Source organism: Sinocyclocheilus grahami, unplaced genomic scaffold (genome assembly GCF_001515645.1).
Source record: "Sinocyclocheilus grahami isolate Dianchi unplaced genomic scaffold, SAMN03320097.WGS_v1.1 scaffold826.1, whole genome shotgun sequence".
Taxonomy (NCBI): domain Eukaryota; kingdom Metazoa; phylum Chordata; class Actinopteri; order Cypriniformes; family Cyprinidae; genus Sinocyclocheilus; species Sinocyclocheilus grahami.
In genome coordinates this window covers 355,350-457,064 of record NW_015506005.1, presented here as the reverse complement: position 1 = coordinate 457,064, position 101,715 = coordinate 355,350, and the positions used below count along the sequence as shown (strand labels likewise).

At 38.3% G+C, this 101,715-nt stretch overlaps 4 protein-coding genes and 1 long non-coding RNA gene across 8 annotated transcripts; 4 read left to right on the top strand and 1 right to left on the bottom strand.

Moving 5' to 3' along the window:
• Positions 1-2,249: 2,249 nt before the first annotated feature.
• acana (aggrecan a) lies at positions 2,250-30,680 on the top strand. The gene is made up of 20 exons (XM_016247129.1): positions 2,250-2,429; positions 11,530-11,917; positions 12,022-12,196; positions 12,995-13,122; positions 13,229-13,522; positions 14,689-15,036; positions 15,688-15,862; positions 16,111-16,238; positions 17,571-17,864; positions 17,997-18,095; positions 18,946-19,932; positions 25,446-25,514; positions 25,758-26,414; positions 26,682-26,795; positions 27,578-27,691; positions 28,740-28,898; positions 28,983-29,065; positions 29,155-29,299; positions 29,373-29,555; positions 30,598-30,680. The coding sequence occupies exons 1-20, from the start codon at positions 2,250-2,252 to the stop codon at positions 30,678-30,680; spliced, it is 4,803 nt and encodes a 1,600-aa protein (XP_016102615.1).
• Positions 20,451-21,862, top strand: LOC107562507 (uncharacterized). The gene is made up of 3 exons (XR_001605993.1): positions 20,451-20,532; positions 20,799-20,912; positions 21,697-21,862. It is a non-coding gene; the product is annotated as an uncharacterized lncRNA (long non-coding RNA).
• A 1,765-nt stretch (positions 30,681-32,445) lies between the features above and the next one.
• LOC107562516 (lactadherin-like) lies at positions 32,446-41,114 on the bottom strand. 3 transcript variants are annotated; one of them, XM_016247144.1, is made up of 10 exons: positions 40,937-41,114; positions 39,364-39,489; positions 38,099-38,230; positions 36,432-36,545; positions 36,023-36,204; positions 35,626-35,781; positions 35,398-35,542; positions 35,093-35,295; positions 34,681-34,836; positions 32,446-33,451 (listed from the first exon to the last, which is right to left on the bottom strand). In XM_016247144.1, exons 1-10 carry the CDS (start codon positions 41,013-41,015, stop codon positions 33,308-33,310), a joined length of 1,437 nt encoding a protein of 478 aa, XP_016102630.1. In that variant the 5' UTR covers positions 41,016-41,114; the 3' UTR covers positions 32,446-33,307. The 3 variants fall into 3 exon arrangements, with proteins under 3 accessions (XP_016102630.1, XP_016102629.1, XP_016102631.1); XM_016247143.1 differs by lacking the exon at positions 40,937-41,114 and adding an exon at positions 40,477-40,653; XM_016247145.1 differs by lacking the exon at positions 40,937-41,114 and adding an exon at positions 40,477-40,656 and having other exon boundaries at positions 33,385-33,451; positions 34,626-34,836.
• Positions 41,115-43,518: 2,404 nt separating this feature from the next.
• On the top strand, positions 43,519-68,999 carry LOC107562515 (carnitine O-palmitoyltransferase 1, liver isoform-like). 2 transcript variants are annotated; one of them, XM_016247142.1, is made up of 17 exons: positions 43,821-43,901; positions 43,998-44,102; positions 44,261-44,298; positions 44,522-44,659; positions 45,793-45,870; positions 47,657-47,764; positions 48,466-48,550; positions 59,397-59,592; positions 59,815-60,003; positions 60,152-60,257; positions 60,761-60,877; positions 61,014-61,178; positions 61,280-61,411; positions 66,038-66,190; positions 66,427-66,540; positions 66,642-66,734; positions 68,028-68,999. In XM_016247142.1, the coding sequence occupies exons 1-17, from the start codon at positions 43,895-43,897 to the stop codon at positions 68,112-68,114; spliced, it is 1,911 nt and encodes a 636-aa protein (XP_016102628.1). In that variant the 5' UTR covers positions 43,821-43,894; the 3' UTR covers positions 68,115-68,999. The 2 variants fall into 2 exon arrangements, with proteins under 2 accessions (XP_016102627.1, XP_016102628.1); XM_016247141.1 differs by lacking the exon at positions 44,261-44,298 and having other exon boundaries at positions 43,519-43,901.
• Positions 69,000-75,281: 6,282 nt separating this feature from the next.
• LOC107562518 (insulin-like growth factor II) lies at positions 75,282-78,965 on the top strand. The gene is made up of 4 exons (XM_016247146.1): positions 75,282-75,478; positions 75,845-75,977; positions 76,712-76,887; positions 77,583-78,965. Exons 1-4 carry the CDS (start codon positions 75,419-75,421, stop codon positions 77,817-77,819), a joined length of 606 nt encoding a protein of 201 aa, XP_016102632.1. The 5' UTR covers positions 75,282-75,418; the 3' UTR covers positions 77,820-78,965.
• Positions 78,966-101,715: the final 22,750 nt, after the last annotated feature.

Below are 101,715 nucleotides of genomic sequence, written 5' to 3'. Positions count from 1 at the left end.
TGTCTCTAAACACAATATATATATATATATATATATATATATATATATATATATATACACATATATATATAAAAAAATATTAAAAAATATTGCAAACCATAACAATTTCCCAACATATAGGCCTAGTTCAAAGTCAATCAATCTACACCTTGACAAATGGTGTATATTTATACACAAAAGAAAACATGACTGGTCATAGTGCCACACTCTCTCAGGAAGCAAGGGAACGAGGAAATGGAGACTCAAAACCAACAGACTTTAATTATATAAAATAAAACAGGATACAGCTCTGGAACGCAAGAGAACATGAAGACATATAAAACGGACGCTCGAGACTTCAAAACACAGGGCTTAAGTAACAAGGGAGGAAACAAGCGAATTAATCAACATAAGGAGGAAAGAAGGGAAACACAGGTGGAATCAAATAAACATAATGAGGACAGGAACAGGAAGACCAAAAATGGGCATATGTGTCACGAATCCAGTCTATGAACTTCCGTTCACTCACCACCAGAGGTCACGCCCTTACTACACTGACTCTCACACCACACAGACTGTTACATGTCACTCCGGACTACAGTTCCCATCATCCATTGCACTGATTACACACACACAGCTGAATGCACTGATTACACACACAGCTGAATCCAATCAGACACGCTTTATAAGCCCTGGACTTCCTCATTCAGATCGCCGAGTATTGTATGCACATATCGCTAGTCAGTGATAGGTACGTTACGGCGCCATTTCGTTAGCCATTGTTTATTTCCAAGTCCGATCGATGACCCACTCTTGTCCTAGGATTACTCTTTGTCTTGCCTTTGTTGTACCTGTTTGCCGTTGTTTGACCCATGCCTGTTATGACCACATCTCTTAAATAAAAGCATGCAGATGGATCCACACATCTCGGTCGCCCCGTAACAGAATACTCGGCCACACAAGGATCCAGCAGCTTTTCAAGTGGACACTGGCCAGGTATGGACATTGCAAGACTGTTATTAGTCCTCAAACAGGGCACATGATCGCTCAAGGACTATATTCAAGAGTATCTGAACTTTGCTTATTTTTCTGATCTGCCGGACTGTGTACCCCTAGACTTCTTTTGTGAGGGCATTAATCAGCTGCTCAAATCACGTTTAATCCGTGAAGGTCCCCGCTCATCTCTCAGTCAGTTTATGGACTATGCTTTGTTGACTGTTGGTTCAACATTCACTGTGGGTGTTGTGGAGGAATGCGACCCTGCACTCACTCGTGTAATGGCGGCCACGCTAGTGCACGCTCACAAAATGGCGGAAACAACAGCGCCCTGTTATGTCACAGCTGCCAATCCTGAATCAAGTCAAGTCCCCGCTGATTTTCCTGAGTCAACTCAAGTCACGGTTGATCTTCCAGAGTCAAGTCACGGTTGATCTTCCAGAGTCAAGTCAAGTCACGGTTGATCTTCCAGAGTCAAGTCATGTCACCGTTGATCTTCATGAGTCTAGTCAAGTCACGGTTGATCTTCATGAATCTAGTCCCTAAACCAGCGCTCTCAAGCCCTCCAGTTTCTGAAGTATTTCCCCTGTCTGTAGCGCTTCCCACAATGGGGATCGCTTTATGGTGGATTTGGGCTGCATACACCACCACTGAAAATTTAGAAACTGCGGCGGCCACTGTGCGATCTCCCGAGGTGGCGGCTGATGCTGCAGATCCTCCCGAGGTAGTCGTGCACGCTGCCATGTTCCCAGAGGCGATGGCGCCCGCTGCAGCTTCTCCAGAGGTGGCGGCCCACGCTGCAGAACCTCCCGAGGTGGCGGTGCTTGCTTCAGCTCCTTGCGCGGTGGTGGCGCCCAGCAATACACGTTCAACCTGTCATGTCACGGTCGAAGGAACCGTTGCTTAACTCTGTGGATGTTTTGTTAAGGAGAATATTCATGAACTTTCCCTGTTTCCTGATGGTACGGCTGTAGAACCTCTAGAGGTGGCGGCATCCGCTGCAGAACCTCCAGAGGTGTCAGTGGTATCCACTTATAGACTCTCGTCCTGTTCTGTTCTGGCCAAGGAGGCAGTCTGTGAACTCTCTGCCTGTCCTGTAACGGCTATGGAGGCCGTCTGTGAACTCTCTGCCAGTCCTGTTCCGGCCAAGGAAGCTGTCTGTGAACTCTCTGCCTGTCCTGTTCCGGCCAAGTAAGCCGCCTATGAACTCTCTTCCTGCCCTGAACCAGCCGAGGAGGCTATTTCGGGAACTCTCGACTTGTTCTAAACCCGTCATGAAGGCCAATTATAGACTTTTGTCCTGTTCCGATCCAGCCGAGGAGGTTGCCTATGAACTCTCAGCCCTGTCTGTCACAGCCAAGGACGCTGTCTGTGAATTTCCTGACTGTTCTGTTGCAGCTGCAAGAGCCATTCTGGAACTCTCAAACCAGCCTGTTGCGACTGAGGCCTTAAATGTACTATTTCCCTGCCTAGTTAACCCTGCCATGGCCATAGGGGCCGTTAACGAACCTTCTGTCTGCCCTGCTAGCCAAGTCACGAGCCCAAAGGCCACTAATACATTTTCTGTCTGTCTAAATAATGCTAATGATCCTGATTTGTAACTTTTTGTCAGTCCTGTTTTAGTCTGTAAGTCTAATGATGAGCCATTTGTCTGTCCACTTTAAAGTAATGTGTTTGACGTTTCTGTCAGTCCCATTGCAATCAATGAACCTGTTATCTGCCCCCCAAGTTCAGTCATGACCCCAGAAACCTTAACTAAGCTCCCTGAAGGCTCAGGTAACCTTGTCATAACCCAAAGATCTGCCTTTGACCTCTTAACTCTGTCTGTCATGAGCCCAGAAACTACAAAAACACTCCATGTCTGTCCCATTACCCCTGTCATTTCCCAAGAGACCACTAATGAACTGTCTATCTATCTGGTTTCAGTCAAGAATTCTAGTTTTGAGCCATATGTCTGTCCTGTTTCGACCAATGAGACTGATTTTGAATGGTCTGCCTGTCCAGTCTCAGTCAGTGAGTCTGTTTGTGAACTGTCTGCCTGTCCAGTTTCAGTCCATGAGCCGGTTTATGAACTGTTTTCCGGTCTAGTTTCAGTCAATGAACCAGATTTTGAATGGTCTACCCATTCAGTGGTCACCAGGGAGACTATAGATGAACTTCTTGTGTTCTCTGCCTCGGTCCTTGAGGTGCGTCTGTTTCCTGTTTTTCAAGTTTACCCAGGTCCCAGTTCCTACCTTGGGTTCCTGCTCCAGCCTGGTGGTCTTCTAACCCGCTCTGGTGGTCTTCTGCTCCATCTGCTCCGCCGTGGAGGTCTTCTGCTCCGCCCTGGTGGGCTTCTGTCCAATCTGCTCAGTCATGGTGGTCTTCTGCTCTGTCTGCGCCGGCCTGGTGGTCTTCTGCTCCATCTGCTCCGGCCTGGTGGTCTCCTGTCCTGCTCTGGTGGTCTTCTGCTCCACCGTGGGGATCTTTGGACCCGTCTGCTCAGCTGTAGTGGTCCTCAGCTCCACCTGCTCTGCCGGCTCCACCCTGGTTCTCTGCTCCGTCCTGGTTTCCTGCTTCGCCAGTTCAGCCTGGGTACCCTGCTCTGCCCCAGTCTCCGGTCTCTCCACTTTCACGTGGACCTGGCCCTCCGTCCCTCCCCCTGTTCTGCCTCTGCTCCATCGCCCTCCTGGATCATTTTGAATTAGGAGCTTCTGGAAGCCGCTCCTTCGGGGGGGGGGGAGAATTCACAAATTCAGTCTATGAACTTCTGTTCACTCACCACCAGAGGTCACGCGCTCACTACATTGACTCTCACACCACACAGACTGGTACAATCCGGACTACAGTTCCCATCATCCATTGTACTGATTTCACACACACACAGCTGAATGCACTGATTACACACACAGCTGAATCCAATCAGACACGGTTTATAAGCCCTTGACTTCCTCATTCAGATCGCCGAGTATTGTATGCGCATATCGCTAGTCAGTGATAGCTACGTTACGGAGCCATTTCGTTAGCCATTGTTTATTTCCAAGTCCTAGTCTTAGTCTAGTTTTGCCTGTTTTCCGGTCCTTTGACTATTGCTCGTGTTTACAGATTAACCCCTTTTGTCAAACCCTCTGGATTACGTTTGCCGATCGATGACCCACGCTTGTCCTAGGATTACTCTGTCTTGCCTGTGTTGTACTTGTTTGACCCATGCCTGTTATGACCAGGTCTCTTAAATAAACGCATGCAGATGGATCCGCACGTCTCACGTCTCTGTCGCCCCGTAACAATATGAGGGAGGGAAACAAGACACAGGAATACAAGAATGAAAACAGGTGTTGAGATCAACCATTTTTGCAAGGCGTTGTTCGGTGAAGTAACATAATTGACAGAACTTTTGTGGACAAAAATATATTCTTAATTTAAAGAAAAATAAATTTCAACTCTACAATGTCTTAATATCTAAAAAAAAAAACCTGAAATATTCAGAAATTTGAATTTGTTAATTCATTATTTTTAAATCAAGACCCACTCATTTAAAAAAATGTACTCCGTAAAAAGTGTAATAGGAACATCTAAGCAATTTCCAGCAAACTCAAACAGAGTGTATATTGTGCGAGATTATAATAGATTATAACTAACAGAATGATTTTAAACGCAGTACATCATTTGATATGTGCTTGGAATAACACTCTGGTGGAAATGTTCATAGCTAACGGGAAAAAAGCAAATGACACAATTCTTCTGTAATGTATGTATGTCCGTTGTGTTGTGAAATTGTTCGTGAGAGTGTGAAAAGTATGTTTTAAGAGCCTTTATTTGCTTAAAGTCCACAGGGTCAAAAGTGCCCTTAGCTGAAGAAACACCCAGTCATGAAATGTAGTCACTCCTGCCAGTGAGGTAGGATTCAAGTCAGAGACGTGCAGTTCCTGTGACGCACAGTTCAGAAAAAGTGGACCTCAGAATTTGGTGATTCACCATGTCAACGTGTCTGTTCTGGCTTTCTAGTTATGTATAATGGCAATTTGTTAATTTTAAATTATTAATAGGATTGCTCTGAAATGTTAGTGGCCATATAAAATCGCTAAAATGCCAGGGATTTTTTAGATTTTGCTGGAAAGCTTGACACACTTCAGTGTTGTCACTCATACAGATGTTCCAGAGCCACATTTATTCAAACATTGTCTTCCTTAGGACTGATGCCAGCATGATCTTTTTTGGGCTCATCTGAGGACTGAGCATTGGCTTGTAAGTACATTTTTGCCAGTCTGTTTGTAGCCTGAACACAGCCCACATAGTATGTCAAAGTTTGGCTAGGTGGGGGTCACAGTGCGCTTCTATGTCACTTATGAAAAGCACATTTTATAAACAGCAAGGTCAACAACCTGCATATAACAAGACTCCTTATTGAGCAGCGATGCAGAGCACACCTTCTTGCTCAAACAGAAATCTGTGCAAATGTTTACATAGACCTTTTCTTTAACAGACTTCCAGTTTTGTTTTGAGCGGGTAAGAGCAATTTTGGAAAACCGCAACATGATTTTGATCACAGATATGCCACAATGTCCTGTACGTAAATAGAAAACAAGAAAGCACATATGAATGTGACCATTAATGTACCTACAACTCTGCCTGGTTCATGCTTCCTATTCTTTTGCCACTCAGCCTTTCATAGTTTAATTTTGAATAGCTTATTGAAAGTCTCTTTATTGCTGTCTTGTTTTATTATTATTTCTATACATTTATTTATCATTTCAATAAGAATTACCAGTGGATAATTGCATACATTTACCAATACACTTTTCTTTTTTTTTTTTACATTTCTGATGTAGGTATACCATACATCTGATAAACTTCAAACCAACATCAGCCATTCAGAAAATTCTGATCTTGATACTTTCAACCTGAGCTCAACATAAAGAGGGAAGGACTGAGTTCCAGTGCTACAGTTTGTCAGATTTCATCACTTTAGCCTCTCACTTATTTTGACAAAAGCATCTCTGCTGGAGGGCTCAGGAACGCACCTTACATATGTTCCTTATTTAGTCAAACCAGAAGTGTGCTGCTGATTGAGTGTTTATAGAGCAATAGATTCAATTATAAAAGTGCTCTGTCCTCCTCTTTTGGACCTAATCACACGATTGACGTCGCCCTTTGGTAGTTTGATAGTGGTCTGAGATGCATGTATTTATGTAGTCATAATCTTGATTGCCAACTATGACTTTGCACTGATTTGTCAATGCTTGATTTTATTTCAAGATTTATGTCACAATAATCCACAAGTAATTAATGTGACTCCAGTCCAATCAATTAAAATCTGTGTGTTTGTAATAAAAAATAATTAAGGCATTTTAACTTCAAACGAGTCAATATAATCAGGAGAAAAATATGCACAGATCAAGCACCATTTATAAGGGAAAGCAGTCCAAAACAGTTCTAAACAAATATGTCAGTGGATTTTGATGTAAGAGGACAACAGGGGATGGATGTTTTCACTGGAAGAAGCATTATTATGGATTATGAACTCCTATTTTGGCCAGAAGTGACGGTTTAAAGTTAAAACGCCTTCATTTGTTCCTTACAAACATGCAACTTTTCACTTCACAAGATGTTGATTGGTAGACAAGAGTCGTGTGGATTATCTTTGGATTATTGTGATGTTTTTTATCTGGCGGTTTGGACTCTCATTCTGACGGCACCCATTCACTGCAGAGAATCCATTGGTGAACAAGAGATGTAATTCTAAATGTTTTTAAATCTGTTCTGATGAAGAAACAAACTCATCTATATCTTGGATGGCCTGAGGGTGAGTAAATTTTCTGCAAATTTTCATTTTTGGGAGAACTATTCCTTTAATATGATATTCAATGACTTCATGTATTTTCATCTTTATGTATCCATCACCTACTTTGTGCTTTTCAATTCATTGCTTGCATGTTTATTTTCCTCTGCGTTTGAATTTCTGCCACTGTAATGACACACTAAGGCTTTCTGTAGATAGAGGTGTATTTCTACTATAATCAGCTGAATTAAAGAAGTGATTTCATGATGAACCATTTATGTGACTTCTAAAACCAGAGCAATTATATCAGATTTTATAGATGTTTAGATTCTATAGATCTCTTTTCATTTTTACATTGTCTTTTTTCTGTACTCACTAGTGGAAAAAAGCCAAATTAAGTCAATGATTTAATGCTGGGAAACATTATATCAGGAAAAATGAGTTATCATATATACCCATGGGATGTATATACCCACCACACGTCTTGTTATCAGTCTGTCTCAGAGCCCATTTTTATTTGAAGGAACAGATGCATTAAAATGCAAGGAATGTCCTCAAGTCCTAATCAAAACAAATGCCGTATTAGCAGCAACGGTGAGCTAAAGCCAGCACTGTTTTTTCTTACCGTAAAAGGTGTTTGCCTTTTTAAACCTTTCTTTCTTTCCTGATACCAAATGCAGACTTTGTGCAGAAACGTTAGAGCATTCTTGTTGTGCACAGTTCCACAGTCAAATGCAAGAGTGCACCGTATATGAAAAAGCACCAGAAGTGGTAAACTTACAAGACTACAAGTTTTTTTTATTTCCTTTTATAAAATAATATTCCATATAAATGTGACTTAATAAACAGAGAGTAGCTTGTGAGATGTGTTTAAACAGGTACTACAAGAATAATGTCAGGTCTGTTCCTGTGGATAAGGAAATACTGTTCTACATCTCCCTTTAAACGTTCACACACTTAAACAAACACAAATGCTTACATAGGAACTGCATCTGCTCTAAATTCCTTACAGGACGTGTGTGGAGTGGGGTGAATTCATGCAAAGACCATTTCAATTTGTGAAATCTATCCTTCAAAGGGTATGGTGGGTGGTGTGCGTAGTGTAGAACGGCGATCCAGTTTTAGAATTTCAGGAATTCGGTTTGCATTAGGATGGGGGGAAAAGCTATGGTTAATAATGAGTATTTTAATTATTTATTTTATGATTAATGTTTAACTGTGGATTGTTTGGAATTGCATTTAGGCCTACATGATTTTTTTTTTCTGAAAATCATCACAAATAATAAAATATTTAGCCTACAAATACAATCATTAGGATTCTCTGCAGGCCTGTTGGATGCAGCTAATCATATGATTTGCATTTTCTAAAGGATGTACATGTTTTTGTGTATAATATTTAAATGAGTCAATGACATGCCAGTAAATCTCTGTGTGATGCACAAAACAGTGACAATTAGCAGATGAAATGAGGCATGCAGCAGCTTTAAGTGAGGGGTATAAATGGACACTATTGAGAGAGAGCTGGCGTCCTTCTCCTCAGCTCTGGGACTTACACTATGCTCTAGAAGCCATGGCGTACAATGCACTGTTCAGTTCCAGCAGGAAAATAAATATGTTCTTCGCTGTCCAAAAATACTATGTGAAGGCGCTCCCTGTGAAAGAAAGCCTATTTCCTGACAGCAGGGAGCCACTGAGTGCAAAACTTCTTGGGTCAGATTATGTTAGATATAGCAGTAGCAAAAACTCTACAAAACTAATACGGTCATTTGTCTATGTCAGGTTCAAACTCGCTCTATAGTCAAATGTATTAAAAAAAAAATCAATTTTGTGGAGTCAGTAAGACGTATAACTGCACCAGTTAAATTCAAAGGTCCATAATGTCTTTTTAGATTGGAGGTGAGGCAGCACTTTACCTCTCCTCATTCTTCTCGGTAGGTAGTAGGGAAAACAGTTCAGTGCCACCACACAGAATGACAGAAAGCACCTGGAGTGACAACTGCCCTGAGGAATTCTGTTTCCTCACACAGGCTTGCGAAGAAGCTTTTTTTTTTTAAATCTCCCCAGAGACCTGAGTTTTCTCTTCCTCTACAGAAACAAGATTGTCAGTGAGGAGAACGCCTGACGTCTTTCAATAGTTTGGCCTTTTTGATGAAAAGAGCCCTTCAGGACAGCGAAATGTCCACAGGTCCCCGAAGGCTTCACTTGGAACTGTGCGTGTTGTCAACGTCAATCACCAAACGTCAGCTTGATTGCTTAAAATCTGATGAAAAGGCTGTCCCTTTTCTACTCTTCTGAAGCACTACTGTATAACTTCTGTGTGATAATGATTTAATTTAATATAATTTACATAAACGTTTTTAATTTAAACACATTGCTTTCTGGAAGTAAGAAGATATATTTAGTATTTTGAGGGGGCTTTAAGGTATTGTGTCTCTTTAAAGGTGTCAAGGGACACAGGTTAACCTGAGCAGGTTAACAAACCAGGGCAAATTTCAAACATACCTTTGCATCTCATTTCATACACACAAACTGCAGAATAAAAGCAAAGAGGACAAAGCTCTCACACAAACTCACAGTGGGAATCTCCTCTTTGAAGTCCATTCCAACCAGTTCAGTTACAGTTTTTAATCACCATCCAAAAGAAACAAGAATGTCCCTCCCATCTAAACCTTAACTGAGTTTAAACGGCACTCATGACTGGTTCTCTCTGTATCGCTGCAGTGTAATCGGTATGTTAATGATGGAGAGATGGATAGTCTGAGAGAAGGTGAGATTTAAGGAACGTTTTCATATTAGCATGATTTACATCATCACAAATTAAATACCTTCAGGAATAAATGGAAATCAGATCTTAAATGTCATGCTGCAGCTTTTTTCCTAAACTCTGACACCAAGCACACAGCGTTCTTTATTGGGTACTCCGTGTTCTTATGTCTTGTGAGACATTGCAAGGTTCTCAAATAGTGACTCTATTCAATGGGATACGTTGTCATGTTCCTCAGAGAGGAACATTTGAGAGGAACAACAGGGTGGGCCAGGCTGCTGAATGAAGCCTTGTGTTGCTGCTTTCCACTTGTGTTAATGTTGCTGCTCCAGAAGACTAATTAATATGATGGATGTTTGTGAACAAGTGGCACAATATTTGAAAACAGCACTTGGGATTTTGGGAAATTGAGAAAATAAGACACAAATCTTGAATTAAATCACTGATGTAGTATGAAACGTGTAGCATACACAGGGCTAGTTGTCACACTTTACTTCTGTGAATATTCTAGGCTGGAATAACGACATTGTAATAGCCCAGGACAAAATGAATAACATTAAACAGCATATCTGTAGCTTAAAGGAATAGTTCACCCAAGAATGAAAATGTGTCAAACATTTACTCACCCTCAGGCCATCCAAGATGTAGATGAGTTTGTTTCTTCATCAGAACAGATTTGGACAAATTTGGCATTACATCACTTGCTCACCAATGGATCCACTGCAGTGAATGGGTGCCGTCAGAATGAGAGTCCAAACAGTTGATAAAAGCATCACAATAATCCACAAGTAGTCCACATGACTCAAGTCCATCAGTTAACCTGTGAAGTGAAAGGCTAATATGTACCAGGGGTGAATAAGGTATAAAGATGTACCTTTTAGCTTTTGTAACTTCATAAAATGAATAGCCTATCTTGAATGCAATATGTAATTGAACTTGAGTTGAGTTGCCAGTGTCGTTTTATTAATTGCAGTGAAATTCACAGCTAAAGTGCATAGCAAAAATGTGATGAAATTAGTTTTAATTTGAAGGACATAATTCTTAGAAATTATTCTAATTTAATTGGGTTTTGATTAAGGTGTTATGCAAAAGGGAATACGGCATCATGTAATAAATATTAGCAAAAAAAGCCGTCTGTGTTTCGTCCAATAATGTATTATGGCTCAAAACGGATCAAGAGGACTGTCGACATAAATATCGTCAGGATTTGCGCATGCTAGCCACAAAAGTTTCGGAGGCTCTGTGTATGGCCAAATTACATCATACATGGAAATTTTATGAACTCCTTTACTCCACCTCTCGTTCCCTAGCCCCCCTTTCAGCTCCTGTTCAGTTAAAGCATTCCCCTTCTGCTTCTCATTCTCCTGCCAGAGGCGCTTCTGAACTTTACTGCACACGCGACACTTTTATTAGCGGTTTGGATTGAGAGACGCGCGTGCCATCAGAGAGCTGAAACGCATCTGCAATCAAGGACTATAAGAGTTTCAGAGGGACACTGCATCATACAGGTGATGTACAGTTTGGCTTTATGTTGTGGTTGCGCTGGCTGTACAAGTGAGCACTGTCACAGCATCTCTGGCTTAGTTAGATTAATCCAAATGTTCAGAGTAGATTTCATTGTTAAAGTATTGTGAAAAGCCTGTCAGTTAGTGAGACAAATTGATCAAAATTCATCATTTGGTGTTAAAGAATTGTGTTATAATAACCCCTACAAATACAACTCATTATATACACTATAAACACTTTAAAGGAGATAGACATGTAGATGTTTGTGAAAGAGGGATGATTATTTTTAAATCCTATCCTATTTATTGCATCAACATTTGTTAATAGCTACTTTACTATATTTAAGGGTGGATAATTTTATCAGTTGTTTATTGCAACAATATTGCAAATACATAACTACAATAACTTTGTCTAGTGCTCGTATTAACGTTTATAGCATGATTTGTGAAAATGTAATTATACTGAATGACATAGCATAGACTTCTTCATGGCTAGTTTGAAATTCTGTAACCTACTTGTTCTACAGATCTGTTCTGAAAACACTCTGAGTGTCAGCATACCCAATGAGCTTCCTCTCCGGCCTCTGATGGGTGACACATTAGTTCTGCCCTGCTACTTCCAGGACAACACAGTCAATGACCCTGGTGCCCCCACCATTGCCCCTTTGTCTCACCGGATCAAATGGAGTCTGATCACCAAGGAAAAGCCCACAAACATTTTAGCGGCATCTGAAGGAGTAGTAAGCATCGACAAAAGGTATCTGGATAGGATCACCATGGTTGGATACCCTATGACACCCACAGACGCCTCTATTAAGATCACTGAGCTCCATTCCAATGACTCGGGAGTGTACCGCTGTGAGGTCATGAATGGAATAGAGGATGGTCATAATATAGTTGACGTTCAAGTTCAAGGTACTGTTTGTGTGAAGATCCTTAAAGAGAATATTACTTTATGACTGTGTGTGTTTTGTTTTGTTTTCTCAGAAATATGAAATAGATGCACTTATTTTGCTTAGGTATTGTTTTCCACTATCGTGCAATCACCACACGATATACCCTTACGTTTGAGAAGGCCAAGGCAGCCTGTATTCAAAACAGTGCAGTGATTGCTACTCCAGAGCAACTCCAAGCAGCATATGATGAGGGATTCCACCAGTGTGATGCTGGCTGGCTTGCAGATCAGACCGTCAGGTCAGTTAACTTTAATCTAAAAAATTTCCTGGTAAATTTACGGTCAAAATGGCAGCTGAGGTGTCCAGAAATTCACCCTAAAAATACAGTGAAAATGTTTCAGGTATTATAGTAAGGCATATTGGTGGATGTATATTTTACAACTTATATTTGTTGATATATCAATCTACATGAAAATCTGCTATTTATCTTAAAATGTACTGATAACCACTATAATAGCACAGGTGGTTCGAGAAAAAGCCACATGATGAATTAGAATTCATTATAAGTGGCCTGTCCATAAAACATGGCCAATATTTTTGTGTAGATGATGCACATACACAAGAAAAAAAATGTCACTGGATTGATGCAATAAACATTAACTAAATAACAGAAAATGTAACACAAAACTGCCTAGTTTACATGACTGATAACAAAAATAAGATGAAACAAAATTGTTCATATAAAATATAATGTTAAGAAATATATAATGTGATGTGTGATGCAGGTACTTCTGGGAATGTCCTTTTATTGTTTTTCACTAAACTATAATGTAATTCATAGATTTTACTTTCAAAAACTCTAAATTTGACAGTATTTTACAGTAAAATTACATTTAATGCAATGACAAACCATTTACAGTTTTTCACCATATAATGTAGTAAAGTAACTTACAGTTAACCAATTAACAGGTTTACTGTAGATTTTTTTTCCTGTAAAAATTACAAACTTTTTTGTTTACAATGTATATTTAGTTAATGCTCTATAATTTTGCTTGAAAATGTGATGGAAATAATATCATCTGTTTTTGGAAAAAAGGTACCCTATTCATGATCCTCGTGAGGCTTGCTATGGAGACAAGTACCAATTTCCAGGAGTGAGGACATATGGAGTAAGAGACATGAAAGAGATGTATGACGTGTACTGCTTTGCTGAGAAAATGACAGGTACATGTTTGAGATGGCAGAAAACTAAATGCTAAAACTAAATCCTTCTTTGAAAAACTTCTTTTGAAAAATACTAAAAAAAGAAATGTTCTGTTTCGTCTTACAGGAAAAGTGTTCCACACTACTTCCCCTAACAAATTCACTTTTGAGGAGGCAGAAGCTGAGTGTACAAAGCTGGGTGCCAAGTTGTCCACCACAGGACAGCTGTACCTGGCATGGAAGGGTGGTATGGATGTTTGTAATGCAGGCTGGTTGGCAGACAGGAGTGTCCGCTACCCCATCAACATTGCCCGACCGCAGTGTGGGGGTGGACTGCTGGGAGTGAGAACCGTCTATCTGTTTCCCAATCAGACTGGTTACCCTCTCTCAGACTCCCGCTATGATGCATTTTGCTACTCTGGTAAAAAATTCTCTATTATTTTGCTATTCCTTATTTATAATTTATGATTGTCCATCCACATACATATGTGACCCTGGACCACAAAACCATAAGGGTCCATTTCTCGAAATTGAGATTTATATATCACCTGAAAGCCGAATAAATAATCTTTCCATTGATGTATGGTTTGTTGGGATCGGACAATATTTGGCCGAGATACAACTATTTGAAAATCTGGAATCTGACGGTGCAAAAAAATCTAAATATTGAGAAAATCGCCTTTAAAGTTGTCCGAATGAAGTTCTTAGCAATGCATATTACTAATCAAAAATTACGTTTTGATATATTTACAGTAGGAAATGTACAAAATATCTTCATGGAACATGATCTTTACTTAATATCCTAATGATTTTTGGCATAAAAGAAAAATCGATAATTTTGACCCATACAATGTTTTTTTGGCTATTGCTACAAATATACCCCAGCGACTTAAGACCCAGGGTCCAGGGTCACATATATATATTTGTGATTGTTTTATCCTTATTGATCCATTTAATCCACAATAATGTGTTTAACAGCTGGTGCTAATTGATCAGATACTGATCAACAGGTGTATATTGTTCATATATTATTTTTATTTAGAAACGGGTGAGGAGGGTTCCGGCTTTTTGCCATTTGACATCGAGACGACCACAGAAGCCGGCAGCGGTGTCCTGAGAGTGGACACAATCACAGAAAGCCCCCAGGTGTTTTTAAAGCCCACATCCACAAAAAGTGAACTGAAGGGAGAAGTTGTAACATATAAGCCCTCAGTGACCACTAGTGTCGAGTTCCCATATACTGCACTAAATATTTCCCAGCTTTACTAATCAAAAATTACGTTTTGATATATTTACAGTAGGAAATGTACAAAATATCTTCATGGAACATGATCTTTACTTAATATCCTAATGATTTTTGGCATAAAAGAAAAATCGATAATTTTGACCCATACAATGTTTTTTTGGCTATTGCTACAAATATACCCCAGCGACTTAAGACCCAGGGTCCAGGGTCACATATATATATTTGTGATTGTTTTATCCTTATTGATCCATTTAATCCACAATAATGTGTTTAACAGCTGGTGCTAATTGATCAGGTACTGATCAACAGGTGTATATTGTTCATATATTATTTTTATTTAGAAACGGGTGAGGAGGGTTCCGGCTTTTTGCCATTTGACATCGAGACGACCACAGAAGCCGGCAGCGGTATCCTGAGAGTGGACACAATCACAGAAAGCCCCCAGGTGTTTTTAAAGCCCACATCCACAAAAAGTGAACTGAAGGGAGAAGTTGTAACATATAAGCCCTCAGTGACCACCAGTGTCGAGTTCCCATATACTGCACTAAATATTTCCCAGCTGCCACTTTCACCACCTCCCAGCTCTGCTGAGGTGGTTACGGACGTTGTGGAAGGGATAACTGACAGGACTGATCTTGGCTCTGATGTATCCCATTTGAATGAAACCGAAGCTGTCATGCCTGCCACAGGTATGTATCAATGTGGGAATATACAGTAACAATGTATGTGTTCAGCATTATTCTGTTGTTCTCTGTGATTTGACATATGCATGTAATAATAACTGCAAAACACCACAATTTATGGTTAATATTAGTTATATATTCTTATTTATTACTGTGTCCCACTTTATGTATCTCATTCATGGTGGCTTCAGTTCCTTTAGTTCACGTTATAGTTTTTGCATAATCAAATTTATCATGACAACAACAAACACGAAGACCAATGCATTTTATGAGAGTTACACTGTTCGTCTTTCAGGTCCACCTGTTTTTTCTGTGAATAATTGATTAAAAAATGTACACAAAAGTTGTATTATGGCTTCAGAATATTTACTCTAAGTGTGTGGGATAATTTTATGGTACTTTTTAATCCTTTAGAACAATATGCTGGGACAAGTGGGTCTCTGACAATAACCTTGTTAAAGATAAATCATGAAAATGCATGATTTTACTGTTATTGTCATCAACATCAGTGTATTGTTTCAGTTTTATAACCCTATTTAACAGGTTTTTACTGTAGCATTTTTACAGTCTTTTACCATTAAATCCACGGTCATTTTTTACAGTGTTGGTAAGTTAGATAAATCTGTTGACACCCATTATTAATAATTCTCTCTGCAGGTGTGGTCTTCCATTATCGTGCAAGCTCCGGTCGTTATGTCTTTGACTTTGTCGAGGCTCAACTGGCATGCCAGAGCATCGGTGCAGTCATTGCTAGTGCCCAGCAACTGCAGGCAGCCTATGAGTCTGGTTACCATCAATGTGACGCTGGCTGGCTGTTAGATCAGACAGTCAGGTACGATTCATTGCACTATTGTAACATTGTGATGAACTGTTAATTTTTTTTATTAAATTGTTGGTGTCTATTTTTATTTCTACTTCATAAATCATAATGTTTTCATTTATATGTTTACCATATATAAAATTATAAGTATAAAGCAAAATATGTGTGGCAGGGTTGATGACAAATGATTGTAGTGGAATTATCTACTTCATATTGCAAGACTATATGTTTACAAATGTATGTAAATAATGATTATGCAGGTATCCCATTGTGTCTCCACGTGAGAAATGCTCTGGTGATTTGGAGCATGTTCCTGGGGTGAGGTCTTATGGACTGCGTTCTGCCAATGAACACTATGATGTGTACTGCTATGTGGACAAACTACGGGGTAAGATAATTTACATAAATATATAACAACTGCTATGTGGTCAAAGGGTGGGTAAATACATATAAATGACCTAAATTTTAAGTTTCTGAGAGTAATACAAAACAAAAAAATAAAAATTGGATAAAGAATTACTCTGAATCACTGTGTAGCTTGAGTTTTAAAGTAAATGTTCACTTTTTCAGGGGAGGTGTTCCATGCAAGTTCATTTGAGGGATTCACTTACCCTAATATACAAAACTGATAAGAAAAAACTAAGAAGAAACATAGTTATTTCAACAAAAAAAACATCAAATTTGAAATGTAATGCAGGGAATTCTGGGATTGTCAATTTACGGTTATTCACTGTAAATTATATGGTCTTTTTCACTTCCAAAAACAGTATACTACCGTAAAATTAATGTCCAATACATGTAATGTCCAATACAGTTTTTCACCGTATGTAGTAGGGGAATTTGCCATTAACCATTTAACAGGTTTTTACTGTAGCATTTTTACAGTCTTTTACCGTTAAATTCACGGTCATTTTTTACAGTGTTGGTAAGTTAGATAAATCTGTTGACACCCATTATTAATAATTCTCTCTGCAGGTGTGGTCTTCCATTATCGTGCAAGCTCTGGTCGTTATGTCTTTGACTTTGTCGAGGCTCAACTGGCATGCCAGAGCATCGGTGCAGTCATTGCTAGTGCCCAGCAACTGCAGGCAGCCTATGAGTCTGGTTACCATCAATGTGACGCTGGCTGGCTGTTAGATCAGACAGTCAGGTACGATTCATTGCACTATTGTAACATTGTGATGAACTGTTAAATTTTTTATTAAATTGTTGGTGTCTATTTTTATTTCTACTTCATAAATCATAATGTTTTCATTTATATGTTTACCATATATAAAATTATAAGTATAAAGCAAAATATTTGTGGCAGGGTTGATGACAAATGATTGTAGTGGAATTATCTGCTTCATATTGCAAGACTATATGTTTACAAATGTATGTAAATAATGATTATGCAGGTATCCCATTGTGTCTCCACGTGAGAAATGCTCTGGTGATTTGGAGCATGTTCCTGGGGTGAGGTCTTATGGACTGCGTTCTGCAAATGAACACTATGATGTGTACTGCTATGTGGACAAACTACGGGGTAAGATAATTTACATAAATATATAACAACTGCTATGTGGTCAAAGGGTGGGTAAATACATATAAATGACCTAAATTTTAAGTTTCTGAGAGTAATACAAAACAAAAAAATAAAAATTGGATTCTCTTGTGGGATAAAGAATTACTCTGAATCACTGTGTAGCTTGAGTTTTAAAGTAAATGTTCACTTTTTCAGGGGAGGTGTTCCATGCAAGTTCATTTGAGGGATTCACTTACGATGAGGCAGTGACTTACTGTCAGGGCCAAAATGCCTCACTGGCCTCCACAGGAGATCTGTATGCCGCTTGGAAGCAGGGCTTTGATAAGTGCCGTGCTGGCTGGCTTCTTGACCACAGTGTACGCTACTCCATCAGTAACCCGTGGCAGCAGTGTGGTGGAGGGAAGGCTGGAGTTCACACAGTTTACAAGTTTCCCAACCAGACTGGCTCTCATGACCTGCACTCCAAATTTGATGCATACTGCATCATGGGTAAATACATCTACAGTATATACATGCCTTAAATTGTAGATTCCTTGAAATGTAAAAAATTTAGTCTGTTGAGTGTTTACACAACATACATTATTCTTTACATATTTGTAATTTTTATTTATTTATATATAGTGGATCTGGATCTGTCTCTGAATGAAAGTGAACCGAATATGATGGTGACAGAGGAAAAGATAGTGAGCGTGACATCCCTCCCTGCTCTTCTCAAACCTGGTAATATATTGTATTTCAGGATACATAAATGAGTCAATGCTAAAAAAAGATTAAGAAATATGCATGAATCATACATAAATTATACATCTGAATAATTATTTAAAAATTTTTTTTTAAATATATTGTTTATGTTTAATATATATTAATTCATAAATAGTATTAGGTTTTGAGGAATCATACCCTGTGACATTTTACAATCTGAACTAACCTTGCCTTACCATAAAGAGTGAAATAAAAGTCAAATTGTCTGATCAATGAACATTGACACACAATTGATGAGGGTCTGCAGGGGTCCTCTCATTTCCTGTTTAATCAATTTTTCTTCATGCTTTTTTTTTTCTTCATTTTGATATCAGGACAGCATCAGTGTAATATTTTTGACTTTATCCCCCACTCCCTTCAAATTAAAAAGAAACAGAAATAATTAAAAACCTGAGTGAAAATGTGTATTTAAAAGGATAGTTCACCCAAAAATGAAAATTCTGTTATCGTTTACTCTCTGGTACCCTCATCTGATTCCAAACCTGTATGGCTTTCTTTCTTCTGAAAAACACAAAAGAAGATAATTTGAAGAATGTTGGTAACCAGAATTGACTTCCATTTTATGGACAAAAAAAGAAACAAAAAAAACAGACATTTCTCAAAATATATTGTTTTATTTGCACAGAGAAAATAAAGTCATACATGTTTGGAATGGCATGAGGGTAAGATGACAGAATTTTAATTTTTGAGTGAACTATCACTTTAAGTCATTGTACAGATGAATTGTATTTTTAATGTATTTTAATGCATGATGAGTGTTAATTTTGGTGCAGTACCTTAGATTCTATGTGTATCTGTGTTTCCTCAGATGGAACCACTTCTACTACTATCCCTGCAGAACCCTCTGGATCTGGCGCATCTGGGGCCAGTGGCACCGATGATCCTTTGAGCAGTGGGAGCGGGGATCAGCTGAGTGGATCACCTGTTTCAAGTGGAGACTCTTCTGGGGCCAGTGGCACTGACAATCTGTTGAGCAGTGGGAACAGGGATCAGCCGAGTGGGTCATTTGTTTTAAGTGGAGAATCTTCTGGGGCCAGTAGCACTGATGATCTGTTGAGCAGTGCAAGCGGGGATCAGCCGAGTGGGTCATTTGTTTCGAGTGGAGACTCTTCTGGAGCCAGTGGCACTGGCGATCTGTTGGGCAGTGGGAGCGGGGATCAGCCGATTGGGTCATTTGTGTCAAATGTAGACTCCTCTGGGGCCAGTGGTAGTGGGGATCTGCCAAGCGGGTCTGAAGGATCATCAGGATCTGGCAGTGGCTTAGATATCCAAGTGACCTTTTCAGGAAGTGACTCTGTTTTATCAGGAGTTGGATCAGCTTCAGGACGACCTAAGGAGGCTGGGGAGGCAGGCACAGAGATCCTCACCTTCCCCCTTGGCCAGGGCTCAGGCCTCTTCGGACTGGACACCTCTGGATCGGGATCAGGGAGTTGGTCAGGGTATAGCTTTGAAGAGAGTGGCTCTACCTCAGACTTTTCCAGCAGCTCAGGAGAAAGCGACGAGAGTGGATACCTTTCTGGCATCTCTTCAGGATCAGGTTCCAGTGAGGAATCCTCAGGATTCAGTGGTTTCCCATCAGGATTTTTTCCCTCTGGAGGATCCAGTGGCATTTCATTCATCGATGGCAGTGGTGTCATGGTGGATAGCTCATGGTTGAAGGTGTCCACTGCTCCACATTTAATAGAACAAGAGCTGGGTGGAAGCCATTTGGATTTTAGCAGATCAGGACATATCTCAGAGTCTGGGGTGAGCGGTGATATCTCTGGGATGAGTGGTGATATATCTGGAGATAGTGGTGTTCACAGTGGCTCTGGGAGTGGTTTAGAGTTTTCTGGTATGACATTTTTGGGGTCGGGCTTCATTGATCTCAAAGAACAATCTCATGAGCAGGAAGTTTCTGGACTTTTGCTGTTTAGGTCTGGTGAGGGAAGTGGATTTACATCTGGAGGCTATGCCATTGAATCAGGAGAAAGATCAGGGGAATCAGCTAGCGGTGAGATCATCTTCTTCACTAATAATGACATGGTGGAAATGTCCAACAAGCCCTTCCAAAGCATGGAGCTAGGAAGGGGGGAGGTGGAGTACAGTGACATCGTCAGGGTGTCCTCAGGGAGTGGAGACGATCAAAGTGCCTATGGTAGTGGACAAGAACACGAATGGATCCCAGTTACTGAAGATACGCCAACAGTGAACTCCAGTGATGCTCCTTCAGCCGTACTATCTGCTCAAGGGCCATCTGGCCTGTACAGTGATGCTGCAGGATCTCCAGTGCTTTATTCAGAACCAGAGGGGACCACGAGTAAACTTGAAACTGTTACTTCTGCAGCTTTGTCTTCTACCACAGAACCTACTTCTTTACAGAGCCCTTCTGTCACGGAAGGACTTGTTGTGAATGGTGAGATTCCCATTGCGTAAAATTTGTTAAAATATAAAATAGAGAGACATGACATATCAGTACCATATCCGGTATTGGCCAGTATTAATGATTTGTTGTGTATACAATTTTTATATTGCTTATTTATTGTTATCAGCATGAAGATAATGGTTAACTCATTGGTGCATCATATGGAAATGTATTTCTTCTCACCTCTTGAGACATAAACTGCTCCTTTTCATCATGTTTAAATCTGTTGCTCTCTTTCTTTCTCAAAAACATAATAGCTTCTCTTAACCCATGTGAACCAAACCCTTGTGGAGCTGGGGTGTGTTCAGTGAAGGATGGGGTGGGCGTTTGTCACTGCCTACCTGGACTGCATGGAGAAGAGTGCCAATTTGGTGAGTCAGACTGAATTGACCCAGTTATTGAATCAGTCACATAAATTATGATTACTTTTTAAAATGTTGGATTTTGATTATTGGACATTTTGACAAACATTTTTATTATGAACAGCCATCCTGTTTGCCTATAACAGCAGTTGTTGCTTTTTAGGCTCATATTTATCTTCAAATGAATCAAATGTCTCTAAGTGTCTCAATGTTTTTGCATTTTATTTGTGAATAACTTCCATTCAGTTTGCTCTTGCCTGATTGATGTCCTCACAGTCCATTTTACAGGTTATGTGTCTCGTGTGTGTGATTAAATACTTCTCAACTTACTCCGCTCTTGTGTCCAGATGTCTTTTCAGTGACTGTTCACCTGTGTTGATTTTGTTCAGCTGTGCCTTTGCTGCAGTCTGGTTTAATCAGCACGCCTTCTAACACCTGGTACATGCTCATACTTCTCGTCCATCATCTTCATATGAATCTGAACTCTAAAAATTCTGCTTCTGTTTCTGGAACTGTAAGAGTGCTGATCTGCTCTCCGCATGAGAGGCATAAAAACTGATCCAGGTCAGCGCTCTTACAGTAACTACAACTGACTCTGATCTCTCCTTCAATGTACCACAATTTACTAGGTCTCTCTTCTAAGCTTATCAAAATATTGATGCTATAATTACTCAAGAGATTTGTTTAGAAGCAGCTCCAAGAGTTCTGATTCAATGATGCTCTCTGCTAAGCTTGGCCTTCCTCAGGGCATCTTCATAGTAGTCAGCTTTAATCGCTAAACCTTTATTTGCAGAGGTTGATGTTTGCCATTCAAATCCTTGTACCAATGGAGCCACCTGTGTGGAGGTGGAGGACACTTTCAAATGCTTATGTCTGCCCAGCTACGAAGGAGACCGCTGTGAGATTGGTATGAGGTTGCTTCAGCTAGTTCTACTAACAGTCTTTCAAAAACAACCTTAAAGGTGACATACAACTCTAGATGTCGCTGAATGAAAGTCCCTGGAAACAGAATATATGTGTGTGTTGAGTAGGGATTGGTGAGTTTTTTTTTTTTTTTGTGAGAGAGTCCTTTGGACAAACCCTTTTATGGAAATCTGTTGCAGTTAAATATCAGCGTCATTCAGGATGAAATGATGCTTTTGCAGGTACTGTAAAAATATAGCAAGAAACTTCAACCTTTTTAGTAACTCGGAAAGGAAGAGGCTGAGGTAAACAGAAAGTGACCAGTTGATATTTTCCATCTGAGCAGCGACTAGAAATAGCTCGTTTGTTCATTTTCTGCTGGATGTTTCTCTTGGCTTAATATATGGAATTTAATCATCTGTTTTCTGGAATACTTGCGATTGTGGAAAATCTCTTTATCTGATAAGCTGATATTATGCCACGTAAAAGGCATAGGCTGTCACTTTCTTAAAACACTGGTTTTAAACACTGAAAGATAAAGTGACTTTATCCAAATCCCTCAGCACATTCCATCATACATTTGTCATTTGTTTCTTATTTGCATGTACACCAAGTATTAAAGGGATAGTTAATCCACAGATGAAAGCTGTGTCATCATTTATACACCCTCATGTTGTTCCAAGCCCATAAGCTTTTCATTCATCTTTGAAACACAAATGAAGATATTTTTTAATGAAACCTGAGAGATTTCTGTCCCTCCATTTAAAGTCCATTACACCACAAGTGCAAGGCTAGTCTATTAATCAAAACTGCTGCTGCTAGTCGACATTGGAAAGGGGGAAATTAACTTCAGAAAGCTTTTGTTGACAATTTTTCATGTTATCTCCTTATAAGGCCTAATAAAATAAGGTGCATATGTGCAGTGCTGCTTAGTTTACAGAGGTAACCATGGTTAATGCTGTAAAAAAATGCCACCTTCTTGTCCAAAAGCGCCACCTACTGTCAGAGAATGAATTAGCATTTTGTCTGCTGCTCTTGTTGCCGTCAGTATTGTTAATTTTAACTGAAAATAAGAACAATTCAGATAATAAGGATTTGGTTTGATTCAGAGTTTAAAGGGATATTTCAGCCAAAAATTTTTATTCTGTCATATCACTCACCCTCATGACCCGTAAGACCTTCGTTCATTTTTGGAACACAAATTAATATAATTTTGATGAAATCAGAGCTTACGGTCCAGTCAGAGCTTTCTGACCCTGCATAGACAGCACCGTAAATACCACGTTCAAGGCACAGAAACGTGGTAAGGACATTGTTAAAATAATTAATGTGACATCAGTAGTTTAACCGTAATGTCATGAAGCTACAAGAATACTTTTTGTGTGCAAAGAAAACAGAAATAACGATTTTATTCAACAATTTCTTCTTTTTCGTGTCAGTCGATGCACATTCACGAGAGAGACACGCATGCGTCGTGGTACTCTCTGAATGGCGGCGGAGAAATTGTTGAATTATTAGTTTAATGTCTAAAGTTGACTATCGAAATAAAGTGTAACCTTAATTTTTTGGGTGAACTATCCCTTAAGATGAGGATCTGTATGTTCAAGATGATTTCAAAAGGATAGTACACCCAAAAATGAGTCCATCATCATCTACTCACCTTCATGTCGTTTCAAACCTGTATGACTTTCTTTGGTGGAAGACAAAAGACATTTTGAAGAACGTTAGCAACTATAGAGTTTGTGACAACTGACTTCCACTGAATGAAAAATAAATACCATTTCTCAGAACGTTCCATAGAAAGTCATACAGGTTTGGAACAATATAAGAGTGAGTAAATGACAGGATTGTAAACAAGTGAATAAAATGGGGAAAAGACAAATGATTAGGAGCCCTCTATCACACTCCATTACACAAGATGACTACACAATAAAGCAATACAGCACAAATAAAGCACATTCTACAGTATAATCCACAGAAATACAGCACTAATACCGCAAACAGTCAATGTCTTGACAGTTACCACTGACAAACACAAACCTTGTTTCCACAAACTGTCAGCCTTTCAATAAACCAAACACATTTCTGAGAAATGTCAGAAGTCTAATGTTCTACGAAATTGAAATTCTATGAAATGTGTATATATATATATATATATATATATATACTTCCATTTAGTTTTTGATGTATCTAGCAATAGACAAATGACCCTAATAAGCATCGAGAGCCATGGAAACAAGGAGGTTACAGAAAACAGACTGAACTGAGATCAGAGCAGAGACGATGCAAGTGATGCAAGTCTTACCTTCATGATGAAGGAAATGGTTGGCATTAAATTCAGGATTAATACAGCAGAGCACTAAGATTTAGTTAAAACATCAGTGCTAATCTGTGTAAAATGTGCTTTTGTTTGCAAATATTTACACAATAGCAGTCATGAGGCAGGATGCAAAGTATAACATAATCCTAACCCTAACCCTATATGAGAAATGCCGCTAAAGCTTAAACACCTGTGCAGATATTGAATCGATTCGAAAAGTGTGAACATACGATGCAGCGCAAAACTCTTAAGATGTGGCCTTAAAGGGAAAAATGAAATTTCTTTCATCATTTATTCACCCTTATGTGTATTACTCACTTTTTTTTCCTGTGGAACATGAAAAGATATTCTGAGAAAAGTCTCAATGTTATTTGTGTCCATATACAATGGAAGTCAAGGGTCACCAAACATTCTTCAAAATATCTTGTTTTTCATAGAAATAAAGTCATACATGTTTGGAATGGCATGAGGGTAAGATGACAGAATTTTAATTTTTGAGTGAACTATCACTTTAAGTCATTGTACAGATGAATTGTATTTTTAATGTATTTTAATGCATGATGAGTGTTAATTTTGGTGCAGTACCTTAGATTCTATGTGTATCTGTGTTTCCTCAGATGGAACCACTTCTACTACTATCCCTGCAGAACCCTCTGGATCTGGCGCATCTGGGGCCAGTGGCACCGATGATCCTTTGAGCAGTGGGAGCGGGGATCAGCTGAGTGGATCACCTGTTTCAAGTGGAGACTCTTCTGGGGCCAGTGGCACCGATGATCTGTTGAGCAGTGGGAGCGGGGATCAGCTGAGTGGATCACCTGTTTCAAGTGGAGACTCTTCTGGGGCCAGTGGCACTGACAATCTGTTGAGCAGTGGGAACAGGGATCAGCCGAGTGGGTCATTTGTTTTAAGTGGAGAATCTTCTGGGGCCAGTAGCACTGATGATCTGTTGAGCAGTGCAAGCGGGGATCAGCCGAGTGGGTCATTTGTTTCGAGTGGAGACTCTTCTGGAGCCAGTGGCACTGGCGATCTGTTGGGCAGTGGGAGCGGGGATCAGCCGATTGGGTCATTTGTGTCAAATGTTGACTCCTCTGGGGCCAGTGGTAGTGGGGATCTGCCAAGCGGGTCTGAAGGATCATCAGGATCTGGCAGTGGCTTAGATATCCAAGTGACCTTTTCAGGAAGTGACTCTGTTTTATCAGGAGTTGGATCAGCTTCAGGACGACCTAAGGAGGCTGGGGAGGCAGGCACAGAGATCCTCACCTTCCCCCTTGGCCAGGGCTCAGGCCTCTTCGGACTGGACACCTCTGGATCGGGATCAGGGAGTTGGTCAGGGTATAGCTTTGAAGAGAGTGGCTCTACCTCAGACTTTTCCAGCAGCTCAGGAGAAAGCGACGAGAGTGGATACCTTTCTGGCATCTCTTCAGGATCAGGTTCCAGTGAGGAATCCTCAGGATTCAGTGGTTTCCCATCAGGATTTTTTCCCTCTGGAGGATCCAGTGGCATTTCATTCATCGATGGCAGTGGTGTCATGGTGGATAGCTCATGGTTGAAGGTGTCCACTGCTCCACATTTAATAGAACAAGAGCTGGGTGGAAGCCATTTGGATTTTAGCAGATCAGGACATATCTCAGAGTCTGGGGTGAGCGGTGATATCTCTGGGATGAGTGGTGATATATCTGGAGATAGTGGTGTTCACAGTGGCTCTGGGAGTGGTTTAGAGTTTTCTGGTATGACATTTTTGGGGTCGGGCTTCATTGATCTCAAAGAACAATCTCATGAGCAGGAAGTTTCTGGACTTTTGCTGTTTAGGTCTGGTGAGGGAAGTGGATTTACATCTGGAGGCTATGCCATTGAATCAGGAGAAAGATCAGGGGAATCAGCTAGCGGTGAGATCATCTTCTTCACTAATAATGACATGGTGGAAATGTCCAACAAGCCCTTCCAAAGCATGGAGCTAGGAAGGGGGGAGGTGGAGTACAGTGACATCGTCAGGGTGTCCTCAGGGAGTGGAGACGACCAAAGTGCCTATGGTAGTGGACAAGAACACGAATGGATCCCAGTTACTGAAGATACGCCAACAGTGAACTCCAGTGATGCTCCTTCAGCCGTACTATCTGCTCAAGGGCCATCTGGCCTGTACAGTGATGCTGCAGGATCTCCAGTGCTTTATTCAGAACCAGAGGGGACCACGAGTAAACTTGAAACTGTTACTTCTGCAGCTTTGTCTTCTACCACAGAACCTACTTCTTTACAGAGCCCTTCTGTCACGGAAGGACTTGTTGTGAATGGTGAGATTCCCATTGCGTAAAATTTGTTAAAATATAAAATAGAGAGACATGACATATCAGTACCATATCCGGTATTGGCCAGTATTAATGATTTGTTGTGTATACAATTTTTATATTGCTTATTTATTGTTATCAGCATGAAGATAATGGTTAACTCATTGGTGCATCATATGGAAATGTATTTCTTCTCACCTCTTGAGACATAAACTGCTCCTTTTCATCATGTTTAAATCTGTTGCTCTCTTTCTTTCTCAAAAAACATAATAGCTTCTCTTAACCCATGTGAACCAAACCCTTGTGGAGCTGGGGTGTGTTCAGTGAAGGATGGGGTGGGCGTTTGTCACTGCCTACCTGGACTGCATGGAGAAGAGTGCCAATTTGGTGAGTCAGACTGAATTGACCCAGTTATTGAATCAGTCACATAAATTATGATTACTTTTTAAAATGTTGGATTTTGATTATTGGACATTTTGACAAACATTTTTATTATGAACAGCCATCCTGTTTGCCTATAACAGCAGTTGTTGCTTTTTAGGCTCATATTTATCTTCAAATTAATCAAATGTCTCTAAGTGTCTCAATGTTTTTGCATTTTATTTGTGAATAACTTCCGTTCAGTTTGCTCTTGCCCGATTGATGTCCTCACAGTCCATTTTACAGGTTATGTGTCTCGTGTGTGATTAAATACTTCTCAACTTACTCCGCTCTTGTGTCCAGATGTCTTTTCAGTGACTGTTCACCTGTGTTGATTTTGTTCAGCTGTGCCTTTGCTGCAGTCTGGTTTAATCAGCACGCCTTCTAACACCTGGTACATGCTCATACTTCTCGTCCATCATCTTCATATGAATCTGAACTCTAAAAATTCTGCTTCTGTTTCTGGAACTGTAAGAGTGCTGATCTGCTCTCCGCATGAGAGGCATAAAAACTGATCCAGGTCAGCGCTCTTACAGTAACTACAACTGACTCTGATCTCTCCTTCAATGTACCACAATTTACTAGGTCTCTCTTCTAAGCTTATCAAAATATTGATGCTATAATTACTCAAGAGATTTGTTTAGAAGCAGCTCCAAGAGTTCTGATTCAATGATGCTCTCTGCTAAGCTTGGCCTTCCTCAGGGCATCTTCATAGTAGTCAGCTTTAATCGCTAAACCTTTATTTGCAGAGGTTGATGTTTGCCATTCAAATCCTTGTACCAATGGAGCCACCTGTGTGGAGGTGGAGGACACTTTCAAATGCTTATGTCTGCCCAGCTACGAAGGAGACCGCTGTGAGATTGGTATGAGGTTGCTTCAGCTAGTTCTACTAACAGTCTTTCAAAAACAACCTTAAAGGTGACATACAACTCTAGATGTCGCTGAATGAAAGTCCCTGGAAACAGAATATATGTGTGTGTTGAGTAGGGATTGGTGAGTTTTTTTTTTTTTTTGTGAGAGAGTCCTTTGGACAAACCCTTTTATGGAAATCTGTTGCAGTTAAATATCAGCGTCATTCAGGATGAAATGATGCTTTTGCAGGTACTGTAAAAATATAGCAAGAAACTTCAACCTTTTTAGTAACTCGGAAAGGAAGAGGCTGAGGTAAACAGAAAGTGACCAGTTGATATTTTCCATCTGAGCAGCGACTAGAAATAGCTCGTTTGTTCATTTTCTGCTGGATGTTTCTCTTGGCTTAATATATGGAATTTAATCATCTGTTTTCTGGAATACTTGCGATTGTGGAAAATCTCTTTATCTGATAAGCTGATATTATGCCACGTAAAAGGCATAGGCTGTCACTTTCTTAAAACACTGGTTTTAAACACTGAAAGATAAAGTGACTTTATCCAAATCCCTCAGCACATTCCATCATACATTTGTCATTTGTTTCTTATTTGCATGTACACCAAGTATTAAAGGGATAGTTAATCCACAGATGAAAGCTGTGTCATCATTTATACACCCTCATGTTGTTCCAAGCCCATAAGCTTTTCATTCATCTTTGAAACACAAATGAAGATATTTTTTAATGAAACCTGAGAGATTTCTGTCCCTCCATTTAAAGTCTGTTCCACTGACACCACAAAATGTGAGAGAATCAGGTTTGTTATCGTTTTTGGTGGTATGGACTTTAAATGGAGGGACAGAAATCTCTGTTTCATCAGAAATATCTTTGTGTTTCAATGAACAAAAGTCTTATGGGTGTGGAACATGAGGATGAGTAAATTAAGACAGATTTTTCATTTTTGGATGAACTAAGCCTGTGTCAGGGACAATTACATCTTGCAAAAGTGGTCTAAAAAGAATATCTTGTGAAACTGGTGAAAATGCCATGTGATGTTGCTTCAGATGTGCACCGCTGTGAGGAGGGCTGGACTAAGTTTCAGGGCAACTGTTACTTGCATTTCTCGACGAGAGAGACCTGGCTGGATGCTGAGCAGCGCTGTCGAGACTTAAACGCTCACCTGGTGAGCATTATCACTCCAGAGGAGCAAGCCTTCATCAACGGTGAGTGTGTGTCTGTACGTGTGTTGAAGTTTCTAAGTATCTGTGTTGTTTTTCTGATTACAAACAATCACCCTCTTGTAGCAGCATATGCACACGACTATCAGTGGATTGGACTGAACGATAAAATGGTGGAAAATGACTTCCGCTGGTCAGATGGGACCTCACTGGTAAAGCCTGACTCTTAAGAAGCTGTATTTCAAATAATAGAGCTATCTGATTCAGACACAATGCTGGATTTTTCTCTTCCTCTCCTTAGCAATATGAGAGCTGGAGGCCTAACCAACCCGACAATTATTTTAAATCTGGTGAAGACTGTGTCGTAATGATCTGGCATGAAAATGGCCAATGGAATGACGTGCCATGCAACTACCACTTACCTTTCACATGCAAAACAGGTTCAGGTATGCACACCAACAAATCACTGTTGAGACCATTTTTCAGATTCAGTTTCAATTTGACTTCCCCTTCTTTCAGTGACATGTGACCAACCTCCTAAAGTGGAGAATGCCAGGATGTTTGGAAACAAGAAGGATCGCTACCAGGTGAATTCTATAATCAGATACCAGTGCAGTGAAAACTTCACACAGCGCCACCTACCTGTGATCCGCTGCATGGCAGATGGACAGTGGGAGAAGACGCAAGTGCGATGCATAGCCAGTAAGCTACTCAAGCATTACCAAAAACATTACCATTACCCGACCATTAAAAAGTTTGGGGTTGGTAAGATTTTGAAATGTTTATGAAAAAGTGTCTTATGCTCACCAAGGCTACCATCTTATGCTCACCATCTTTTGATGAAAAATACAGTAAAACAGTAATATTGTGAAATATTATTAAAATTTGAGATAACTGCTATTTTCATATATTTTAATGTAGAATTTATTAATGTTATGGCAAAGCTGAATTTTCAGCAGCTATTACTCCGTGATCCTTCAGAAAGCATTCTAATATCCTGATTTGGTGCTCAAGAAAAATGTTTCTTCTTTTTCAATGTTGTAAATGGTTGTGCTGCTTTACCATAATTAATTTTTATAATAATGCAAATGTCTTTTCTGTCTCGTTTGATCAATTTAATTTGTCATTGCTGAATAAATTTATTCATTTCTTTAAAAAAATCGTACTGATCCCGAACGTCTTAAGTTGTAGCAATAGCCAAAAATACACTGTATGGGTCAAAATTATCGATATTTATTTTATGCTAAAAATCATTAGGATATTAAGTAAAGTTCATGTTCCATGAAGATATTTTGTAAATTTACTACCATAAATAAATCAAAACTTAATTTTTGATTAGTAATATGCATAGCCTAGAACTTCATTTGGAAAACTTTAAAGGTGATTTTCTCAATATTTAGATTTTTTTTTGCACCCTCAGATTCCAGATTTTCAAATAGTTGTATCTCGGCCAAATATTGTCCCATCCTAACAAACCATACATCAATGGAAAGCTTATTTATTCAACTGTCAGATGATGTATAAATTTCTATTTCGAAAAATTGACACTTAAGACTGGTGTTGTGGTCCAGGGTCACAAATTATGTCATATTTTAATCATATTTAATCATATAAGATTTAAAATAAGAATTCAAATAACTATTCCATTAATCTTCATTGAATATGCAGTTTTTTTAAAACATATATTGCATACATTACTATGTAAAAGGTACTGACATGATTTATTTTGTTTTTGTATTTATAGAGGACAAATCTGGACTGCAAAAGGAATCTTCTGTTCATCACTCTCATAAATCTATTGCAACAACATTGGAGAAACATCTCTAAGGAGAATTGAAGAGCTAGAGAGTCGTTTTTAAATCAGTACAAGTTTTATATTTATCTTCCAAGACACTGAATTAAGAAGCATTTGTGATTAAAAAGTGTTATTTTCAAGATAAGTGCCCATCTTGTATATTGCTACCCCCTATACATCAGATGTCAGTTATTGGCCATCGTCTATGATGCAGTGATTCATCTCATCCCTGCAGCAAAATATCAGAGACCAAAAGATCAAAGACCAGCAGCATTCATGTCTGAAGGTTTTCCTTTTAGACCAGCTAGTGTTTTAAGAGTTGGATGTACCCAGTTTTTCCTCTTTGAAGGACACAACAACGTTTTTGTCTTTGCTAGTAAGCCAAATTTTAGGTACATGCACAACGTAAATGATGTGACGAAATGTGAAGTATTATTTTCATCTAGTTTATGGAGAGGAGATGTAAGCCTAGAAACGTTTATGGCCATACAAGACATTTACACATAATCTTATTTATTTCTAATACCTAACCAGAGAGATTAAGAAAACAACTTTCACAAGGATGTTATTACTTTGTTATGTCTGAGTTGAAGAACATAATGTGAAATGAGATCTATTTATTGATATCTCATAGCATAAACATAGCACATCCATCTTTGACTGGGTGTGTTCATCTTTTTCCTCATAAAAGCCATATATAATTAAAGGAATAGTTCTTCCAAAAATGAACATTTGCTGAAAATGTACTCACCAAGATGTAAATTAGTTTGTTTCTCCATTGGAACAGATTTGGAGAAATGTAACCCTTGCTCACTGATGGATCCTCTTCAGTGAATGGGTGCCGTCAGAATGAGTTTCTAAACAGCTGATAAAAACTTAACAACCCACAGGTAATCCACCCGACTCCAGTCCATCTATTAATATCTTGTGTTTTTGTAAGGAACAGGGAGTAAAAAGTAAAATACTGAAAAAATACAGATACATGAATGCACAATAAAAGTCACTACTAGAATACAAATATAAGTAGAATATAATATAATATAGAATAGAATGCAAATATAATTCTCTAGACAAAATAAAATATAAGGAAAAGGAGAGAGAGAAATCCATCATTAAGACATTTTAACCTTTAAACCTCTGCTTCTGGCCAAAATACCGGTCCATAATCCATAATAACAATTCCTCCAGTGGAAATGTTGTCCTTTCATGTTAAAATTCACCAATATATTTGTTTAGAACTGTTTTGGACTGTTTTTGCTTATAAACGGTGCTTGATCTGTGCATAGCTCTCTCCTGATTCAGACAAGACAACTTTTTCACTTGAGAAATCAATATGGATTGAGAACTTGAAGTTAAAAACACATTAACGATGGATTTGTTTATTACGAACACACAGCTTTTCGCTTCACAATATGTTAATTGATGGATTAGAGCCATGTGAATTACTTGTGGATTATTGTGACGTTTATATCACCTGTTTGCTGTTATTAGTGAAAACCTCAAAAACAGACCCCAAAAGCACATACTGTTTAGAGATTCCAGGTGCTGAAGTCATATATTACTGTGTAATAAACCTTAGCCGGTAATCTGGCAATACACTCAATTCTTTTGACTTGAAGAAGGGAATCTAAAGCTGATTTCATCATGACATTTATTGAAGCTATGCTCCAAATTCTACCAGGGTTTTTTTTTATGAGATGAGAAGACTAATCACCTAGTCTAACATCCATTTTTATTTCTGACAAAGCACATACTTAATTTCTTCTTCAGTTTAAACTACATGTAAGGAGAAGCACAAATATTGAACATGTTTATTCATATTGTTAAAGACAACGTGTTTTTCAAAAGATAAAATCACTCAATATTTGCACAATTGTACAATTCTATTGACTCAAATAAAATTGATTGAGCAATTATATAAACTATAGTATAAAGTGTAGAGCAACTGCAGTGCAAATATAGGTCAATTGATTTGAGCAGCTCTACCATGCTTATGTTAAACCTTTAAAGTGAGAATGAAGACATTTCAATAGGAAGATTAATTTAAAGATTGATCTAATTTAACTTCAGCACTGTTTCTGACAGACCCATATATCAAGAACATTTCAGAAAAAAAAAATGAGACAGCTTTTGTGTGCTAACAACAACAACAAAAAGAGATACACAGAATACAAGTTGACCTTTTTCCATTACAGATCAGTGCTGTACATGTGCTAGAAGGCAGACAGGTTGAATCACCTTGGTGACCAAAGATGAGGAATAAAAGTAACATTTTGAAATACAAGAATGGTCAGTTGCATTGAGACAATTTTATTAATTAGAATGAGTCTATTTTTCCTTACAGGTTAACGGTTCTTAACATTTTGCCATCATTTACTTACCCTCAAGTTGTTCCAAACCTGTATTAGTTCAGCTTTTGAACACAAAATAATATGTTTTGAATAGTGTTGGTAACCAAACAGCCATTGACTTCCAATGGCTACAAACAGCCAAGGCCTTTTCAAAGCACATCAAAATAATGGCATTGATTAACAATAAAATACAAAGCAATACAGATGAAGCTAATGCATACTGAAACAAAACATCAGCTACAACCAGCAGACACACTTCAGGTGAAACCAGTGCAGAGAGTAGCAGTGTGCAGCCTTCAGCAAGTCCACTAATCATCACAGCCCAGCAGCTCCATGCGTACAGTTATTCGCTCATGCCACTCCCAGGGCAGAAACCGCACAAATCGGGCAAAGAACGGAGGCTCAAACAAATTCTTTTTGTGCGTGTTGTTGTCTATGTTGCCTTGGAAAATCTGCAGGAAAAAAAACATTTCATTTATTCAGATGAAATGACTAGAACTGAATGAACTGTGAACTGTGTGCTTTGAGGATTTTGTTATATATAAATAACTAAAGCTGAGTTAGTAGCTTGATAATTCTTTAATTTCCTCTGACTATCCAGATCCCAATGTGTAGAGCTCAAAGTTCATACAGAGAGATTTACTGTACCCAGTAAACAAACGCATGTGATATTGCACCCTACACCCAACTCAAAACACTAAGAAATTTACCATTCAAAAGTTTGGGGCAGCTACGTTTTTTTTCTTTTTTTTCTTCTGTATAATTGTATTCAGCAAGGTTTGTGTTGGCTTATTCAGCAAGGTTACATTACGTTGATCCTTTCTCGTTGTTGCAAAAATGTGACCCTGGACCACAAAACCAGTCTTAAGTCGCTGGGGTATATTTGTAGCAATACATTGTACCAAAAATACATTGTATGGGTCTAAATTATTAATTTTTCTTTTATGCCAAAAATCATTAGGATATTAAGTAAAGATCATGTTCCATGAAGATATTTGGTAAATTTCCTACAGTAAATATATTAAACTTAATTTTTGATAAGTAATATGCATAGCTAAGAACTTCATTTGGAAAACTTTAAAGGCGATTTTCTCAATATTTCGATTTTTTTTGCACCCTCAGATTACAGATTTTCAAATAGTTGTATCTCGGCCAAATATTGTCCCATCCTAACATACCATACATCAATGGAAATCAGCTTATTTATTCAGCTTTCAGAAAATTGACCCTTATGACTGGTTTTGTGGTCCAGGGTCACAAATATGTATTTCAAATAAATAATATCCTTCTGAACTTTCTTTTCAGCAAATAATCCTGAAAAAAAGTATCACAGTTTCCACAAAACTATTAAGCAGCACAGCTTTGAAAATCAGCAGATTAGAATGATTTCTGAAGGATCATGTGACACTGAAGACTGGAGTAATGGCTGCTGAAAATTCAGCTTTGTCATCACAAGAATAAATTATACTTTAAAATATACTGAAATAGAAAACAGTTATTTAAAATTGCAATAATATTTCACAAAATTTGTGTTTAAAATTATTATTATTTTTTTTTTGATCAGCCTGGGCAGGCATAAGAGACTCAAAAACATTAAAACAGTCACTTAAAGTCTTACATACTAACCTCAAACCGAACAGTAGTGTATATTTAAAATAAAGATCTTTGTCATTTCTGTGACCTTATCTGTTCTCGTTATTTGATCCTCCACAATGCTCCAAGATTGTCCATCATCACTGTATGCAATCTTAAAGGCTAAAACAAACTGCACAACTCCGAAGTCTTTTGCTCCCTGAGTAATGATGCCTGTGATTCTTTTAGGTTTCTCCAAAGCCACCTGTGACATGAGAGAAAACACATTAAAACATAAGAGACAAATGTCAGTCTACATTCTGCAAATACCAAAATAATTGATATCAAAGCTAAAAAAATAGGATAGTGTAAATTATAAATTTAGAGAGTTATTACTGTCTTTAGACAGATCTATACATATCATGTTACGATGGTTTTATAGCATAACTGAATTATGATTTCAAGGACTATTTTTCACAGCTTTGTAAAAAAAAATTAGACACAACGTCTCACAGTCTCACCTGGAGCCACTCTGAGCGGTTGTTGCTCGCTGCCGCCCAAGCGTTAGTCTTGCCTTGTTTGTCCAGGCGAGCGTAGAAGGGATACCAGGTAAAGGCATCAATACCCCAGGTGCGGAAGCTACTAGATGCTGTAAGCTGCACGTCAGAGATGAGACGGGACTTCATGCCCAGCGGATCGGTGCAACCAATTGTTCTGGAGTGCACTGTCATATTAGGGAAAATGAGAGTGCTAAATGGCTAAGAATGAGTAAAAATGAAAAATTAGTATAAAAATAATGATTCATAGTTAATTCAACTGCAATTACCATTAAGCTCACAGCCCACAAGTTCCATCCGGAGAGTACAAGCTGTACGGCACACCACAGGAATTACGCGAATATATTGGGCCACAATGGGAGGGTCAAACATGTTTGTCGTAGTTCCATCGTTATCTGTATTTCCCCAAAACACCTGAAAAAAATAAAAGTCATAGTCAAGAGGATAAATATGAGCTTTTAACACATAAGGAAGACAAGATTTGTAATGTTTCTTACTTTGTCTTTTCTCTGGCCATCCACTCTGTACACTGTGTATGATTTGCCATCAAAGCTGGATGCAACTTTGAAAGCCTTGACAAACTCAGCTGTCCCCATGCGGCTGGCTCCTTGGGTGATGATTCCAGTGAGATGCATCTTCTTCTGCATGTTAACCTAAAATGAGAAAATCATGGACAGGAAGTGTGAACATCTTTTCAGATGTATACAAAAAGAAACTGAATCACTTTGTCCTATTTTATTAAGTTGTCAGTTGTCACACAAACATGTCAAAAGGATCCCCCAGCTATTGTTTTGGATTTTTTTTCTTGTAGTAAAGAGGACCATTTTATGAAAGAACATTTTTTATGCAACAACAAAAATAAAAAGGTTTGAGTAAATGGGCTGATTGGCGAACCTCAATCCAGGGGTTCTTGTCTTGGGGTGCGGAGCTCCAGGCATTCACAAGGCCCTGGTTATTGAGGCGTGCGAGCTCCGGTCCCCAGTGCTGCAGCCCCAGAATGCCAGAGTGTACAGAGGAAGCCGAGATCTGGGACTCTATGATTCCACCTTCCTCCATCCCCAACAGAGATATGCAGCCTGCACCATAATATAGTGTGAGTACCATTTAATAGGGCATGAAGTCTACTTTATATTGTCTTGCCTGGCATACTGCTACTTGGTTTAGTCATTAGCTGTACCTCAGATACTCTGGATTTGTAACGAAACACTCAAAACTCAACGATATGGCACCCTAAAATGTAGGTTTTAAGAGGCTAAATTAAACACTGCCACCAGGAAAGTATTGGTTGTATATAAAAACTCACGTAGCTGGCATTGCTTCCCAACGTATGGAGAAGGGCAGTGGCAGGTGTAGTCCCCATCCAGATCACGACACAGGCCTCCATTCTTACAAGGCTGGTTTGCACAGTCATTCACATCTGTGTAAGAACACCAAAAATAATACAGTAATTTGGAAAGTTGTAATGGGACAGATGTCATGTAACTGCAGCTGAAGTATGTATAATTATAAGTGTGGTGACTGAGGTGTGGGGTGGCACAATGCTCAACCTGTGCGCTCACGCAGGTGGCTGCAGGATCTCAAATTTTCCTCAAAGGGGACAGAGAATTCTGTGTGGAGCACAGGGTGGGATGGTCTAAGTCCAGTCCTCATTTCCAGTAAACTGCTTCAAATTGCAACTACAGCACATTTACTGAAATTAAATACTTTACAGGATGTTTGTTTGTATAATTTTCTTCTTATTAACGTACAATTATTAATTACAATTAAAACTGGCTTATTGCAGTTATTATACATCTTCACTAGGGGGCAAACTTCTTCTCTCAGAAATATATGGTATAAATAACATAAATTGTAAGACAAATATAATTTTTCACTGTGTACACGACCGTTCAAAGATTTGGGGTCAGTTATTTTATTTACTTATTTGTTGAAGAAATTAATAAATTTATTCACCAATGATGCATTACATTTATCAAAAGTGACAGGTAAGACATTAATAATGTTACAAAATATTTCTATTTCAAATAATTGCTGAAAAAAGTATCACAGTTTAATACAAAAATATGTATGAAAATATTTCATATATATATATATATATATATATATATATATATATATATATATATATATATATATATATATATATGTGTGTGTGTGTGTGTGTGTGTGTGTGTGTGTGTATGTATCATGTAATTTATTCATGTGATGTTTTCTGTTTTAATATATATATACTGTATACATAACAGAAAAAAGTTATTATTATTTATTTTATTTTATTAGTATTTCACAATATTACCACTTTTCCAGTATTTTTTTAATACTGTAAATGCAGCCTTGGTAATCATTAGAGATTTCTTAAAATAAATAAATAAATAAATCTTAAAATCCCAAACATTTAAACATAGTGTATTATTCTGTAGGCTGTTTTCCCCCCGTTTGGCCTTGGAAAGGTATTGCAAAACTAACAGCCAAATAATTCTAGCTGATACATGCAGAAATGCTGTGTTTCTTATTCTTTTATTCACAAAACAACGCAGAAAGGCTATAATAGAAAAGAAAACACATGTCTCAACAACATAAGTTGTTTTGCTCCTAAACTGTTAAGAGGATTGAAGAACACAAAAAACATAATTCTGCTCAAGGCCTGGATACACATGTGGCAAACTGGCACACACACACACACACACACACACGCATTCGGCGCCGCCGATAGAAAACAAAATGTTCCAATTTTAAAGACGTGACGTGGTAAGTTGTTGGTTTTAATAAAATGGGACAAATAATTGGTATTATTGTGTATTTACACAGAAATGTGTTCTTCTATTTTTTATGAATAAGGCCCAATGTGTGTGCTTGTTCAGTTCAAATTTAAGTTTTCTTTTTTATACAAACTTCCCTCTAAACCCTTTTAATTAGTGCACATATATTGAGGGTCTGATGTAAATCTGAAATAAGTGGTACAAAACTTACTGATATGGCAGTGTGCACCTTCAAACCCAGGTTGGCATTTGCACACATATTCATTAAAAACGTCTCCTCTTCTGGAGTTAGCGATCACCTCACATGTCCCATCGTTTTTACACAGGTTTGGAATACAAGGACCTGCAGTGGAAACAGTTAAAAGTTCTGATGTCAGTATCAAAATATGAACAAACCCATAGGAAAGAAAAAAAAAAGCATCCTCAGTCGAAGATGTAATAATAGGATACTGGCGAAACGTTGTGCGTATTTGTGTTTGCATCAAAGGTTTCTATTTACAACGTGTTTTTGCAGGGATGAGTAATGTAGCTAATCACTGACATATCTGCAATGGCCAATCAGAGGTATTTAAGTCAGTTAGAATCCTGCTCAAAATGCGGGAATTTTTGTTAAGTGCTGAGTTATGCATGCTCGCGAATCATCTCATTATAACAAACAAAGTGTTAACCTGCTGTAAATAAGATATTCACTGTGCAGTGGAAAGAGCTTCATTAATTATAATGGAACTCTTTGTAAGATCACAGTGAACTAAGATGAGTGTCAACATTTTAGCGATTATAAAGGGAGTGCTCTTTGCGCACTTTCTAGACTATATATAATCCATTGAGAATTTGAATTAAAGTTTTGTTTTTCACGCTGCTAAGAGGACCAATGGCCACATACACACTGGAGTGATATCCACATATAAATACAGGATTCACTCTCATAATTGCAATGAGTGACATAGTGATAACCATAGCAATGAATGGGACAAAAATACGATATTCCCAAATAGATGAAGCTAGAGCACGCTCACTAATTTCAGAAACACCCTCAGTGATTTGATTCTGGAACAGGGCCTACTTGAGATAATTTGAATTGTTCTTCCTAGACAGCAATGAGATTTAAGGAAATCAAATGGAGACTCATTCCCATGTCTCTCGTATTTTTCTTCTAATGAAAGGGAGTAATCTGATGTCTCCTTGTTTCTTAAAAAAATTAAATAATAAAATAAAATCTTAACAAGGTTTCAAACTGTGTTAATTTGCCAAGACACCAAAATCTGCCATCAGAAGTCAGAACACGTCACAAAATTCAAGCATTTTTTCCAATTTCTACGCTACACAATTATTATTATTATTGAGTTTTCTAAGCTATGAAAGAGCAACTTCTGAGCAGTAAGGCTTTCCACAGGGAACAGGTTGATCCATGTAAACCTAATCTGAAATTCAAATGAGCATTAAACCGGGAAAATTCAGACAAACAACATTTCTGACCATTCTCGGTGGCATTGCAAGTATCTCCAGCAAATCCTTCAGCACAGATGCAGAAGAAGGGATCTTCTCCAATGCCAGTCACACATGTCCCTCCATTATGACACAGGTTCACCTTGCAGTAATCTCCTGTAAAGACACACATAAGCAGGAGTGAGTGGAATTACAAAAGATTATACTGGAATTAGATCTTATTTTATAATTCGGCAACAGACAGAATGGTCCTGCATATTAAGCTTCGAGAGATACAAAGGAGCAAAAAGTGAAAGAACGCTTTTCACACTTCTCAACAGGATCAGGAGAGTACAAAAGATAAGAGATGTGAGCAGCATAGCCAATGCACATAGTGAATTTTCAAAAGCAGATGTATACTTTTCAAGGGTAGGAAAGGTTCTATGATATTTCTGGATAAGTGAACATGAAATAGAGCTCATATTGTGTTATTGTTATGTGTGTAAGTATCAGTGCAGCACAAAATGTATCCAAAGCAAACAGATAAATGGCAAATAACACAAAACAGCGGCCTAATTAAAGGCAGCTCATGTTTTGTTTGGGAAGCATCAGAATTCATTGTGCTTCATTCTGGCTGACCAACATGACAGAAAATGCATGAACAGAATGTGAGCACATAAAATGCTCTTAGGCACACATTTCTAAGATGAGTGAAACGTTACACAACGTTCTCCCTGAAAAGCTGGGAGATTTGTGTTACCCCCTGAGCTCATTAAGATTAGATGTAGAACGGGGTTCTTTGACTATGCTTGAGCAAGAAATTAAAGGCACTTTCCTATACAACAATGCACAGATTTATTTTCCAGAATTTTGTAGTTGTGAGTTATATTATCCAGTCCAGTGCAAATTTTTTTCCACCTCCCTGCAGTGGATTGGAACTTCTTCATACAATAAGAAACTATTACAATACGTGCAGTATCATTTCCTTGTTTTTTCTGTATTATAACTGATAAAAAGATGTCCTTAACTACTGTCAAAAGTAAAAAAAAAAAACAAAAGCTCCAATTATTTAAGTTGCAGTGAAGCAGTGACACCCAATACTTTTAGGAAGGTTCAACTGGGAAAAAGCATTTTAAAAAAGTACTTAGAATTTAAGTTACTCACCATTCACGGTACAAATGCTGCAAATGACTAAACTGACGAAAACTGTTATAAAGGACCGAGTGAGGCTAAGGGTATTCATATTGGTACTCTACTGTCTGATTGTTTCTAAAGTCCTGGAGCAGTCTCCTGACGTCATCCCCAAATGTGGACCAGCTAAACTATGGGATCATATTCCCGCCAAATGTATTGCAGTCGCGGATAAAAAAATAACAAGAAACCAAAATTTAAAAACGCAAGTAAAATTATATTGCACAAAATTTAAAAATTAAAGCAAAGTTTTCAGAATAGCAAACAATGGTCACAGATAAAAAAATAATAAGTGTAAATCAAAATTTTAAACACATTTCAACAAAAGCTCCAATTATTTAAGTTGCAGTGAAGCAGTGACACCCAATACTTTTAGGAAGGTTCAACTGGGAAAAAGCATTTTAAAAAAGTACTTAGAATTTAAGTTACTCACCATTCACGGTACAAATGCTGCAAATGACTAAACTGACGAAAACTGTTATAAAGGACCGAGTGAGGCTAAGGGTATTCATATTGGTACTCTACTGTCTGATTGTTTCTAAAGTCCTGGAGCAGTCTCCTGACGTCATCCCCAAATGTGGACCAGCTAAACTATGGGATCATATTCCCGCCAAATGTATTGCAGTCGCGGATAAAAAAATAACAAGAAACCAAAATTTAAAAACGCAAGTAAAATTATATTGCACAAAATTTAAAAATGAAAGCAAAGTTTTCAGAATAGCAAACAATGGTCACGGATCAAAAAATAATACGTGTAAATCAAAATTTTAAACACATTTCAAATCATATTGCACAAAAATATTAATGCAAAATTATCCGAATTGCACACAAAATCATGTTTTCCTTGGTTATATTTCTCAGTTTTTTGTGCTCTCAGATATTTTCTGCACATATTTTTATTTTTTGTATGCTTATGCTGTTTTTCCCTTGGCTCTTTATTCCACGTTCTGCACTTTCTTCTTTCAATGTTGCAGTTAAGAGTTTCATGTAAATCAGGGAGGGCTAAAACATCATCATTGGTCCACTAGTTCTAGATTGACAGCTCCTACTCTAGCCAATCAGTCGAAGAGGGGCGGTGACGTCACTCCAACGCACCTCATTACTGCCGATGCTCATGCCTTGTCCAAATACCCACACTTGGGTGCAAAGATGCGTAGTGGTGACATTTATTTTGTACAACATTTGCAACTGCTTTTCACAACTTAATTAGAAGCAACTGCAACTTAAACATCTGTTATAGGCACTACTGAACATATATTTAGAAGTTGATTTTAAAATTCTAAGTTTTTAAAATTAAAATAAAGCTATGCAAACACTTGCATTTTTACAACACTGTAAGTGTGTCCCATACGGTAATGAAAAGTTCTACACAGACTTGTGGTCTTCATCCTCACTTGAACACTTGGGCCAAATACAGGACATACGTCATATAAGTAGTCAAGTGGTCAAGTGCAAAGACTGCAAGTGTGGGTATTTGGACAAGGGATCAGTGTTCTGTTCACTTGTACAGGTGAAAATGGACAACTGTCAGCTGGGAAACATCTTTCCATACAGGACACCGTTATATGTGTCTGTCTGTCACTGCTGCATGCCTACCTGGCGATCCGTTAACGTTAAATGAGCTGTCCTAGCGTCCTGTCGCGGTTATATTCACCTATATTTATTCTCCTCTGGTCACATTGCGAAAGTGACTGATGTGCCTGGCTCGCCTTTACCTGACTGATTATAAGTCTTGTTATGGTTATTACTGTTAGGAGAGGATAATATGAGTAAGAGCAGGGGTTTTCAAACTGGGGTCCGTGTTGTGACCCAAAGCCAGGGGGTCGCACAAAATTTTTTGCTATTCTGTATTTTCTGGACTACACGTTGCATTTTTTATCTTCTGAACGTGCTATGATTTATATTCCAAAGTGACTTATATAATGCATTTAATGTCAAATAAGCAAAATGTAAACAGGTAAAAGTGGGTACTTCAAGGTTTCCATAAATATATTTCTCATTCTGTGTGACAAGTATAACGTTAGACAGTATTGCTGAGAGACGGCAACTGCATTTTGTATGTTTTCTTTCCGCCCCTCTTCGACTGATTGGCTAGAGTAGGAGCTGTCAATCTAGAACTAGTGGACCAATGATGATGTTTTAGCCCTCCCTGATTTACATGAAACTCTAACTGCAACATTTGAAAGAAGAAGTGCAGAACGTGGAATAAAGAGCCAAGGGGAAAACAGCATAAGCATACAAAGAATAAAAATATGTGCAGAAAATGTCTGAGAGCACAAAAAACTGAGAAATATAACCAAGGAAAACATGATTTTGTGTGCAATTCGGATATTTTTGCATTACACATTATTTTTTGATCCATGACCATTTTTTGCTATTCTGAAAACTTAGCTTTTATTTTTTAATTTTGTGCAATATAATTGTACTTACGTTTTTAAATTGTGGTTTCACGCTTCTTGATCCGTGACTGCAATACATTTGGCAGGAATATGATCCCATACTAGACGCGCTCCTCCTCCAGCACAGGCCAGGGCGCGCGCACTGTTCACGTGCATGGCTCGGCTATTTTCAAGCTCTTTTGTACTCTATAACGATTCGATACTATTGATAGCTTGCGCAAATGCACCTATCGTTTGTTTGCCAACCGCCATAAAACTCCAAAAGAAGAAGAAGATGTCATCTTAAAGATTCCTAAATGCATCTACTTTCGAAAGGCCAAAAAAAGTGCTTTTGCTTTTGCCTAGGAACACACAGTGTCTCCCTGACATGCTGCTTCAACACTAACTGCGGTTACTGAAACCACGCCGCCTTTCTTTGCGTGAACATTTGGGCGGCATTATGCAAATATTTCCACATAGTGAGGTAGATATGTGGGGGCGTGTTAGAACGAGCCGTTTTAGGGGGGCATGGCAGAGTCTTAACTTTGATAAAGAATATCTCTTTGGTTTTGAGACATTAGTCTTTGCAACTTCAGAGATCTTATCTAGATCTTAACTTGAAATCGCATCATATGACCCCTTTAATATTTTGAGACAATTTTAGAACAAACAAGTCGTGTTTGGACGACTTACAAGTCTGGTGTGTGATTCTCATTTACTATATGATGTGCAGTTTTTCTCTGGAACCAATTACAAAGTCAGCAAGTGTATGATGCCTAGTGTTTTAACCTCTTCAGGTTTTAAAAGTCATTTAGAGTATTCCAGCCTTTATTCTTCTCTTTTTGCAGTAGGTACATGTCTACACAAAATCAGATGTTAGTTGGAGGTGTCATGGTGGGCACGGGTCTGTGGATTGCCATCATATTCAGCATGAGGACTGTCCTGAAGGGTCTGCTGTCCTGGCACGGCTGGATGTTTGCTCCCCATGGCAAAATAACCTGTCAACTTCGGATATGGCTGGTGTGTATTTGTGATAACTGTTTTCTGGAACAGTTTATGCTCACTAATTCATTCTTGGTTGTTTTGAACTCTTTTATTTGTTCTCTGACATTGCAGATCCTAGTGAAGGTTTTTTCTGGCATGCAAACACCAATGCTATACAGCTTCCAGAACTCTCTCCCTCATTTACCTGTGCCATCTGTGAAGGACACCATGAGAAGAGTAAGTTATTCATCTTTACAGCAATCAAATCAAAACTCCGCTAAATGCTGTTTTTATTGAGATGTTTTATTCAGTTATATACATGTCAGATTGGTAAGCCAGGAATAGCTGCACTTCGTTTAGTTTTTCCAATGTGAATTTTGGTCACTTGTTTTCAGAGTTAACTTGCTCAGGTGATTATCTACTGATTTTGGAGGTAGGTTGCACAGCGTGGATGAAGTGAGTTAACTTACTAAAACATGCACGCTGTTCAGAACGGTACTAGAAAAACAAAACTAGTTTAGTTGCTGGCATTCATTATGCATATGCTTGGATTTCAGTTAATACTAATTTCTTTGACAACCCTGGCAGTGAGATTTTGCTTTAAGGTGTGAATTTTAGCTGGGCTTTCTTGTTTTCTTGAAATGTTGGGTCTGTAGTATCTTGATTCAGTTCGGCCACTGCTGAGCGATGAGGAACACCAAAGAATGCAGAGTCTTGCGCTTGGTTTTGAGAAGAACCTTGGACCAAAACTTCAGTGGTACCTCAAGCTGAAGTCTTGGTGGGCCACCAATTATGTAAGTAAAACACATTTCTCAACATATCAGTGACCTTTCAATGAAGAACTGCAGCAGGAGTTTAAGCTCTTGCATTATGTTGTGTGATATTTTCTCATTGATGCGTCACAGGGTGCAGACTGCTTGCATTTCAGCAAAGTTTGACAAATATTTACAAATATTGAGAAAATTTTTCAATATTTAAAAATTTGACAAATTTCATGTGATTTGTGCATATCTAAGTAGTTCATTCTAATTCACAACTATATTGTAAAATAGAATAGAATAAAATAGAATGCATTAATAAATAATACATATTCCATCTTTGAAATGGCAAGCTTAATATTTAATCCTGTATACAAAGACACACACTACCATTCAAAACTTGAGGTCAGTATTTTTATTTTATTTATTTTTCATTTTTTATCAGTGAGGATTCATTAAATTTATTAAAAGTGACAGTAAAGAAATTTTCGTTGTTATATATATATATATATATATATATATAATTAGTGCATAACATGGCATGTTATGTTGTTATATTTATATGAATTTTTATCTTAACTCATTGGCTAAATCACCAGGACTTTCTAAGCAAACCAAGTTCATCACTTTCTCTTGAAAAAGTCATCTTGACGGAGCTCTTTGAAACCAAGAGTTCTCCAACTAAAACATTTAGTAAGATTTTTTGTCTTAGTTAAATTATTTAAATTAATACTTTTATTCACCAAAGACACATTAATTGGTCAAAATAGACAGTTAAGACATTTATGTTTATATATATATATATATATATATTTCAAATAAATGCTGTTCTTTTGAACTTTTATATTTTTAAAGAATTTTGTGGTTTCCACAAAAATATTGAGCAGCATAACCGTTTTCAACTGTGATGATAATAATATTTTATTTTTGAGCTTTAGATTTTGAAATAATGGGGTTAAACTTTATTTTAAGAGGGTGTCATTGTTACTTTAATTATACATTTTATTACAGAGTAGTAGCATTAATTACCAACTTACTATAGGTTTAGGGTTAGAAATTGGGTTTGGTGGTCTAGGGTTAGTTGCATATAATTATGCATAATTAACTGTTATTACTATTTTACGGTTTTATCCTTTTCATCTCCGAGTTTGCATCGCTGTGTTTTTCAGGTCAGTGACTGGTGGGAAGAATATATCTACTTGAGAGGTCGTGGGCCAATCATGGTTAACAGCAACTATTATGTAATGGTAAATAGTACTTGCCAGCTTCACATGCATATGCAGCCACAAGGTGCAGTGTATATATACAGTGGATATAGAAAAGAATCACCCCCCTTTAAAATAATCACATTTTGTTGCTTTGCAGCCTGAAATGAAGATGGACACAGTTTTTGTTTTATCCAGCTGTATTTACTCAGTGCAACTTATAACATCCAAATGAAAGATATAACAGCAACATGTCAGAAAAAAAAAACAAAAACAGAATGACTGAGTTGGAAAAGGATCACTCCCCTCCTAAAAATGACTTCTAATCACCTGCTCAGTGGCACACAAAGCCATTTGACTTTCAGCTTTTGGCCATTTTGATCAGCTCAGCATGAAAAGAGCTTTCCTGGAGCATTTCAGTCCTTGGTAGTGCAACTGAAGCAAACAATCAACTATGGGCACCCATCAAAAGATCTCCGGGATAAATTTGTGGACAGGCACAAGTCAGGAGATGGATAAAAAAAAAAATTCAAATGCTTTATCAATGATTAGAAGCGCAGTGAAGTCTATTATTAAGAAGTGGAATGTATTTGATACAACGAACACAGACCCTCCCTGGATCAGGACGTCGCTCCAAACTGGATGAAAGAGCCGGAGGAAACTGGCCAGAGAGGCGGCCAAGAGGCCTGCAGCAACTCTGAAGCAGCTGCAGGAATTTATGACAAAGAGTGGTCATTGTGTGCATGTGACAACAATATCACAAATTCTCCACAAATGTGGTTTGAATGGGAGGGTTGCAAGAAAAAAAGTCACTCCTCAAGAAAGGCCACATGCAGTCAGACTGAGCTTTGCTAAAACGCACCTTGAAGATTCTAAGACAGATGAGACTAAAATTGAATTATTTGGCCTCGACACCAAACTATATGTCTGGCGGAAACATCCAATCCAGCTCACCATCCAAATAACAGCATTCCTGCAGTAAAGCATTGAGGTGGTAATATCCTGTTATGGGGTGTTTCTCTGCAGCAGGGACTGGAGCAATTAAACCCCATTGAAAATCTGTGGAATGACTTGAAGACTGCAGTCCACAAACGCTCACCATCAAACTGAACTGAACTTAAACAGTTCTGCAAAGAAGTGTGGGCAAATATTGCAAAGTCTAGATGTGCAAAGTTAGTAGAGACATACTAGTAGAGGCAAAGTTAGTAGACAACAGACTAAAGGCTGTAATTAAAGTAAAAGGCGGTTCAACAAAATACTGACACAAGGGGGTGATCCTTTTTCCAACTCAAAAAACAGTGATTGTTTTTTTTTTTCTTTTTCTTTTTTTTTCCTGACATGTTGCTGATATATCTTTCACTAGGATGCTATAAGTTGCACTGAATACAGCTGGATAAAACAAACTGCTAGTAGAGGCAAAGTTAGTAGACAACAGACTAAAGGCTGTAATTAAAGTAAAAGGCGGTTCAACAAAATACTGACACAAGGGGGTGATCCTTTTTCCAACTCAAAAAACAGTGATTGTTTTTTTTTTTCTTTTTCTTTTTCTTTTTTTTTCCTGACATGTTGCTGATATATCTTTCACTAGGATGCTATAAGTTGCACTGAATACAGCTGGATAAAACAAACTGTCCGTCTTTCAGGCTGCAAAGCAACAAAATGTGATTATTTTAAAGGGTGGTGATTATTTTCTATACCCACTGTAGATATATAATAGTCGGCTAGCTCCATACTTTGTAGCAGTATGCAGAGTTTGACTAGATCATATTTTTGTTTGGTCTCAATTAGATTGTACATGCATTCTTGGTTTCTTCTTTCCTCTGAACAGGACTTTCTTTACGCCTTTCCTACACATCTGCAAGCAGCAAGAGCCGGCAACGTCATTCATGCAATCATGATTTACAGGAGGAATCTGGACCGGGCTCAAATGAAGCCGGTTAGACAAGCTACCATATTGTATTGCATCTTAATCATGTTTTAATCAGCTTTTTTTTTTTTACCATTCTGTCTCATAATAAAGAAAAAAAAAAGAGCTTTAGAATTTAATGGCCCAACACTGTAATAAATTCTGCCCTCGATCACAAATAAATGATTAGCACTATCTAACCTTAGGCCTGTTACTAAGGAGATTGATCTCTTTATTTAATCATGTGAATGTTTCTATATTTCATGCCTCCTGATCATATATTCAAAATGGTGCAGCTTTTTGCACTAATGAACAGCGTTCCACTCTGTTCTGCCCAGTGGGAGCGGCTATTTAATACATGCCGCATCCCAGGCCAGGAGACGGGTAAGAGTAGCCAGTCTGTGCACCATAGACCAACTTCTGCCTACTCAACTGGTCATGTGCCATCAGTTAATTTTGATTAGCAGTATAAATAGACATGTTATTGCATATGTTCATATGTTGACCGTTTATTCTTATGCACAATAATATAATGACTTTGTAATGACAAGCTGGTGACACAGGGCTGTGCTGCTTAAAATCCCTCTCCATTCATTCCATTCCCTTCCTTTTATTTTATATAGCATAATTTTTCAGACTAGGACCCCAGTCAGTCTTCTTATATCCTAATGATTGCATAATTCTCTCTAGAGCATCTACTTTTATTTGACCTCTTTCTCTCTGCTTCACAGTTAATGCTTCAGAGCACCATCCCTATGTGCTCCTCCCAGTATGAGCGTATGTTCAACACCAGTCGCATCCCAGGCATAGAAACAGGTACTGAACACTTGACAGTCTTTGCGCAGAGAATTTGTCTTTGCGGCAAATTCAAGTTATAGGGTAAAGTACTTTCAATCCCACTTTCCATTGCGTGCACAATTAAATCTGCAACTGGGAAAGATAACAAGCTTATGATTGCTGATGGAAATACTCCAAAGGCGTGGATTAATTATTTTGGAAATATATTGTTGTCGTGTAATATATTAGGTTACAAGTGTAATATGCCATCCTAAAGCAAAGCCCTTTTTGTGCCTTTATATTAAGGAATTATGTCACAAAACACTCCCTGAGAAATTCAATAATGGATTCCTTTCGCATCACAGATTTGCATTCAACTTCATGCATGAGTTTTACAACACTCACATTTTTATTTCATGTTCCTTTATGTCAGCTATAAGTAGGCCTGTCAAAATTTTTTTTTTGGAATATTTGTTGAATTTAAAATAAAAATCCACATTTGAATGCAAAAACGTTGCATTCGAATTTTAGGTGTGCGTTAAAGGGTTAGTTGTTTATTACGTTTGAAATATGGATATTTATCTTTAAAAAAACGCATGGATTCACTACAGGAGGCCTTTATCCACCCCCCGGAGCCGTGTGAGGGACATTTTATTACAGATACGCGCACTTTATTTCACGTCTTCTGAACTGTTGACAACCAACACCCGTTGAAAGGCTTGGAGGGGCCAGGACAATTTTTTATATATCTCCGATTAGATTCCTCTGAAAGAGGAAAGTCACATACACCTAGGATGCTTCGAGGGTGAGTAAAACACAGGCTAATTTTCATTTTTGGGTGAACTAACCCTTTAAGGAGGCAGCCTTATCAGTGGCGCACAAGATGCGATGACGATGTAAGTGTCATTGCATTTTAATGTTCTTCTTAGCCTATCCAGTTGAAGCCACTAGATGCGGCGCCGCTGCGTTGTTTACGTCAAAACTGAAACCAAGCCGTTTACACAGAACGCATGTTTCACACATTTTCTAGGGGGACATCTATCAGCGTTGCACTCGCACAAAGGAGCCACATGTTCAGAAAGCCATGTAAAATTAATGCAAGTTCAACTTTGAAAAACATAACTCGAGACTTTATGGCGGGGGTTTTTCCCCATCCTACTGCAACTCGTGTTTTTAAATGAAAAATGTACAATGTGATTGGCTTTCCGCCCTTTGAATTAAACTATACATACATACATGATGCTGTTTTGTTTATAGTTGTTTAAGCAACTTAATTAATTATAATTGGTTTATAAACATTATTTTAAACATTATGCACTTTTTTTCACAGATAGTCATGTTATCTTATGCTTTGAATAAACGTGCATTAGTAATGTTTTGTTCGATGCGCCCTCTTGTGGCCTCAGGAGAGAAGCCAAAAGCTTTTCTTCACCCTAACTGAAATTATGCATTTTAAATTTGAATATAATTCGAATTTTTATAACCTTTAAGTACAAAATTCGATTTTCCTAAACAATTTTCCAATTTTGACTCTAGTGGTGCAGAAATTACACACTTGCACACAGTATATATATATTGTTAAGTATGTTTTGAAATGGTTTGGTTTAGATGGGATCATCACGGGGCATCGGTAAGAATGCACAGAAGTCCATGAGTCCAATCACTGTTTTTAATAAAGTTTCAAGCCAGCTGACATACACAGTGCAGTCGTGATTGTGTATGGGTTTACAAACGTGTGTGGTTTTTCTATAATTAAAACAGAAATACAATAATCAATTCACAGCAATAAACGACAAACACACCCATATCAAATGTACAAACACGTGAGGACATGTGACTATAATCGACTAGTGATGTACGCGATCATCGTCTTATAACTGCTTTTCAATTATAAATAATCTTATCAATCCACACAATATGGCTCACTGACATTTGTACGATGTATACATTAAAGTAAAATGTGAAATATTATTCGTCATCACACTTATACAGCGCACATTGAAGCGCACGTGCAGAGACAGCGAACATTTATAGCGCTAGCATTAACTTCACGGAGATATGGATGCAATATATATCAGCACGGTTAAATACAGCAATATAAACAAACTTAAAGAACATTTATAAATATATGTGGGAAAATAAACTTACTTTCAAAGTTACGAACTCATCTATGGCTTGAATACACGCGAACCCTTCATCACGTTAATGTGGAACATGAAATGTTGCGTCAAACTCTGGGGGCGGGACTAAACTACGCTGTCAGTAATTCACAGTCCACCAATAAGAATAAAACAATAAACCCAGCAAATATATAATAAGCCTTTTCAACAGCCGCCCCAATTTACGTAGTAAATTCTACATTAGAAAAGGCTTACGAGTCCTTGTCATCATCAGGTAATGGTGGCAAACAGACAAGTTTACTCACTGGTCGGATGTATTTCCGACCCTGTACTTGCACTTCAGCAGTTCGGATTTTCCCATCAGCCCCTGGTACTGTGGCTGAGACCTTACCCACTGGCCAGAGGGCTCGAGTCAACTGGTGATCCACTATCATCACTACTGTCCCAGTCTTTAGGTCTTTGCCAGTTTCAGTCATCCGCTTATTTCGAGTTTGCAGCTCAGGTAAGTATCTCCTGATGTAGTGTGCCCAAAAATGGTCGGCAAGGATCTGGCTGTGTCTCCAGCATTTTCTGCTAAGTAATTCTGACTCAGGGTATACAATTTGGGGTAAATCAGGGTCTGGCCGCCCCAATAAAAGGCTGTTCGGGGTAATGGGATCCACATCTGCTATATCCGATGACACGTAGCCCAAGGGTTTAGAGTTTAGAATCCCTTCAATTTCTGTTAGCACTTCCTCTGTTACATGTTGGGATCCAAGTGTAACATTGAGAGCAGACTTTAGAGACCTGATCTCCCTCTCCCATAGTCCACCAAAGTGAGGGGCTCCAGGGGGATTAAATTTGAACTGAATTTTTTGCAAAGTGGGTTGCATGGCAGTAAACGCTTCTGATAGTTCTCTTTCTCCTCCCTTCAAGTTTGTTCCCTGGTCAGAATAGAGTTCATGGGGAATTCCTCTGCGTGCTAAGAATCTACGCAGGGCCATGAGGAATGAATCTGTATCAATTTTGGGGAGTAAATCAATGTAGACTCGTCATACATTTAAATACAATTCCCCATCGTTTTTCAGTGCGTCGGCGAACCTTGATTGTGAATGGCCCAAAACAATCAACACCAGTTGAATAAAATGCTGGGCGGTAGAGACCAAGTCGGGCTGGAGGCTGGCCTCGCCATTTTCTGCGTTCCTGACATTGATGTTTGTGCCGTCGTACTGCCTCACGGCCTCTAATGATCCAGTATTTGCGACGTAACTCAGCAAATACCCTTTCTGGGCCAGGATGATGAAGTTTCTCATCGTAATGCTGGATCAGGAGTTTACTGAGTGGGTGTTTGGGATCAAGTACAATTGGATGGGCAGTATCTGGTTTGAGCAGCTCACTACGTCACAGACGGCCACCAACTCTTATGAGCCCAGTAGAGTGGTCGAGCTCTGGTGCAAGGGATATTAATTTGCTGTTGGAATGCAAGGATTGACCACCTGTTAATAATTTAAGCTCAACTGGGAAACACTTAGCTTGGGCCTGCTTTAGGAGTAAGATCTCAGCAGCTGCATAGTCTTGGGCAGATAAATCTTTTGTCTGATTTGCTTGTTTTAACAATTCTTGGGCTTCATGTTCTACCTAGGGCTGGGTATCGTTCAAAATTTTTCGATACCGATACTGATACCTTGACTTCGATACCGGTTCCTGAATGATACTTTTTTCGATATTAATTTTAACAAGATTACATTATCTTAAAAAAAAAATTTTTTCAGCTTGTTGATGTTTATACAAACTCAAAGACTCATCTCCTGAGCCACTGCACAAAGGAACAAAATGTAACCAACACAATAAATCAGTGCAAAATAGTTTTAATAAAGCTAAAATAGTCTTCAGTTTACACATCTGTTAGGCTACATTTACACTAGTTAGTGTTCGTTTTAAAACGCATAGCTCAGACAGAATCATGATTTCTATTTATTTTCCACTGATTTAATGACGAGTATTAGCAGCTTCCAGCACTGTCTGCTTGTGTTCTCTCTTCCATGATCGCTGCTCTGACTCAGAGGTAATAACACATTTAATTTCAGCAACATTACATGGCCAAAACACACATTAGATGGCAGGTCCGGATTCACCTATTTTTGTGACGTAGAAAAAACATTTTTGGCCCCCCTTCCCTATTAATATAATAGACCTAATATTACCACCCAAGCAAACAGTCCCAACCACACATCAAGACATTATTCAGATAATTTGTTTCAAGACATTTGACATGTTTCCGTCCTGAAATCTGGGTTGAACTAATTTTTTTTACGCACCTCATCCCAAACCTTCCGTTGCAAATTCCAAAACGTCATTTTAGAGCTGATAACAGAGGCTTGAGCCATTGATATGCAGCTTTACGCAGTTATTTATGCAGTCTAATGCGGTTATTAGAGAGAGGGAGAGAGAGAGATTAAGTGCGTCTATACGTCTCTCAGCAGCAGCCAGCAGCGTCTAGTCGAACACACCGGCTAGTGCTGCAGGCTTATTGGCTCACTGATGCTGATGAGATTAACCCCTTAGGTATCAAAATTTGGTAAATTTTTCGATACTTGATGGTATCGAGGCAATTCGGTCGGTGCCTAAAAAGTATCGAACTCGATACCCAGCCCTACTTCTACCAATTGATTAAAACTGTGGTAGGGTGAGAATTCTTGTGTTAGGTCAGAGAAGTCTACTGTGGTCAGACTGCAGAAGGTTACCTTTTTCTCTTCATCTGTACTCTCTGGGACTGATTCCTCAGAGTCATCAGGCCAGGTACTTGGGTCTTGCCACAAAAAGTGCGGTCCACGATTCCACTGACTTGGCACTGCTAGTTGCTGAAGTGTTTTGCCATGGGTAATGTCATCTGCAGGATTGTTCTCAGACTTCACATAACGCCATGCTTGAGGAGAGGTCAATTCCTGAATTTCTGAAATCCTTGTGCCCACAAACACTTTGTATCTGCATGAATCTGACTATATCCAAGCTAAGACTTTCTTTGAGTCACTCCACAGAGTCACACTTTGAATGTTCAAGGTGAATTCCTTTTCAAGAACTCTTGCCAGTTGAGCTCCATTAAGTGCTGCACAAAGTTCTAGCCTGGGTACAGATAACTGTCGTTTTGGTGCCACCCTCGATCTTGCTGTGACAAATGCAATCTCGACTTGGCCTTGAGGACTCTGTGTTCTCAGGTATGCCATCGACCCATAAGCATGATTTGAAGCATCACAAAATATGTGGATGTCTCTTATGCAGGCCTCAGAATCTAATTGTGCTAGTGTAGCACCGTGGTATGGCAATATTATTTATGTACTGCAGTTCCTCTTCCCATTTGTAATAGCAATGGGTCGTCCCACTGATGTTTTTTTATCCCACAGCCTTTGAATCAGTACCTTAGCTCTTGTTGTGTAGGGGATAATATAACCCAGTGGGGGTCATACTGACTAGCTAAGACCTGATAAACATACCTCATTGTGGGCGCTTGTGGTTCCCTCTGTCGAGTTTTGTAGCCAAGTGTGTCTGCTTGGCAAGTCCAACGGAGACCCAATGTAGACTCGGAGACATCCCATTGCCTTTCTGAAAGCCAAAGCTAATTTGTCTCTGATCTGGCTTCCACAGGAAGGTGAGCAACGACAGAAGGAATGTTGCTAGCCCACTGTCTTAACTCAAACCCACCAGAAGCTAGAAGAGCTTGCAGCTTGTTTACCAGTTCAGTCGCCTTATCAGCAGAACTCACACTCTGCAGATAATTGTCCACAAAGAAATGTTTCTCTACAGCCACACGTGTCTCTTCTCCTGGATCAGAGTTCTCTTGGACATGTTTGAGTACAGCAAATGTTGTGCAGCATGGACTGCACGTAGTCCCAAACGGCAAAACCTGCCACTCATAGACACTGACTGGAGTATCACGCTGCATGTTTCACCATAGAAATCTGAGAAGTGACTTGTCCTCTGGGATCAGACGAATCTGATGAAACATGCCTTTGATATCGCTTGTGATTGCAATAGCATGCTCCCTAAAGCGAAGCAACATTCCTAGTAAGGTGGAAGTAAGAGTAGGCCCAGGCAACAGGTAATCATTAAGGTTGTGGCCTTGATATTGAAAGGAACAGTTGTACACTACTCTATGCTTATCATTATGGTGTACCATGTGGTGTGGTATGTACCATGATTCAGGAGTTTGATCGACTGCTTCACTTGCCAGCTTGACGACGTACCCCCATTGCTCCAGTCTTTCAATTTCTTGGTTATACACCTTTGTGAGTTCTGGACTCTTACTGAGACGTCTTTCCAATGCTTTGAGGTGGGGAAGGACAGATTCTTTAGGCGCTTTCAGTTGAGGCATATCTGGTTTTCTCAAAAGGGGTGTAGCATAGCGTAGCACTCCATCTACATTAACCCTTGCTGTCTTTGTCTCAAGAAGAGTTATAGCCTCTTGATCGCAACGTGAGCGTGTCACCACTTTCTCATTGCGGTATGGTAATACATCAAGCTGCCAGAGCCTTTCCACATCTTGCAATAGCTCTGAAGGAGCAGAGGTCACAGATGTAAAAAGGCATTGTTGTTCTGGGATTTGGTGCTGGACTACATTAGCTGGCCCTTAGAGTGTCCATCCTAATCTGGTCCTGATAGCAGCTGGCCCGCCTTGTGGGCCGAAACGCACTGGCTCCATGGGGGTGATTAAGTGGTGATGATCAGAGCTTATAAGCAGCAATGGCTGGACCTGAGAAAAGGCATGAAGGGGTAGTCCTCTGAGATGTTGGTATTTTCTTTGCAGTAGGGTAACTGGATGTGAGTGCTTGGCCAAGCCCAAATTTTCTGCAGTAAAGGCACCTTTTATTTTGAACTTCTTGTTTGGCTGGAATGCAGGGGACAGAGTGAAGGATACTCTTGCACCATGAATGACTTGAGCATCATGTCGTACTGTTCTCAAAGAAAGGTTCTCAGTCTGCCCCTTAAGCTTAAGCTGCTGTGCCGCATCATGAAGCAGGATGGTACGTTCTGAGCCATCATCCAAAATCGCATAAGCCATCAATGAATGCTTGCCATTATGCAACAGGACTTTACTGATTTTCAGAAGGACTTGGCTACCACCTACTGGCCGATCTAGGTATAGTGTTTGACTTACTTGAGGTCCCTCAGAATCTTTCCGGTCTATTGATCTGCTGTTGATGTCATGCAAGACAGTCAGGTGTTTGCCCTTGCAAGTTTTGCACGTGGCTTTCAATCTGCATTGGGCCGCCTGATGTTTACGCCCACACCTCCAACATTTCTTATTCAGCTTAATCCAGTTAGTCTTGAGCTCACTGGTTAACTGAGTGAAGTTCGTGCATTGATTAAGATAGTGGTGATTATTGCCGCAGTAATGACAGTAAATATTCTTGTTAGGGCTTCGAAATTCTGAGGGTTTGGCAGCTGGAGTGTTGGTAGACTGATCTACACCATGCAGAACGGCTATTGTCTGAAAGGTGTGCTTACACTGTCGTGGAGCCTCTTTCTGCTGACCAGCACGTCCCCTTGCCTCACTGGTGTTGAGTTTACTGTCAGTGGATTGCACCTGCAACTCGAACTCAAGCCAGTGTGAAAAATCAAGGAGATTTGGAATGGGACTTTTAAGGGGGTGAACATATCTTTTGAAGTTAGCCTTGAGATCGTGAGGGAGTTTGGACATGAGTCTTGCCACATGCGAGCCACATTGCAATTCAATAGCTGCCTTTTCATTCAACTGATCAAGCATACCCACCAATGCTCAGTCTCTGAGGGCAAACCTCCAAAAGACCTGAGTGTCTCCACTTTGAATATTTGGCCCGTCCGTTAAGTCAGCAATTTTCTGTAATGCCAACTGATGAGGCTGTCCATAATGCTCAGTTAGTGATTGCATTGTCTGGGTGTACGGATAACGGGAGTTGCTGTAAGAGTCTGCTATTAATAAGGCCTCTTCGAATTTCAAATGCTCGAGCAGAATTTGATATTTAAATTGTTCAGTTGCATCAAGTGGCAGCAAATTGTCAAGAGATATTTTGAGTCTAGCAAACTGCCTTGGATCCTCTGACGTGAAGTCTGGTATTGACGGTGTAGGACCTCGATAGATGCTCTCTCTAGTTGGAGGTGGTGGAGAGTGAGGAACAAAGTCTTTTGGCTGATAATGAGGCCTTGGATAGTCATCAGTTCGTTCTCTGATACGGGAGTCAGGTGAAGGGGAAAGGCTGAGTATATATGGCTTTGGTGGAATGTATCTCTGATCATGCAAATAGCTTGGGCCCTGTGCAGTGTGTGCACTTGTCGTGTGCTGGGGTTGTGATGCACATGGGGGCTTTGGATGATATTGCATATGTCTGCTCCTTGGTGTGGACTGCAATCTCATTTTGGAAAGATCATCTGACAACTTAGCTTCATGGTCTAGCTCCTCAACTGCTGACCTAGCCATTCCATCATCCACGACTGAATTTTCTGAAGCCTCTTTATAAGTCTGATTACTCATTTGAGCTATTAGTTACTTGTTAGAACGTGGAGCTGGGACAGGAGGGACCCTCGTCTGTTTCTTCTCTACACTACATAATGAATGAATGCGAGGCAGAGGTGAAGGACACTGAGATGAGTCGGTTTTATCCTTTTCAGAACTGCGTTTCAAGTCCTTTATGGTTTCATGCAGACGTCTGTTCTCTTCTCGAAGCTTCTGAATCATCATTTGCGCATCTCTGTCTACATATGGTTCTCCTATATCTTCAACCACATCTCCACTATCTGTCTCACGCCACCTTATGAGGGGTGTCATCTTGGCAGCTCCCTCCATCTGGTAAGAAGTACTCTGACTTTCTGACTCACTGTGGCGATGCTCTGGCAGTGCCCTGGAAGAAGGTGGATATGTATGCTGGAGGCCTCTGTATTCCACTTCATAATCCGCCAAATGGAGCGGAGGACGTGACAACCGCTTCCTGCAGACATCAGGCTCATGCTCTGACTCTGAATATGCACTGGACATCTTATTCCGTGACCATCACCATCCGGCTCGAAGGACCATCAATGTTAAGTATGTTTTGAACTGGTTTGGTTTAGATGGGATCATCACGGGGCATCGGTAAGAATGCACAGAAGTCCATGAGTCCAATCACTGTTTTTAATAAAGTTTCAAGCCAGCTGACATACACAGTGCAGTCGTGATTGTGTATGGGTTTACAAACGTGTGTGGTTTTTCTATAATTAAAACAGAAATACAATAATCAATTCACAGCAATAAACGACAAACACACCCATATCAAATGTACAAACACGTGAGGACATGTGACTATAATCGACTAGTGATGTACGCGATCATCGTCTTATAACTGCTTTTCAATTATAAATAATCTTATCAATCCACACAATATGGCTCACTGACATTTGTATGATGTATACATTAAAGTAAAATGTGAAATATTATTCGTCATCACACTTATACAGCGCACATTGAAGCGCACGTGCAGAGACAGCGAACATTTATAGCGCTAGCATTAACTTCACGGAGATATGGATGCAATATATATCAGCATGGTTAAATACAGCATACAGCAATATAAACAAGCTTAAAGAACATGTATAAATATATGTGGGAAAATAAACTTACTTTCAAAGTTACGCACACTCATCTATGGCTTGAATACACGCGAGCCCTTCATCACGTTAAAGTGGAACATGAAATGTTGCGTCAAACTCTGGGGGCGGGACTAAACTACGCTGTCAGTAATTCACAGTCCACCAATAAGAATAAAACAATAAACCCAGCAAATATATAATAAGCCTTTTCTGCTCACACACATATATATATATATACACACACACACACACACACTACTGTTCAGAAGTTTGGGGTTAGAATGATTAATGATTAATTAGTGTTTTTGAAAGAAGTCTCTTATGCTCACCCAGGAAGAATTTAATAGAATACAATATTACTGTTTTACTATATTTTTTCTCAATGTTAATAGATTTCTTTTTAAAATTGAATTTATTCCTGTGATGACAAAGCTGAATTTTTAGCAGCCATTACTGTAATGTTCAGTGTCACGTGATTCTTCTGAAATCATTTTAATATGCTGATTTGCCCAAGAAACATTATTATTATTATTATTACTACCAATTATTACCAATGTTGAAAACAGTTGTTTTTTTCACAGTTTCCACAAATATTTTTGTGGAAACTGTGATACTTTTTCTTTTTAAGTGGGAGAACTTGCACAATTGGTGGCTGACTAAATACTTTTTTGCCCCACTGTAAATATTTTGTATAATTATAAATGTCTTTACTGTCACATTCAATTTAAGTTTCACTTTAATACATTCAATTTAACACACACACATACATTTTCTTTTAAAATTATATTCATTATAATTATGTTGAAAACAGTTGTTTTTTTCACAGTTTCCACAAATATTTTTGTGGAAACTGTGATACTTTTTTTTTTCTTTAAAAAGTTCATAAGAACAGCATTTATTTGAAATATAAATATTTTGTATAATTATAAATGTCTTTACTGTCACATTCAATTTAAGTTTCACTTTAATACATTCAATTTAACACACACACATACATTTTCTTTTAAAATTATATTCATTATAATGTTATAAATGTTTGACTACCTGCAAAACATTTAATACCTTAATTTTTAATACCTTAATGTAAAAACATAGCATAGTGTAGCATTCTATATAGTTGCTTGCATGTGACTCATTTCTTTCTTTCTTTCTTTCTTTCTTTCTTTCTTTCTACTTCTATCTGACTATAGACACAGTTCAGCACATGTCTGACAGCAGGCATATTGTGGTGTATCACCGAGGCCGTTACTTTAAAGTGGGGATGTTTTATGATGGGCGGTTACTGTTGCCACGGGAGATAGAGCAGCAGATGGAGAGGATTCTGGCTGAAACGTCAGAGCCACAGCCTGGAGAGGAAACCCTCGCTGCCCTAACCGCAGGGGACAGGTATTCACAACACATCCAACAGCAGGAGTAGCTACCATTTTCCTGACGTTCATTTGTCTGATCTCTTGTAACCACTGTAAAGCTTCAGTGGGATGTCAATTTGAAATGAGGCCCTTCTTGTTTCTTCTTCCACTCTTTTTTTAACTATTACCGGTTATCATTTTTACTGAACAGTCAAAACTATTTTAGATTGAGTAAACACTTGTTGTCTGTCTATGTCAGAGTGCCTTGGGCGTGTGCCCGTAATGCCTACCTCAGACACGGCAAGAACAAGAAGTCTCTGGATGCTGTGGAAAAGGCCGCTTTCTTTGTTACACTGGATGACACAGAGCAGCGCTATGACCCAGCAAACCCTGTGGAGTCCCTGGACTGTTACGCTAAATCACTGCTCCACGGGAAGTGTTATGACAGGTGAGGAAGAAACCATAGCATGTGTTAAGAGGAGACCACCTCCTTCTATGCCCCTTTGAAATGGTGTTTGTGAGTCTCTAGGTACCAGTACTGTACCTCGGAGTAGCTTTTATATAACGTACATTTTATTGGTCATTTTTTTCCTTAGGTGGTTTGATAAGTCCATAAACTTAATTGTCTTCAAGAATGGAACCTTGGGCCTTAATGCAGAACATAGCTGGGCCGATGCTCCTATCGTTGGCCACCTCTGGGAGGTACACATGCACACATGCACTACCATTCAAAGGTTTGAGGTCAGTAAGATATTTGTCTTTTTTAAAACTTCAAAACTTTCTTCAAAACTTTATTGTATACTTTTATTCAGCAATTAAATTGATTGTTACAAAAAAGTTAAAAATCACCATATTAGAATAATTTCTGAAGGATCATTTGACACAGAAGACTGGATTAATGGCTGATAGAAATACAGCTTTGCTAATACAGGAATAACATTTTTAAATATATAAAAAAATAGAGAACAGTTATTTTCAATTGTACTAATATTTCAAAATATTGCTGTTTTTACTGTAATTTTGATCAGAAAAAAGCAGGTGAGCATAAAATAGTTCTTCCAAAAAACAAAACAAAACCAAAAAAACTTGCCAACCCCAAACTTTTGATGTTTACATCAGTTGTATTTCACTTTTAGTTCATATGTATCATGCATAAAATGCTAATCTGCTGCCAATATAAATTTTGATGGCATTTTTTCATGAAGCAAGTGCTCTCGATGGACCCAGTTAAGCTAGGCTACTCAGCAGAGGGCCACTGTAAAGGAGAAACTCACCATAATCTTCCTGGACCTCAAAGACTCCAGTGGAATATCCCACCTGAGGTCCGTGTATGATTCACTTTGTAGTAAAAATGCTGATAATAGCTCAATTTTTCTCATCTTGCTTAAGTGGATATGAAAGGAACAAGACATTCTTTTGTTTGACGTTCTCTCTGTTGTGTTTTGTGTTTCATGGCAGTGCCAAACTATGATTGCCAACTCTTTGTCTGTGGCTGTGGCTTTGGCTGATGATGTGGACTCTCACATCATCCCCTTCAGTAACTTTGGGAAAGGCCTGATCAAGAAGTGCAAGATCAGTCCTGATGCCTTCATCCAGCTTGCACTGCAGCTGGCCCATTATAGGGTGAACTGTCTTATCACTGAACTTCTGAAATGTAGCAAAACATGCCTGCTTATCGCTCACTTGAAATGGTAAAATGATGTCTATGTTTTTTCATTATACAGGACAAAGGAAAGTTTTGCCTGACTTATGAGGCATCCATGACACGTTTATTCCGAGAAGGCCGTACAGAAACTGTGCGCTCCTGCACCATAGAATCCTGTGCTTTTGTCCGTGCCATGATCAACAACAAAACGGTATCATGCCAAAAACAACCCTTAAAGGGATAGTTCACCCAAAAATGAAAATTACCCCAAGATTTACTCACCCTCAAGCCATCCTAGGTGTATATGACTTTCTTCTTTTAGACTAGTACAATAGGAGCTATATTAAGAAATGTCCAGGCTCTTCCAAGCTTTATAATGGCAGTGAATTGGTGATATTCAGTAGTCCAATCCGCTTGTTAAGTCGTGATGTAAGAAATGCTGTTTCCGGGTCCAAGCCTCAACTCGTTTCACTTTAGAATGCTATCTCAACAGCTGTTTATGAGCACTGTTTATTCATATTACACATTTAAGCTAAACATTTAAAAACTTATGTGTACACTACAATCTCCGTGCTCACAGCGTCCCAGACACAAATAATTTTTATATTTATTTATATTTTCATTGTCTGGCTGTCTGGGATTTTGGTATGGAGTTAAAGGTTAGGATTATAATTTTTCTGGTAGTATTATATCACACTGTAAGTGTATATTAGCACCGTTTGTTGTTTTCTTCTGGCATCTGATAGAGCATTTTTTTTAAAGCCAGAAGCGGTGACACGTGGCGTCAGACTTAACAAGCGGATAGAAGTCCAATAAACTGTGTCCATCCATCATAAAAAAGTGCTCCACATGGTTCCGGGGGGTTAATAAAGGCCTTCTGAAGCGAATCGGTGTGTTTTTGTAAGAAAATATCCATATTTATAAACCATAATCTCTAACTTCCGCTAACTGGTACGTGCGTTCATGAGAGAGTCGCGTTCCAGCGGATGACGGAGGACGTAGGTGTAGTGTAAGGTCTGGTGAGAATATGCTAGTCTCGCGAGAACCAAGTTTTGTTAACAGGAGCAAAGGAAGCAAAATTTCCTTTGTTTAGCAAAGGAAAACCAGTCTTCTCTTGGATTATATCGAAATCCTCCAACATATTTCTTTACAAATCCTCATTTTGTACTTCTAGTTTGTGACCGGTGTTTTGTTTTGCTCTCTCCTCTGCACTTCCGCGTTTGTCACCTCTCACCGGAGCTTACGCTATGCCTACATCCTACTGGAATGCCACTCTCTCATGAATGCATGTACGATAGTTAGCGGAAGCTAGAGATTAAGGTTTATAAAGTTTTGAATATGGATATTTTCTTACAAAAACGCACCGATTCGCTTCAGGAGGCCTTTATTCACCCCCGGAGCCTTGTGGAATACTTTTTATGATGGGTGGACATAGTTTATTGGATTTCTATTGGACTATTGAATGTCAACACCCATTCACTGACATTATAAAGTTTGGAAGAGCCTGGACATTTTTTAAATATATAACGATTTTATTCGTCTGAAAGAAGAAAGTCATATACACCTAGGATGGCTTGAGGGTGAGTAAATTATGTCGTAATTTGCATTTTTGTTTAAACTATTCCTTTAAACGCACGGGGGAGGGCGATTCACTCTGTACCAATGTTGTACTGTAGTACTTGAGACTAGACAAGACCGGACTGGGATTCCAAGTCCAAGACCATTGATTAGTCGGTAACATTTTATAATAACTTTCATTAATAAATAAATCATTAACAAACATTATATAATGCTTAACAGATCATTAGATATTATATATTCACATAGCTAGAAATATGAGATAATGTGCTTGTTAATGTTTACTAATGAGCTTATTAAACATTACCTAATGATTAACAGATCATTATTTTATGTAAATCGAAATGCTTACAAATGTCAGTAAACTTTCCATTCATATGATTATGCACTTTTTAAATATCTTCAAATGATTTTGATAGATGGTTTACAATAATTAAAAGATTCATTAATAAAGAATGTTCAAACATTATTTAATGCTTAACAGATCATTAGTTAATGCTTACAAATGTCATTAAACTTTCAATTCATATGCTCATGCACTTTTTAGATTTTTAAATAGCTAGAAACATGAGATAATGTGCTTGTTAATGTTTACTAATGAGCTTATTAAACATTACCTAATGATTAACAGATCATTATTTTATGTAAATCGAAATGCTTACAAATGTCAGTAAACTTTCCATTCATATGATTATGCACTTTTTAAATATCTTCAAATGATTTTGATAGATGGTTTACAATAATTAAAAGATTCATTAATAAAGAATGTTCAAACATTATTTAATGCTTAACGGATCATTAGTTAATGCTTACAAATGTCATTAAACTTTCAATTCATATGCTCATGCACTTTTAAAAAAAAATCTACAATTGATTTTAACAGAAATTAAACAATGATTAAAAGTATATTTGTTAATGTACTTTTGAATGTGAACAAATGTCATTGAACTTCAGTTCATATATTACCTAATGCTCTTTTATACATTTACAAATGTTGAGAAAAAATAGCTTAGTTAGTAATTTTAAGCACTCTACAAACTATTCGTGTTAACATATTAACTCGTAATCATAGTCTGTAAAGGTCATTAGTTTTCATTTGTTGTGTAGTATTCTACTATTTACTCATCTTAAATCATTTATTAATTATTTATTTATGTTTTTTTCAGAACCCAATCTAAAGTGGAAACTATTAATCATTTGTAAATGTTTACAAACATTTACTAATCATTAGTAGTATCATTATGAGCAATCTCGATGGCAAAATGTGTCCCAAATGACCTGATTTCACCCTATTTTCACATCTTTACAAATCAGTTTATTTAGCAATTGTTCATGTATTTGCAGTACCCAATCTAAAGTGGAGTTGATTCATTATTTGTAAATGTTTATACACGTTAACTAACCATTCAGTTCCTTTACGGGCATTGGTCTTTTAGCTGCTGTAACAACTTTTGAGTAAAGGGTGGTTGGTTAAGTTTAACTAAATGCTTGCTAAAGACAACACGTTGTAATTTTAGTCCAAAACTTGTTTTTTTTTATTGCCTCAACACTTATATTAGTATACTACTGTATAACATTAAACAGAATATTCCTTGAATCATACATCAACAGAAGAAAACAAATCAGTTTTTTCAAGAAAATGCTTGTTCATTTATCAAAACAATGTAATATAAACAGATTGAACCATCTTCTGACCCCTTAGCCAACTTTTAAACCTACCCATACTACCAAACCTGTCCCTAACCTTACCTGTATCACACCTCAATAGCAGCAAAAGTGTTGCGCATTAACAAAAGCTTTTAATCATTGTATAACATCTGTTAAAATCATTTGTAGATTTTGAAAAACTGTGTGATCACATGAATTGGAAGTTTAATGACATTTGTAAGCATTTTCATTTAAATTAAATATTGATCTGTTAGTCATTAGGTAAAGTTTAATAGTAAACATTAACAAGCACATTATCTCATGTTTCTAGCTATTTAAAAATCTGTTAACAAATGATCTCTTAAGCATTAAATGTTTATTAACGATTTATTAATGAAAGTTTTTATAAAGTGTTACTGACTAGTGAGAAACATCTAATTCGAGTCCAAGTCTATGCTGTGTCCAAATGCTCCTGAAAATATGGTCTTTGACTCAGACTTGAGATAAAAAATTATCAGAAAATTGAGACCAGTCTTGTCCGGTCACTAGTATTAGAATAGGGACACACCAAACTGACACAGAAGAACTAGCACTGAGAAAAGCTAACTGTGGCGTCGCCTTACGTCGTGTCGCTTCGCATCGCTTGCGTCGGGGCAAAAAAGTTGCACTAGAACACACAAGACAGGCTACAGCCGACAGCCAACTAGCGTGTACACTCTGCTCTTGTGTGAGAGAACATAACTCTCCCATTCCAGCAGGTGGCAGTAATCTGTGTTCGACATTCAAACAGGGAAACTGGAAGAGCTAGAACTGTGTATATTGTGTAAAATTCCTTTTCTTTTCTCGTTGGCTCATTCGCTAAGCTGAATAGCCAATTGCAGTTCTCTTTCTCGCCGACGAGCTCCGCCACTGATTCGTCATGCAGAATCGTCCGAAAAACAGCTGACAGCGTCAAACTAGAGCCAACGGTGCAGAACACACCGAAAAAACTAAAGCCGATCGATGCTCAAAAACCAGCCGACATTGCCCGACAACCGACCGTCAGCTTGGTGTGTCCCGGGCTTTATGGTTAGTTACTATACCAGCTCAAATAGCACAATAGCTGTTTATTTCATTTGCATTTGATTTTATTGCTATAGCTAGTGTTGGGGGTAATGCATTACAAGTAACGCGAGTTATGTCATCAGATAACTTTTTTCATGTAACTAGTAAAGTAACGCATTACTTTCAAATTTACTAGAAAATATCTTGAGTTACTTTTTCAAAGAAGTAACGCATGTTACTTTGTTTTCCCATTTATTCACTGACACCTCTCCTGTCCCTGTGTTGAGTGAAATTAGGAGTAAGGCGCAGAGGCACTTCCTTCAGCCTGAGGCACTTTTGGTGTGAAAGAGCCTTTACAGTTGCCAAAAAAGAGTAACTAAGTAACGCAAGAAGTTACTTTTTTTATGGAGTAATGCAATATTGTAATGCATTACTTTTAAAAGTAACTTTCCCCAACACTGACTGTAGCTGCTGCTTTTCAAGATTTGACAAATGCAGTTTAGCGCTTACTGGTCACCGTTTTACTGCTGCCATTACTGAAAATGAGTTTTCTGTTGTTGTTTTGAAGAGAGAAGAGAAACTTCGTTTACTAACCCAGGCCGCTGGGAAACACCAGCAGATGTATAGGCTGGCAATGACTGGTCAGGGCATTGACCGCCATCTCTTTTGCCTCTACGTAGTGTCTAAGTACCTTGGACAGGACTCCCCATTCCTCCAAGAGGTGGATTTTTGCATTTAAGTGGTTCAGAAATTAAGAATATAAAGGAACATAATCTAAAAAAAAATTATATTTGTATTTACAGTGTCCTTATTCTTCTTCTTTTTATGACAAATTAATGATAAAGGACATTTCTGCCTTTTAAGACATGAGTGTATTTGCCTTGCTTAAGAGTAATGTAGCTTATATTCTTAAAAAAAAAAATTGAATGCAAAATTCCCCACTTCCTGTCTGTTCAGGTGTTGTCAGAGCCTTGGAAACTCTCTACTAGTCAGACTCCTTTGCAGCAGGGGGAGCTGTTTGATCTGGTGAATCACCCAGAGTATGTGACCAGTGGAGGAGGCTTTGGACCGGTGAGTCTTTCAAAGATTTCATAATCTGGTAATATTAAAATGCTTCGGTGAAAGGATCGAATTTAACTTTTTAAAAAAAAAAATTTGTTAAACTCTGGTAGGTTGCAGATGACGGTTATGGTGTGGCCTATGTGATTATCGGTGAAAAACTCATCAATTTCCACATCTCTTCCAAGCGTTCTAGTCCAGAGACGGTGAGAACCTGAGAATCTGTCAAAATACAGAAAATTATGGTCCTTTTTCATTATCAGTGACCGTAGATGTTTCATCCAAAGGAATGTGAATTTTGGGGTATCAAAAACCTGCACTATAAAAACATCCTGTATGTTTCAGAACTCAAAACTTTCCTGTTAGTCTAAAAGCAGCTTATATTGAAGCCAATCTGCCAAAACGACAGGTTGTGGAATGTGCCACTTTATGATGTAATAAGCATCGCTAAGCACCGCCATCCGCAGAAGAAGATCAACGCCTGCTTCTACGTCACTGACTGTTTAACCCCGCCCACCGTTTCACACGTGTAGTGCAAATAATGAGAGCGGCAAACGCAGGTCGTTTGATATGTACTGAGTATTTATGCGTTTTTAACCTAAATCACAGCAGCGTCCATCTATGAAGGATGTAGGCTGTCAAACTAACACAACTGTTAGCCAATCACAGCAGTGGGCGTTTACTTCCCACTCTACAATCCACTACTCCTATTCAAACAGAGCGTTCTGATGAGGGGGGCCAAAACAGGACAGAAAAGCCTATTACTTCTAAATTATTATGTGTTTTTTGTTGTAAAAAATCTTGGTAACATTACCTCTGAGAACAGTACAAAATAATAAACAAAGGCAGTTCATGACCCCTTTAAAATGCACATAGAAAAAACATCCAATTTATCCAATAAGAAGGCATGCACATAAATTCTGATGGAAACACATTTACCGAATAAATTCCTCAATGTGCAACAAAAATCATATGGGACTTTGACTCAACAGATCATGTGATTGGATAACTGGACTAACCAGTGGACCAATCACATTGCACACTGCATTGCATCTCCAATGTTAAGTCATTCTGAAATGCCTGAGCCAAAGTATGTAATCAACATTATTGGCTATAATTACCTCCCAGAACTACACACGATTGCATTCCCAAACATCAGGCATCTGCCTCTTAACGCAAGATAACATGACAGCATTTGTATTGTGTTTCATCTGCGTACTCTTGAGGCGCATGCCATTATTATTGAGGAAAAAGAGCCACAGTGACTTCTTCGGGTGCAACAACTTCCATTTTTATTATTGATACGTTGCGCCAGTTTCCCAGGAAGTGACGATTTGATCACTTAAACACATGAGATGAAACTGTGCTTTATTCTCAAATGTTGTATGTGATATTCCTTTCCTTTGGAAGAATACATGGCTAGTGCTGTTCTTAAATGCTTGGGTGATTTCTTTCTTAATCTTTAATTTTAATTTTATTTTTTGCATGTTTTTCTTCAGGACTCTCATCGCTTTGGAAACAATATCAGGCAAGCAATGCTTGATATGCTGGATCTGTTTCAGCTTGACAAAAAGGACCTAAAGTGATTTGATTGGTGAAAGGATTATGCTTTTAATGACTCATGTCACCTTGATTCTATATCGGCAGTGTTGAGAGAAGCTTTTTTGTTTGCATGTGTGTCTGCGAGATGCAGCGTATGAAGGAGAGAAGTAGGCAGGGAGTGTGAGAATCTCATTCTGTTGTTATTTGTGCTGGTGCCTTAACATATGTCTTAACTGAACAGTTCAGTGCAGGTGATCTGAACTTTCACTTTCAGCTTTCAGTATATTTTACTGAGATGTACAGTTTCGTAGATACTTCAATAGATGACATTCTCTTGACAAGATATCAAGGAGCATAATAATCACTTGGCTGAAGTGTTGAGTTTACAAATCAAGCAATACGCAGCTCTCCATTTGTGCTTTCAGTTTGCATTCTGATATTTGCAGTTTTTCAAGTTAAGAATTAAGTTATGAAGGAAATGATGAGATTATGCAGATGATGAGTTTCTGAATAATAAGTGTGCAGTCTTTTATTATGGATTTTGCTCACATTTTGCTCTCCAACCTGATTGAATGGGTTGGTATCGTGTCGATTCAGCATTGAAAGGTCACTACGTTTTAATGTGGGATGTGTTAGAAGGCTTTATCACATTAATTGTACGTTTATTTTTTATTTGATTTCATTCCATTTCCTTCCATCATATTTTATGTTTAGTTTTGAGTGTCATATACTGTAATAATTTTGGAAATCATTGTCAAAAAATGATTTAAGTTCTGGGGAAAAATCTAATGTATTCTGAACTCAGTTATTTATTTTGTACACATAATAATGTGTTAATGAATAATTAATGAGTGTCCTCTCAAGGTACATGTACATTTATTTGGAAATTTAGAATAAGCATTAAACATACCATAAACATATTAATAATGTGAATAATGGAAGCTTTTTTTTCTCAGTTATTCATGTCTGGTCTGTAATAAAATAGCGTTGACTTTTTTTTTTTTTTTTTAAGATAAAGGTTCATACAGACAATTCTTCTCGTAAATATAAGTTGGATGCTTCACTAAAGAGAAACTCTGGGAAATCTTAAACATAATTTTTACTTTCACATTAGAGTTTTATTACATTTATTGCAATTTCATTGCATTTCCTATTTTCAATTGATTTGTATGCATCACTGGTGTTTTTCATATAGGCCAGAGTCCAGTCATTGACCTATTAAAGCCATCTCTTCTAAGTAGACTGCATAAATTGAACTGTGTTCCTGTTTAAACAGTCTGACATCATCCTAAAACATAAAGAGAAATGTGGTTAAGCCTTTATTTCCCTCTTTAAAAAAAACAGCGGAACTTTGGAAGTGTCTCTATAACGAATGGTGTGTACTAAAACTACTTATTTAATTGTTCATTCCCACTTTATATTAGGTGTCTTGCTGCTGTTGAGATGGGATACGAGTGAGGTTAAGGACAGGTTTCGTGGTATGGGTAGATATAAGTACTTCAAATGATTAATTTAAATGTTAGTAGTAGTTAAAGACATAATATAAAGTGGGGCCAAGTACTCAATTTAAAAGTGCAAAAAACATTAACTTTATGAAACTTTATGAAATTACATCAGTCATCTCTAAGACATCAAAAATATATATATATAAATAGGTTAAAATGCTTTACTTCAACCTCACACTAGGCAAATAAGTTTTTTTTTGTTTTGTTTTTTCCAGCTCCTATTTCTGTCATTTGCTTTAAGCACCTGAATGTATGTCAATTTCAATCTAAATCTTAGTCCACATGAAAGGTGCAGTATGCATTTCATCACATACACCATTTATCTGGGCCTGGGTTGCATTTTAATATCATTTTACTCAGTAATAAGAGGAATGTTTGGATAGTGTTTCCGATATTTTTCATAACTGTAAAGCAGCAGTTGATAATTATGATCTTATTTTAAGAGATCTGCTCTCGTTTTATTTTTCTTTCAGCAAATAGTGAATGTGCTGTTGCATAATGACAATTTCAAAAGTTAGAAAAAGGTGTGTTGATCTTCCAGCTTTTTCTTTAAAACATTTATTAATTAAAAAAATTTACGTTTTTATGGGTCTACGCACCCTGAGCCACTGGAGCGCAGTAATTTTATCCTTTTTTTTTTTTGACCAGCCTGACTTTTTAAATCAAAATCTTTCTTTTGAGAATCTTGCAGACCATCAGACTTACTCTTTTTGCACAGATGCTTCATTATTTTCATGTATACCAAAAACTAAATTTTTAAACCACACCACTTTTTGCAATTGTACATGCATTGTCTTTAACAAAGTCACTACAATTTCATAGTTGGTTTTAAGGTAGTTGTTCAACAAGCTTGAGAGGATGTTTTACTTCAAGAGAAGAGGGATGTAAGATCTTGTGATCTAAACAAAAGGATAAGCAAGGTTAGGTCGCTTAAAATTTCAAATTTTGAAATTTATCTAATCATTCTATGAACAAAAGTAAGAACACACCCTGTCTTTATTCAACAGCACATTGAGGTGTATGAGTCTAGGAGAAATTAAACTACTTTCAACCAACAGACAACTTCTCGTCAATGTTTGGTGGTTCATCTATTAGTGTGCCTCCTAATGCCAATTTTAACCAATTTGGATTCGGTTGCCTTCCTTCTATCATTTGAGTCTCCTCTTAACTGGCAAAGTAAACAATTTGAAAATATGAGCGTTCAACTGAAATTAGTTACATGATTACATGTACAGTTACATCTATTTGTCTAAAATTAAAACCACACAATATTGTCTTTTTCGTAAGATTTATAATGCAATGTTACTCATGGTGTGAATTGTGGTTTTTAAGTGCTCTAGTAAAGCATAGTGAAATTGAGGGCCGTTGCACAGATGCAGGTGCTGGATTGGTGACTGAGATTGAATGGTTGGAGGACACCTCTGTTGCTTGATGCATAGCCACAAAGAAAGCAAAAACAGAAACAAACAAATACATGCCTTTGGTCTGCTCATGTAGGTTATCACTGTATAGTTGTGTGATTTAATGTTGCTTTACTTCTGGCTTGTACAATGTATGAGACAATTAATAGGTAAGGAAATTAATTATTGCATATTAGGTTCTGAAACGCAACTTCTTGTGTTAAGACTAGGTCTGTCAAGTGGTGAATTGCTGGACCCTGAGATTAGATATCAAAGGCTGATTGTCATCCCATCCAACTGTAGTTTAAATATAGGTCAATTAATCAGGTATCAAGCAAATTTACTTTAAACCAGGGCTGTCCAAACTCAGTCCTGGAGGGCCGGTGTCCTGCAGAGTTTAGCTCCAACCCTAATTAAACACACCTGAACCAGCTAATCAAGCTCTTACTAGGCATAGAAACTTCCAGTCAGGTGTGTTGAGGCAAGTTGGAGCTAAACTCTGCAGGACACCGCCCCTCCAGGACCGAGTTTGGACAGCCCTGCTTTAAACCTTGTTAAATGTACACTCTAAAAAATGCTGGGTTAAATATAACCCAGCATTTTTTTGAGTGTATATCAAGTTATATGAAGAGACTTCAAAATGAGTCAGTGGGGACCAGCAACTGTGTGGTTACCCACATTCTTCAAAATATATTTTTTATGTTCAACAGAAGAAAGAAACTTATACAGGTTTGGAACAACTCGAGGGTAAGTACCAGTAAATGAAGAAACATTTTTGGGTGAACTATGCCTTTAACAAAAGTATTGGGCCATTTGCCTATTAGTAGAAATGTGTAAAATGAAAGAGATACTTGCACTAATTAGAACTGTATTTCTCAACTCAAGTTACATAATGGGAAGATGTTTTTATATTAATGCAAGGCTTATTTTTCATTATGAACAATCTAGTATTTTAGTTGAATTTCCAGCTATTACTATTACATACTTTTATATATCCCTGTTACAGCAGTTAAGGCGAACAAGGATTTTGCTGTTGGTAAATTATTATAATTTTTTTGGTAAGCAGCTTTAAGATGTTGTCCAACATATACTTTGTTGAGAGGAATATATTTATCACACAATAATGCTATTCATTCATCAAGATCAAAATGTAGCGACATCTATAACCAAAAATCAATGGAAGAATGTAGCATGTGTAGGAGAAGGTCGTGACTGTGAAATATGTAATGCTAAATGTATGCAATATAGGGTCATGCATGCGTGTCTTTGCTGCACTGTAAAAAAAAAAAAACACTTAAGAAAACTTAAAAATGTAATGCAACCTGATGCATTAAATATTGTATTAAAAATTGTCTGAAGTAACACTGCTTTGTCCGTTTTAATTTGTTCATTCACTACATGAAAATACGTGATTCATAATATATTACAATTTAATCGGTACACATTTTGCAGAAAAATAGATGCTTGTGAAATTCAATCACTAGAAAAGTAAGTTTCCATAGCAACTTTGGTCCGCTCTAGTACTTTTCAGGCTTTTCAGATCATTATATCAGACAAAACAATACTCTTAACTATTTATCACTATAATTTGAAATAGCACAAATATCAATAAAAAAAGAAGAAGAATATCATGTGATGCCTTAGGTGACGAATTGGGAATTGCCAAATACTTGAAGCGAATTTGCCTGCTTTTACCCAATCAGCTCAGCTTCAATGAATTACCCCTTGCAGTATTGACTTGTGAAGAAGAGGTCTCATTTGCAAAAACACATAAGGCCAAGGTACTCGGGATTAAGACAAATCCTTTATTTGCTTTTGGCTATATATATATACATATAAAATAAAAAATCACATGCAACCTCACACTGATGTGCTGTGACTAATAAGCCTACATCAGGGTGTGGAAAACTGACATACTAAAGCCTAAAGGTCTTTTTATACTGAGGTTTCATATGGGCTTTGATTCTCAGCGGGCCCTCTTTCAAATGGTTCTAGGGTAGAAGACAATTTAGGGACGACCTGGCAAGGGAATTTTATCAATGATGGGTGACCTCTTCACAATGGCAGCCATGGTACAACATTGTGTATTACCCTATAATGAATTGTATTTTTAGAGCACATTTGAACTTTCTTTAAATATTTAATTTCACAGTATGTAATAAAATTTCGTATTCATTACATGGGACATTTTATCAGTGACGAGAAACAAATGTGCCTATACACAGTGTCTAAACCTGCAAAGATCACATAGCAACATATGATACAGAGTAAGGCTTTTCCACTGTCTTTTTTTTAAAGAGGTGCAACATTAGCATGCACTGGTTAATCTAGTTCTTTGAGCACATAATTACAAACAACCATGCAACGTAGGGTAATGGTTTTATTACACAGGTAAACATCGCTGTTCTAAAAATATTAGTGAGTGTAAGAGGGTGTTTGGTGTAAGGATTAAAGAGTGACTGAGTTACATGAGGAATGCAAATATAGGCCTGAGCAGTTATTGCTGGCAAAGAGTGCCAAACGTCAAAATCAGCAAGGCCAAAATGGGTCACTGTATTCACTGTATCAGATTGTCATACAGTAATTGTAATAACAGTACACACATAACATAAAGATCGCTTCTAAAAAGATTTATATATTTAATAAATTTTTATTTCACCCAGTCATTCATTCAATCAATCACTGCCTCACTTTAACCAGAATAAGCTAAGATCTCACTCATTTTACACTGGCTTTATCACGTTGGACCACTAGAGCGTGCCATAGTGTACTTGTCATGATACAATGTCACAATATGCTTCACACACACACTATATTAAAGTTTACATAAACCATTTTCCTTTGTGGACATTCTCTCCTACCTAATATATGATCACAGTCTGTTTAATGAGTGGCGTTAGGCCTGTCTGTAAAAATAGCATCTTATGAACCCTAAGTTTATAATTGACATAAAAAATAAGCATGCTTATTTTTGTCCTAAAAGGCTATCAGTGATTGGTATTAATGCCCAATTCAGGCCATTTCCACTTTTAGAGGAAGGTCAAATGAGCATATTTTGCATGACACTGGCTGATGATTCAGGCAGACAACGAAAGTGTTTTTCTGCTAAAGTTCCATTATGTCCAGTTTGAGGCATGTCGGGACATGTTGAATGCTCATTCATTTCCATATAGCACTTTATTTCTTATACTTTCTAGACTGGGATTTATTTGTATGTACAAATTGTATGCTAAATAGTATAGCTGTTTCATTGTGTTCAGTACTGGGTCGTAATCAGCGTATAAAACGGATTGAGTTGCTTTTTAAAGACAGGATCAATCCTTTTAGGTTTTCGCATGAGATGGCGCGCGCGCACAAAGGGTCAACAGACTGTTGTCGTGTGAGGGTGAAATTTCAGCACGGTGTCTGTCTGCATTCACTGGAATGCGATTGCAACCCCCTTTGTTATGGTGAGAAGCTGGAAGAATGTTCCCTCAATTAAAATTCCTTAGGCTGTTGCCAAAAGGGCTATTTGACTAAGAATGCGCCTGGTCATTGGCGAGCAGGTAGCCTACTCAATCAGCTGAGTGTGCATTCAATCATAAACCAGTAGCGAGGCTGCACTTTCACAATATTCTTGCATCAACAAGCACAAGTGTTCTCTATAATCTGTTTTTAAGATGCCCGAATCAGACGAGCAGATATGGTGGCAACAATAGAGACAATTTGGGAACACAGAATATGACATTTGTTTTGGACAATGTTGCCTGCAATCGGAATAGGCTACTTATTATTGAAATCAAATAGCTTCTGATTAAGAGAAAAGCATTCCAGTTCACATGCACAGTGAACGGACTGTTGCCTAGTAATTGGAAAATGATTTCCGCGAATCGAATCTTATGAACCGTTCATTTCAAAGAAAGAGCTTGCAAAGAGAATCGTTATATCATCACGCAAAGCGTTCCAAAAGCGGCCCTATAAGGCCCCTTTATATTATAAATGTTTTCTTAATAAGAATGCTTGTTGCAATTTTGTATAATCTAATCTAAGTATAGTTTGTAGAATCAAGAATCCATTTATATTTTGGTTGAAATGTTATTTATTTGTTTATAAAACTGTCACCAAACAAGTTCTCGTTCAATGAGTAAGCGAGCTGTTGACTCGAGAACCGTTCTTATTCGGTAGCTTATTCTGGACGGTTTTGTGCAGCGGTTCAACAAGTTCGTTAAAAAAAGAACCGACTCAGAAGAACCATTCGTTCACGAATCGGACATGGCTACTGGGCTGGGGGTGCGAGGGGCGGGTATTAGTATAAATTGCCTCTCACTACATATGCCTTGCCTGTCCTCTGAACTTTGAGACAGCCACAAGCATCACTCAAAGAAATGCAACAGTCTGGAAATTAAACTAAGCAACTCTTTAGTACAACAGCTAGTAATCGTCGCTTTCCACAAACCGTCTACAATGGATGATTACCATCTGTTCTGTGCATCGTGCCGAAAAACGGTGGAAAGGCAGACAACGGTAAGAGAAAGTGACAATGACATGACTGAGGTTGCAGTACTATCTTTCAGCATGTTTATGTATTCGCATAGTTTCGTCGTCTCTGCGTAATTACAATTGCATGTTTAGGAACATTAATAGCGATAGGCTGTGTAAAACTTAGAGAAGTTTGGAGAATCATCATCATTATTGTTTTAAGCGTAGCTGTTGCTTGATTGTATCACTGACAAGGACAATAGCGTCCCCACAGTTACTTTGAACTTGTTTGTATCACTTTGCTCGAGTGATTGAAATCAGCACAATCACATCAGTAACCTCTGTTAAACGATGCGGGTTGACTACGGATCTATGAACTGACTCACACTCAGATCTGTTTTCATTTCACAGATGCGCTCACTGATACTCTTCATTCTGTCATTGTTCATGTTCGCACCCTCCGTAGCAACGACGGAGACCCTTTGCGGTGGAGAACTAGTGGATACTCTTCAGTTCGTGTGTGGAGAAGATGGGTTTTATATCAGTAAGTGTAACTCTTACAGTTCTGTGTGAGGGTTGTCAGGAAATCTAAACATTTACATAGCTATCTGTCTTGTAGAAGTAGTCACAGTGTGGCATTATCATCTGTCTTGTCTTTCAAATTGCTGTTTGTATAGTTACATGTACACTAATGACTGTAACAATGAGGCTGTTTCTTGAGGAAACCTGCATCATATTGCTTTCTACAAAGTATTCTCAATGGCATCAATTAGTGCTGTTAACTGCTGTTAAATGTAAGTATTTTGGGGGCAAAGTGAATTAGTGTCTGCAAGTATTTAGTTGTTTGCAACTCTCTCTCTCTCATCCACTATATTCCTATCAGATGACGGTGGACTTCCCCCTTTTGTACCTCTCCTGCTGTACTTTATCTTTTATCTCTGTTTATAGGCAAATGGCAAGGTTAAAGGATCCATTTTGCTAGCTATTCACACATCCATGGGAACACAGAACAATATTTAGTAGTACTGTTCGTTCTTTGTGACTTTTTAAAGTCCTTATCAAATCTGTTAGTACCAGAAATAAAAAGGGAGTCACAAACAACAGGAAAGAAAGAAGGGATCTGTTGATGCAATCTCCGATTTCAGAAATCCTAGGAACATGCCAGCAGCCACATGTGGGATTTGGTGAAATATAAACAATGGGGTGTGAATTGGTAGCCTTGGTCGCTTTCCAGGGGAACCCCAGAGTTGATCGCTTACCTTCTCTTCCCCCACCCAGGCAGGCCGAACAGATCAAACAGCCGCCGTCCTCAGAGAGGAATAGTGGAAGAATGCTGCTTTCGGAGCTGCGAGCTGCGTCTGCTGCAGCAGTACTGCGCAAAACCCATGAAGTCCGAGCGAGATGTTTCCTCCAGCTCGCTGCAGGCCTTCCCAGCATCGCAGGCTCTTCTCAAGGTACATGGAGCTGCTTATCTCCCCCTCCCCCCGTCGAAAGCCCAGCACAATTATTTTGCTGAACCCACAAACACGGACTCAGACTAGACAGGCTAGTCAGACACGCAGCCTGTTTTTATCACGCCAAAATCAATATTAACCACGTCTCCTCTCTGAATCGCTGAGCTATGTAGAAAATCACAGATCATCAGAAATCTGTAGAATACATTTAAGATGATGTATGAACAACACTGAGGGGGATAGTTACACAAACAAAAGCCCATGGTAACACCATAAAACTCTATTGGACAACATATGCAATGATGTCATTATTCCAAGCACCAAAACAAGTACAAGTGTTATGCCGCATTCTGGCAAATTTTTGTGCCATGTGCTCTTGGCATGGAAATATGTTAAGCGTTGGCAAGACAGTTGGCCAGCTGGCCATGGCTTGGATTTGAAAATAACAAAAACAAACGACCCAATAACAACACAATAGTCAACCCCCATTTTTCAGACACTTTTATCCAAAGTGATTTACACTGCATTCAAGTTTTATGTTTCGTCAGTTCATGCTGTCACTGGGAATCGAACCCATGACCTTATTGTTGGTAGCACGATGCTCTATTGTTTGAGCTACAGTGTTTCAAAATTTCAAAGTCAGTTGATAATACAACAACAAATCAGAATCTACAGCAAGTTCTTCTGTTTTGCAGGACATCTCAGGAGGGCCTCTTGGTGTGAAGTATTCCAAATATGAAGTATGGCAAAGAAAGGCTGCCCAGAGGTTAAGGAGAGGAGTCCCATCCATCCTGCTTGCCAGAAAGTTTAGGAGGCAGGTGGAAAAAATCCAAGATGAGGAGCAAGCCAGTTTCCACCGGCCCCTCATGACCCTCCCCAACAGACACCCTGCCATCCGTCCACACATCCAGATCAACACGTCCCACAAATGATGGCCAGCTTTCCCAAATGGGAACAAACAAGGGATTATAGCCAAGTCTTGGTCAGTAGAGGCACTTTTTTCACGAATCATACCACTCGCCCACCGTCTTTCTCAAATCCAGATTATGAACACTCTGTGTGTTATCAGCCTTCGAAACACTAGAAGTTAACATTGAAAGTGAATGTAATGGGACAAGAGAGATGAATGCAGTCTTGATGAATATCACAGGGATGCCCAGAACTGATACTGAGGAAGCTTCCAGAATGCAAATGTCAAAAGTCTGCCGTCTGCAAAAGCATCTATGGTTCTGTCTTGCTTGCACCCTATTTTAAATTTCATATTTTAAGGAATGAATTTATTGAGATTAGAGTCCTTTACCTGCACCTTTAAAATGCCACACCTGTGGCATAAAGACAGAAGACAAGTAAGGAAAATGTTGGCTGGCTGTGCAAAGCCAAGGACTGATGTTAACAGCACTATTTTTTATGGACCGCTAAATATGATAACATTATGGTGCTGACTTGGACTCAAAAGGAGTTTGCTAAAGAGTTTTTCCGTTTTAGGGAAAAAAAAACAAGATTGTATTCAGAAGACAATTCAGTAAGACTGGTTGTTTGGAGATGAGCTCAACCAGGAAAAACTGTATCTGTGCTTGGCTGTTCAAGATCCATAATCTGTGCCCTGGAGAATGAAGGTGAAGCCTTTGCTATCAAACAATATAGCGTTGCAATGGAAGGCAGAAAACATTACAAAAATATCAATCTGAGGACATCTGCAATCAAGTCATCTTGGACTTTGTGCAAGAGCAGTCTTACATGTTTTGAGGTGTCACATGTTGTATCCATAACATTCCTGTTTCCAGTTTGAGTTTCTGCCATTTTATCTTTGCAAATCGTCTTCACTGTTATTTAGACAGTATTTTACACATATACACACAAGAATCGAACAATCTTTTTAAAGGGAAAATCTGCAATAACCTCTTGCATATTTTCAACATACAATCATAGTATTCCATTGCTTTTGCTTTAAAAAAAATACTTGAATATGTATGAATAGTCTCATAAGATGTTGTCATTGACCCTAGTATGACCAGTCTTGCAAATTGAGCCACCAAACGTTTTCTTTAAGTAATGGCACTGTATCAAGGCGTTATTTATTTTGATGAAACCCATAAAATTCAGTCCCAATGAAAGATTACATGCATAACTGTCAGTTTTTTTTTTTTTTTTGTATATTATCTATTTTAGTTGTTCAGCTTATGTATGTGTTAGATGCTGTGTACCAAAAAAAGTCTCCTTTTTTTAAGTAAAGTCAATGGAAGCTTCTAAAGTCGTCCTGACTGTTTTTTAACAGCTTATTTTACTGCATGTTGCCTAATCTAAAATAGGTGAGTCGATAACTTTTGGAATGCATTTGGAGCGGCACAACAAGTGCGTACGTACGCAGGCAGTGACCTGGCTGCCCTAAGGGAAGGGTGAAGACTGGGGAACACTAAGTCTTGATGATTTGCTGACTAATCTTGACAAAATCCCATATAGGTCAGCTCAGAAACACGCAGGTTCTATATCACCTGAGCACCATGTAAAGGTGAGCCTCATCTTCAGTGCCCTCAAGGTTTAGTTATAGGTGTCCAGACTAAGCCTTATATTCTTTCTAAGGTCTGTTTAAGAAGATATTGCAATTCGAAGTATTTCTGAATCACAATGGATCAGTGGGTGTTTATCAACTGGAGCATACAGATGGTGCAACCAGAATGGGAATAGTCTCTTGCAAGTGGGAAGAACATGGTCGAGTGTGCAATTACAGTGCCTGTTTTAGAGACAAGGTCACAAGTTCGCACTTACATATGATCAGATTGAGTGAATAGTATGCATATTTGGCGTGCTGTCCGAGGGGAGGGCTCTGAGTTTGGAATTTAGCCTGGACCCAGAGAACTCCCCCATACCCCCAAGCTGGGATAGGAATAGTTAGAAGTGAGTTTGGGGTGGAGGAGGGATTCCGGAAAACTGTCATGGGACAGAGGTAAGTTGGCCGTATATTGTGCTAATTAAGTTGATTATCTGAACATGCTCCACCTGTGCAGAATTGGTTGATTATCTGAAAAGATATTGTTAACATGAATAAATAATTAATTCTTAATTCAGCTTAAAAACATGGGAACAAATTAGTACAATGTGGCCACAATTTTACTAAAATGAGAGAACAAATTAATAAAACATGGGCACACATTTCTCGGGATTTATTTTAATTACATGTGCAGAGTTCCATACTTTTGTGCTCCATAGAAGAAATAAATTCATGAAATGACATGTGATTGAGTAAACAATGACAGAATGTTCAGTTTGGTTCAAACTATAATTGTTAATATTTACAAATAGTCTGCTTGTATTTGGTCATCGGGTGATCAAAAGGTCATCAAATGCAATTAAAAGACTTGAAAACAGTTTGAATGTTCAGGTGTCATCCTGGAGCAGCACTTTCAGTGGTTACCCCATTTATCTACACGTCTCACTCCACCTCAAACCCCAGGGAATTATACATGCCCAGACCTGCTTCTAAAAGTCTTCTTCATACCTTATGAATATTTGCAAAAGCTAAACACCAGATATTAATTTGCCTGACTTGGTGCCTTGGGAATGTTTATGTAAGACTTGTACGGGTTGAGATGTGATTTAAAGACAGGCCTGTTTTCTCTGAAACCTGAGGTTTGTGGAGCTATTAACAATATGGAGGAAAGAACAGGAATGATACATGAAGGCTCCACTTCAAAGGCGCTGACGTTCTTTAGTTCACTCTCTGGCAGCTGAAATTATCCTTCAATCTATCAGCAATCCACTTTGTCATTTACCTGTTGTGCTGCTCTTGTCTGTGTACATGTTGTATCATGGGAACTGAAGGATGTGTTTGTGTACATAAGCAAGATGATTTATAGTCTTTGCGGTTGCTGTGTACAAAAACTACAGAATCAGGTTAATGGTGAAGGATGATGGGTGCTTGTGTCTGAAATCATCACACGCTTCTGTTCAAAAGATGTCTGGAAGAACAGATTCACACTGACACAGTGTGCCTGTTGTTCAGTCTATTGTGTGAAGCGAATGCTGCAACTATCGATGTCCCACTGAGCTAAATATCTGCTCTAATGTGAAGGCAAAGCCAGAAATCAGTCGTAAGCAAACAAACCACTACTAAATAGCTGTGAAATGTGAAATAGTGATTTCAAAAATATAGCAAAACATTTACCTTTTATCAGTTCACATCACCATCTGTTGATGGGTTGTGACGTCTTTCACAGCAACTAAAAACAATTATTTTAAATTTTAATATTTCACAATATTACAGTTTTTTTTCTTTATCAGATAAATTGACCAGCCTTGGTGAGCACAAGAGACTCACAAACTGTCATATAAAATGTATGCACCCATGAAACATTATAAAAGTCAATTGTTTTTTTTTTGGCCCGAGTAAATCTCTGGTGTTTTGGAATGACATTATTTAGTTTACAGCAAACTAGGTGGTCAAAATGAAGTCATTGCAATGGATTTTTAAGTTCAGGAAACAAATGGAAAGTCATTCCCTCGTTCCCCTTTTTGTTCAATTTTGGAGACATAGTAATATTTTCCTTCTTTTGTCTAACAGGGCTTTTGAGATTTTATCTACTGATCCTGCAATGAATGAAACTGCTTATTGACAGCATATGTCATCAAAGGCATGCACAAATACAAAGCTTTTGTATTTGATTGAATTGGTCATGTGAACCTTTCTTGTGAATGATTATTGTTACTCCAAATGACATTCTGTGACAAAGACAGTCTTTGTATTGTATTGCGTTTACACAGATCTTTTCATTACTGCACTGGGATGAGTGCATTTACCCTCGTCATCGTCTTGCGTAACCCTATTACGCAAAAAGGCCAAATGTGTTCGAAAGCATGCGGGGCATTCAATGTGACATCCTGTCTACTCAAACAGGTGGAGATCTCAGCAGCATGAGGCAAGTTGCCATGATGCTGTGTGCATGAGAAAATGTGCATAGAGTAGACAGGGATAGAAAAGGGCAGGTTCTGAACTTTTACACACAAATGTGCATGTGCACACTTGTATACACTTGTAAAAAGATAACAGATGCTCATAAAAGCATGCAGACATACACACCTTCACTCCTAATGATCTCTCGGGGTATTTACTCTTAGTCACTCCATCTATTTATATTGAAGGAATGACTATCAAGTCATGAAAATGCCAAATGTAAATGCCCTCCAAGATGTATTGAAGACCAATCCAAGTCAATAAGTGGTAAAAGGTGCATACAAAATGAATGCATTATCAATCATTCCTGTAGCTCAAATGGTAGAGCAATGTCAGTGTCATGGGTTCAGTCCCAAAGGGAATGTGAGAAACCATAAAAGGTATACCTTGGAAGCAAAATTACATGTATGCACATGATATATTGAAGAATAAATAAATTATGAATGGTCATGAATTAAGAATTTGTTTCCACAACAATTATTATTAATGGGTTTTTCATTTGTTCCATCTTTTATTAAACTGTGGCCATGTTGTACTAATTCTTTCATTCATTTGAGTTAAAGCTACATTATAGCTATGTCCCAATTCCAAGCGATGCATTCTTTGAAGGCTGCGTTCCAAGATCAAATGTGTCACATCAGCGCAATCTTGAAGTATCCTCCAAATGTGGCTTTGAAATGTATCCTTTGTTTCCCAGGCCATGAAGGGTACAATTAAAAAAAATGTTTTAAAGGGGTCATATGATGCGATTTAAATTTTTCCTTTCTCTTTGAAGTGTTACAAGCTCTTGGTGCATAAAGAAGATCTGTAGCGTTGCAAAGACTAAAGTCTCAAATCCAAAGAGATATTCTTTATAAAAGTTAAGAGTCAACCACACCCTCCTAAAACGGCTCGTTCTAACACGCCCCCCACATGTCTACGTCACTATGTGGGAAGATTTGCATAACGCCACCCAAATATTCATGCAAAGAAAGAAGGCGTAACTTTTATTCTCGCTGTAGTATTGTTGTTGCCGCCGCCGCCATGTCGTGAAGGTGCTGTGTTTCATTATGAGAGCGAAACTACTTTGTTTGGTCTTCCAAAAGAGGACGATATCCGCTTCGTCATGCCTAGAGCTGATCCGTGCTGGTCGCTGAGGAAATACATCAATTTCGCGCTGTGGATCGTCGGATCGGCTTTCACCGTGGACGAAGCGGAGTCCAGCCCGGGGTCGTCACATGTGGTTGCCGCAAACTCACCGTTCTCAAACTCCGCACCGTTCTCAAGCTCACCGGCCTCCTCTCACTTAGCCCGCCGGCCGTTCCTCACTCTAGCCGCCAGCCTCCGCTCACTCTAGGCCGCCGCCGCCGCGTGTGATGCTGTGTTTCGTTGTGAAAGCGAAACTACTTTGTTTGGCCTTCCAAAAGAGGACGATATCCGCTTCGTCATGCCTAGAGCTGATCCGTGCTGGTCGCTGAGGAAATACATCAATTTCGCGCTGTGGATCGTCGGATCGGCTTTCACCGTGGACGAAGCGGAGTCCAGCCCGGGGTCGTCACATGTGGTTGCCGCAAACTCACCGTTCTCAAACTCCGCACCGTTCTCAAGCTCACCGGCCTCCTCTCACTTAGCCCGCCGGCCGTTCCTCACTCTAGCCGCCAGCCTCCGCTCACTCTAGGCCGCCGCCGCCGCGTGTGATGCTGTGTTTCGTTGTGAAAGCGAAACTACTTTGTTTGGCCTTCCAAAAGAGGACACGACTAGAAATCAGTGGTTAAGTTGTATTTACAACACTGTTCCAGAACACTTCAACCCAAATATTCAGATGTGTGCAGCACATTTTATGGAGGACTGTTTCCTGATCCTGGTAGAGTAGACTACAATGCCGGCTGTTCTGACTCACAGACTGTAAGTACGTTTTTTATATTTAAAGAATTTGCCACTGATGATTCAAACGCAAGTTTTGGGCAGTGTAGAGTAGCGCTTGTTGTTTGTCATTTCTCTGATCACAAATGCAGACATGGTTTTATGTTATGCTCCGGCCTAACAGGGCATCAAAGTATGGCAAGGGGTGTAACATTTCCGTCACATGCTTGAGGTATTCGGCCAATCACAATGTACTGGATAGCTGGCCAATCAGAGCACACCTCGCTTTTCAGACCGATGAGCTTTGTAAAAACCGATGCGTTTCAGAAAGGCGGGGCATAGTGGAGAAACAATAATGTACAGTATGTGGAAAATAATGTTTTTTTTTTACCTTAAACCGCATAAACACATTTCATTACACCAAATACACCAAATAATGTTCTTTTTAGCAACATCATATGACCCCTTTAAGAAAGAGATAGAGAAAATAATCCTGGATTAAACTTTTAAAAGTAAGTGAATGGGTTTTATCTTACTCCAATATGTAATGATACAAATGTTAAAAAATATAAACACTTCGCTTTCACAGCAGCTTCTCCCATTCAAGCGCTGCAGTAGCCAGAGCTACCTTTATATATATGATATGACGTATGACAGGGGTCTTCAAACTCGGTCCTGGAGGGCCGGTGTCCTGCAGCGTTTAGCTCCAACCCTAATTAAACACACCTGAACCAGCTAATCAAGGTCCAAAAGGGAGTCAGTCCCATAGACTCCCCATGTTAAAATGCCCAACTTTACAGCAGAAAAAAATATGTTTACAGCCTGGTACAAAAAGTGGTTTTGGTCTATACAGTATAGATAATTTTGCCCTTCATGACAACTGTGAGGGGGGTGAATTTTTTTATAACTCATCCATTTAAATTATATTAAAGGGTTAGTTCACCCAAAAATGTAATCCAAAAATTCTGTCATTAATTACTCACCCTCATGTCGTTTCAAACCCGTAAGACCTTCGTTCATCTTTGGAACACAAATTAAGATATTTTGGATGGAATCTGAGAGCTGTCTGACCCTGCATAGACAGCAACGCAAATGAAATGTTCCCAAGTCCAGAAACGTAGCAAGGAGATCTGTTGTTTTCATTCAAATCAAAGCGCAAACGTAGGTAACAGATCCGGCGTGACGCAGCTGACACAGAACAGCATAAGTAGTTTACGTCCAGAGGATATTCTCCAAATGGCACCAGGGTGATGCGGAGGAGACGAATTGTTGAATAAAGTCGTTATTTTTTTTCTTTTGTGCACAAAAAGTATTCTCGTAGCTTCGTATAATTGCGGATGAACCACTGACGTCACATGGATTATTTTACAGATCTCCTTGCTACGGCTCTGGACTTGGGAACATTTCATTTGCGTTGCTGTCTATGCAGGGTCAGACAGCTCTCAGATTCCATCCAAAATATCTTAATTTGTGTTCCAAAGATGAAGGCCTTACGGGTTTGAAACGACATGAGGGTGAGTAATTAATGACTTAATAATTTTTGGGTGAACTAACCCTTTAAACCTTAAAGTTCTACATAATTAAGGGCGTGGCCACTTGAGTGACAGGTGGATTGCTGCTGCTGTCACCACCGTCGAGCTAGGTGGGCGTGGTTTCAGCAACCAGCTCCCGCCTCTTTGCCCATTTTCGATTATCCGGGAGTGACGCGTGGTGACGCACTGCCAAGATGGCGACGGCTGGCTCCGCCAACTTTGAGCTTCAAAAACTCTCTTCAGAAACCTACGGGTGACGTCACGGACACTACGTCCATGTTTTTATACAGTCTATGATTTTTTGTCCATATAATAGAAGTCTATGGAAACCAAAATTGTTTAGCTACCAACATTTTTCAAAATACCTTCTTTTATGTTCCATAAAAGGATGAAAGTCATAGAGATTCGGAACAATATTAGGGTGAGTAAATGACAGTATATTAATTTATGGGTGAACTGTCCCTTTAAATCATAGACATGATTTAACTAAAACAAGGGAACAAATTCTTAAATCGTGGCTGTGATATCCCCCCCCCCCACCCCACACGTCACGTACAGGGCTTTGTATAAATGCTGGTTGTTTAGGCTACATCAGTAAACTTTTCCTTCCCAAAAAAAACTACATCATCACACAAAGTTTGGGAGCACTGTAATCCACATGTGAGTGAGCAATAATGAGTAAGACACGTGGGCTGTGTCCAAAAGCTGAAAAATGCTGTTTTCCTAGGCAGTATACAAAATTAAGAAGGCAACAAGGTATGTCAGAACACAACACAATGTACATTTCTACTAAAATAATATCCTTAATCATGTGCTTGTGGTTTGGCAGTTGGGTTTCACTTTTTCTTTTTTCTTTTCTTTTCTTTTCTTCCTTTTTTTTGTTTATTTAAACTCTTTCTGTTGAGTAATAGTCATTGTAGTCACTTAATATGGCATGATTATTGATACTGTCTTTAAGTCAAGTCAAGTCACCTTTATTTATATAGCACTTTATACAATTATACAGATTGTGTCAAAGCAGCTTTACAGTATTAAAAAGGACAATAATGTCGATAATGCAAGAGTACAATAGAAAACAGTCCATTTTCCAGTTAAAGTCAGTTCATCATTGTGATGTCATTTAGCTCAGTTCAGTTCAAACAGTATCTGTGCAATCAAGTCGACAATATTTCCAGAAATTAGGTTATTATTTTGTTCTTGATCGTTAACATTATGTGGCCCAGAGGTGTAAAGAGTACCTGAAAACCATACTTGAGTAAAAGTACAGATACCTTGCAGTGAAAATTACTCCATTACAAGTCACAAGTCACCAATTCCAAACAACTTGAGTAAACTTGAATATCTGATTTTAACAGTACTTAAGTATTTTACTTATATTAAATATAGGCTCAAAGATGCACTAGTCTAAGAGACATGCCAGTGAAAACTAGATTAGTTGATTTGTGAGGAGAGCGACCACATTTATTTTCTAAAACCAAAATTAAACTCAACACCTCAAAATTAAAAATAAATAAGTAAATAAATAAAAATCATTCAAAAGGGTCTCTTTAGTATAATGGGTAAACAAATAATGTTAAGTAAAATTAAAAAGTCAAATCCTTCTTGCACTGGATGTGTTGGTTTCAGCCTCATCGGTGGCAGCAGTCGTGTCCTCATCTCATATGTAAAACACCTGTGATTCACAACTACTTGCTAAGGAACTCGCATTCACATAAAGTAGCCTATAGATATACAGTAGTACTTTCAGTGCCCTGTAGTTGGCGATGTCACTCCTTTTGTAGCAGAAATAAACTGCTGCAGAAAAAGTTAGGTGCCATGCGAAATGTAATGTGTAATTGAAACACACATTACAAATGTATTCATCAATGTAGTGAGTAGAGATTGAAAATTGCTAATAGCTTTGATACTCTAAACTACAGAGTATCCAAAAAGATACTTAAATACATTCATTTTTTACAAATACTTTACACCTCTGATTTGGCCTTGTCTGTCCGAAGTAAAATACAAAAAAAGTCTATGTGTGAAGTCACTGACTGACGGGGCAATGAGGCAGCATAGATACCTTTGGTTTTGGACACACTGCCAACAACTGTGAAACATTAAGTGCTATTTGGGACGAATAGAGCATTCCGTTTTCCTGCATGGCGTTAGTGAATTTTATATTTGTGAACTCTCTATGTCTCTATAGCGTGAGAGTAGTACATCAGATTTGCATATATCCACTGAATCTGTGCAAGAAGCAGTTATTTTGCAGAGTGTGCATATCTAATTGTATGTTAACAGATTGATCAGCAAGCCTTAAGCGGACTAAGTGTAAATAGGCCACCTGATAAATCCAAAGTTTCAGTAACATACGATCATTTTAGCAGCTTAGAATTGATGTAAAGTCAGCTGGATCATTCTCTTCTCTAAGCAAAACACCAAAACTACACAGATAGTGAGCACAGTGAAACATTAATCATCTTTTCTGTGCCAGGCATAGAGTCTTGAACTTTGAAATGGAAGTGTAGCTTATGGAAGCAGAGTTTAAAGTGACATTTTTGCCAAGGAAAAATGTAATCTTGGTAAGGCCATTTGAAGGCATATTACCTAACAAAATGTATGTCTATAACAAACAGCATTGCATCTATTTAGTTTATACATCTAATCATGTTTTGTGTTTCTTTAGGGTTTCACCTCTCTCTAACATTTCTCTTCATTGGGGTTTATATTTTACCCTGCTGCATATGGTATATTGTAACAGTACAGTTCAGAAACAGACTTGTTTATATTGACCTCCATATTATACCACAAACTCAATCACATAGACTCAATTTCATGTATGGGGTCGGTAAGATTTTTGTTTTATTATTATTATTTTTAAAGAAATGTAAAGAATTTTATTTAGCAAGAATGCATTAAATTAATAAAGACTTTCATGCCTCAAAAGACTTTCAAATAAATGCTGTTCTTTTGAATCATGATTTCTACAAAAATATTAAGCAAATATTTTAAAAAAATTAAGTATTTTCAACATTGATGATAATAATGAAAAAAGTTTCTTGAGCTGGAGTATTGCTGCTGAAAATACAGCTTTGCCATAACAGGAGTAATAATTTTAAAATATATTAAAATATAAAATATTAATAATATTTCACAATATTATTGTTTTTACTTTATTTTTGATCAAATAAATGCAGCCTCGTTGAACATAAGAAACTTAAAAACATAAAAAAAAAATTACCAACCCCAAATGTTTGAATGTATGTCTGTCTTTTTCATAATCAAATCACAGCCATCCAAGCACAGCACATATTTAAAAGTGTGTGTGTGTGTGTGGTGAACGTGATTTTGAGCTGTTTGTAAACACAGTAATCGTTACAATAATCTATAGGTTTGGATGTTGTTAAAATACTGCATGCATTATGTCAAACATATTTTCATCTAAGGAAGAATTGGCTTTATCATTAGAAATTCTCTTCTAGATCTCAAATAAATTACTTTGCCCATTTTTTGACCTTGGTATCTCTCAGAAAACAGCATGTGTGCTGTCCATGGTCCTGAAATGCCTCTTTGAGGTCTTATAATAGAAGTTCTCATAAGTAAAGACTTGATTAAAATACACATGATGAATGAACTAAGTTTAGTGGTGAAGGACATTTTGGTGAAGGTCATTCTGTCATTGATTTACCAATAAACAAATCTTCCAGAGTGCAGCAGAATATACTGGACTGTGGAAGGAAAGTTTTCATATGGGAAGATATTCATATGAAATAACACAGAAAAACAAAATGCAATTAGAACATTTCTTAACAAATGGAGCAGAACATGCAATGCTTTTTAAATGAACTGATCACAAATGTGCCGTACAAATACCAATACGGATTAGATCACAATTTAGCAGGCAGAGAGTTCCCTTACAAATAAACAGTTGTTATGATATGATAGTAGAAAGTGTCTGACCATTATTCTAAGTAAATAATCATAATTCTAATAATGATGGGTCAATTTATTTGTAAGTATTGCTACAATATAAGCCAAGCCCCCACTCAACCCCTCACATACCCCCACACAGACAGCATTGATTTAAAAGCTAACAAGACAAATTCAAATATTGACCTGTCCTTTTTAAACATCCCAGTTCCCAGGCCTCCTCTGCTTTTTGGCAGCATTATCCAGCAACCCTGGAGTTCATTTTTCTACATTAGTTAATGTTAAACTTATTTTAACATATAGTCCAGACAGTTACAGATGAAAGTAAAAAGTAAAAAGCACCATTTGTTTATTTTTTAATCAGATTTATGAAGGCAATCTTAATGTACCAGAACTCAACAGATTGAGATGAGACACTGAACATATCAGTTTATCAAGACACGAAGTAGGTCAGTGATTTTTTTTTTAATACAATGAGATAATTCATGGCTTATGCAAACATACTGCTATGAGGCTCTGTAGTCTGAACAGAAATAGGATGTAGACAGTCTATAATTTCCTGGACAGAAGTCATCAACCTTTCAACAACCTTTATGAGAACAAGTGGCATCTAATTGTCTTTTTAAAAAGCTATCAAATTGTCATGTCAAACTGTCTTAAACTGTGCTTTGCAACATTACTATTTAAATCTAAATCAAATCAATTTTATTCTTGACAAAGCTTTTTTTAATGCACTTACTATTGACACCATTGTGCAATAAGATTAACTTTGCTTTACCCAGTGCATCATTCTCTAAATTCTCTAAAATCTGGAAGCCCTTTTTAGCATATACAGTATGTGACCCTGGACCACAAAACCAGTCTTAAGTGTCAATTTTTCAAAATTGAGATTTATACATCAACCGAAAGCTGAATAAATAAGCTTTCCATTGATGTATGGTTTGTTAGGACAATATTTGGTTGAGATACAACTATTTGAAAATCTTGAATCTGAGGGTGCAACAAAAATCTAAATATTGAGAAAATCGCCTTTAAAGTTGTCCAAATGAAGTTCTTAGCAATGCATATTACTAATCAAAAATTGCATTTTGATATATTTATGGTAGGAAATTTACAAAATATCTTCATGGAACATGATCTTTACTTAATGTCCTAATGATTTTTGGCATAAAAGAAAAATTTATAATTTTGACCCATACAATGTATTTTTTGGCTATTGCTACAAATATACCCCAGCGACTTAAACCTGGTTTTGTGGTCCAGGGTCACATATGTGCATTTGGGCTAATTAACCCTTTTCCATCCCAGACACAGAATATTCCAGTTTTGCCTAACCATTCAGATGAAATATACATAGAATTTTGTTTACTGTAACACCTACTTTTAATGTTTGCTTTTATTTATTTACCATTAACTTTACAATTTTTTTATTTTTCCCCTTCTTTTCCCACCCTGTATGTATCATAAAAAAAGTCTAAATAAGTCATTAAAAACCTCCTGAATAGAATTCCTTTTCAGGAATGTTGCCAGATTTTCACCTAAGCGAGATAGACACCAGGTAAATTGAAAACTTTTGCAATATTGATGGGCTTCATTGTCAAACGGTCTTTCTGTGAACTATACACAGAATTCAGACAGGATTAACATGAGCAGATTAGACTTCGGTATTATTGCAGAATTTCTAAGCAGAACTCAGAAGTCAGGTCATACATTTTCTGTGAAATTTTACTTAAAATGTATGTTAATATAGTACTAGTGCATCAAAGTTACCTGTAACTAGATATCAATTAATATTGTTTTGTTTTTTAATCTTCATCTTTACTGTAAAGTCACAGAAGAATCCAGAAATCAAGAAAAAATTATTTTACAAAACAAAAATATTAATATTACAAGAAAGTGAATATTATATTATATTATATTTAAAGAGCTCTGATCTCATGAAAAGAGGCAATTCACATAGAAACTGGAAATGAGATGTCATACAAACAAAATCATAATAAAATATCACAATATGCAAAAATTGCACACATTGTTTTCCTTTTCATTCCATTAAAATATGTGATCAAATATGCATGTTTTAATATTTATAACAGTATTTCCCAATGACATAGAGGGACACACATTCTTTGCACAGTGTGAAAGATGAACATGAGCATTATAAGAAACATAAATATTGCATAAATGCACCTATTTAAATCTTTTCCCTTCTTATATAATATGTAATATTATTGACTCCTTGACTGAAAGTCATTATACTGCAAGAGTAAATAAGCAATAAAGAATAATGAAGACTCTCAATGCATGAGTAGACATTAGGGACTAGATGTAAAGTTACGCAAAACTGGCACATGTTAAAAGCGGACCCTGTGTATAAGAGGTTCAGCCAGATGTCTGATAGCACAACATTTTGGTTCTTGGCAATGATTAGCCCACAGCATTGAGTTTTGGAAATGTTATCCAAAATATTAAAACACTGCAGTCATCTCTGCTCCACAAATACATGTAAATCCACATTCAGATGTGTTTATTTTAGCTGTTCAAAGAAACGTGCTTAGCAGTAATATGCACAGAGTAAAAGGAAAGAAACTTTGCTCTGAAACTGGCCTTGAAAAGATATGACTATTTAATCATGTGGTGCACAGACCTGACGGGCAGTGATGAAACATGGGTCACATGGGAAAACAACGAGGCGGTGATGTCACTGATCATAGAACTGGCTAGAAACTTTCCTATAAACCATCCTTCAAACTTAATCACTTTTCATCCACTGAATTCAGTCATAAACCATATGCCATGTGTGTTATGTTATGGTTACATTTCAACCAAAGCATTATTATATGTTTTACAGTGGTTGAGACAGCGGTTGAGACAAGTTGGCTTGAAAAAAAATTTAAATTAATAAAAGGGTGCTTCTACTAAATACTGAGCAAAGGGTATGAATACTTAGGACCATGTGATATTTCAGTTTTTCTTTTTTAATAAATCTGCAAAAATGTCAACAATTCTGTGTATTTCTGTCAATATGGGGTGCTGTGTGTACATTAATGAGGGAAAAAAATTAACCTAAATGATTTTAGCAAATGGCTGCAATATAACAAAGAGTGAAAAATGTAAGGGGGTCTGAATACTTTCCGTACCCACTGTATATATATTTTTTTGTGCTTTTTCCCACCACTTTATTTGTTTTTCTCATATGATGGCGTACATGTTCTGAAAAGAGATCCGTTATTAATTTATGGTGTAACTCATCTGCTAATTGTCTGCAATGTTTTCTCTGTTCGGCACAATGCTCTAAAAAAAGTGAGTGTATCGGATGTCTTGAACTTTGCTGAAACTCCATGACAAAAAAAAGTCCAGTGGTCTGACCTAGCTGAGCTATTTTCTGCCATTCTCTTCCATAAAAACAACACGGTATGAGGTCCGGGAGATGCTGGGCCAGAGCGCAGTAGTAAGGGATGCAGTTTGTTGTTTGGATGCCTGGTGGATGACATCAGCTCACACAGAGCTTTCCCCTCAGCCCTCACAGCGGGAACAGTGGTTTTACTATTACCCCTCCCTCAAAGGAAAGTCCCACTGATTCTGTAGTACCGCACAACCTCCTTTTAGCTTAAGGGCTCTCTGTAAACGGCAAATAAATCACACTCAACCGCATGTAGCTGAGTCTCAACATAGACATTTATGTCTCTGGAAGGAATAACAGCAGTTGTCAGGGCAGGAGCATATGAGCCAAAATAACCACAGCAGCTGATGAAGAGCTGATTAGCAAGATAACTTCATTCTATATACGACAGCACACATGAAACATATGCAATTATGTATATTCATAACATGTAATATATAACTTAATCATAATTGCTCCCGTCCTGTGTAGTGTAAAACAACTTTAATTCAATGCCAGCTTTCCAAAGTGTAAGTTAAGGCTCTCCACCTCTATAATGGATCATTGCAGGATGAGAATCAGTCATCCTATACAGTTTGTGCACGGCATGCTGTATGGTAGGACTATAATGTCTATGCTGTTTGGTAGACGATTGTATTTTATAACAGGTGCGACAGCAGTTTATACAGAAGTACGGTCTCACACACATCCACCATGTTTGTAGTTCTTTTTATTTGTTTTTGTAGTTCAGAACGAAAATATGAATCTCCTTCCAAAGCGCAAGGGGTTGTGGGCAATATTAGCTGTTAGTGTGTATCTGCACTTTAAACATTTACAGGAAACTGTGCACCATCTGTCTTTGGGATACTGATTTCAACATATTATCATTTGGCACTCACTCAACCTAATCTGGGATACTATTTAGGGCAGACAATTTGAATAGATAGTAAGATACTATACTATACTAATACTAAAGCAGATAATAAGAATAGTGTAAGGTTGGAAGAATTGTTTTCTTACATAGTATTTTGTCTTGTTTTCCCATACAAGTTTCAAGAAGCAAAATTACTTAAAGGGTTAGTTCACCCAAAAATGAAAATTAGCTTGTGTTTTACTCACCCTCGAGGCATCCTTGGTGTATATGACTTTCTTCTTTCAGATGAATCCAGTCAGAGTTATATTAAAAATTGTCCTGGCTATTCCAAGCTCTATCATTGCAGTCAGTGGGTGTTGCAGTTGAACAGTCCACAAGTCGTCAAATAAAGCACACGCATTCATAATAAAATGTGCCTTCAGGAGTAAAACACAGTCTAATTTTCATTTTTGGGTGAACTAACCCTTTAAGATATTTATATATTTATTTTTGGAAAAACAAGAACTAATATGTGTCAGTGGGGTAAGAAAAATAATCTGAATTCAAAGAGAAGACAAGTTTATAATTCTTATCCCACTGATAGATATTTGTTTAAGCATAAAATCACTGAATTTGAATATGTTTTGCTTCTCAAGTAAATGTATCTTGATTTAGGAATGTTTGTTTGATATTTGTACAAAAAAATGAGCCGGAAATACTAAGAAAGTCATTTTTGAAGTGTAAATACTTTATTAATTAAAAAGTGCTTTGGCTATTTTGGTCGAGAGAAAAAAAACGGATGAAAAAGCCAGTAAATATTGTATTTTAATGTTCCAGAAAATGACATCACTACATATAGAAAATACCAGCATGAGGTGAAGATCAAACAGGTTGCCTGGCTTATTTAATCTCTTTTATTTCCCTTCCTTCACGTTACTCTATAAAACTGGAGGTTCCCTATTTTTATGTTGCTAATACAGATGAACACCTGTCTCACATAACTTAATGAATGATGATTACTAACTTATGTTCATAATGGCCCTAATACTGCAGAACTAAACTCAGTACATACTGTTACTACACGCCACACTAAAAGACTCTCTAGAGAAGCTGAGAGTGATAAATTCTTAAACAGTCATGCTGAGTACAGTGGCTTATAACTCAATAGGTCATGGTGAATTCATCCATCACTAAATCTTCTGCTATGGCTTTTTAACCTAGTCCAAAACTTGGTTCTGTACAAAGTCCAACAAAAGTGAGATAACAATGTGCTTTTTTGGAGAGGGTAACAGGACCACTCATTGCAGTTGGCTGTAGTTGACAGGAATGTGACCATGGGACTTTTTAGCCCATCAAGTCTGTGATCTAGTCTGACAGCACTTCTTTGTCCAGTTTTGGTTGGAAGGACAAGACAACAGGGTAACCACTGTAATGTAGTTCAATGAAACATCAGGGCAGCTGTTGTCCAGAGCATGACCATTGGCTTATCTTCTCAGCCTAAATAAAAGCTTACAACATAACAGGCCCATGGATTTCCCCATGGATGCAAGCCCACTGTTTACCATAACTTTATTTAGAAGTCCAGCTCTTAAACATCTATGCCGAGTTAAGGCTTCACACCAGGATGAATATCGTGAGCGATTATCGCCAATGTTTAATGTCTCGTGACTAAACAAAGGGCGCTCAATTTGATGGGGGCAACAGCTTCTAATGTATTAGAGAAGATCGTACCCATGTTTCTAGTCATTTCGTCTAGTTCATGTGTATTTATTGGTACACAGAGCAGTTGAGATAAATCAGGCAGGTTATTTGTGAATCTGTCTTTGGTGGCTGGAACAATAGTTCTGCCCGGACGATAACGCGGAGCCATATAGTTAATATTAGTAATACGCAGCATGCACGATACAAGGAAATGGTCAGTAACATCATCGCTTTGAGGTACGATATCTATATCAGTAAGATCAATTCCATGCGATATAATTAAATCTAGCGTATGATTAAAACGATGAGTGGGCCCGGTGACGTTTTGCTTGACTCCAAAAGAGTTTATTAGGTCAGTAAACGCAAGTCCTACTGCATCATTTGTATTATCAGCGTGAATATAAAAATCTCAGACAATTAGCGCTTTATCAACAGTAACCAATAGGTCTGAGAGGAAATCTGCAAATTCTTTTAGGAAATCTGTATACGGCCCTGGTGGTCTATACACAGTAGCCAGAGCAAGAGATACGATAGATTTCTTTTGCATATCTGACAGTGTAACATTAAGCATTAGTATTTCGAATGAGTTAAACCTGTATCCTGTCTTCTGAGTAACATTGAGAATATCACTATATATTGTTGCAACACCGCCACCACGACCAGTCTGACGGGGCTCATGCTTATAATAGTAGCTTGGTGGAGTAGACTCATTTAGACCAATTTAATCATTAGGTTTTAGCCAGGTTTCAGTCAAGCAGAGTACATCAAAACGATTATCTGTGATCATTTCATTCAGTGACCATATCAGAGCCACACGTGTGCAGTGTAAATTGTCTAAACATTAATAGTAGGGAAAGCCCCTTATACTGGACCGTGGTCACTTATGAAGTGTTTCTTGGAGGTTATAGTACATTGAAGAAAGATCATATGACTTTTACATATGCCATGTGACCTGTAAATGCGAAAAAGCTGTTTCCATTGCAGTTTTGTGAATTATTACTTTTTCGCATTGCCTGAAAAGCCACCTCATGTGAGCGTAAAAACTTTTTTGCTAAATATATCGGCGTTTTTGCAAAATTTACGCATTTCCAGCGTATTTTCAATTGGCAATTTCAATTTGCGCAATTTGAGTGTGCACACTGGCGCGCAAAACGTGAGGCGTAAAAGCGTCATTTTTTTAAAAACGCCTCGGGCTCATTTTTTTTGGTTTGACGCGCCGCATTAAAAACTGTCCGACCAATGAGATTGGTGCTTTTGTTCACGTGCCTGGAGCTGCTGAAGTTACAGTAAAACTTGGTGGCGCTCAAGCACAAAACGGTCTTGCCGAGCACACATTGATACCTAACGACGAAGAGGAAGTAAGTAGACCAAGAAGATGCATCGAGGCTAGATGAATGTGGAGCTGCTGGTCTCATTGGTGTCTGAACACAAATGGCTGTATGACAAATGTGACGTCGACTACAAAAATCTCAATAAGAGGGAGTTGTTATGGAGAGGAATTGCAGATCAAATAGGATTCGATGTGTACTGGGGTATTTCTGTTTTTCATTAAGCCCATCTAATGTCAGTGAGTGAATTTGCAAGTTCACTCGGCTCATCGCCAGCAAAAATCGTTTGGGTATGAACACAAAAGACGCGTCGAAAAACGTTGGCGATAAGCACGCGAGATAATCATCCCGGTGTGTAGAAGGCTTTAGACTATGTTTACAATCAGGTTAAAGGCCCTTTTGCTTGGTTTTATTGATTTGACTGTGTTCAAAATCTCAAGGGTATTCAGAGCCCTTTCGTGAACTGGATGAAAACCTCAACAAATGTTGCAGTTAAACTGATGGCATTCGATGTGTTGATACAACATTAAAATACATATGAAAGGTATCTGAAAGTATGGGGATGATTGCATGTATTAAGGATTTCATGAAAATAAGGAAAAAAATAAGCTATCTCACATAAGACTTAGATGTTTATAAGAGTTCACAGCCGAATTAACATGTTATCCTTACCTGTATTCACCCTAAAAATAACATGATTGAATGTGGTTTTCTGCTTAGTGCCTGACAGTGAAATACCTCCACTGTCTTAAAGGGGTCCTATTATGCTTTTTCACTTTTTTAATTTTAGTCAGTGTGTATGTTTGGGCATAAAAAAGATCTAGAAAGTTACAAATCTCAAAGTCCACTCCAAAGGGAGATATTTAGTTTTTTTAAAAAATCCATTTTCAAGAACTACAGCAAACGGCTCATTTGGACTACAGCGTTTGGTTTCTGGGCTTTGTGATATCACAAAGCGGCTTATTGGAATATCATTACAAATAATTCCCGCCTACAGAAATTCGAATGGTTGGGGGGTGGGGAGGTGCGAGGTCGTGGTTAGAACGCTTGGTTGAGTGAGTGCATGAGACGAGATGACGAAGAAGTGCTGCTGCAGAATAAACCAAGAAGAAGAGCTGCTGTGCTGTAGAGTCAAATTTCTGGCATGTCTAGAACAGCGGTTTTCATTTCCAGTCCTCGCGTACCCCCGCTCTGCACATTTTGTATGTTTCTCTTATTTCTCCATACGTTTGTTATATTTGACTGTAAGTGCCCTGCGAAGTGGACATTACCGGATATTCCTCCATGATTCCAGTTCGAAGGGAGTGTATATGTTCCATACAAAGGGCATTTAAGTGTGCGAGACGTGAATTTAAATTGTATTTATTTACAGAGGTATATTATGTCCCACTTCACGCTTCTCTAGTAAGTTTCGCTTGTGTGTGAAGATGCTGCAGGCAGCGGCGTAGCAGCGCAAATCTGTAAATTAATATTCCGAAGCGAAGTAAACGTCAACGGATTTCCCCTGCTCAGGGAGTAGGGAGCAATGGACACTGAGTAGGGACCATGTCAGTCAGAACACAGTTCATGCATGGAGCTCACTTCTAACAAGATGATGATCTGAATCAGGTTTGTTAACAAAGAGAGACGTGCAAAACATGCAGAGCGGGGGTACGCGAGGACTGGAATTGAGAACCGCTGGTCTAGAACAATTCTTACAAGTATAACATGACGTAGCTGGGCGCCGCGGACAGACACCGAACGGCGCCACCGGTGTGCCTACACTCATAGAAAATAATCTGTTCGAATTTTAAAGAACGGAACGCTGTTTTTTTCACCTCCGTGCCCAAACGTCTTTGTTTGGGCTTCCGAAAGCAATCATGTCAGGAAACAGTGGTTGCAATTTACTTTTTAACTCTGTTCCTGAGCATTATAACCCCAATTTGCTATTGCCAAAAGCTTTTGTTGAAAGACAGAGCAAGGGGGCATGGCAGTACTGAAACACCGTCTAAGCTGTTTGCCAATCACAACGCACTGGGACAGCTAACCAATCACAACACATTTTGTTTTTTGGAAGGCGGACCTTCATCAAAGCCGGAACTAATCGAGCCATTTGTGCCAGACTGGGGAGAGAGGGATTTTAATAATGTAAATTATGTGAAAAATAATGTGTTTTTCGAATCACCAAGCATGAGAGCATGTTCTAGTACACCCCCAAAACAAAATCAAGACTTTGTAAAAGAGCATAATAGGACCCCTTTAAATGAGTCCAAGAGCAACTAGCAGGAGATTTTTTTTTGATGTTTCTAACAACTTTCCCAGTAAATGGCCATGCTGTACTAATCAAAAGTCATGTTAGTCACCCTTGACCTTCTGAAATGCCACCCACCCAATCCCTGTCAGCTTTTTATTTTCTCCACAAAACAATTTGTTGTGTGCACTCTAATGAAGGAGATCACAGAATCCAGACTTTTGCCTCAAACTGTGCATGAGTATCTATTTTTAGGGAATGGAAACAAGTGCAGGATACCAAGACCAATCTGAAACGGATCTTCTTTAAAAGCAACACTCAGAATATGTTTTTGCATTCCAGTGCACTGCTAGATGGATGCGTTTGACCATTGTACTTACATCTCACATCTTTTGAAGCATCTCATGTATAACACGCCATTCTAAAAATGACAAAACAAATGCCTCTTGCATTTTTAATTGCACATCTTAGACCGCTGTGCCATGTTTTGTTGCCTCTTCAGTTTCTTGTGCTATGTGTTCATTTTAAAGAAGTTCAACTTTTAAAAAAGTATTTCGAGACCTTTTGTTGTTTTTTATTCCACTGTATGTTCTGCATGAACTGGCACATCATCTTGTTTCCCTCTCTGGGAGAAGAGAGCCCTTTTAGGGTTTGTGTTCTCAACTTTGTATGATTTTTGCACGCGCAAGCTTTTAGTGGAGGATGTGGACAACAAATGACTTTTAATTATGGTAAATGAGTTCATGCTATTTGCATGCAAATGCTTCAAAACATGTTTGTTGTGTCTTGTGAAGAGGTCTTTAATTATAAAAGGAAAGACACATGCCAAAAAGCTATGGAATCTCATACAATTCCGCCCTAGAAGCATGTATTAGACAAGAATGGGACAACATTCCTATTCCTAAACTTGAGCAACTTGTCTCCTCAGTCCCCAGACGTTTGCAGACTATTATAAAAAGAAGAGGGGATGCCACACAGTGGTAAACATGGCCTTGTCCCAACTTTTTTTTAGATGTGTTGATGCCATGAAATTTAAAATCAACTTATTTTTCCCTTAAAATTATACATTTTCTCAGTTTAAACATTTGATATGTCATCTGTTGTATTCTGAATAAAATATTGAAATTTGAAACTTCCACATCATTGCATTCTGTTTTTATTCACAATTTGTACAGTGTCACAACTTTTTTGGAATCGGGTTTGTACATGCTTTGTGGCCTCAAAGACACTAATATCCTCATTGCTTCACTAGTAATTATATTTTACCAACTTCTTGCTTGTATGAATGAATTGTGAAGATTGTGAACCAAGAAGGTGTGAATATCCAGTAAAAATAATAGGAAATAATAAATCCAAAACGTCATGCATGTGTGATGATGGGTACCATCGAATATGCCTTAACTGAGACATCATTCATGTATTTTTTCCCTCTCTTACTGCTGACTCATCTATTCATAAATATCTCCCTCTTATTATAGCGGTTTTACTTCCTGTCTGCCCCTCTCTGGTTTCCTGTGATATGTCAGGACTGCTGTAGCTCCAGTCATCCTTCTGACTTCTCTGACTGGAGGCCTGTTAGACCAGTCGAGCAGGCAAGGGTCCCTCGTGGGCCTGACACTGGCACAGGGCACCATCCTGTTTCTGTGCAGCTCATTGTTTTCCCACTCATCTGCAGGGTGAGGTCTCACTGACTGCACGCGAGCTATCCTTGCATCCTGCTTTCATTGCACGGCATGAAGAAAAACAAATTGGGTTTGCTGCATTGCACAGACACCTTGTTTTTAAGGTCTAGAGGTAATAAAACTATCTTTATGCTTATATATATTTTTTTTTTGCCTGAAGCTTTCAGAACAAAGTCACCTAGATAAAGACCATATTGTGGCCACAGATAACAGACAACTGTGTTCTAAAAGGTCAAGTCTAGAAGGCATTACTCACCCAAAAATGAAAATGTTGTCATTTGATGTTGTTCCGTACTTATATGTTGTTGTTTTGTTTTATTTTTCTTCTTCTCCATAAGAAGATAATGTTTTGTTTGTACTTTGAAAGTCAGTGGGGTCTAAAACAACACTTTTGTTTATGGATGAAAATCACACACACATGTCTGGTTCACTACCACGTCTGGGACTCTCCATAGGCGTAATGGTTTTTATACTGTACAAAGAAAGTCAGTAGTCTAAACACAGTCAATCAGTCCAGTCGGCAGCCAAAACAGAGGGAAAATCCAATAATCAGAAGTAGAATCAAACAGGCAAGAAGTCATACGCAATATCAACAGGCAATGGGAATAGAATGCTTGGTAAGGCAGTGAGACTGGCAATACTTTGCAGAGAGTGTTTGGGCAAGCCATGCTTTATGGCTACCAAACAGGAAGTCACCAACGAGGCAGCAGAGGGAGCGTGACAGTCAATACTCGGGCGAGGGCTCCCTCTGCTGGCCTGGCATTACAGAACCCCCCCCTCTAGGAGCGACTCCTGGCGCTCGACAAGGACGTCCCCGTGGTCGTGGAGCTGGTCGGTCGGGTCTGGCTCTGTGGAATTCCTCGATGAGGGATGGATCCAGAATGTCAGGTGCATTGACCTAAGATCTCTCCTCAGGCAAGTAGCCCTCCCAATCCAATTAGACTGAGGGTGGTAGCCTGAGGTGAGGTTTACGTTTATGTCAAGCTGCTTACAGAAAGCTTTCCAGACTCGTGAAGTAAATTGAGTTCCTCTGTCAGAAACTATGTCCTCAGGCAGACCATAGATTCTGAAGACATGGTGGAAAAGGGACTGTGCTGTTTCCATGGCTGTAGGGAGACCCTTGAGGGATATTAGTCGGCATGATTTAGAGAACCGGTCGATGATCACCAGAATGGTAGTGAATCCATCAGAGTGAGGTAGATCAGTGAGGAAGTCGATCGATAGATGTGTCCAGGAGCGTTGTGGAGTGGGTAATGGTTGGAACAGGCCGGAGGGCAGTTCTTTGGGGGTCTTTGATTGGGCACAAACTTGACATAAGCGGTAACATCTCTACTCATTGAAGGCCACCAGAAAGAATTCTGTAGCAGGTTGATTGTGCGCGAGATCCCTGGATGACCTGAACATAGAGTTGTGTGAACCCA

Coding starts and splice junctions, on each gene's coding strand:
- acana (XM_016247129.1), top strand. CDS start 2,250: ATGAAGGCCAATTATAGACTTTTGTCCTGTTCCGATCCAGCCGAGGAG. Junction 2,430..11,529: donor TTGCGACTGAGGCCTTAAAT/GTACTATTTCCC, acceptor CTTGTTCTACAG/ATCTGTTCTGAAAACACTCT. Junction 19,933..25,445: donor TGATATATCTGGAGATAGTG/GTGTTCACAGTG, acceptor GATCGGGATCAG/GGAGTTGGTCAGGGTATAGC.
- LOC107562516 (XM_016247144.1), bottom strand. CDS start 41,015: ATGAATACCCTTAGCCTCACTCGGTCCTTTATAACAGTTTTCGTCAGT. Junction 39,490..40,936: donor CAGCATTTGTACCGTGAATG/GTGAGTAACTTA, acceptor GTGTCTTTACAG/GAGATTACTGCAAGGTGAAC. Junction 34,837..35,092: donor ACCGCTCAGAGTGGCTCCAG/GTGAGACTGTGA, acceptor CTCATGTCACAG/GTGGCTTTGGAGAAACCTAA.
- LOC107562515 (XM_016247141.1), top strand. CDS start 43,737: ATGTCTACACAAAATCAGATGTTAGTTGGAGGTGTCATGGTGGGCACG. Junction 59,593..59,814: donor GCCCTAACCGCAGGGGACAG/GTATTCACAACA, acceptor TGTCTATGTCAG/AGTGCCTTGGGCGTGTGCCC. Junction 60,878..61,013: donor AGTGGAATATCCCACCTGAG/GTCCGTGTATGA, acceptor GTTTCATGGCAG/TGCCAAACTATGATTGCCAA.
- LOC107562518 (XM_016247146.1), top strand. CDS start 75,419: ATGGATGATTACCATCTGTTCTGTGCATCGTGCCGAAAAACGGTGGAA. Junction 75,479..75,844: donor CGGTGGAAAGGCAGACAACG/GTAAGAGAAAGT, acceptor TTCATTTCACAG/ATGCGCTCACTGATACTCTT. Junction 75,978..76,711: donor AGAAGATGGGTTTTATATCA/GTAAGTGTAACT, acceptor TCCCCCACCCAG/GCAGGCCGAACAGATCAAAC.